Genomic DNA, 144,179 nt, shown 5'->3' with positions numbered 1-144,179 from the left:
TCAAAATGACCATTGACGGTCTGGAAATAAAAAAAATCGAAGAGTTAATAATATTTCTAAAGAACTTTTATTCTTGAAAAATTTCGTTTTGAGGTTATTTAGGTGTTGTTTGGTTATGAGAGAGATAGTGAATTTTTAGGGAAAGAAAGCTCCAAAAAAGGTGATTTTGGAAAATAAAAAATTTGGTTTTATGGTAAATGTCGTTTTGACCAACTTTAATTTTTAAATATTTTCATTTTGAGGTTGTTAACAGTCATTTTGTGGACTTGGTTAAAGTTGAGTGACCATCAATATTAAAAAATGTAAAGTTTAGTGATCATACCGTTAAAAATTGAAGTTCAATGATCATAATATTAAAATGGGTAAAACTCAATCGCCATAAATATAATTTACACGGTAAAAATATAGAGACTATTAAATTATCTTCTTATTTTCTAGGTTAGCTTTAGATCAATTGAAACATAACCACGAATTGAAACATAACCACGTATACCAATTCATTACATTTGTGTTCTACCCTAGGTCACTCAAGTTTGACTATTATCACAACATAATCATTAAATTTTAAAATAGGACAATAAAATCATTAAAATTTTGTTCTCGTCAGACTAAGTCACAATGATCGATTTAGTGTCCACGCAACACCAGAATATAACGTGGACGATTCGTAAAAATTACGAAATGTATTAGGTGGGTCAAATTACAGTTAATTTTAGTAATTTTATTTTACTTGAGTTTATAACTATATTATTAATTTTTTTTTTAATTTAATGTACTTGGCAAACAAATATATGCTATGTGAAAAACGATTTTATGCGTGGTTGACACATAGCATAGCATAAAACTCTCTTATAAATCGTCCACATCATCATTACAATGTCACCTGGCAAACAATTGTATTGTGACCTAAAGCAAAACTTTAATGATTTTATTGTCATATTTTAAAGTTTAATGATCATGTTGTAATAATGACTAAACTTGAGTGACCATACCACAATTGACTTGAAACGGTTTAATTAGCAGATATCAGTGACTGGTCTAAGGGGGCTCATATAGAGCTGTAATCGAACCGAGCCGAGTTAAGCTTTGCTCGTTAGATAATTGACGAATTGGAGTTCACTCACGAATTATTTGAGCTTGTTAACGAATTTTGCTCGCAACCAGCTCGTTAATTCAGTTTATGAACTTCGCTCGCAAACAACTCATTAATTGTATTGATTTGAAATCCACAAAACTAAAGTTTATACAAAATTACATTGTTTTACATTTCTCTCCTTTATAGAAGTGTTTTAAAGGTAAATAATTTATTAGTCCCCACATTTTCACGTAACACACTGCTTTATCCATTTATTTTGAGAAACACATTATAAGGTCCCTATCTTTTGTCAATATTAACCACTTGGTATTTTTGTTTATTTTTTAGATTTTTAACTGAACATATCTTGGATTTCAGGACAATCATAGTACGATATAAAATGACCATGTTATTCTGTTATTTTTTGTCTATCTTTTTATGCCAAATATAATGCTTAAAAATCTAAAAAAAAAAAAATAGACAGACAGACCAAATTATTAATATTGACAAAAGATATGGACCTTATAATGTGTTTTTAAAATATATGGACTAAACAAAGTGTTAGTTAAAAATGAGAGGACTAATAAATTATTTATCCGTATTTTAATATCATGTGTTCATAAATATTATAATTGAGTTTGTTCATGAATCTATAATCAAGTTGGCTCGCAAGGTTTCGAGCATAGCTTCACTGTGCTCAAGCTTGGCTCATTTATAGCTTCACTATGCTCAAGCTTGGCTCATTTATAGCCCTAGACTCACGGAGGCTTGAGCACCCACTGGTTACTAAAAAAAACATCCGAAAACTCCATCAAAACTATGTCCTCATAAGGGGCGGAGATAGGGGGTCGGGCTCCTCCAGCCGTCGGAACACTATGGCCACGAGATGTTTCGGCCCCTCTGTCTCCATAAAATTTAAGGTTCCGGTGATTCTGACCCCCCTGTTTCGAAGAAGGGGCGGAGACAGTGGGCCGGGCTCCTCCAGCCGTCGGAACCACTATGGCCACGAGATGTTTCGGCCCCTCTGTCTCCATAAAATTTAAGGTTACGGTGATTCCGGCCCCCTGTTTCGAAGAAATTTAGCTCGGGTGCTATATTAGTACCCAAAATTGGTCCAGGTCCGTTAAATCCTCTGTGAATCCAAAATTTCAATTTCTTTTGGGCCTGTTATGCCTCTCTCTAAGCTCAAATTTCTAATTTTTTGACATGTTAGGCCCTCAATAAATCCAAATTTCTAATTTTTATTAGCCTGTTAGACATTTCTTAAATCTAAATTACTAATTTTTTCATTTATTATACCTTTTCTAAATCCGATTTTTTCTATTAGACACCGATTTAGCAAATTTTTTTACACACCACGTGTAAAATTGCCCCGCTCCCCCCCCCCCCCCCCCAAACCGAGCAATCATGTATTCGTCACTGGTCCTCAACTTTAATATCAATTAAGCAACCATATAGATCAACATAGAACATCCCCAAACACTCCTTGCAAGTATCAGTGAATCCTGAATCTGTCACTTTCAGTAACGTGATTAATTAGTCTAATGGTATCTAATTTGTTTCCATGTTTTGATTAGTGGATGGAGCATATGTAGAAGAGGGATGGGTTGATAAAACATGCAAAGTATGCAAGAAAGATACACAAGGAGAGGCAAGGCAAGTAGACAATTTTGGAAGATATGTTCATGTAGCATGTCAAGAAAAGGGCAAATCTGGAAATTTCTTCACCAGACTTTTCTCCAGATGATATTAAATTGAGAAACTGAAATTTACCTGTTATAAAGATCAAACTTCTGGTTAATTATTTTTCTATATTGGGTCATTGATCAATTGATTCTCTCATAGATTTGACCCTTAGTTAACTTTTTTGTCCAGTTTGGGTGGCACGCATTGTTCGGGTGATTCCACATATTGGCATGGACAAATAAAAATAAGAGTTTATTGATTAGGATAGATAGAGATAGGGATGTAAATGGGGCGGGGTTGGAGTTCCCATTCCCGTTCCCCGACTAAACGGGGAATCCCTATACCCGTCATGCGAAACAAACACGGACAAAATTCATCCATGTCTCTGCCCCGCGGGGAATCCCCGACCCCGCAGGTATCCTCATTTACCCATTTAAAGTTTAAAAGAATATATGAAAAAAGAAATAAATGAAAAGAATAGAGAAAAAAAGAAAGAAAAAAAGAGAACATGATGAACAAATAGATATAGAGTGAAATAGAGGTAAAGCATTTGGATCAGATTAATCATAAGTTCTGTCAGTTTCAGAAGCTTTAACAATAAAGAATATAGTTTAAAGGGATATTTTATTGAATAGCAAATAGGGGCTTAAATAGCCTTACAGAGAAATAACAACTCCACGCCTAACAAGCTGAAAAAGTGGAACAGTAATTTGAAAACAAACAAATCCATATCTTTCCTAAAGAATAGCTCCTCCAGTAGACTAGGACTTTATTAACCAATAAAGGACAGCACATATATTATTTTAATTGAAACTAAATAACCAACAATCCCTCCCTTAAGCTAATTCTCCTTAACTTAGCTTACTTCAGTAATATGGATCACTCCAAGCATTCCACGAAGCTTTTCAAACTGCTCCTGCTTCAATGGCTTTGTCATGATATCAGCAATTTGACTCTCAGAAGTGCAGTAGCTTAGCTTAACAACTCCATCTTTCACCAAGTCTCTGAGAAAATGAAATTTCACGTCGATATGCTTACTCTTTCCATGAAAAACTGGATTTTTTGACAGCTGAATGGTGGAACTATTATCGCACATAATAACAGTCCCTGACTTCTCTTCATTGCCAAGCTTTTCCAATACTCTTCTAAGCCAAACGCATTGACACGCACATAAGGCCGCTGTTATATATTCTGCCTCCGTGGTGGATAGAGCGACTACCGGCTGTTTCTTTGAAGCCCATGAAATAGCTGTTGTCCCCAATTTAAACACAAAACCGGAGGTACTCCTTCGATCATCTAAGTCACCGGCATAATCGCTATCCGTAAAAGCCAAGAGCTTCAAATTGCTTCCTCCTTTCTTGTAGAAAATTCCAAGATTGATTGTACCCTTTATGTACCTTAGAATTTTCTTTGCTGCTAGCCAATGCGACATCGTAGGACTAACCATAAATCTGCTTATCAAGCTCACACAGTACATCAAGTCAGGCCTGGTAACAGTTAAGTACATAAGACTTCCTAAGACTTGCTTAAATAGAGTTTCATCAACTCTAACGCCACTGTCATCCTTGTGTAACTTCGTTCCAGACACTATCAGATTCTTCACAGCATTACAGTCTTCCATGCCAAACCTTGCTAATATTTCTCTTGCATATCTCCTCTGACAAATAAAGATACCACCTGCACATTGTCTCACTTCTACTCCGAGAAAATGCTTCATTCTTCCCAGGTCAGACATATCAAACTCCAACATCATTGAATTCTTAAATTCATCACACATACTTCTATCATTTCCTGTGAAAATTAAATCATCAACATAAAGGCTGACAATTAAAATTTTACCTCCTTTCGACTTTGTAAACAGTGTGTGTTCGCTGGGACATCTTTCAAAGTTTTCTCGTACAAAGTAGGCTTCGATCTTACTGTACCAAGCTCGTGGTGCTTGTTTAAGGCCATATAACGCCTTTTTAAGCCTGTAAACTTTCTCTTCTTCTCCTTTCTTTATGAATCCCTCAGGTTGCTGCACAAATACTTCCTCTTTGAGTTCTCCGTGAAGAAATGCGCTTTTCACATCAAGCTGAAAAACCTCCCAACTAAATTGTGCAGCCATTGAGAGAATTGCACGAACAGTATCAAGCCTTGCTATCGGAGCGAACACTTCAGTGTAATCTATTCCATGGCATTGTGCATACCCTTTTGCTACCAATCTCACTTTGAATTTCTCTACATTCCCATTTTCATTGAGCTTGGTTTTGAAGACCCACTTGACTCCAATAGCTCTGATTCCTTTAAGCGCCACAACAAGTTCCCAAGTCTCATTCTTCTCGATTGCTTCAATTTCAGATGCCATTGCCTCTCTCCATCTTCTGCTTTTGGCTGCTTCTTCAAATGAAGTTGGATCATTCTCAGTCACCATCATCATCACGTGCAGGCTTTCTTCTTCATCAAGACTTTCACCTGTTTCATAGTCTGCCATCCATCTCGGTGCTCTTCTCTCTCGCACGATTCTCCCTTCATCTAGGTCCTTCAGCTCAATGGGAGGCGAATTGGTTGGACTACTCGATTTACTGCTGCTACTGGAGCTGCTGGGACTGCTGGATTTATTTGGACTACTCGATTTACTGCTGCTACTGGAGCTGCTGGGACTGTTGGATTTGTTGGAGCTGCTGCCAGAATTAATTTCTTCTTCATTTTGGTCATTGGATTTGTTGGAGCTGCTACCAGAATTGTTTGAATTTGCTCCATTAATTTCTTCTTCATTTTGGTCATTCCCTCCAATAAATTCATCTTCATCTCCCCATTCAAGTGTATCATGTTTTACTTCTTCATCAGTTCTGCCCCAGTTCCAACTTTTTCCCTCTTCGAAAACAACATCTTTACTGATGACAATTTTGTTTGAAACTGGATCATACAACCTCCACGCCTTGGACTCATCGCTTACTCCTAAGAACACACACTTTCTGCTTTTATCATCTAATTTACTCCTCCTTTGATCTGGTATGTGCACGTGTGCTACACAACCAAAGATACGGAAATATTCCACCACCGGTTTCTGTCCGCTCCATGCCTCTTCTGGAGTCTTATCTTCAACTGCTACAGTCGGACTTCGATTCTGAATATGCACACACCACCTGGCTGCCTCGGACCAGAATGTTTTAGGAACTTGCTTATCATGTAACATGGATCGAACGACATTCATGATCGTTCTATTCTTCCTTTCGGCCACTCCATTCTGCTGGGGCGTATAGGCTGCCGTCAATTGTCTACTGATTCCTTGAGACTTACAGAACTCTCCAAATTCAATTGAAGTGAAGTCACCACCCCTGTCTGTCCTTAGGCAGATTATGGAATAACCTGTCTCCTTCTCAACACTAGCTTTATAATTTTTAAATGTAACAAAAGCTTCTGACTTTTCATGTAAGAAATAAATCCAAGTTTTACGGGTATAGTCATCGATAAAACTTAGAATGTACCTCTTATCACTATGTGATGCTGGTTTGATAGGTCCACATATGTCAGAATGCACTAGTTCAAGCTGCTTTGATGCTCTCCACAGACTCCTCTTTGGCATCGATTCTCTATGTTGTTTCCCAGCTAAGCAAGTAGTACAAATCTCTTTGGGAGATTTCAGAGAGGGTAAGCCAACCACCATCTTTTTGTAGGACAACGTTCTCAGCCCCTTATGATTCAAGTGCCCGAATCGACAATGCCACAGTTGCACTTCTTTCTCCGATACATCTTCAGTTTGCAAGCACATAGAATGTTTTTGTGGCATAGAAACTTGCAGATAAAACATTCTATTGCCACTCATGTCAGTTTGCATAATCAGTCCCCTTCTAGGATGAAACACTTTGCAAGTTCCATCACGAATTAAAATGGCTAACCCCTTTTCTTGTAACTGCCCTATGCTTAATAAATTACTTTTAAGCTCAGGAACATAATAAACATCAGATAATACCTGAGTTAAACCATTTATTTGCACTATTATGCTTCCTTTTGCCACCACCGCCATTTTTGTATCGTTGCCAAGCTTTACTGTTCGACTGAAGCCTTCTAAACTTGAGAACCATTCTTTGTTCCCAGTCATATGATTACTGCAACCCGAATCGAGAAACCAGATTTCTTTAGTCCTTGTTGGCTGAATGTCGACATAAGACATCAATAGAAGCTCTTCCTCTTCTTCCTCTTCCAATTCTGCATAATTGGCCTTCTTATCCCATTCAGGACACTCATATTGAAAGTGTCCTAGGTTATGGCACTTAAAACATTCGATAGCTGCTTTGTTTATGGGCTGTCTCCCTCTACCTCTTCCACGTCCTCCTCTGAACATGTTTCGACCCCTTCCTCTACCGAATCTAACATCATGGGCCACTTTTAACACTTGTTACTCTTCTTGGCAGCCCTGCATCCTTTGTTCATGAACAATAAGACTTCCGTTCACCTCATCAATGCTTAAGGTACTTAAATCATTTGACTCCTCTATTGAGCAAACCACATAGTTGAATTTAGGAGTTAATGATCTAAGAACCTTACTAACCACTGTACTTTGCTCCATGATCTCACCGTTTGACTTCATCTTGTTCACCATTGTCAAGGTTCTTCCTAAGAAGGTGTCTATCTTCTCCCCTTCTTTCATGGCCAGCAACTCAAATTCTCTTCTCAATGCTTGAAGTTGTGCCCTTTTCACCCTCGTGGACCCTTGATACTTTTGTTTCATCGAATCCCAAATTGCTTTTGATGTTCTCTTGTCAAGGATTGTTTCAAGAATTTCTCTGTCAATAGCTTGAAACAGGAAATTCTTGACTTTCAGATCCTTGAGCTTGGCATCTTCAACTGTTTTCCTCTGTGCTTCACTTGCTGTTGATGATCCAATCGCAGCCGTAGGAACTCCTTCATCCACTAGGCTCCACATCTCTTTGCTCCTCAGAAAATTTTCCATCATCATTGACCAATAATCATAGTGGCCATCAAACTTCGGAATAGATGGTTGCACAAACTTTTCTGAGGTTGACATCTTCCTCTCACTGTTTAACTCACACTCTCTCTTAATCTCACACACTCAATTTGGCCCCTTTCAAGCTCTGATACCAAATGTCAGTTTCAGAAGCTTTAACAATAAAGAATATAGCTTAAAGGGATATTTTATTGAATAGCAAATAGGGGCTTAAATAGCCTTACAGAGAAATAACAACTCCACGCCTAACAAGCTGAAAAAGTGGAACAGCAATTTGAAAACAAACAAATCCATATCTTTCCTAAAGAATAGCTCCTCCAGTAGACTAGGACTTTATTAACCAATAAAGGACAGCACATATATTATTTTAATTGAAACTAAATAACCAACAAGTTCAAGTTAACGTATTTTTATTTTCTATGATTAATAATATGTTATCTGGGATTAAATGGGTAATCCGTCGGGAAGTGATTTATATTGAAAAAACTTGGCTTTTCGTCACTTTTCTATCGAAAATCTTTTCTTTTAGAACTAGATTAGGCTGGTCTGAACCTAGATTGCTCAGCAAGGTATAAATAAGTTATTTTCCCGTCCCCGCTAACGGGGCACATATTAGTCCCGTCCCCGCCCTATTTACATCCCTAGATAGAGAGTAAAAAGTAAAATTAAATTATAGAAATCAATTTCCAGCAGGTTCTTCTAAACTCGATCTTCTCCTCTTCCATTTTGCGATTCTCATAATTAGAATCGCTAAATCGATCTTCTCTTTTCCCAAACTTGATGGAAAAGTTAAATAAGGGTCGAATCTATAATAAAATCAATGATTAATGGCTCAATGTGGAAAAATAATTGATCATGAGTTTGATCCTTAAAACATGTAAAGTTCAGAGACTTAATTATACTTTTTGCTATGAAACTCTTAAATTTTTGTTCCGCAATCCTTGAATACATCATATATGTTGTTTTTAACAAATGTGTAAATTAGGTTCATATAATGCACGAAAACTTTGATATTGAGAAACTCGTACGAAATGTTTATGTTTCGTTGAATTTGGTGCATTCGGTTAGTCACAAGTTCCGACTGAGGGAATCATGTCTCGGGAAATTGATAGTTTTGTGGTTAATTACTAAAGAAATCCCTCATTTAGGGTGGATCTCAAACTATTTTTATGTATATAGCGGATTTTTATGTCTCATCGGTCAGGTAAGAGAAACTTTTACCTGTCTGTTTCTCAAACAGCGCAAAGCATTTTTGTGAATTTGGTGAGTCACAAGTTCTAACTAAAGAAATCAGGAAGTCGATACATTTGTTTCGGTGTATATAGCGGATTTTTATGGCTCCTTTATGTATAATTGATTAGCCACAAACATTTATGCTTCGCTGAATTTGATGAATTTGGTCAGTCACAAGTTCCAACTAAGGGAACCATTTTTCGGGAAATTAACATATTTGTGATTAATTACCAAAGAATTCCCTCATTAGGGCGGATTTCAAAATATTTCCGTGTATATAGCGGATTTCTATGCCTCACCGGTCAATAAGGTTGACAATGGAGGTAAGAGGATTTTGTTATCAGTACATTTCTCGAGTTCTTATATTAAGCACTCGGTCTTCCATATCACTCGGAGGATCCCAGTTCACATTTGGACACGTGTATTGTGACCCCACGTAATAATTAAAATAGTGGGAGCTCTTATAATATGTGTGGGTCCATGGTACACATGTCAAAATATGTATGGAAGGTCTTCCGAATGACATGGAGAACTGGATGTTTCTAATAATTTGCCCAATTTCACACAACGCATACCATTTTGTTGAATTTGGTGAGTCACAAGTTCCGACTAAAGAAATCAGGAAGTCCGACACATTTGTTGTTAATTACCATAGAATTCCCTCATTTAAGGTGGATTTCATACTATTTATATGTATATAGCGGATTTTTCTGCCTCATGTGTATAATTGATTAGCCGCAAACATTTATGTTTTATTGAATTTCGTGAATCATAAGTTCCGATTGAGGGAACTATTTCTCGAGAAATTGACAGATTTGTGATTAATTACTAAAGAATTCCCCCATTTAGAGTGGATTTCAAACTATTTCTGTGTATATAACGGATTTCTATGCCTCACCGGTCAGGAAGGCTGATGAGGGAGGTAATAGAATTTCTTTATCAAACTGTTTCTGACACAACGCATACCATTTTAGTGAATTTGGTGAGTCGCAAGTTCCGACTAAAGAAATCAGGAAGTCAAACATATTTTTTGTTAATTACAGTAAAATTCTCTCATTTAAGGTGGATTTCAAACTATTTCGGTGTATATAGCAGTTTATGCCTCATGTTTATGTATCATTGCTTAGCTACAAACGTTTATGTTTCGTTAAATTTGGCGAGTCACAAGTTTCGACTGAGGAAATCATTTCTCTCGAAGTTGACACATTTGTGGTTAATTACCAAAGAATTCCCTTAGTTAGAATGGATTTCAAACTTTTTCCGTGTATATACCTCAAGCTGATAGTTAAGATCCGATCACAGAACAATTTTTATCACAATTTTATTGTGTTCAATGTTTCACTAGTTTGTATTTTCAGATTAATTAGGAGCTTGTATAAGGTATTATAATTCCTAATTGCAAGGAAAATAAAAATACTGTACTTTCAAATATTTGAAATAAATGTAATATTTTAAGCCGGAGAATTTTTTATGGCGGTATCTTTTTTTTTCATTACTAATATAATTTTAAAAGTAGGGATAAGGTGTAAAAATACTCGTAAAGTTTACAGCTAGGAGCAATTTTATCCCTAATATCTAAAATTGTGCAATTTTAACCCTAAAGTTATCAAGTTGGGTCAATTTGAGAAATAATTCATCAAACTGTCTTATCGGTCATGAATTTTATCATCTACACTTCACATGTGAGTCATTTTTATCACTAATTAGTAACAGATCACAAACATATGATTAGACGTGAAAAAATTAAAAAAATATAATGTGTATTGTACGAGTTGGACAAAAAAAATCAAAATATTTCGCCGAATTTATAAATATTAATCTTCAATTCAGTTATTCAATCACAGAAAATATAAATTTTTATTTTTAAATGAACTAATATGCAATTTGTGCAAAATAGAAATAAAAATCTGTGTTTTATAATAATATCTAAAATTGACCTAACTTCCCGATGTTAGAAGTAAAATTGCTCTTGGCTCTCAACTTTAAATATCTCACAAAATGGAAAACCTTGGTCAGGATGACTAGTGGCTTGTATTAACACAAGTTACCATTGTTGCACCCGTGCCCGCGGATCGCGAACTGTTAAATCTTTGAAATGGCTCCCGCTCTACTGGTTTGCTAACGGTGTTGGACTGTCACTCTAGGGAGACTAGCTTTGGGGTTTTTTGAGTCGCCACCAATCAGTTTGACGGTCTGATTGGACACCGATTTGAGTTGACCTTGACCCTCTCGGGTAGGTTCGGATGAGGTATTGGTCTGTGATGATCCTAAGTAGGTTTCCGGTTACGTGTAGGGAAGAAACGTAATCTCACCCTATCCCACCCGATAAATCAGTATTGTTATATTTCTGCATGCTTGTTTCACGTGTTCGTATTTGGTATTGCTTTGGTTGTTGACTAGGTTCATCCAAGCCTTTCATCGTTGTTTATGAGGTCCCATGGATTTGGGAATGGATATGGGTCATAACATGACCATACCCACTGGTATGAGGAGATTTTAATGCACGATAATGTTGGCTATCTCCCTCGAATTATAATTGCGTATGAATTATCACATAACCTTACGCGTCGTTTTTAATTCAGAGATGACCCTTTGAGTTCGTTTAACAATTTCCATCGTGTTTTAAGTTTCATAACATTACACATGGTTATAACATAACCTTGTACAGAGAGCTTAAAAGTGGAATTATTGCAAGGGTACATTTATATTTTGTGAATATCATCAACGAGAATAATATTCGTGAACCATTCACGTAATTATGACATAACCACGTGTAGCGGATTCATTGATCGAAAGATATCAAAAAAAATAATGTCGTATTATAATATTTATAAATTGTAAAATGACCTTGATAACCGTGTATATGATTATAACATAACCTTATACATTGGGTTTTAGAAGTTAAATAGAAGATCGTGATTGATTTATCATTTATCGCTACAAAGCCAACTTCATAGATTATTTTATATGATCGATATTTTCTTGATAATAGCCATGCATATAGCTATAACATAACTCTATACAGAGGCTTAATGAATACCGACGTTATTTATTAGTTTTATTTACTGTACATATGATTATAACCTAACCTTATGCGTTAGGTAATAGAAATAATTGAAAGTTCGTGAATGATTTATATCGATTAGAATTTCAAACCATGTTGTCATTAATTTTAAGCTTAAAGTACTTTTTGGCCATTGATCTATCCAAAATTTATGCATTTGACCCCTGACCTATTATTTGGTCATATTTGGCCCCTGACCTATCAAATTAGATAAAATTCAATCCATATTGAATGGAAAATTAACTTTGTTGGAAAATTAACAGCAGTCACCAATACAAAAACGACACATGACACATAAATAAAATTAAGTTTCAACTGGAGATGACAACAGTAACTATTTTACACAGTATAAAAATCCTAAATTTTTTTTCTAGTGTTCCGATAGAGTGAAAATTAATTTTATTTATGTGCCATGTGTCATTTTTGTATTTGTTACTACCGTTAATTTTCCAATAGAGTTAATTTTCCAATAGAGTTAATTTTTCATTCAATATGGGTTGGATTTTATCTAATTTGATAGGTTATGGGCCAAATATGACCAAATAATAGGTCAGGAGCCAAATGTACAAATTTTAAATAGGTCAGGTGCCAAAAAATGCTTTAAGCCTTAATTTTAAGATGACATTTAATAAGCTAAAAAAGAATTCGTATTAAGCCAACAAAATAAGTAAATTAAATTAATAGAAATCAAGTTAAGAAAATGAGTTTATTTATGAAGCTAACCTAAACTATGAGTAGCTAAACATTAATTTAAACTAAAAGTGAAAAATAGAATTTAATTAACTAATCTAAACTAAATTATGTTAACAGGAATTCAAAATTATAATTAGCTAATTAATTTAAGGGGGTGTTTGTTTACCTACTTTTCACATCTTGTTTGCCTTTTCATTTTAAAAGGCATAGTTTTAGGTGTTTGGTTAGACTCAAAATTTACATTTTCTGAATTGTTTTAAAAAATTTCTGGACATTTTTTTCTCATAGAAAAACAGATCGCCGGATTCCGTTTATCGGAAATTTTTTTACCTGAGCTTTTGGGATTTTAAAATGACCGTCTAATTAAGACGAGTCCAACGGTATAAAAATTTTGAAAAACGAGGTTGGAAAAGTCGGAAAAATGTATTTTAAAGAAAAGAAATAAAACAATTTTCTCTTTCCTTTTATTTACAAATTTGTCACATTCCCCTACTTTATTATAAAATTGATCATTGACACACCATAAGACTTGTCTCACCATAAGAAATCTGTCACACTAGATCTTTCATATATATATATATATATATATATATATATATATATATATATATATATATATATATATATATATATATATATATATAAACACACACGTGTTAAGAATCAATGTACAAAACTTATCACTTGTAAAAATGAAGATGATTTACATGATGCTTGTTTGAGATTTAACCACTACACGTGTGCCTCACTAACGTCGGGCAAGGCTGGACTAGGTTAGGATGGTGAGAACATTAATATTTTGGGAATTTTTTATTTAGTTAAGTAATTATTTTCAATTTATTTATTTTAATATTTTAGTTATTTTTTAAAATAATAATTATTTTGAATTAGTCTACAAAAGGTTTTTAATGGGACTTCAAGATTTAATTTTCCATTTCTTATAGATATACCCATACATACATTCGTTGATTTTAGATTCTAAATTCTAATATTAGATGAATTAATTAGTATTTAAATAAATAAATTAAAAATGATTACTTAATTAAATAAAAAAAATTAACATTTCACACCAAATTTTTCATACAAGCCATATGTGATGTTTAACATTTAATTTTGTAATCAAATCACTTGCAATGTTTTATATTTAATTTTGTAATCAAATCACTTGCAAAATCAGTCATCTTGCGGTTTTTCTTTTCATATGCGTAAAATAACAGGTGATAACGATTTATTAGGATCAAAAGAACCAACTCAAACTTTCTTAGGCCGACCATGGAAAAATGGATCTACAACTGTGTTTATGAAATCTTCCATGACACGGGTGATCAATTCAACGGGTTGGATGTATTGGCCCAAGAGACCTTTTCAAAAAACAATGTTTCTTGGAGAATTTATGAATTCAGGGGAAGGAGCAGTTGTGAAAAATCGAGTGACATGGCCAGGAGTACATAGCGTTATAAACAAGAAGACTGCAGAAAAATATACTGTGTCAACTTTTCTCAAGGGAGATAAATGGTTGCCTAATCTAGGTGTTCCTTATTTTAAAAATCTACTTTAATTTTACAATTACATATATGAATTGTAATAGCTAATTACTATAAATAAATAAATGTTATTCATATTTGGTAGGGTGTAATAGAAATGTGACCTTCATTGTTTTTATCACAAAAATTTATTTCCCTACAACACAAATTATACTACATATATATAAACTAGAGTCTAATAATTTCAAGGTAAGTTAAAAATAAGTATATAAAGAATTTATAAAAAAATTACAAGCCGAAAGAGGTTCCTACATTTTTTTTTTTGTGTCCAAATGTTATCTAACTTTCTATTATTTATTTTCTCTCAATAATTATAGGGATAAGGTGCAAAAATACCCCTAATATTTACGACCAGGAGCAATTTTATCCCTAACGTCTAAAATATCTCTATTATTAAATCATAAAAATATGAAATCTTTTTTTTTAGAATCAAGACACGTGTAATTGGTGTAGAATAAGAAACAAAATATCTCTATTTTATAACAATGTCTAAAATTGATCCAATTTGTCAACGTTAGGGGTAAAATTGCACCATTTTAGACGTTAGGGGTAAAATTGCTCCTGACCGTAAACGTTAGGGGTATTTTTGTCATTACTATTAATCGTTTCTCGTTCAGATCTGTTGATCTCTAATTGACGGCGGGTGAATGGAGCGATCTCGGCAGAGGAAGGGTAGTAAGTAAAAATGGAAGTGGAGATTGTATGTAAATAATGTATGAATTACAGTAATTGGATTTGCAGGAATAGATGAAGGAAAATTTTGTATTGATGTATTTGATGGACATGGATTACACTTTTTGAATCTTTTATCTATAGAAACTCTGTTACAGTTCTGGTAATTCCTCTGAATTATTTCTGATCTGAATTTGACGTGAATTATTTCTCACCCGGACAAAATCCCGTGCTTTGGAATCGAACTTGACGCTTTTGGAATCGGGCTTCAACTGATAATTACCCGTGCTTTGGATTTTGGTGGACCCGAACTTCCGATTTCTTGGGACTTGTATTTTAGGGATATAAAAACTGTCTTCAATTTTAAAGTCAGCATTTTCGGGTATCTCATTTACTGTAAAAACAAAAATAATAAGAGAAACATTTATATTAACTTTTCAATTTTTGAATTCATTTATATTATTGGATTATTTTTTGTTACTGAAATTGTAGTTTTGAACAAACATAAACATAATTAATTTGGACCGATTATATCTTTAAATCCGTGATGTTACTAAAAGCCCACTAATACCGAATTTCACTTTAATAAATCTATAAAGAACAAATAGTCTAAAATTTATATTTTTATGTTTTATTAGTAACCCATAAGCTTGATAAATTACTAATCACAACCCTAATAAAATTTAACGTAACTATCAGAACCAAACTTACACAAAATCATACCGATAATATTTTAATAATAATTTGAGTCTAAAATACAGTTACCGAAATATCGTCGCCGAAATTCCATTTCTAATCACCGAGAGGTAGGGCTGTAAACGAGCCGAGCCGAGCTTTGGCCTGCTCGAGCTCGGCTCGGCAGTTTCTTATCGAGCTCGAACCGAGCTTCGAGCTCGGTTCGAGCTCAAATTTCTGTTCGAACTCGGCTCGTTTAGCAGCTCGCGAGCTCACGAGCTTGCTCACGAGCCGAGCTCGTTTATCGAGCTCACGAGCTTGCTCACGAGCCGAGCTCGTTTATCAAGCTCACGAGCTTGGTCACGAGCTTGCTCACAAACAAGCTGCTCGCGATCAGCTCGTTTGTTTTGTTCACGAACGAGCTCGTTTATGGTGTTCACGAACAAAATAATATCAAATTCAGTACAATAAATAGATAATTCAGTACAAAATAATACCAAATTCAGTGCAAATTCAATAGAAAATAAATACTTAAAAGTAACTAAATTAGCAAACAATGTTAATAATAAATAGATGAAAACGTCTTTAACCTTCATAAATCTTCTCTCTTTCCATCCCATTTTTCTTCTAGATCCCGTCCATTTCAACTTGCAATATCAAATTTCATATTCAATCACGTGAACTTCTTGATCGTCCGGCGGAATTGTTGGCAGCAAGAGAACAGCAGCACAGAGACGGTCCGACGAAAAGCGAGAAGAAAGAGAAGAGGAAGAGGTCGCTGGCTGGGGTTCGTCTTTTTTTTTTTTTTTTTGAACGAACGAACTGGCTGGGGTTCGTTTAGTCTTTAGATAAGAGGAATAAAGGGAGGTGGCAGCAGAGTAGAGTTAGAATAGAATGAAAGATTAAACCATATCTTTCTAATTATTATGGGCATATCTTTCTAATTATTATAGGCCAAGGTTGATGTTTCTAGTTAATTCTATATGGGTCTTAAGTTATAATTTTTATTATATTTAAATTATCATTTTCATTGTATTTAAATATAATTTATATTATTCACGAGCTTTTATCGAGCTTGTTCACGAGCCTCTAATCGAGTTTGCTCGCGAGCTTTCGAGCCGAGCTTTGGTCTGTTCAAGCTCGGCTCGTTTATAAACCGAGCCTGAAAATCGTGTTCACGAACGGCTCGTTTACAAATCGAGCCGAGCCGAGCCGAGCTTTTATCGAGCCAAACACCGAGCTGTTCATGAGCGACTCGACTCATTTATAGCCCTACCGAAAGGTCGACAGCGTCTCGTAAATTTTATAAATCTGTCCATCCGAAACACTTTGCTTAAACTCGATCTCGATCATATGTTATTGAAAACTTTAGTCATATCTTTTTAATATTTCCAAACCCAAGGTATATTAATGTATATATATTTTTTATATAGTCATATCTTTTTAATATTTCCAAACCCAAGGTATATATGTGTATACATATATTTATATATATATATCTCCTCAATACTTTTGGTTTCTCCCCTTTCTTCTATTCTTTCCTTTTCCTTTTAGGTAAAAGAGAACATTGTTTCATATCCTCAACTAGGACAACTTTCCATCTTTTCATCTATTTATAACAAATGTTTACTCTCTTTCTTTTTAATAATAATTTGACACAATTCATAACACATGTCAATTTTCCTCAATTTTGTTTATAATAATTTGACACATTTATCACACATGTCACTTTTCTTCAATTTTTATTTTTAATAATAATAATAGATAATTACTTACATTTTTTTTAAATAAGAAAAATCACTTAAAATCATGACCATTATTAAATATTATGTACTAATATTTTTATTTTTATGATTATTTATAAATATGTATAAACTTACCCAAAACTTTTAATTTACGTCTAAAAATATTAAATTGAATCCTATAATATATTTAAGGGCAAAGTATGAAAAAAGTGCTCGTGGTTTATCTTATTTGCAAATAAAGGTCCGTGGTTTAAAAGTTTACAAATAGAGATATGTATGTTTATTTTACAAAATAAAGTATTTGAAATTAAACTTTTAAGTAATTGATGACATAAGCGCGTTTTTTAATTTTTTTTTCAATTATATTTATATTTTGACAAAATACAGATCCCAAAATTAAATTGAAATAGTATAAAAAATGAATTTAAATATCAATTTAGTTCATAAACTCTTAGAATAGTAAAAAACGTAAAATTCCACCATATTATTTATTGTTTCGGTTTAGAAAATTGTTTTTTTCGGGGTTATATTTTGCTGCTAGGTAAGAATAATTTTTTTTTAAGATAAAAATGTTTTTAGTTGTAATCATAACTTAACTGTGTAATTGTAATACTTTGTTTTGTAAATAAAACATATCACATACCTTTATTTGTAAACTTTTAAACCACGTACTTCTGTTTGAAAAATGGACAAACCACAAGCATTTTTTTCGTAATTTTTCCTATGTTTAAATTCATAAATAATTGGGTTAATTACAAAAAAGTACCCTGTGATTTGGGCTTTTTACAATGTGGTACCTGTGGTATTTTTTGTTCCAAACACAAACTTGTGGTTTGCAAAATTTTGCATTTGAGTTCACTTTGTCAGAATTTGATCGATAACGACTTCGAAATGAAGATTTTCAATAGTTAAATGATATTTTAAACAACTTTAATTCTTCAACTTTTTTAGGTTTGAGGTCATTTAGGTGTTGTTTTTTTATGAGAGAGAAAGATAATGTTTAGAAAGAGAAAACTCCAAAAATGATGATTTTGAAAAATTAAGAATATGGTTCCATAGTAAATATGATATAAAACAAGTTGAATTCTTGAAAATTTTCATTTTGAGGTCGTTATCGGCCAAATTTGGCAAAAAACATGTAAAATTTTACAACCACAGGGTTGTGTTTGGAAAAAAAAAGACCACAAGTATCACATTGCAAAAAGACCAAACCATAGGGTACTTTTTTATAATTAACCCTAAATAATTAACCCTATTTATTTCGAAAAAGAAAATTTAGACACGGATGTTACATTAAATTGAATCCTATAATATAGTAACATGACGTGACGTGACGTAACTTAATCTTACATAACTTAACGGAGCGTAACATAACTTAGAATAACGTAATGTAACGTAACGTAATGTAATGTAACATAAGGAATCTCGTTTTAAGTCAAGAATTTACGATTTAGTCCCAATAAAATGTGTTCCTTAATTTTATCCATTTTACATGCTTCAACAATTTTTTGGGTTAAAACCGTAAGAAATCTCGTTTTGAGCTAAGAATTAAAATTTCTTAAAATGATGTTTTACATATTTTGGAACTTTTTGATAATTTTCTGGACACGTTTTTTTGTGCTACTTACATTGTTCCGACAATGTACGAAATTGTTCCAAATCAATGTACCATTTATTCCAACATAATACTTATATTGTTCTAACGTAATAAATTATTTTACCAATTGTTTGAAATCAATTCTATTATCTATGTCTTAAATTTAATTTTATTTCTTAGTATTTAATATAGTATCTTGAAATTTATATTAGTTATATTATTTAGAAAATAATTCTAATTTTTATATTCTTCCAATAAAATAATTATATTGTTCCAATAGGATTGTTATATTGTTCCAACAAAATATTGCAACACATAGTGTTGAAAGTTAAGACCAAAAAATGCCCAGAAAATTATCAAAAAATTCTAAAATATGTAAAATATCATTTTAAGAAACTTTAATTCTTGCCTCAAAACGAGATTTCTTACGGTTTTGACCCAATAAATTATTGAAGCATGTAAAATGGATAAAATTAAGGAAATTGTTTTATTGAGACTAAACCGTAAGAAATCATGCTTCGTAATATATTGAATGCAATATTACTGTAAAAACAAAAATAATAAGAGAAATATTTATATTAATAATGCAATATTTATTACCAAAAATTCCATTTTTTAAATGTTCCATTGTCGTTAATTTATTAACTTTTCAATTTTTGAATCCATTTGTCATAATATTTATTTGTTGTTTGCTGTTTGAAAAGGCTGCTGTTCCAAAAAGCAGAGAGTCCCTGCTTTTATAAAAAGCTACTTTTCGGCTACAAAAGGCAAACAGGAGGTGTCTAACCAAACACCTTAAATTCTCACTTTCAAAGTGAAAAAGCAAACAGGAGGTCGAAAAGCAGTTACCAAACACCCCCAACTCTAATTGGTAAATACCAATATTAGTCTTTCTATAATTTAATTCTAACAATTAAAAAATTAGCTTCATTATTGGATTATTTTTTGTTACTGAGATTGTAATTTTGAACAAATATAAACATAATTAATTTGGACCGATTATATCTTTAAATCCGTGATGTTAATAAAAGCCCACTAATACCGAATTTCACTTTAATAAATCTATAAAGAACAAATGGTCTAAAATTTATATTTTTATGTTTTATTAGTAACCCATAGGCTTGATAAATTACTAATCACAATCCTAATAAAATTTAACGCAACTACCGGAACCAAACTTACACAAAATCATACCGATAACATTTTAATAATAATTTGTGTCTAAAATACAGTTACCGAAATATCGCCGAAATACCGTTTCTAGTCACCGAGAGGTCGACGGCGTCTCGTAAATGTTATAAATCAGTCCATCCGAAACACTTTGCTTAACCTCGAACTCGATCATATGTTATCAAAAACTTTAGTCATTGTCTTTTTAATATCTCCAAACCCTTTTTATTTCATAAGGTATATATGTATATATAATATGTTTTTTTTTTATATCTCCCCAATACTTTTGGTTTCTCCCCTTTCTTCTATTCTTTCCTTTTCCCTTTAGGGTTAAATTCATAAATAATTAACCCTATTTATTTCGAAAAGGAAAATTTTAATGTTACACGAATAAGAAAGAGAAATATTGAAATTTTGGTATTATTATGGAGAGAGAAATATGTCTTTTAGATAACCTGATAATCTCTTGGTAACCTGTTATAACAGGTCATTTAATCAGAATATATTAATCTCCATGGATGAGACTCACCGGTGAAACAAGGGGTTGTGGTATCGCAATGAGCTTTTAGTGTGACAGTATGAAACTACATAGTTTTTTATAATAATTGAAAAGGAGAAGGTAACAAATTTGTAAATAAAAGAAAACACATGAGAAAATTGTTTTATTTCTTTTTTTTAAATACATTTTCCCAACCTTACTAACCTCATTTTTTGAAAATTTTTATACTGTCAGACTCGTCTAAATTAGACGGTCATTTTGAGATCCCTAAAGCTCAGGTAAAAATATTACGGTGAATGGAATCCGACGATTAGGTAGGCGTTTTCCGGCAAGACAATAAATGCCCAGAAAATTCTCAAAGAATTTCAAAAATTGTAAAACATTATTCTGAGAAACTTTAATTCTTGAGTCAAAGTAGGATTTCTTATGGTTTAGTCCCAATAAAATGTTTTCCTTAATTATATCCATTTTACATGCTTTAACAATTTATTGGGTCAAAACCGTAAGAAATCTCGCTTTGAGCCAAGAATTAAAGTTTCGTAAAATGATGTTTTACATATTTTAAAATTTTTTGATAATTTTCAGGGCACTTTTTTTGTCCTACCGTTCAGCACTATGTGTTGGAAAAACCAGCACATACTGTTGAACGCCAGCACGTTATTCTAGATCAGTGTACAAATTGTTCTAATTAGTGTACTAATTGTTTTCAAATCAGTATATCAATTGTTCCAACAAAATAATTATATTGTTCCAATAAAATTCTTAAATTATTCCAACATACTACTTATATTGTTCCTACAGTGTACGCAATTGCTTCAAATCAGTGTACCATTTATTCCAACATAATACTTATATTGTTCCTACAGAATAAATCAGTAACAAAATAGTTATATTGTACCATCATAATACTTATATTGTTCTAACATAATAAATCAGTTTAGCAATTGTTCCAAATCAATTTTATTATCTATCGTCTTCAATTTCATTTTTGTTTTTTAGTATTTCATATAGTATCTTCAAATTTATATTAGTTATATTATTTAGAAAATAATTTTAATCATTATATCAATTTTTTTACCTGAGCTTTTGGGATTTTAAAGTGACCGTCTAATTAAGACGAGTCCAACGGTATGAAATTTTTGAAAAACGAGGTTGGAAAAGTCGGAAAAATGCATTTTAAAGAAAAGAAATAAAACAATTTTCTCTTTCCTTTTATTTACAAATTTGTCACCTTCCCCTACTTAATTTGCTCATTGGGCTTGCAGCGTGCAATGCACAACACAGACCCATCCGCCATGTGTTCATCCCGCCATGTGTTTTTTTAATTCCACAAATTAATGAGGTTGCCGGGACTCGAACCCTCGACCGTTTGGTCATAGTGGCTCTGATACCATGTCAAGAAACCGATTGAACTAAAAGCTCGAGCTGATAGTTAAGGCCCAATCATATATCTTATATTAATCTTCGACAGCCTCACTAACGTCGGGCAAGGCTGGACTAGGTTAGGATGGTGAGAACATTAATATTTTTGGAATTTTTTATTTAGTTAAGTAATTATTTTCAATTTATTTATTTTAATATTTTAGTTATTTTTTAAAATAATAATTATTTTGAATTAGTCTACAAAAGGTTTTTAATGGGACTTCAAGACTTAATTTTCCATTTCTTATAGATATATCCATACATTCATTGATTTTAATTCTAAATTCTAATATTAGATGAATTAATTAGTATTTAAATAAATAAATTAAAAATGATTACTTAATTAAATAAAAAAATTAACATTTCACACCAAATTTTTCATACAAGCCATATGTGATGTTTAACATTTAATTTTATAATCAAATCACTTGCAATGTTTTAAATTTAATTTTACAACCCGTATCGTAACTTAACGTAACGTAACGTAACGTAACGTAACGTGACGTAACGCAACGTGACGTGACGTAACGTGACGTAACGTGACGTAAAAGTAACGTGACGTGACGTAACATGACGTAACTTCATCTTACATAACTTAACGCGACGTAACATAACTTAGAATAACATAATGTAACATAACTTAGAATTATGTAACTTCGAAACTCTGTTACCGTGATGGATTTTGCTATTTATAGTAAGGTAATTCCTGTGAATTATTTCTGAACCGAGCAAACTCTGTTGGACTTGTACGGACATAATCCCGTGCTTTGGAATCGAACTTGAACTGACAATTATCCGTGCTTTTGGAATCGGGCTTCAACTGGCAATTACCCGTGCTTTTGGAATCGGGCTTCAACTGATAATTACCCGTGCTTTGGATTTTGGTGGACCCGTACGAATAATTCTCCGAACTTCCGATTTGTTGGGACATGTACTTTCGGGATATAAAATTTGTCTTCAATTTTAAAGTGAACATTTTCGGGTATCTCATATATTGACGAGTGCGTCTTTGGATCCGTCAAAATTACTGTAAAAACAAAAATAATAAGAGAAACGTTTATATCAATAATGCAATATTTATTACCAAAAATTCCATTTTTTAAATGTTCAATTGTCGTTAATTTATTAACTTTTCAATTTTTGAATCCATTTGTCATAATTCGTTATTTAGAAAGTAACTATATTCTAAACGTTTAATTATAATATAAATCGTAATTAAAGTCAATATTAAATTTAACTTTAATATACGATATGTCACACCCGACCCTAAACGGTATCGGGTATGAATGAAAAATATGATAACGAACGTCTAACAGCCTGAAAACCGAACGTATTTTCTAATAGATCAAAATTTATTTGGACTACCTAAAGTTTTATTTATTTATTTGGCTTGAACTCGATAATTCTATCAAGCTTCCTACGTATCCCGAACATCTTTTAATCTTTAATCGGGAATCTAAACTACGTAGTTCTACCTATTTTAGATAGTTCTTTTAACTGCGGTACTTCTCTTAACTTTGGCAGTTCTTATTCACACGTTGTTTGACACACTAATGATTTAACTGTTTATTTCACTTTATAATTTTATACATATAAATCATTTTATCAAAACGAATCAAATCAAATAAACATTTTTATCAAACCAATTTATAAACATATAAACATCTTACCAAACCGATTCGTAATCAAATAAACTGCTTTAACAAACCAACGGGTAATCAATCAAACGTAAAACATCAAATCATCAAGGATTTTCAAAACGTAATATAAACATTTCTGGTGAGCCGTTTTTCAAATGTTATTTCAAGTTCGTTAAACTGACCATTTTATCCCAAATTAATTTTAATCTCTTTATTGACATCAATTCTCGAATTCTCAATTTTTGTTTCGTAAAAAACGACCTCCTACAGCCCATCAAGCTTTTGGTTTTTCAACCATCAACCAATTATTCTGTCACCCCATTTTCAATAATTTATTCCGACCTCTACAGCTCCCAAAATTAAGTCAGAAAGTCCAAAAAAATCATTGTTTTTGTTCCACAAAGTGCTGCTGATTTATTAGCTTGGTGGTAAATTTCTTCCTAAGTCCCTGAACTCTCCGAATTGCTCCGAATTCACCTAGAATTACCCGGACAACGCAACAGTCCCCAAGCCGATTTTTCGGAGTTCCGGTCCTTAATTTCACGCATCCCGACAATATCAAAGATATCGGTTTAATTTTATTTCGTCCCGTACATATTTGTTTTTTATGACTTATTCACATTTGTAGCTTTAAAGTTATTATTTCTTTTTAAGTTGTAATTTTCATACTTTATTATTATTTGTAATACAAAAAACATTGAAAAATATTTACAAAATCAATAAAAATATAAAAGAAAATTAAAAAAAATCATATTTTTGTGTCATTTTATTACTTTATTTTTGGTACTTATATTTAAAAATTGTTTTTCCGACCGATCTGTCAAGTAACGTCGGGGCCCAAGACCGTTGTTTTTATTTTCAGTCCTTGTAACGGTCGTCAATCGCTTTTCGATTAGAATTCAAGTAATTTAGGCGCATTTTATTTATTTATTATATTCAATTACCATTTTATCCTTTGAGAATTAGTTTCTCTGGCACGCTCGCATTATTTTTACCATTTTTAATCCCCACAAACGCGTATCAAGGTTGAAAATTGGGATATTTCGAAAATATTGTCAACACATATCTAATCCACTTTGTTTCCATCTCACCAAATTAGACACTTTCATACAGTATCTACCAAAAATTTATAGTCTTTATTTCTTAGACTAGTATCTGATCCAAGTTTCAGATCCTCTAATAATTTTTTAACATACAATATTAGTACAAATATTAAAATTTTAAATAATTTTTCATAATTAAGTTTATCTCAGTGTTCATATATAAGAATTAGTCAAAACTATCCGTAAAAAATAATCACCGACAATAATTGAAATTATAAAATAATTGATGTGTGACCATCCGAACCTCGAAAATGGATGATTACGTGTCGGAAACATTAAGATTTATATCTTTTTTCTCAAAGAACTCATGAAAATAATACATATTTTTATGACGATTTGCATTTTTTGTCACAAAAAATAGGAGAATTTTTAATTTTTTGTCACAAAAAATTGAATGATTTAGTATTTTTCGTCACTAAAGTTTTTATGATTTTGCATATTTCAAAATTTAGCCTAAACAGATGCGGCATACCATTCCCACTATGTGGGAACGGATGCGGCATCCGTTCTCGCCATGGTGGGAATGGTATGCCGCATCCATTCCCACCATGGCGGGAATGGATGCCGCATCCGTTTAGGCTCAATTTTGAAATTTCTCTAAAAAAAATTTTTTTCCCAATTTTGACAAAATTTTTATGCCAAAGGCAAAATAGTCCAATGGATGCGGTGATAAGAAATTTGGGTACGGTATATAGCAATACTCTTCTTTTTCCTTGTCCCCTCATCAATTGGTCAAGACCTCTTTAGAGGGGTGGGCAAAAAAACCGGTCAAATAGATAACCGAATCGAAAACCGGTAATCCAAACAGGAAGAAGTGGTTAACCGAAGGTGGTTTTCTTAATGGTTAAAAAAATAGATAGGTATCGGTTTCGGTTTCGGTTTCAGGTTAGAGTGTTCAAAAACTGCAGTTAACGGTTAACCGAACCATTTAATAAATATAAATTTTTAAAAAAATATATAAGCCATTTAACGACAAAGGCAAGACAAATATAAATATAAATACATAGATTATAACATAGATTTATATAAATATATAACATAGATTATACTGTTTTATGTTGTAATAAGTACTTTGACGAAATATTATTTACATTTCTTTATGTTTTAAATGTAAACTTGATGGATTGTTTTTTAGTTCATTACTCAATTTATCAACGTTAGGGTAAAATTGCTTTTGGCTTCCAACTATAGGGTAAAATTGCATCATTTTAAACGTTAAGGGGTAAAATTGCTCATGCCCAAAACGTTAGGGGGATTTTTACACCTTAACCATTTCCTACTAATTCATTTCATACTAATGCATTTCATAATGTATTAACCCATAATAATTTGTATATTAATGTAAGAAAATTGAAACAAAAAAAAACTAATTCAATTTTTCTCGAATTATACAAGTTAAGTGTTTTTTACATTGCAAATAGAAGACTGGTTCAACTTTTATACGTGAAAGTTCTTTTAATATATACTATAAATAAATAAAAGGTAAAGGAAAAACGTTATGCTTTTTTAGTTTTTTCTAAATTTAGTTTTTTCTAAAAATAGATAATTCAGTAAACTTGAATATGAAGGAGAGCTTCTATAAATATAATATATCTTTTCAATTGATAATCAAAAAACAAATTAGAGGGTTAAAAAGAAAAAGAAAAATGAACCTCTCATTGTATGGTTTGGTTAGTGTGTTTTCGTTGGCTGGTTTAGTGATTAGCCCCTGCTTAGGTAGTCTTAAGGATGTGCATGTTTCGGAAGAGGACGTGAAACAGATATGTTCACAAGGTATCGAGGATGCTGCATTTTGTTTCGATTATCTAAAGACGAGTAATAGATATGCAAAAGATTTTGATGATGTTGGCCGTCTTTGGAAAATGTTTTTGAATAAAACTAAAGATACATGTGTGGAGAATTATGGCATGATTCAATCTTTGGTTAATCGAACTACAGACAAAGTGTTGAAAGAAAGATATTCAAGTGTTTAGATTCTTATAGTAAGACCAAAATTATTCTGGAGGGTAATGTAACTAAAGCCGTGGAATCAAAGCGTTATTTTGATGTAGAATATGAGACTGAAACTGCAGCAGAAGAATCTAATGCGTGTTATCAACAATTTAGTTCACCACCCACCATCCCACCTCCATTGGCTCAAAAAATTCAACAATTCACTAAAATATGTCTTCTTTATCATCTCGTATCTTGGGATTTGGATAAGGCGGAAAATGTCTAGCTTCTTTGTAATTTTAAATTATTTTTTTCTTTTAATTCTCTCAATGAAACCATTTATTATCAATAAAATAAAACATGTTTAATTCGTATGAGTTTAGTTAGTTTTCTAGTTTTGTTGTTCATAATTTCTAGTTTTAATTTTGCTTTTTAAGTTCGTTTAACTTTAATTTTATCCTTTAGCAACCTAATTTCAAGTTCATTACTTTTATTTACCAATTCCTAATCCAAAAGTTTCTACTTCCTTACGTAGAAATTCATTGGAATCAGCATTTGTCAAGTTTTATAGTTTCTGTCCAACCTTTTTCTGTTTCGGTTCACACCATTTAAAGTCCATTTTTGCTTAAACTCTCTTATAAACATTCATTCCTGACTTTCTTAAGTTAAATTTTAGCCTTTCGTTTTGCATGATTGCATGTCCGGAAACTCATTTTACGTGCTAATCGTTGCATCTCAAAGTCTTTTACAGAATCTTTCTAGCTTTTTCACATTCTTCCCACTTGTTTATTTTTTATGTTTCAGACCCTTAAAAGCCCATTTTTACTCTCGACTTCTTATAAACATTTACTCTTGATAATCTAAATTTCATTGTAGTTCGTTTGTTTTGCCTGATTATGTATTCAAAAGCCTATTTTACAAGTCATTCTTTTGACCATAAATCATTTTATATTTTCTGTTTCAGCTTTTATACAATTTGCTCCCTTTTCATTTACACATTCTCAAGCATTTAAAGTTTGTTTTTGTACCCAATTTTTACCTAAACTCATTCTTGACTTCCTAAACTTGAATTTAGCCTTTTGTTTTACTCAATTCTCTCTCCAAAAGCTCTCATACGAGTCGTCCAAAGTTTAGTCTAAATTTGCCCGTGCCTTTAGTTCTACCACTTTCAATCCGCTCAAATAGCACTCGAATCAAAAATCCGTAAATGAAGTCAGCTCCGTTCTTTGCCAACTGCTCGTGGTATTTGGGGATCCAAAGCCGACAACGATTCAACGCCTCGCTGAGATAACCAACTGTGGTTCCAAGTTTGTCGTTCGAATTTTCAATTCCATTTCTTTTATTGTGAATATTGCAATTCAATTAATGCACATGTTATTGATTTGTATCTATTTATTTCTTGCAATTGTTTAACCATTTTGATATGAGAAAATTATAAAATTGAGTCAAATGGGAGACACATTTACATATTTACTCATTTACTCAACCTACTACATATTTACCTATTAACAACAAAGGTGCAACAATAATTCTAGCATTGAAATCATAACATTATCAAAATTTATAACAAGATTCCAACGTTAACAACATTAAAATCATAACATTATCAAAAATTACAACAACATTGCAATAATAACAACATTAAAATCATTTCAAAGTCAATGTGACCAATCTTGATGGAAACTTCTCCATGTTTCAGAGAAGAATTTCAGAAAAATCGGCAGGTTCCCACCTCCCATACATCCTAGTACACCGCCTTCTTGAAAGGGATGTTATGTATTCAACCACCTTCATAAAAATTAAATCGTGTTAGGAATAAAAGGACGATTTGGCTTCGCGAAAGAAGATTTCGCGAAGTCAGCAAAGGGAAACGTGCAAGAAAGATGACGATTTTACTTTGCAAAAGAAGATTTCATGAAGTCCGCAAAGAGAAATATGCCAGAAAAAGGACGATTTTTACTTCGCGAAACCAGATTACACGAAGTCTGCAAAGGTACAAAAATCATGCATATTTCTCTTCGTAGACTTCGCGAAATCTTCTTTCGCGAAGTAAAATCGTCATTTTCAGCCTATTTTTCATCGCAGACCTTTACAAATGCCCATTTCATGAAGTGATTTTCTGGAAAAAAACGAAGAGAAAACAGTAGATACTTACATTTTTTCCGCCTTTTACCATTAAAATCGCCAATAACTATATGATAAACGCAGAAAAACAATCAAAATAATGTCGAATAACGATTTCTTCGCTACGCACAAGAAGAAAGAAACCAAGAGACGAGAAGAAACATGAAGATGAAGAACCTTGACTTAATTTTCTAGCAATATGAAGATGAATAATCAAGAGATAAAAGATGAAGAATAGAAAGACATGGTGATGAAGAAAATGACGCAGATTTCGCTATATAAAGGAAGAGAGGAAGATCAAAGTTCTGGGAAGGGGAAGAGAAATCGTGCAAGGAAGAGGAAGGGGAAGGAGGGAAGATGAAAGGTTGGATTATTTTGGGAAAGTCACATAAAAATAGTCTACATATGTAGTAGGTTGGGTAAATGTGTTAAATATGTAAATGGATCTTCCATTTGACCCAATTTTATAACTTTCCCTTTTGATATAGGTTTATTCAAGACCGATTCTGAGATTTTAGGGCCTAGGGGCGAAGTACTAAATGAAGGCCCTAATAAATAAACTACAAGTAAAAAATAAAATATGAAAATGAATTGTGTATATGAAAATTTCTTCAAAATAATACTTTTTTATTACATTTAACAAACGATCTAATAAAAAATTTATATTAAATATTTTATAAACATTGTAAGTATCCAATTTCTCTTACAAAACAATGTCTACCAGAATCTTTAGATGCAAAATCACTAATAACATTTTCCACATCTATATGTTCTAACATATTCCTCTCAATCCTCTCAATACATAAAATGGGTAGACATTTAAACTTTTTTATAACATTGGCGATCTCAAATAGCTATTCAATAATTTTAACTTCGTAAAACTTCTTTCATTATATGCAACGATATTAACATAATTAAGAGGATTCGAAAAGCAATTAAAATATTTGGGTAACAATTTGGTGATTTGACAAATTTAAAAAATTAAATGTTAACATTAACACGTTTAACAAACATTTGTAGCACTTTCATTTCTGAAAAAAATTATATGCATCAACATCGAGTGGCGAATACAGTATTACTTGGTCGGGGGGCCGATTTTACACGTGCGTATGTAAAAAAAAATTTTTTTTGCTAAATTGAACTTGCTGAATTTGTTTTTTTTTTATATATATATATATGCGTGTCATAATTTAAACGGTCAAGAACCAATGTAAAAAAAATTTGAATATAGGGAAGGCTGAACAGGTAGAAAACAAAAATTTAAAAATTGATTTTAGAGGGCCTACTAGGCCAAAAAAAATTAATAATTTGAATTTATGAAGGCCTAACAGACTAAAAAAATTAGAAATCTAGATCTAGGGAGTACCTAATAGACCCAAAATATTAAAATTTTGAATTTTAAAAAAACCTAACACGTAATGAGCCATTTTAGGGAGCTAATTCAATACAACAACAACAAAGCCTTAGTCCCGAAATGATTCGGGGTCGGCTAACATGAACCATCATATAAAACCGTGAAATCAAGTCGTGTCAGCAACACAAATTTTCTCCCTACACTCTGTCCTATCCACTACCATATTTTCCTCAATCCCCAATAAACTCATATCACTCTAGATCACCCTCCTCCAAGTTTGCTTAGGTCTCCCCCTACCCCTTACCACTACATTCCTTTGCCACTCTTCAGTCCTCCTAACCGGCGCATCAAGGTAGTTCCGGCTGCCAGAGGAGCTCGAGCCCCTATCAAATAAAAATCCCAAATGCTTTCAAATTCTTCTTTTTTTTTTTTTTTTTTTGCCTAAACCATATGAAGTTGTCACTTTTAGTCATTTTGCTCTCTAAACTTACATGAAGACCCATTTGTCCCTTCAACTATTTAAAAGTGGTATTAGTCACCCCATATTTTCATTATAACGAAAACAATTATGACATTTCTCATTGCAAGTACCAAGGTCATAATAAAAAGAGTTGTGCACTACTAAAATAAACTGCAAATGAGGTTAGTATAGACAGTACACAAGTTCTCTTGTAAAAATTGCATATATAGTTATACACTACTGAAACAAGCTGCAAATGAGGTTATATATATGCAAGCTGGTTCCAATACTTCCATGAACACTTGAACTAATGTTGGAATTTTATTTTGTTTCCGTTATAATGAAAATAGGGGGTTGCTAACACCACTTTTAAATAGCTGAGAAGGCAAATAGATCGTCTCGTAAGTTCAGGGGTCAAAATGACCAAAATTGACAAGTTCAAGGAACTGCATACGCTTTAGGTTTTTTTTTTTTTTTTTCTTAGGATGCTTTCAAATATTTCTAATTGCTCATATCTAGTTTCCAAAGAAGCTATATGCAATATGAACCAAAATCAAAATATAATTAACTCTAATTAACGATTTAAACATTTTAATTTTACATACTGCACTGCTTAGGTGCCATAAATATTTTAGAAGGCTACTAATTTTTTGGGTCTTCTTCCATCCCTGGATTCTGGATAGGGGCCTCCTACTGCCCAATTTTAGAGACGGGCTTGGGTTTATTTCAATTGTCATTATTTATCATTAAACAGTTATATTCAGACTCGTTCATTATCAATAAAATATCCGTTTTTCACCAAATCTCATAGCATTTTCATACTTTTATTTTCTTTTATTTACTCGTCTTTAATTCATCCGCAATAGTTTAAAAAAAGATTAATTATCTTTCAAAGTTTTATAAGGGCGATAGAGGTCAAGATGGACTTTTTCAATCCATACATCTCTTGTCAAGCTTTTCGACTAGAATTCAAGTTTTTGTAACATATGCATACCCAAACCATACGTGACAATATTGAAATTAACATATTCGTAAAATATTTCTAACTATATTACATCTTTTTTCATATTAAGAAAATAAAATTTATTCTGTTTGACAGTTTTGAGGTTCGATTCCTCACTCCGTCAAAATTTAGCCCTCACTGGTAGGTGATCTGTAAATTCCACTGTAAACTCTCATCGAGATCTGATTTGCCCTGACCTTGAAAGTGGGTAGACCTACCCTTACCTAAACTTTTTCTTCCTAAATCTATTATTTTATTTATTTATGGTACATATTAAAAGAAGTTCAACATATTAAAATTGAATTTTATTTATTTATTTTTTTGCTTACTTGTATAATACAAAAAAAAAATTGAAACTTGTGTTTCTCACGTGTTCTTTTTGAAATCGGTGATTTTTTTTTTTTATTCAAACTAATATTTTTTAAGGTTGTGTGGATGATGTGTAGCTTGTATTAACATAAGTTATTATATTTTTATTAGGAATAAGGTACCAAAATGACCTCCAGATTTTCCGAGTCTTGTCAATTTAAACCTGTTGTATAAAATGCACTAAGTTAACATCAACCTTTATGAAATGGTATCAACGTAGTGCTAAATAACGGAGTGTGGTGCTTCAGTGTTTGGGGTAAATTACATCAATAGTATCTGAACTTTACTCATTTCACACTTTGGTACCTAGATTACATTTTATCCCAAAAATATACCCGCAGTAACAATGACCGGACAATTTAGTAAATTTTACCGGTAAATGACTGATCAATGCAAGTTTGTCTGAGTAAATTACATCAATGGTACCTGAACTTTTTCTAATTCACACTTTGATACCTGGATTTTTTTTGTCCTAAAAATATAACTCAAGTGAAGGTGACCGGATAATTTAGTACATCTGATCGGTTAATGACCAATCAACGAGAGTTTGACCATTTTGAATTAAAAATTAGGACCTACAATACACTCAATTAACATAAAATTATAATACTACCCTTTAATATATATGTAGAGCTTTAAAATGGTCAAACTCACGTTGACTGGTCAAATATACTAAATTATCGATTCATCTTTTCTTGAAGTGTATTTTTTGGACAAAATAAAATTTAGGTACCAAAGTGTGAATTAAGATAAAGTTTAGATACCATTAGTGGAATTTACTCATCAAACCCGTATTGACCGGTAAAATGTACTAAATTGTCCGGTCATCGTTAGTTCAGGTATATTTTTGGGACAAAATGTAATCTAGGTACCAAAGTGTGAATTAGGATAAAGTTTAGGTACTATTGGTGTAATTTACTCTTAGTGTTTGTAATTTAGATGCAACGGAATTGTCAGCTATTAATATGGAGTGGACCTTTAACTATCAGCTTGAGCTTTTGGTTTAAACGGTTTCATGACATGGTATCATAGCCATGGTTCAATGTTGAGGTTCCCGCTAATATTAGCATCACGTACCAAATGAATTGGACGTGAAGGGGCGCGTTAGACATCCCACATTGCTAAATGAGGAAGCTATATGGCTCCTTAAATACGTGAAGCAATCCTCACCCTTTGAGGTACCTTTTGGGGTAACTTAGGTCTTTGTTTACATAGTATCAGAGCCATCATAACCAATTGGTCGAGAGTTTGATTCCTAGCAGCTCCATTTGTTGATTTATTTGCAGGACATGGTAATATGAGCCTGTATTTGTGCACGCTTCAAGCTCAAGTGTGCTTTCGCATCTGGGTGTGCGTCAGTTATTAATATGGAGTGGACATTTAACTATCAGTTTGAACTTTTGGTTCAAACGGTTTCATTACCAGAATAAATATATTTTTGTTACTAGTAGTTGAATCATGCACAATTTCCTATTAATAACCTTCAAAATTCATAGAACTTTTGAAAACATAAAACTGCTCTATTACAACATGTAAAGACTTTTTGATCATGTTTGTAGTTAGTCGCAATCGGTAAATATTCGATTTACATGCAAACTTTTAAAAGCCAATTATCAATCTTTTGCGAAGCAGGTTTCTTAGTGCTTCAAGGCTGCCTAAATATTGTCTTCTTCTTTTTTGTGAAAGGGAGCCCCGGGAAAAAAAGAAAAACACAAGAAAAATTAGGTTCTGATACGCCGAATGGTGGACACACCACTAGTATCTGCGTCTAGGATATATCCTGGAGGCCTGCAGGCGGCACAACACACTCGTGATGACCTAAAGGTAGAGTTCCTGCGAAATTCGCCAACCAACTAGCAGCTTTGTTGCCTTCTCTGAAGGTGTGAGCCACTGTGATATCCCAGTTTTGTTTGAGGAGAGATTGACATTCCTCAATTAGCCAAGCATAGCGTGGAAACAACTTCCTTCGCCTGAAACTAAACCCACTGCCGTTTGTGAGTCCGATTCCAGAATAACTCGTCTGTACCCTGTTTTCCAAGCCATCTTCAGACCATAAAAAATCCCCCATATCTCTGCCAACACCGCAATGCATATGGCCAGGTTACAGGAAAATCCCCCTTTCCAACTTCCGTTTTTATCTCTCATCAAACCTCCAGTATAGGCATATCTCGGGTTACCCTTGGCCTAAATATTGTCTTCAATTCTTGTATTTGGTTATCAATCAAGGGTCCTTACAATAGGCTTAATTCTGATATTTTTTGGTGGATTGGTTGCAACACTAATTTGAATTTCTGGAATGACGCTTGGATCCGCCCCCATATCTCAACAATTGCAGATTGACATTAATGATCGGTGTAGACTTACTGATTGTGTGTCTCAGTTTCTTCTTGGTGAAGGTTGGGCTAATTTACATTTTATTCCATTGGAAGTGCGAGATCAAATATCTTCAATTAGGCATGGGATGGATGACTCAGATCTATGTGTTTGGACTATCTCTTCTACTGGTTGTTTTTCAGTTAAATCTTTTTATGAATATCTTTGCCATAATGAGATTCAATTTGCTTGACATAAGTTTATTTTGAACAAGGTGTTTCCTCCTTCACGTTCCATTATTTGTTGGCGTATTTTAAAAGGTGTGATCCCTACTCGTGATCAGCTTCAACACCGAGGTTTGGTTATTGTCTCTCATTGTTGTTTTTGTTTCCAGCATTCTGAGACTATTGATCATGTCTTCCTTTAATGGGCTTTCGTGAAACAGTTTTGGGCTTTTATTGCAAATTTATTTTTGGCAAGCGAATTCACACTACGGGCTCCTTCTCGGACCTTATTTTAGGTGCTATGAGTCATTCTTTCGGTTCTCAGATCAGTGATCTCTGGACTGCTGCTATTGTCAATGTTGTTTGGTTGATTTGGAGGCTCCAAAAAGCTCGCATTTTTCGAAAACAGCAACCCCATTTTATCATTTGTGCTTCGTCAGCTTTGGGGATTGATTCGGGAAATGGATTCTTGCAACATCGGAATTGTAAAAAATAATTTGGGGGAGTTTCATGGCCTTCGGCAACTTAGAATTGCTGCCCGCTCCCCTCATGCACCTCGTATTATTGGAGTCTCTTGGAATCCTCCTATGTTGTAAAAGTAAATACTGACGGATCAGCGTCAAGTTCTCCTGGTCAGGCTGGTGCGGGCAATATTTTCATAACTTTAAGGGGCTTTTCTAGAGGAAGTTTTTTTTGTTGTTGGTCACTCTTTTGCTCATATCAGTGAATTAAGGAAAACCATCTATGCTATTTGAGTTGCTTGGATGAGAAGTTGGAAAAGTTTTTGGTTAGAATGTTATTCCATTTATGTTATCAATCTTTTTCGGGTTCATTCCAATGTTGTTCCGTGGAAGATTCGCAAGATTTGTTGGAATGCTTAGTACAGATCTTGAATATGAATTTTATAGTTTCTCATATCTACTGCGAGAGTAATAAAGTCGCTGATATTGTTGCTCGGTTTGGTCTAACCGCCGAAGGGATCAATTGGTGGGATTCTGCTCTAGATTTTTGTAATAACTTCATTTGTGATGACTTTAGTCATGTTGAATAGTTTTGTTTTGTGATGTAATTTTTTTTTCTCGTTTTCTTGTATTTTTTTTCTCTTAATAAATTGGGTATGGCTTTGTGGTTTAGTTTCTGGGGTGCCAACCTAGTTAGATGTCCGAGCTTTGCTTGCTTTGCTAGCTTCCCGCTTCTATATAAAAAACAATGCATGTCACGTGTATGACCAAAGATTTATAGTCTTTATTTCTTAGACTAATATCTAATCCTAGATTCGGATCCTCGAACAATTTTTTAACATACAATATTATTACAAATATTTAAAATTTAAACAATTTTAAATAATTAAGTTTATCTAAATATTTATATATAATAATAATAATAATAGTTAATTAATTATATAAGAATTAGTGAGAAGTATCCATAAAAAATAATCACCGACCAAACTTCGATCGAAAATAGTCGATTGTCGATTCAAATTCACAAGAGGAATTCTTCGAGCCATGTTGGGTAAGAATAAATATGTGACAACATGGAAAACTCTGATCACTATGTGGCTCCCACGGGCTTTTTATTACCTAATTTCAATCTACCGACAATCCGTTAGAGATACTATCAAATCCGACCTAAAATATGACCAGATAAGACGGTAAGACATTACAACTGACTTATTATATAAACAAGTAGCAGTGTCTCTCAAATAAAGAGAAAAAACAAAATCAAAACCAAATTCTAGTTTAAAGCTAAAATGACCAACATATGTCGTTTCCAGCCTAAATTCTTCATACGGAGTCCGATTAAGGCGATTCAAAAATCTCTGAAAATGTAAGACAAAAATAAAAAACTTTCATTTAAGACTCCATCTTTATATAATCTCTTAAAAATTACCCTAAACTTTTAATTCACACATAAAACCCTCAAATTAACTCCAAACTTTTCTTATAACACCAAATTAATTTCACACATCCAATAGTTATAATATATATACTAATATCAAGATATAAATTCTAGAAATTTAGATATGGACGTGACAGATACTAATCTCCTGCAACTTTTCAACATATCACAAACGGATTATTTCGTTGGTGATCTACAATTTTCTTGTATGACTAATCAAACCATATAATGAGAGGTTCATTTTTTCCTTTTAGCCTATTTTGGGATAAGCAATTCAAAGGATATCTTATCTTTATAGAAGCTCTCTTTCATTTTCAAATTAAGTAGCCGATCTATTTTTAGAAAAAAACTAAACCCGAAATGTGTACCGGAATAAAAAATAAACATAATATTTTCCAATTGAACCAAAAGTTTAAGCTAATAGTTAATGCTCAATAATAACTTTTATTATAACCTCTGATACCGTCTCGCACGCGAATGCCCCCTACCATGTGCTAATATTTCACCAATTAATGAGATTGTCATTAACCTAATAATAATAGTTTTTATATTATGTAAGAAAATTGAAAACATAAAAAATACCGATTCAAATCTTAATTATTAAAAAAACTGAAAATATTGAGACCTCAAACTTCAATTTTTTTTTGTATTATACAAATTAAGTTTTTTTTTTAAACTACCACAAAATAGGAGACTGATTCAACTTTTATATGTGGAAATTCTTTTAAAATATACTATAAATAAAAAAAGGCAAGGGAAAAAGTTATGCATTTAGTTTTTTCTAAATTTAGTTTTTCTAAAAATAGATCATTCAGTAAATTTGAAAATGACAGAGATCTTCTATAAAAAGGAGATATAACTTTTCAATTTCTAATCTCAAAACAAGTAGGGTAAAAAGAAATGAATCTCTCATTGTATGGTTTGGTTAGTGTGTTTTCATTGATAGTTTTAGTGATTAGCCCTTGCTTAGCAGGTAGTCTTCAAGATGTGATTGTTTCAGGAGAAGACGTTAAAAAGATTTGTTCTGACGGCATCAAGGATGCTGCATTTTGTTTTGACTATCTGAAGTCGTCTCCAAGACACACCAAAGATTTTAATAAAGTGCGTAGTCTTTGGAAAATGTTTTTGGATAAAACTAAAAATACATGTTTAGAGAATTATGATGCGATTCGATCTTTGGTTAATCAAACTACAGATAAAGCACTGCAAACAAGATATTCCAATTGTTTCGATTCCTATGATGAGACAAAATTTAATCTCGAGGGTACTGTAACTAAAGAAGTGGAATCAAATCATTATCTAAAGGTAGAACAAGCCGTTACAGATGCAGAAACAAATGCTAATACGTGTTTGGAACAATTTAATTCACCACCCGCCATCCCATCTTCACTCGAACAAAAAATTATTCAATTCTATAAAGTATGTTTGCTTTTTAATATGATAAGTTCGGATTTGAGAAGAGCGGAAGATTATTAGTCTAGATTTCTTTGTAATTTTCAATTATTTTTTCTTTTAAATATTTTGTCAAAAGGATAAGTTTGGTATCATTTATCATATTTATCACAATTTTGTTGTGTTGAATGTTCCGTTAGCTTGTATTTTCAGATTTAGGAGCCCGGGGATTTATTAGGTATTCTCTCTATTTCACAATAGATGTCTTTTTAGAGTTTTTTTTTTTTTGTTTCAATTACATATGACGTTTTGATTCAATCCATGCACATTAATTAATTTTTAGCAAATATACCCCTATTTAAATTAACTTTCTATTTTGTGAATTGATAAAAATTTATAAAGGATATCACTTTTTATATAAAAGAAATTGTTATTAAAATAAGGGATAAGATATAAAAATACCATTAACGTTTACAAACCAGGAGCATCATTAATCTTTCATTTTTTGGTTTATTAAGCCCTTGATCTTTTATTTGGATACATTAAGCTCATGATAATTTTTTTTTGTCTCATTAAGGCATTGATGACCAAAAAAGTAATTTTGAACATAAAGTTCGGTTAACATGGTGTATTCATTTCACCTGCATTCAAAATTTGTATTTTCACAGTTTGAAACCAGTTTTGGATGTGTAATGTGGCTATAGGAAAACTGTATAAACCTTATTAATTCAAACTGTAAAAAATATTTTATATAATTTCAAATACATATGAAGTTAATAACATATTTTTAACATAATTATATAGTCACGACTTACAAGTTTGGTAAGTAAGGGCTTAATGAGACCAAAAATAAATGACCAGGCGCTTAAAATATCTAAATAAAAGATCAAAGGCTTAATGAACCAAAAAATGAAAGATCATAGGCCTAGTGATGCTTTTTTCCTATATAAAATTAAAAGTAAGAAGAAAAAACAGAAATAGAACATTACCAACTAAGTGTTACGAAACCAATTAAACTAAAAGTTTAAGTTTATAGTTAATCCTCAATAGTAGCTTTTATATTAATCTATGACACACCTCTTACACGTGAATACTCTCTAGGTTTGAAGTGTGTACAACATAGACTCATCTTACTAGTCTCCACATTTTTACCGAACACATTGTTTAGTCCCTTTATTTTGAAAAACGCAATACAAGGTCTCTATCTTTTATCAATATTAACCTTTTGGTTCGTCTGTCTATTTTTTTAGATTTTTAACCGTTATATTTGGCATAAACAGATAGATAGAATATAACAAAGTTACATGCTTATTTTGTATCGTACTATGACTCGGTTAAAAATTTAAAAAAATAGACAAAAATACCAAATAGTTAACATTGACAAAAGATATTGACCTGTGTTTTTCAAAATAAAAAAACTTAACAGTGTGTTGGGTAAAAATGAGGGGACTAAAAAATTTTAAACCCATAAAATGAAATTAAGCGCAATAAGAAAAGGGAAATTATAGTTTTGAAGTCCCATTCAAGAACATTTTGAGGACTAATTCAAAATAATAATTATTTAAAAAATTAAAATAGAAAAATAGAAAAATTAATCAAAATAAATGATAAGTTTCCTTAGGAGTGATAAATTTATTATGTGGGATTCTTAACGCTTATTATTTTTAGGAAAAAATACAAAAATAAATCTTATGGTTATACTTGTTTTCGAACAACATCCATGTGGTTTAAACATTTGCGAAATGGTACCATGAGATTCATTCCGTTAGCAAACACATACCAAATTGACTAACGGTGTTAAAAGTCAAAAGAAAAAGAGTTACTTTAGTCCTTATATTTATTTATTTTATAAATTAACCTCTTTTATTATCTAATTATCACAAATAAATCTCAAAATAAAAAATAAAAATCAAATATATCATCTTTCCCATCTCTCTCTAATTTCTTATTTTTCTTTTTCTCTTCTCTCTCTTCTTTGTTGATTTCTCTCTAATATTTAATTAGCTTAAAACAACACCCGTAACAGACCTTCGACTCATCGCTTTGAAAATTACTCCAACCCATCTCTGATAACATATCCATGAATTGCGTTGCCAATTGTCAGTGACTTTATATCTGCAACCGTGATTGGAACGACACCACAATCTCAATCAGAGTTTTCTCAGAATGCTTTTAATGAATTACAGTGGCTCTGTCGAAGTTGGATTGAGAATACCCATTAAAATATTTAATTAGCTTAATTTCTCTCTCTTTTTTTTTTTTGGTTGAATATGGGTGTTGTTTTAAGCTAATTAAAAGGTTAGATTTAGAAAAAGATGGAAAATCAATTTATTTTAGAGAGAGAAATTAACAAAGAGAAGAGAGAAGATAAAAAGAAAAATAAGAAATTAAAAGAGATGGAGAAGAGGGTATATTTGATTTGTATTTTTTATTTTGGGGTTTATTTGTGATAATTAGATAATAAATGGGGTTAATTTATAAAAGAAATAAATATAAGGATTAAATTAACTATTTTTTCTTTGATTTTTAACACCATTAGTCAATTTGATATGTGTTTACTAACGGAATAAACCTCATGGTACCATTTCGCAAACATTTAAACCACGTGAGTGTTGTTCGAAAACAGGTGTAACCACAAGGTTTATTTTTGTACTTTTTCCTTATTTTTATGGTACATATTAAAAGAATGGATAATTTACAAAAATATCTCTAACATTTACAGTCAGGAGCAATTTTACGTTTAAGGTCTAAAACGGTGCAATTTACCGCTAATGTTGGCAGTTAAGAGCAATTTTATCTCTAACATTGACAAGTTGGGTCAATCTGAGAAATTATTCATCAAATTGTCTTCTCATGCATTAATAGTGTCATCTACGCTTTACATATGCGTCATTTTATCACTAATTTAGTTTTGTGTTATTACAATTGGTGGTATGTATGGAAACTGGACAGGGAAGTGGATATGAAGTTCGTATACACCTCCTTCATAGGGGGTGTATTAGTAGACCTCTCATCCTGAATGTTCACATCCAAAGGACCTGCATGCATCAGAAAGGAATAAGAAGATAAACGGGAAGAAGAAAACTGCATAAGTAGGTAAGCATAGATACCTTGAATGCTAACAAGCCACCTTGGTGACTCTTAAGCAAGTTGGAGCAGGTCCAACCATATGCGTCTTTGGATGAAAGCAAGTGATGAAGACATTATGTATGCTTTTTCTTAATGGACTTGTGGATTAGGGCAAAACATAAAATAAAAACAACATTCTATTTATAATGGATTGAGGGTGGAAAAGTGAAAGGACATGCTGAATGTGAAACAGTGGAGTATACTTTTGTGTCAGGTTTAATTGCCTTGGAATTATGGATTATTTGGTCTAATTAATGATTGTTTTTTGCTATGCAGATAACAAGACACTTGGGGATTTATTTTTTAGGGAATGAAGATTTACCTTATGTAATTCACATCTTATGTTGCTTTTATTTGTTCTTTACTAGTTTCAGAAATAAGATTATACTCGTGTGTACAGATTCTGAATAATAATTTGTCTGTAATTGATTTCAAATCTTTGATATATAAAAGTTGATGCTCATTGAGTATATCTATTTCATTATTACATATTATTGTAAAAACATGAATTGGCCGAATTTGAATATTATCCAGAAATTTCATTGAAATATCAGGCAAAGAAGAAAGCAAGTCGCATTAAAAATGTCATAAAAACAATATGAAGACAAATAATGAATAAAATTTGTCATCTGAAAAAGAAAATCATTGACATAATTGATTAAAACCTATGTCATCTGAAACACGCTACAACGACAAAAATCAATATGCAAACTGCCATCACTGTAACCAAGACACCAATTTCCTATAAAAAAAATTGATATTTTTGTTTAGTAGGCTGTCATTCAAGGGTATATAGGTGACGTGAATAATAAATAAGTCGTCATCAGAATACGCGTAAGCTGACATCGTACCAATAGACTTATGTCATGTGCGGATATTTCAAATGACAGAAGACACCCGTCGTCTGAAGGCGTATCAAATGGCAGCGAGCCCCATGACAATTTATATTTTTCTTTTGAACCGCCATCTAAATGGGTTATCAGCGTAGTGGAATAGAAGGAAAATGCATATTCAAGCTCCTCATCAATAACTTTTATTGATTAATGAAAATTGTTGTAGAATGAAGGTGTTTCAGTGTTTAATACACATAGTAAAACAAATTTCACCTTGCATGCCATGATCTTAAGGGAAAAAAGGAATGCTTTGTGAGGATAATATGGAAGCAGCATTTCTACACCATTGTGGTGAACATGTGTACATGAACCATCGTAGGTTTCTAGATCACCCCTTTAAAAAAAGGAAAGCTTTTAATGGAAATACAGAGAAGAAAACATCGTGTTCGCCTTTACGTGAAATTGAGGTTTATGAGCAGGTTAAAGGATTGAAATTGTTTTCAGTAAACCTAATAAAAGCAGAGTATCACAAACCTTTCATCTTCCTCGTTCCTTTCTATCAGTTTCATCATTTTATCTTCCCCTTTCCTTTATATTGTGTGAATCACCTCCAATTTTTCATCATTACGTCTCTTCTTTCTCTCTTTATCTCTCTGTTTTTGTGAAGGCATGGTTCTTCATCTTTCTATTTCTTCTTCGTCTCTTTGTTTTTTCTTCTTGTACGAATCGAAGGCGCCGTTATTCGATGTTCTTCTGCGTTTATCATATGTTTATTGTTGATTTCAATAGCAAAAGGCAGAAATAAGGTAAGTATCTACTGTATTTCTCATGTTCTCTCTTTCCAGAAAATGACTTCGCATAACGAGTTTGCTTTGTATTTTGTGAAGCATGCGAAGCAAAATCATCCTCTAAAGTAGTATTTCTCCAGAAAATAACTTTGCACAGTGATTTTGCTTCACATTTTGCGAAGCCTACGCAGCAAATCATTATTTTTTTATCTTGTATTTCTCTACGCAAACTTCACAGATTCGCTTTCTGCGAAGCAAAATCGTCATTTTTGTAGGTGTATTTCTCTTCGCAAACTTCATAGTTTCTCTTTCTGCAAACAAAATCATCATTTTTGAGGTGTATTTCTCTTCACAGACTTCGCAGTTTCGCTTTCTACGAATTGTTTCTTTCATTATTTCCCTAAAATGACTTAATTTTTATGAATGTTGAATACAAAGGTATCAATCACAGTGATCCATTTATCTTGAATACAAAGACATCAGTCACAGTGAGGGGTGATTGGGATGTGATGAAGATGGTAAAGACCAAATGTTCTAGTTCTTCTTGCTTTTAAACTTCTTAACAAATGTTCTGTAAGCACACTAAGGAGGAAGTGTGCTTCCAGAACATTTTGCTAATCATTTTATCATGGAAGCACACTTCCTCCATTGCTGGGTTTATGGTTTGAATTATTATTACAATCTTATTGTAAATTTTGATAATGTTATGATTTTAATGTTATAATTATTGTCCAATCTTGTTATTGAATTATGTTGGGCTTATGGAGACTAATATATATAGGCCCAACTGAAGCGATGGGTCCAACTGCAGACGGTTAGGATTTCAGGAGTATAAATGTAACCGCTTTCTCTGTAATCCGTATCTCATGCATTATAGTAAATATCATGGCTTGGTAGTGCCCCCAGACGTAGTCATTCATATTGAGTGGCGAACTGGGTAAAAAATTCTTGTGTGTTTGCTTATTTTCGTTTATCGTAATTTCAGTTATTCCTAACAACTGGTATCAGAGCGAGGGTAATTACGATGGGAGACGGAAAAACCCCTATGGAGAAATTCGATGGTTTGGATTTCGGTTTTTGGAAGATGCAGATCGAGGATTACCTGTACGGTAAAGATCTGTACCAGCCTCTAGGTGAGCAGTCGGAGGATATGTATGATGAAGAGTGGAAGCTGTTGGACAGAAAAGCGATGAGCGTGATTCGCCTGTCGCTGTCTAGAAACATGGCGCATCACACGGTGAAGGCAAAGACCACGAAGGAGATGTTGGAGATTTTGAGTTCGTTATACGAGAAGCCTTCCGCGGCCAATAAAGTTCATCTGATGTGACGACTGTTTAATCTACAGATGATGGAGAATATAACAGTGGCGACGCATCTGAATGATTTTAATATGACAATCACTCAATTAAGTTCTGTAGATATTGATTTCGATGAAGAGGTATTAGCCCTAATTCTATTATCTTCTTTACCAGGAAGTTGGAGTGGCACGGTCACTGCCCTAAGTGCTTCAGCAGGGAAAGAAAAACTTAGGTTTGATGATGTCAGAGACTTGATTATAAGCGAGGAGATTCGCAGGAAAGAGTCAGGTTCCACATCTGGATAAGCCTTGAATGCAGAGAATCGGGGCAGGTCAGATCGCAGGTCAAAGCAGAATCGTGGCAGGTCTAAGTCCAAAGGGAGAGGGAAACTTGTGAAGGACAAGAGCCACATCAAGTGTTGGAACTGTAATGAGAATGGTCATTACAAGAGTGAATGTAAGGCACCGCAGAAGGAGAAGTCAGTGAATTCAGCCAGCGAGGATTTTGGTGATGCATTGATTCTGAGTAATTCAACTGCAGAAACAGCAGCAGAAGCTCTGGTATTGAGTGAAAGAAGTCCTCTGGAGTCTTGGGTATTAGACTCAGGAGCTTCGTTTCATTCATGTAGTAGTGCAGATTTGATGGAAAACTATACCCCTGGGAAATTCGGAAAGGTTTATCTTGCTGATGATGAGCCTTTGGAGATTGTAGGGAAGGGAGATGTTTCGATCAAATCTCCGAATGGATCTGTGATAAAGCTGTCTGGAGTAAAGCATGTTCCTAGCCTAAAGAGAAATCTGTTGTCAATTGGGCAAATGGATGATGAAGGTTATTGTGTAATCTTTGCAGGTGGTGCTTGGAAAATGACCAAAGGAGCCATGGTGGTTGCCCGTGGTGAGAAGGTTGGATCGTTGTACTTAACAGACAATGTTTTCAATAGCATTGATGTCATGAGGGAGAATGTCAATGCATATTTGTGGCACTGTCGTCTTGGTCACATAAGTGAAAAGGGGATGAAAGTGATGTGTTCAAAGGGTCTGTTGCCGGGTCTGAAATATGCTGATCTTGGCCTGTTGTTAGACGAGGTGCCGCGGCCTAATCTCCCGGGCGGACCGGGGGGTGGACAACCTCATGGCGACGTAAGCGGTGATTGGCGCCGAAAGCAACCAATCGTGGAATCAAGCTGCTCGGCAGGGCCGGAGCTCGGAGATATGGAAGAGTCGCCACCCACGAATGGGAAAATGAACACCGATCCCTTGCGGGAGACCGGTGTGGGTTCGGGAAACTTAGGTACGAGCCGAGAAGGCTAGCTCCTTTCCGGAGAAAGGCTACTAGGCACCCCGACATCGCCCGGTTATGAACCACCGGCCTCCTACTCAGCATGTTAGGCGATAACGGACTAATCGTATACTTCTTTAAGTTTAAAATTCATTTGAAACCCTTTTCTTTCTCTTTTTGGAAACCATTTTGAGCATATGATATTGAAAAGCCACATCAGTAAAGAATCACCCATTTATGTTTATACATACACAGAGAGGGGGAAGAAAGAAGTGATTTATTTACAACCGTATTTAAATGTTATGTTGTGTGTCTATTCTACATTAACTCATTCCCCCAAAACGATGTTTATTACATGGTTCGCACCTTAATCGCCATTGGAACGATTTAGGTGCGTTTTAAAACCCCGTTTGATGAAGCTTACCCGAATCGCCGTTGGAACGACTCGAGTAATTGAAAACGTTAAAGTAAAAGCCTTTTAATAAGAAAACGCGGTTAAACATACAAGTCAATTTTATTTTGTACAAATTCATTAAGAAAGCGATTCAAAATCTCCATTATTAACAAAGAAAACGATTTTGATTACAATGTTCGCTTAATCCGTCGTTGGAACGGACTAAGGTTTTAAAACGTGGTGTTTTGAAGACGTTTTGAAATATCAACCAAAATGACTCTATTTATCTACATTAGAGATCTAAGAAAGCTCATTAGCTTAAATAATTTAATTGAAAACTCTCTTTTTGTGAATTATTTTCCCCACTTATTTAATGGACTCTCTAACTATTATAATTACATCAATAAACACATTTAGGCCCAAAAATTAATTTTGCCAAGTGAAGCCCATTTGAAACATGGACTTATAAATGACCAAAAGAAATAAAGAAAATAATATAGATATATATTTACACATTTTAGCCCAAAAGACAAAAAATAAGAGTAAAAGAAAATATACTATCTAATACATATATAAGAAAGAATAATGAAAATAATATATTTATACTTTAAACATAAGAAAATAGTGAATGAAATTCATAAATAGAAAAATAGCCTTTATCACTCAAAATAATTTTATTTAACAATAATTAAGATAACCCAAATATACCCTAAAACTATATATATATACATAACTAATATAATCCTAATGTCAAAAAGACTATATGTTCATCCCCCAATATCTACTAATTATCTCCCAAAATGCCCAAGTAAATAACATTTAAAATAGAATTTAATGTAATTTAAATGAATAATAATAAAAAAGAAAGTAATATGTACATATACAAAAAATTAGAATAAAAATGGAATACCAATCTCCTAAAATAATTATATATGTTAAAGTTTTAAAACAATTTGAAAAGAATGTATTACATAATCATATATATATATACTAAGGATTAAAAGTCTAAAAGTTAAGAAAAAGGGACTGAAATGGCATTTTTTACATTCTGGCAGATTTACCGACGGAAAATCCGTCGGTAAACAGCATTTAGTGACAGAATTGGCAAATTACAGCAGCACTCCAATATTTTCCAAATTTATTCAAAAGCTTTAAATTAAATCTAATTCAATCGTTTTGGACTTCCGAACTACCAAAGATGGATCATAGTCGAAAACGGAAGTTCCTAAAACGATGTTTTTATTTTAAAACATTATTTGGAAACCTCTTTTAAATTAAAAACTTATAATTACAACATTTTCGATACCCGAACTACCTTTTTATTGGATCACGGTTCGTATTGGGATATCCAAAACAAGGTTTTTATTTTAAAACAAAACCGAATTTTATTTAACACGAAACGAAAATTAAATAAATACGTTAATTAAATAAAACGTGACAAAATAAATAAATAACTAAAGGAATAAAAACTATAGCATAAAAAAAAATAGAAGGAGAGAATAAATTAAATAAAATAAAGAGTCTAGTCCTCGGATAATACCTTTGATTCGGTATCTGACAGTCGAAGCCGATTGATTCCACGAACCGCGAGCTCCCGATTTTAATAAAAATTTAGTAAAAATTGAACTTAGGAAATTCGGAATTTTTGAGAAAAAAAAATATTTTTCTCAAAAAAATCCACTCTCTCTCTCTCTAAAAATATTTAGAGTGAGAAAGTTTTTTTCCTCCAAAAAGGCCTCCTCTTCACCTTGGGATCCGTGCCCTTATATAGGGAAACGGATCCCGGAACAATGGGCGACGCCCAAAAAAAATTGGAAGTCACCCATTGTGGTTGGGCGGCCGCCCAACCTAGTGTTGGGCTACCGCCCAACCTTGTTGGGCGGCCGCCCAATGGGCGATCGCCCAACTTTCGTTGGGCGATCGCCCAACTTTCGTTGGGCGATCGCCCAACGCGAGGTTGGGCGCCCGCGCCCAACCCTCGTCGGGCGTCCGCCCGACGCGTTGGGCGTTCGCCCGACGTGGTTGGGTGCCCGCCCGGCGACCCCCGGGGCGTGCCCCGCGCCGTCGGACGCGTGCACTCCGTGGCCACCGAGCGCGCGCCTCGCGCTGCCAGGCACGTGTGCTGAACGGCCCACGAGGGCGCGCACCGCCAGCGGTCCCAGGCATTGCCCCGGGCGTCGAGAGCGTGCCACTCGCGGTGCGTCCGACGGACGCCGCGCGCACGTCTCGAGCCGTCAAGCGGGCGTTCGACCATCGTCGTCCGCGTGCGGGATGCCGTTGCGTGCCCGCGCCGTGCCGTTAATTTTCCTCAGCTTATTATTCTTTATATATTTTTCAAAACTTTCGGAATCAATCGCTTCGACCGTCTTGTTTCAGGTTTTCATCACAGGTCCTCCGACTCGGTGTCTACAGTTGCCCCTACTTTTCTATTTTGACAGTGATGTGTGTGGTTCGAAAACATTTTTGCTAACGTAACACATGCAATGTAAAACATATAAAAGTAAAAGACACGTAACGAGTAGGAGGAAACATACCTGACCTTTGCGCTGCGCGCTCTGGCGTTGCTCTCTGACTGCATCAGACTCTGCTTCGGGCTGCACCCTAGTTCACGATCACGGGGATAATGGCTAAATAGCTACCCTAGTTTATGACCGCGGGGATAATGGCTAAACAGCTACCCTATTTCAAGATTACGGGGATAATGGCTAAACAGCTACCCTGATTTACGACTGTGGGGATAATGGCTAAACCGCTACCCTAGTCTACGATCTTAGGTAAATATGGCTCAAAAGCAACTCCGGTCTGCGACCATGAGTCAGATGGCTCAAAAACAACTCCGATTTGCGACCGTGAGTCAGATGGCTCAAAAGCAACTCCGGTCCGCGACCGTGAGTCAGATGGCTCAAAAGCAACTCCGGTCTGCGACCGTGAGTCAGATGGCTCAAAAGCAACTCCGATCTGCGACCGTGAGTCAGATGGCTCAAAAGCAACTTTGGTCTGCGACCGTGAGTCAAATGGCTCAAAAGCAACTCCGGTCTGCGACCGTGAGTCAGATGGCTCAAAAGCAACTCCGGTCTGCGACCGTGAGTCAAATGGCTCAAAAGCAACTCCGGTCTGCGACCGAGAGTCAAATGGCTCAAAAGCAACTCCGGTCTGCGACCATGACTCAAATGGCTAAAAAGCAACTTCGGTCTGCGACCGTGAGTCAAATGGCAAAAAAGCGGGTTCTGTTTCTGGATTTTCTTACCACACGGTTGTCTGTATTTTCTCACTAGAGCTATCATCTCGACGATTCGATGGGCACACGTCTGAGTCCGAAATGAAATAGACTACTGATTGTTTTTCTGTTGACTGTCGTCTGTATTTCGACTGGTGTCACTGTTCTATAAAAATTAACTGTTGTCTAGAATTGATGTTTTGACAATGTTAGTCACTGTCTGGGAGAAATGCAGGCTGAAACGGACTGCAAATCGGAGGTCTGTGCACCTGGTAATTAATTATTTACTTTTTACCTTTATGTCAAATCGTACTTTTTTCACTATTTACGGGAATGCCATTCCCTTTTTCTACATAAGGTGGTGGGGTTTCATTTCAACCCCACACCTTCTCTCTCCTCTTTCTCTCACTAGACTTCAATTTGGATTATTCTCGGGATGGATTTAGACGAATGGGATGGCACCAGAGGCATGGACGAGGTTTACGTAAACCTGGATAGAGTGGATACCTTCCACGACCCTACAACACACTTGAGCAGGACACGCTGCAACGAGGTAAGTGGTTTCTCACTTTTATTTGATTTGAACTCTAGGATTTAGCACTCCTATACGAACATGATTTGCATGCTAACTCTTAGACTACCTTAGAGGACTTTAGCTAGAAAACGTGAATTCCTTTACGTAACACCTGTTTGTTTTTGTAAGAATGCGCGCTATATGCATGGGAATAGTACACTACAAATTTATGCATGTTGACAGTAAAAACGATGTGAATAGTAAAACGTGAATAGTGCATGTGAATAGTGCACGTGAATAGTAAAAACTTAGCTAATGCACGTGAATAGTGACAACGTGAATAGTAAAAACTTAGCTAATGCACGTGAATAGTGCACGTGAATAGTAAAAACTTAGCTAATGCACGTGAATAGTGAAAACGACGTGAATAGTAAAAACTTACCTAATGCCCGTTAACGTATGTGAATAGTAAAACCTAATCTACGCTCCTCGTCGCCGCAGACGAGAGTGGATCAAAGAATTGACTCAACCTTACGTGAAGGACCCTACATGAGAGATTTTTTACAGAAAATTGGTCCTAACTGACCGGATGTCTCTAGGTTAGATAATGAAAGAATACCTGTTCTTGACGCGTTCTTATCAAATGCATGCTTTAGGAGCAGTATTTAAATTTTCTTGTCTTGTTCTTTTTAGTTCATTGAGATTTCGGGGACCACCGCCGAGATTCACTCATGGTATGATAGGCTAGGTGCCGCGGCGAGAGCCCGTGTGCAGGAGTTGGGCTTCGAGCCCTTTATTGCAGCGCTGCCCCGCACCAACGGGGTATGCGATCCTTTTGGCCTACGGGCCTTATGCGAGCGGTGGGTTGACTCGACCCACACCTTCCACCTTTCCTTTGGGGAGATGACCATCTCGCCTCGAGATTTTTCGCTGTTGACAGGTTTGCGAGGGAGCAACACTCCCGTCCCTTTCCACTTTGGTATGATGCGACCACGGGTCGACCCTGCTAGGCTTGCTACCTTGATTGGATCGGGAGTTCGTCTATGCGCCAAGTCTACTCCGGCGAAGTTTGTCTCTACCGCGAGCCTTTTGAGTAGACGTGATTTCTGCGAGACTGACGATACCGACCTAGCGGTTCGTAGTTTCTTAGTATATGCTCTGAGTGAGACGATTTTCCGCACGAAGGGCGGGAAGGTACACGCAGGTCTCATTCAGGCACTTAGCGATCTGGATGCAGCGGCTTCTTATGATTGGGCAGGGGCAGGCTTAGCCTTTCTTTACAAGTTCTTGGATCTGACTTGCCGGAAGCGCAAGGACTTCGGCGGTTATACCTTTGCCCTGCTGGTACGTGACGCCTTCTTGACTTATCCGTCTTATCTTTTTCGCATTTTTCACACTCCTAGTCCTTGTTTTTACCGCAGGTGTGGGCATACGAGAGACACATCCTTCCTAGCCGGTCTCGACCTCGACCGAGAGTGCCGAGGCCGCCATTTATGACTCGATGAATGGACTTCGACTTGAGCGCTGAGAGGAGTCGGACAGTGTCGCGGCTTCTGGATCGGATCGACTCGCTGACCCTGAGTCAGGTAGATTTTGCCCCATCGTGCCAGATTTTGGTTTGAGCCTTTCTGACTTTCTCTTTGTGTATTTTGCTTTAGATTCAGTTCAGGTGGGATGACCTCGACTTCGGCCCTGAGTATGCATACGTGTCGATGATCCAGGAGCAGCAGTGTGTGCTCACCGGCCCCTGCGTGCGGGCGTGGTATCTAGGGGATCGAGGCATTACCGGGGTTAGAGACGCCCATTGGACGCCGGGTGAGATCCCCATCTCTATGTTCGCGGTACGGACTCTGCCCTTATCGACCATTCGTCGAGATCTGACCCGTCGTTTTGTCGGTAGAGTGGTCTGGATTCATGCCGGGGGCCGCGAGCCTTATTTGTCTACTTTACTGAGCGCGAGGGATGCCCCGGCGGCAGCGATGGAGGTAGATCCGGTGGCGGACGTGTTTTTGAGAGAGGCGGTCGAGGCCGTCTTTGGTCAGGCGGAGGTTCCGGTAAGTGATTCCGCCCCCTTTTCATTTTATTCATGATATGCTCGGAGGTTTTATTGTGTGTTTTTTTTTTGCAGGAGGGATCTTGGAGGAGTGCCCACTTATCTGATTTTTTTGATGGCACTCGGGCTCAGACACCAGTGTGCGAACAGCCCTACTTCGTCGGCGAGTCCTCCAGCGCAGCCCGACCGGAGAGATCGTCCATAGGCGTGCCTATACCAGGCTACGGGAGGGATTATGCTATGATCCGCTATGACGAGTCTGGGACACCTTATGCGGGATTTGAGGCGGCCCCTCCTATCTTCTCCTCGAGGGTCCCGTTTGATCCCTCGGACGCTTCACTGACCACTAGGGAGACCTGTACAGACTACGTGGATCTATCCGGCTTCCTACGAGATTGCCTCAGCTTGCGCTGCACCGACCACCTGGTATGTATCATTATTGTACTTTAGTGTAGTGAAATGTATGCATGTATGTATGATTTATGTTTTTGCCTATACTGCCTCTTATCTGTTTTTTGTTTTTTTTTTTTTTTGTAGAGTGATCTTCATGCCCATGAGCGGAGACAGAGTGAGCTAGTGCGGGAAGCTGATGCCCGAGTTGGTCATGTGTATCAAGAGAGGAACGACCACTGGTCGGGGGTGATGCGACGGGAGACTGAGGGTCGCCTTGCCGTCGAGGAGAGGGCGCGTGATGAGTCGATCAGATGCCTTGCTGCAGAGGAGAGAGCACGAGCTGCTGATGAGAGAGCACGGGTTTCTGATGAGAGAGCGCGAGTTTCTGATGAGAGAGCGCATGCTGCCGAGGAGGCACTATCTGCGGAGTGGGCATCTCACCTGAGAGATTTTGAGAACTATTGGGACTTCCCTCCGTGTTAGGCTCGTTATGTATTGCTTTGCAGCTTTCATTGTTGCTTTGTAGCTTTTATTAGAGTTTCCCCGATGTATAGCTGATGTATAGGGAGTGGGGTGGATAGTAGGTAGGCTTTTTGTGGAAAGTAGGATAGGAAATGTATAACCCGTGATTCATATTACCATGCATTCGGTAGATTATAATGATTCCAATCATTCTCGTCAAATATATTCATGCCTTTATTTATTTACAAACAACAGAAATACTTAGTCTCTTATACATTGTTTTTGTAATTGCTCAAGTTATAACTATTGTTACCAGGACCCGCCTTTCGGTTTTCGGATCCCGGCGATTTTTCTCCTCTCCTTTTACTATCCCGGAATTTTTAAATGAGTGCCCTTTCGGGTTTTCACCCATTGGGATTTCCCTTATTGTTTCATAGGTCGCCCTTTGCGGGTTTTCAACCTATCGGGAATTTTTCTTTATTTTTCTCTTTTTTTTTTTATGAAAAGTATTTCTTAAGCCTATCCAGATTGGTAGGTTCGGAGAATTCCATGCCGTCCATTGTGGTTAACTTCACCGCTCCTTTGCTTAGTATCTTCTTCACGACGAATGGTCCTTCCCAGTTAGGCCTGAACTTCCCCCTCGGGTCGGTGTGCGTCACACGGATCTGTTTCAGCACCAAATCTCCTTCTTTGATAGGGCTGGTCTTGAATTTTTTATTGAAAGCCCGAGCCATCCTTCTTTGATACAACTGTACATGGTAAAGGGCTTCCATCCTTTTCTCATCAACTAAAGCCAACTGCTCGCATCGCCTCTTTACCCATTCCGCCTCGGGAATTTCTGCTTCCACTGTGATTCTCAACGATCGCTTTTCAATCTCAATCGGCAAAACTGCTTCTGTGCCATACACCAAAGAGAATGGTGTTGCCCCAGTCGAGGTTCTGACTGTCGTGCGATAAGCCCACAACGCGAGAGGGAGGTGCTCATGCCAGTTCCGATGTGATTCTAGCGTTTTATGAGGATCCTTTTAAGGTTCTTATTAGCTGCTTCTACTGCCCCATTAGCCTGTGGACGGTACGGAGAAGACCTATGATGTTCAATGCCATATTCTCGGAAAAGATTCCTTACTTCCCCCTGAAACTGGACTCCGTTATCCGTGATCATGTGATGAGGCACTCCGAACCTGGTGATCAAGTGTTTTTCAATGAACTTTCTCATCTGCATGGATCCCAGTTTGCTAAACGACTCTGCTTCTACCCATTTGGTGAAATAATCGATGGCGACTGCCATAAACGTATGTCCATTTGAAGCATTAGGCCATACTTCGCCGATGATGTCAATGCCCCAGGCAGCGAATGGCCAAATAGGTGCTAGCACATGTAGTTCCATGGCCGGAAGATGACTGCAATCGCCGTGGATTTGACAATCGTGACATTTCTTCGCATACTCGTTACAATCTCTTTCCATGGTGAGCCAATAGAAGCCTTGCCTAATAATTTTCTTAGCGAGTACTGCTCCTCCCATATGGGCTCCACAAATTCCCGAATGTACTGATTCCATCGCTTCGCGGGCTTCACCCGCATCCAAGCATCTTAGTTGTAATCCGTCAATGTGCCTTTTGTAAAGCAAGTCGTTATGGATGACGAACTGACGAGCTAGCCTTCTAATCACAGCTTGATCCCTAGGTTCTGACTCTGCCGGATATGTTCCATCTTTCATGAAGTTCACGATATCGAAATACCACGGTTTTTCATCTGCCCCTAACAGCATTACGTCTTCGTAGCACGGTTTGTGGGATCTTCTCAATACCAATGGTTTCGAAGCAAGGTTCCGGGGGTTGTCCCAAACTGACACCAAAGTGGCCAAGGCATCCGCGGCCTGATTCTGAGCTCGAGGAATGTGATAGAAGCGACATTCTTGGAATCTCAATGCCAACCCTTCTAGCTGATCTAGATACGGACGTAGCCTTTCTTCTCTCACTTCCCAGTTCCCTTGTGCCTGTTCGATGATCAACTTGGAGTCACCCCAAATTTTGACATATGATGCTCCCAGTGCTGCTAATGACTCCAAACCATAAATGCACGCTTCATATTCGGCCATATTATTAGTAAGAGGGAAGGATAACTTCTTCACCATCGGGATTCTTTCTCCTTCCGGTGAGATAAGTAGTACTCCTACTCCGGCTCCACTCGAATTAACTGCTCCGTCGAAGAACATTTTCCATGGTATGACTTCGATTGCGTTCAAATGTTCATCGGGGAAATCATAGCTTACTTCTTCCTCTTCTGCATTCAGGGGTTGGTTAGCCAGAAACTCTGCCACGGCCCTTCCTTTGATAACCTTCTTCGTCACATATTCAATGTCAAACTCGGACAAAAGCAACAACCATCTGGCTAACTTCCCCGTTAAGGATGGAGTTCGGTACAGATACTTCACGGGGTCCATCCGAGAAATAATGATCACTTTATACGATTGGAAATAGTGCCGCAGTTTCTTCGTCAACCACACCACTGCCACACATGTCTTTTCGATCATGTTGTATTTGAGCTCATACTCTAGGAACTTCTTACTCAAATAATACACCGCGTGCTCCACACCGGTGTCTCCCTCTTGGGCCAACATTGCTCCAATAGATCGCTCTTCCATCGCTACATAGAGGAGAAGCGGCTTTCCCAGTTTAGGCGGTCTCAACACTGGCGGATTAGACAAGTAACTTCGGACACTCTCCAACGCTTGTTGACACTTATCATTCCAAACGACGGGTTGGTCTTTCCTTAACAACTTAAAGATAGGCTCGCAGATTGTGGTGAGTCTTGCTATGAACCGACTGATATACTGAACTTGCCCCAGAAACCCCCTCACTTCCTTCTCATTTCTCGGCGCTGGCATTTCCTTTATAGCCTTCACTTTATCGGGATCCACCTCAATTCCCTTATTTCCGATTACATAGCCTAAGATTTTCCCCGACGAAACGCCGAAAAAGCACTTCTTCGGGTTTAACCTTAGCTTGAATTCTGCAATTCGGGCCAAAAACTTCTCGAGTGCGGCAAAATGCCCTTCTCTTGTCTCTGATTTGACCATCAAGTCATCCACGTAGACTTCTACCTCCTTGTGTATCATGTCATGGAACAGGGCTGTGGCCATTCGCTGGTAGGTTGCCCCGGCATTTTTCAAACCAAATGGCATCACTCTGTAACAGTATGTTCCCCACTCTGTTGTGAACGAGGTTTTCGCTTTGTGCTTTTCGGCCATCTGAACTTGCATGTAGCCCATGAAACCATCCACATTCGTGTGTAAGACGCTTGATGCTGCACTGTCGATCAATACATCGATATGAGGCAAGGCGAATTCATCCTTGGGGCATGCCTTGTTAAGATCTCTGTAATCCACGCACATCCTCACTTTGCCATCCTTTTTCGCGATGGGCACTACATTTGCGACCCAAGGGGGATAGTCGATCACTTCGATGAATCCTGCTTCTAACTGCTTCTTCACCTCCTCTCTGATCTTATCTGCCCATTCGGGTCTCATACGTCAGAGCTTCTGCTTTACGGGCCTCGCCTCGGGATATGTTGGAATGCGGTGAGTTACGATTGATTGATCGATTCCAGGCATGTCTTCGTATGTCCAAGCGAATACAATTTCGTATTTTTTAATTATTCTCTCAAATTCTTTTCTCTCTTCAATAGTTAATTCTTGAGCAATTTGTATAAGTTTAGGATTTTCACCCGTACCAAGATTGAAAGTTGACATTTCTATTGTATTGATTTCAAATGTAGGCATGTTATATGAATGAGAATGCATGGAATGATCATGATCAACATCAAGCAAGTAAGCAAAATCAGAATTCATTTCATTGATAGCGTGGGTGATTACATCATCAGACTCAAACAAAGCAGTAATACAATTTTCATCCTCAACATCTTCGGACTTCTCATATACTCTCGAGGTACTAGGCTCAATTTCAGCTCCTGTAGTCGCTTCAATGGTAATGACCTGCTCCTCGGCATTTGAATCCAGCATCATGATCTCCTCGATAAAGCAGCTTGCCTTTCCTTTGCCCCAGTCGGTGACATCATTGAAGATTTCAAACCCTGGCAGAATCTTTCCTTCCGTGCTAGTCCACGACTCAGAGGTTCCAGAATATGGCTTTCCATGCCCCTCACTTACAAAATGCTTCCTCAAGCCTATTTTCCCTTCCGCATTCATGTTGGATGGACTCCCCTGCTCATATCCCAAACCCATCCGGGTTTTCTGACTTTTAAAATCCGGAAACTCCGACAACCCTTGATGGTGTGCTCCTAAGCCCATTCCCGGGATAAAACCTCCTTTCATCATCTTCACCACATCGGTGGTCATGCTCGACTCGTAAATCCCAGAGACTTGGAATCCGGAGAAGAGTTGAGGCTCAATTCCCAATGCTGCCACCGAGCTCAATTTCTCAGCTCTAATTGTTACTATCTCCTCCCCGAAAGGGAACTTGATCATTTGGTGGAGCGTGGAGGGCACACCTCCCAGCTTGTGGAACCAAGGGCGTCCCAACAACACAGCAAAAGTTACCGGGATGTCCAATACTGTGAACTCAGTCTCTTCTTCATGCGGCCCTACTTTCAATTTGGCCTTGAAAACTCCTTCAATATGCCTACGGCTGTCATCGTATGCTCTGATCACTGTTTCAGAAGCTGTCAAATCTCCTCTCTCCACTCCCAACTTCGACAAGAGTTTCAACGGACAAACATTAATGGCCGATCCATCATCGACCATCACACAGCTAGTCTTCTTCCCGTTAATTTCCGCTCGGATATACAATGGCTTGTTGTGAGCCTTCCCCTCTTCTGGGAGATCCTCATCAGTAAATGTGATCTCAGTCCTCTTTCGAGCCATAATTGCCCCTACTAGCGTTGTCGGCTCGGTATCGGTGGAAATAACCAAATTCTGCAACTCTTTCATCAGATTTTCTCGATGGTACCTAGAATGGCATAAAACTTCCCAGACCGTAGACTTAGCTTGCGTCTTCTTCAACTGTTCAAGAACTTGGTCATCGGGCTTAGGAGCCGACCCTTCTCCAATCTCAGTCTCTACCATTGGTGCCTTTCCTTCGGCCACACGACCTGATCTTGTCATTACCGCAATTTCCGGCTCATCATCTGACTCGTCCCAAATGTTGATAGGGATCTTCCGATTGGCATCCTCCTCGTCCGAGGAACTCGCCCAAATGTCTACGACCATCAAATCCATGACGTGAGGAACACTCGGATTCAGGAAAAAGGGATCCGCCGATCCATACAAGGCGCAACCTATAAACTCGTCATAGTCACGGAGGGACACCCGGCCCATCCTCCTTGCGGCCAATGGAATAGCGCCTCGTTGTATGCACATAAGCTGCACCTTATCGCTCATTGTCTTATTACACTGCTCATAACGGTGCCTCCACCTTCTAGCATAATCCACAAAATGTTCCTCGGGGAATTGCCTAATCCTGTCCAGATCATCCAGGGATCCCGTCCATGGAATGTACATTTCATATCTCGCCACAAAGGCATTTCGGAGCGGTATCCAATGGCACATCTCTTCCTCTGACAGACCCTGATGCCACAATAAGGCTTCTCCCATCAAGGTTTCCGGAAAATGTTCATGCAACTCACACTGTGGGAATCCAGCGTTATACATATGATCGCGGAATATCCTCACATGCTCTACAGGATCCCGGTATCCACCATACCTAGGCATTGCTAACACCGCATCAGGTGTTTGGTAAGACGGGGAATCAGGAGTTTGCTCTGCTAGCATCCATACCGTATGTTCCTTGATAAATCTCTTCGTCATAGCTGCCCAATCGGTCTTAACATACATCGGCAGCGACATGTACCACATCAGCGGTTCACCCATCAATGAATTACAAAATAAGTTAGTGATCTCTTCCTCTTTGAAACCCAAGGCTGTCATAGCCGACAAATAGAAGTGAAGGTGCTCCATAGGGTCCTTATTGCCATTATACTTGCTCACCCTTGGCAATGGACGCTTGATGGGTCCAATCTGCATTGCAAAGTGCTCTGCGGTTCTATCCTCAGCTCTCTGATACTTTTCAAGAAACAAATCCGACAACCGATCCCAATCGTGCTTGCAAGAGTCGGGCAATGAATGGAACCATTGCAAAGGCTCACCTACCAGCGAATGGTGGAACCACTGAGCAATTTCATCTACCCCGAAGGATTCAATAAACATGTCGTGCATATACTCACGCAAGTGCACTTCGGGACCCCTTCCTCCACTGAACAAACCCAAATTTGGCACGATAGTCCGAGACGCCCCATCACCGGTCTCTTCGGCACTATCCTCGTCATATGGTGCTCCACCATCTGATCCCTCCTCCATTGGTTCTTCCTCTTGTTCCTCACCCAAGAAGGACACATACAAACCATTTCCCACATTGCTTCTTTCGACGGAGTCCAACAACTCCTCTACATCTTCCTCAAAAGATTCCATCACTACAGTTTCCGTCAAACCAACTCCGATCACGCTCACCCTATGATTAGGCAATGGATTGCGCCTAACAGAAGGGTTTGCTGACGAAGGATCAGCTATCTTCTTCTCCTCAATCAAATCTTGGATTTCGTGTTTCAGCCTCTCGCAATTCTCAATCGTATGTCCATAACTGCTGTGGAATTCACAATACCCTCTAGCCTGAATCTGCAAAGTAGGTTGAGCTTTGTTATACGGGGTAAGGGCTTTCAACAACCCCTTCTTCTGCAGACGTTCAAAAACTTTCGCATAGGTCTGATCGAACTTGGCGAACCGCCTCTTTTCGATAGCATTAAGATCAACCACTTTCACTATCGCAGATTCCGTACTCGCGCTAGGCCCTCCGGCACTATATCCAGACTTCGTCCACTTGGTATAAGCTTTCTTCGGCTCCCCATCGCCTTCGACAGTCAAGGCACAACTATACATCTGATTGAAATCTGTGAACGGCATATATCTCAACTCATTCTTAATATACGGCAACGTATTGCCAATCACCATTCGGATTTGATCTTGCTCAAGCGGCTTTTGTTTCATGACCGCGGCCTTAGCCCTCCATCTCTTCACGAAGTCTGAAAGGGATTCCCCAGTTTGCTGCTTAGTGCTCTCTAACTCTTTCAAAGTGACTTCCAACATGGTGTTAAAACTATACTGAGCGATGAATGACTTCACTAACTCCTTCCAATCCTTCTTTGTCACCATTGGCAGCGCATGGAACCATGTGAGGGCAGCCCCCTCTAGGTAAGTGTTAAACAGCCCCAAGACTTGATCCTCGGTCAGGATCGTGTGCTTCATTACCGCAACGTACTGATTCATATGAGCGGTGGGATCTCCAGTTCCATCGAACTTTTTCATGTCGGGGAGACGAAATTTCAGAGGCAAAGCTGTTGCTGTCAAGCAATTCTTCAAGTTATAGAAATCTTGACTCCCAGAGCTTCCTCCGCGCAAGTCCTGCACTTCTTGTGTGATGTGTTGCCTCCACTCCTCTTCCTTAGCTTTCTCCTTCTCTAACTGTTTTCGGACATAATCCTGATAATCCTCCTCATTCCCAAAGCGAGGGCCATCGTTCACCTCATTCTCAGCACGCTTACTACCACTCTTGTTGTCCTTTAGTGCTAACTCAGCTAGCTGGGCCAAGATTGCGGCCAGCTGATCATTGATATTGTTCACAGAATTCTCCAATTCAGCCACTTTCTCGTCGGTCGCAGACATACTGGCGGAAGACTGAGTATACTCGGATGAAGACGATTCAGAAGCCACAACTGCTGATTCGGGACTGTCTACTCGCAACTGATCAAACTGTCTGACAAGCCGATCACTCTCGCGAAACCACAACCGCTTAATGATGACGTCTGCGCGAACGGTATCCATTAGTATGTATGCATGGTTTTATATGCATGATTCGTGGTGTGTGCGTTTATTTATTTACGATTATAAGATAAGAAGAACAAATGTTAGTTCTATTTACACGTATCACAACATCTCTCTTCCACCCTTATTCCTCCACACACTCGTTGGTCCAGGTCTCTTTCCTAGGATTTTGGTTTTTTGGCTCACATTGCGGTCCAGGGGACGCGTGATGCCGTCGATTATTGCGGGAAAGTAAATCAACCATCAGACAATACAATTCGTTTTGACGTATCCATAGTGACTAAGAAACCGACCAAGATGGATTGTCCTTTCAAAATAACTCGTCTTTCGTCCTTTCGCGAAACGCGTTAATTCGGGTTTTGACTCCCTTCGAGCGCATCTCAGTTTTTAGACGTGGTTCGAGTTATTCTTCTAGTCCAATCGTTCGTTATTGTCAATGACTCGTTCCCTTTTATTCGCGTGGGTTCATGTCTCGATTTTTGGATTACAACGGGATCTTTTTGGATTTTATCGAGAACATAACCATGCGTTTGTTTAGTGATGGAATCACTTTTGGATTTATTTTAGGGAACGGACTCATCGCGTAACGTGTTCGTTCTTAGCGTCGAGAATTCGTTTGCTCATTTTGCTACGTGAAAAGACGGCGAGTCTTATTTTGAGCGCACGATAATCTTTTGGCTAATTACAACTCTTTGTTCCTCCCAATCCACGGGATATATCATCTCAGTGTGGTTATAGAAAATCAACGTTTCGTTGAATCGCATGTTTATTCGAAGCGAGGATATCACCGTTTTCCTTCCTTTAGGCGCGAATTTAAGCAAACATGTATATCGGGCCATATTTCTTGCAGTTTGGTAATGGTCGAAATGATCGAGTCGTTAGTCAAAACCCGCATTCTCGTCCATATGGCGCAATTATATGGTATGGCTTAATTCGGCTTCGAGGTTTTAAACGGGGTATACTCTCGTCCGAGGCACGTATTCAACGATATTGGTTTATTTTCTTTAACTACTCGCGGGATTAACATATATCGTAGATTCAGAATGATTTTGGTCGATTAGTTCCTTTTTGTCTTTTTATTTTCTTAGTCACCTTTTGCGGATACGTCCATTTCTCTTAAGAATGACACAAGGCATAACGTAAAAGCTCGTCTTTTATTCGGAAGGGACGGGCTACTTGTGCGAAACTTTTCACGTTACAACAAGGTCGTTCGAAACAGAAATGTTCTTCGTTTTCGTTTCGTCGTGATCTCGTTTTATCCCAATTTATTTAAAGAATGTGAATAACGGCTACCGTTAATATAGTCTTTTGTATCGAAATGTAACTATCCTTAACACCGAACCGATTAATACTAATACGTGCTTACGTCATAACGTATTTCCTGAACACGTGCCTTCGTCGGGACACCGAAAGGGACAAGGCGGGTCGCACATGTTCATTCATATGAGATGACTAAGTCGTCTTTAGTTCAAATCGTTTCGATGTTTTAGGGTAATTAATATGTCGATTCATGAGTATATATTAACGCATCGTCTCATTTTCTTTACACAGTTTAGGATTAGACACGTATCATGGCGGTTTGAAAACACGAACTGATTCATTTATCACATCAAAAAATAGTAACGGGTAATCCTATGGAAACTTCTAAGGCTACTATATACTGACACGGCTGACCGTGGGACCTCACAGGACCGCACAGATTCGCCCCTAACGAATGGATGGGGACCCTCTGGCGCCTTACTGCAAGGGGGAACTTACGCTATCCTCTTTCGAGCGACGAATGGACTCTCGCTAGAGGTTTCACGGAAATTACCCAAAGGGTTTGCAATAATGCTCGTGAATGCATACGAAAAGAAGTAAAACGATCCGTCCCCGTTAAGGGCTTAGTGCATGCCTTTCGGAATCAAATTTCTCGCTTCCCCAGCAGAGTCGCCACTTGTTAGACGAGGTGCCGCGGCCTAATCTCCCGGGCGGACCGGGGGGTGGACAACCTCATGGCGACGTAAGCGGTGATTGGCGCCGAAAGCAACCAATCGTGGAATCAAGCTGCTCGGCAGGGCCGGAGCTCGGAGATATGGAAGAGTCTCCACCCACGAATGGGAAAATGAACACCGATCCCTTGTGGGAGACCGGTGTGGGTTCGGGAAACTTAGGTACGAGCCGAGAAGGCTAGCTCCTTTCCGGAGAAAGGCTACTAGGCACCCCGACATCACCCGGTTATGAACCACCGGCCTCCTACTCAGCATGTTAGGCGATAACGGACTAATCGTATACTTCTTTAAGTTTAAAATTCATTTGAAACCCTTTTCTTTCTCTTTTTGGAAACCATTTTGAGCATATGATATTGAAAAACCACATCAGTAAAGAATCACCCATTTATGTTTATACATACACAGAGAGGGGGAAGAAAGAAGTGATTTATTTACAACCGTATTTAAATGTTATGTTGTGTGTCTATTCTACATTAACTCATTCCCCCAAAACGATGTTTATTACATGGTTCGCACCTTAATCGCCATTGGAACGATTTAGGTGCGTTTTAAAACCCCGTTTGATGAAGCTTACCCGAATCGCCGTTGGAACGACTCGAGTAATTGAAAACGTTAAAGTAAAAGCCTTTTAATAAGAAAACGCGGTTAAACATACAAGTCAATTTTATTTTGTACAAATTCATTAAGAAAGCGATTCAAAATCTCCATTATTAACAAAGAAAACGATTTTGATTACAATGTTCGCTTAATCCGTCGTTGGAACGGACTAAGGTTTTAAAACGTGGTGTTTTGAAGACGTTTTGAAATATCAACCAAAATGACTCTATTTATCTACATTAGAGATCTAAGAAAGCTCATTAGCTTAAATAATTTAATTGAAAACTCTCTTTTTGTGAATTATTTTCCCCACTTATTTAATGGACTCTCTAACTATTATAATTACATCAATAAACACATTTAGGCCCAAAAATTAATTTTGCCAAGTGAAGCCCATTTGAAACATGGACTTATAAATGACCAAAAGAAATAAAGAAAATAATATAGATATATATTTACACATTTTAGCCCAAAAGACAAAAAATAAGAGTAAAAGAAAATATACTATCTAATACATATATAAGAAAGAATAATGAAAATAATATATTTATACTTTAAACATAAGAAAATAGTGAATGAAATTCATAAATAGGAAAATAGCCTTTATCACTCAAAATAATTTTATTTAACAATAATTAAGATAACCCAAATATACCCCAAAACTATATATATATACATAACTAATATAATCCTAATGTCAAAAAGACTATATGTTCATCCCCCAATATCTACTAATTATCTCCCAAAATGCCCAAGTAAATAACATTTAAAATAGAATTTAATGTAATTTAAATGAACAATAATAAAAAAGAAAGTAATATGTACATATACAAAAAATTAGAATAAAAATGGAATACCAATCTCCTAAAATAATTATATATGTTAAAGTTTTAAAACAATTTGAAAAGAATGTATTACATAATCATATATATATATACTAAGGATTAAAAGTCTAAAAGTTAAGAAAAAGGGACTGAAATGGTATTTTTTACATTTTGGCAGATTTACCGACGGAAAATCCGTCGTAAACAGCATTTAGTGACAGAATTGGCAAATTACAGCAGCACTCCAATATTTTCCAGATTTATTCAAAAGCTTTAAATTAAATCTAATTCAATCGTTTTGGACTTCCGAACTACCAAAGATGGATCATAGTCGAAAACGGAAGTTCCTAAAACGATGTTTTTATTTTAAAACGTTATTTGGAAACCTCTTTTAAATTAAAAACTTATAATTACAACATTTTCGATACCCGAACTACCTTTTTATCGGATCACGGTTCGTATTGGGATATCCAAAACGAGGTTTTTATTTTAAAACAAAACCGAATTTTATTTAACACGAAACGAAAATTAAATAAATACGTTAATTAAATAAAACGTGACAAAATAAATAAATAACTAAAGGAATAAAAACTATAGCATAAAAAAAAATAGAAGGAGAGAATAAATTAAATAAAATAAAGAGTCTAGTCCTCGGATAATACCTTTGATTCGGTATCTGACAGTCGAAGCCGATTGATTCCACGAACCCCGAGCTCCCGATTTTAATAAAAATTTAGTAAAAATTGAACTTAGGAAATTCGGAATTTTTGAGAAAAAAAAAATATTTTTCTCAAAAAAATCCACTCTCTCTCTCTCTAAAAATGTTTAGAGTGAGAAAGTTTTTTTCCCCCAAAAAGGCCTCCTCTTCACCTTGGGATCCGTGCCCTTATATAGGGAAACGGATCCCGGAACAATGGGCGACGCCCAAAAAAAATTAGGCGTCGCCCATTGTGGTTGGGCGGCCGCCCAACGCGAGGTTGGGCGCCCGCGCCCAACCCTCGTCGGGCGTCCGCCCGACGCGTTGGGCGTTCGCCCGACGTGGTTGGGTGCCCGCCCGGCGACCCCCGGGGCGTGCCCCGCGCCGTCGGACGCGTGCACTCCGTGGCCGCCGAGCACGCGTTCCGCGCAGCTAGACGCTCGCACGTCGCGGCCGCCGAACGCGCGCCTCGCGCTGCCAGGCACGTGTGCTCAACGGCCCACGAGGGCGCGCACCGCCAGCGGTCCCAGGCATTGCCCCGGGCGTCGAGAGCGTGCCACTCGCGGTGCGTCCGACGGACGCCGCGCGCACCTCTCGAGCCGTCAAGCGGGCGTTCGACCATCGTCGTCCGCGTGCGGGATGCCGTTGCGTGCCCGCGCCGTGCCGTTAATTTTCCTCAGCTTATTATTCTTTATATATTTTTCAAAACTTCCGGAATCAATCGCTTCGACTGTCTTGTTTCAGGTTTTCGTCACAGGTCCTCCGACTCGGTGTCTACACCTGTGTGAGGATTGCATCTTTGGGAAGCAGAAAAGAGTCAGTTTCTCTAAGGGTGGCAGAACTTTGAAGAAAGAGAAGTTGGAGTTAGTTCACAGTGATCTATGGGGTCCTGCACCTGTGAAATCTCTTGGTGGAGCTTTGTATTACATGACCCTCATTGACGACTCCACTAGGAAAGTGTGGATCTATTTTTTGAGAAAGAAATCTGATGCTTTTGATTCCTTTCGAAAATGGAAGGCCCTGGTTGAGAATGAGACAGGTTTGAAGGTAAAGTGCTTGAGGTCTGACAATGGTGGGGAGTATGAGCTTAGGGAATTCAAGGAATTATGTGCTGAGAATGGAATTCGCATGGAGAAGACTCTGAAAGGAACTCCTCAGGAGAACGGAGTTACAGAACGAATGAACAGAACTCTGTGTGAGCGTGCTAAAAGCATGAGGCTGAAGTGCGGACTTCCGAAGACGTTCTGGGCAGAAGCAGTTAACACTGCAGCATTCTTGATCAACAGAGGGCGATCGAGTCCCCTGCAGAGTGGCATTCCTGAAGAGGCTTGGAGTGGCAAGCAGGTAAATCTATCCTTTCTACGAGTGTTTGGATGTGATTCATATGTTCATATTGCTCCCCTTGAGAGAAGTAAGTTAGATGTGAAGTCTATTAAGTGCACGTTTATTGGATACGGTGGTGATGATTTCGGATATCGGTTCTGGGATAGTTAGAACAGGAAGATTATTCGCATTCGGGATGTTGTTTTCAACGAGCAGATGATGTACAAGGATAGTCTGGGCGCATATGATACTGCTAGTGCAGAACCAGAGGTCGTGGACCTAGACATCACGAATTCTGATGGGAGCAAGGAGGTAGTTGTGGAGGAGACAGTTGTCGAGGAGGTAGAAGAACCCCAAACTCCACCGGTTACACTACGCAGATCCACTAGAGAGCGTAGAGCACCTAACAGGTACACGCCTACAAGCAACTACATGCTGCTGACAGATAGTGGTGAACCAGGAAGCTACTTGGAGAGGATGCGAGCAAGTGGAGGCTTGCAATAGATGATGAGATGGATTCCTTGATGACCAATGGCACCTGGGAACTTGTTGAGCTTCCAAAGAGTAAGAAGGCTTTACAAAACAGGTGGATTTTCAGAATCAAAGAAGAGGCTGATGGTAGCAAACGCTACAAGGCAAGGTTGGTCGTGAAAGGCTTTCAGCAGAGGTACGGTATAGATTATACTGACATTTTTACTCCAGTGGTGAAGCTGACTACTATTCATTTAGTGTTGAGTATGGTAGCTGCAGAAGATTTGGAGCTGCAGCAAATGGATGTAAAAACGGCATTTCTTCATGGAGACTTAGATGAAGACATCTATATGAAGCAACCTCAGGGCTATGAGTCTGATAACGCTGAGCTTGTGTGCAAGTTGAACAAGAGCTTGTATGGTCTGAAACAATCTCCAAGATAGTGGTACAAGAAATTTGACGGATTCATGCATGAAATTGAGTTCGTGAGGAGTGAAGCTGATCATTGTTGATACTTCAGGAAATTGAATGAAGGCTACATAATTTTACTTTTATATGTTGATGATATGCTGATTGCAGGGTCGAGTGCTCGAGAAGTGAGAAAACTGAAGAAGCAGTTATCTGAGCGGATTGCTATGAAAGATCTCGGAGAAGCTAAGCAAATTCTGGGCATGAGGATTGAAAGAGATAGGAAGGCTGGAAAGTTGTATCTCTCACAAGCTGAGTATATCAAGAAGGTCTTGATTAGATTCGGCATGCAAGAGGCCAAGCCAGCTACGGTTCCCTTGGGTAGCCATTTCAAGCTATCTAAACATGACTCACCCAAGAGCAGAAAAGAGCGAGTCCAGATGGAGAGAACTCCATAAGCCTCGGCAATTGGCAGCTTGATGCATGCAATGGTGTGCACAAGGCCTTTTGTGCTTACTGTTACGAACCCCATCTTTAATATGTTCTTATCTTGATTTTGAAATTTCTCAATACGAGAACTTTCATAAGGATGCAGTTGTCTAGTATTTAAATCAATGAAAATAAGCAAATGTGATCAGTTTGATGAGCTCGTTATTGTATCCACATTTTTTAAAAGATTGGTTTTAAGTGCAGTTTTTCACATTTACATCATTGAAACTTCATGTCCTAACCTTGAGGAATGGAACTTTTTGTGGTGAACTTTTAATTGAGTTTATATTGAAGAATGCTAGTGTTTGAAAACTGGTCTTGGAGATAGCAGAAAATGTAATCTATAGTGTATCATGTTTCTAGTATAAAATTGCATTAGCAAATAGAGAAAATGCAGTTTCAAGATATGATATAACACTCTTTGTTAAGATTTATGTATCAATTGGACTACTATCCTGTAATTGAATTCTAGTTTTTAATGGAGTGGAAATCTACTATTTATTGTTTCACATGACTAGGGTATTAATGAGCTAGATAATTTGCAAACTATTCGATCTCGGCTCATTCAAAGTTCGGTTAAAACTCGATTTGAAGATATATAGTACTTGGAACTCCTGTTTAGATTTACCTTGATGTGACACTGGTAGAGATTTTGACTAAATATTTATTAATTTGGACTTCATTCTCATATAATTTAAGTTCAAGCACTTTTGTATGAAAAAAAAATGATGGTTGGGCCTATAATGTTAGTAGGGGTCAAATACATGAATATCATAATTAACAATAAAATTACAACTAAGTTATATCACCAAACTTAATTATTAATATGTCATTATTCTCTATATATTATGATTTTAAATCCTAATTTAAAAATTTTAGACTCCAATTCATAAATCATAAACCCTAAAAAATATATTCTATACTTTTAATTTACAAATTATAATCCTTAAAACATATTAAAAGTACTGATTTTACTAGTTTGATATAATCCAAAATTATGATTTGACATAATTGAAAATAGTTTTTAAAACATGAATTTCTGTGTAATTTTCCTATGTTAGTAACCCTATAGCTCAGGAGGCTATGAATTGAACGGTGGTTTTCACCTGGTCAGTGACTGACCAAGTAAATTTGGTCAGTCAACGTTAGATCTACAAGGTGTAAATCTAAGCTTAGGATTATTTTAATTTCTACCACATGATCTTAATAAGCTTTGATCTAATGGTGATTGACACTGACCAAGTGAAAATTACTAATGAACTCAAATGCTTTAAGGAAGTATAAAAGCAAGAGAAAATTATAAAAAATAAACTTTGTGGTTTATTCTATTGGAAAAAAAAACCTTGTGGTTTAAAAGTTTACAAATAAAGATTTGTATGTTATGTACGTGATTATAATTAAATATCATTCGGTTGTCCAAATTTTTCTTAACTATAATTAAATGTCATTCGGTTGTCCAAATTTTCCTTGTTCTACATTCAGTTATGAGTTCTTTTATTCCAAAAAAATATCGGTCAACAAAAACCGAACCCAATTTATGTTTAAATAAAAAGAATAATTATACTTATTTATTTATTCTTCATACTTCAATTTGTACAAGAAAGCCCAAAATGTTAGTGTTAAAACATTATTGTATTAATATGTAATGTATGAGGTATTTGGTTAATTGATCTTGATATTGCAAATTCCAAATTAATGAAGTTAAAATTTCATAATTTATAACATTTTAACCATTTAAATTAAAAATATAAAATTTTGGTTATTTGGTTGGTAACAGGAACCATACCGAAAATCTTCGGTTCGATCAACTTCGGTTATTTTAGGTATTCGGTACGGTTCGGTTTTTAAAATTTTACAAACATCGGTTCAGTTAATCAAAAGTTCGGTTTGATTAGTAACCGAACCGATGCTCATCCCTAGTTGTACATCTAGACTATTTACCTGAGTTGAGCAGTGGTGGCCGACGGAGACTTTTACGAGAAAAAGACGAGTTATATATTTATTTGGTGATTTAAGGTGAAGAACGGTGATTTACCGTGTACAGTTTTTGCAAATTCCCAAATTAATGAAGCTAAAAATTCATAATTTATAACATTTTAAATATTTAAATTAAAAATATAAAAATTTTGGTTATTTGTTTGGTAACGGAACCAAACCGAAATTTTTTGGTCCGATCAACTTTAGTTATTCTAGTTATTTGGTATTTGATTTTTAAAATTGTACAAATATCGGTTTGATTAACCAAAAGTTCGATTTGATTAGTAATCGAACCGAACCGATGCTCACCTCTAGCTGTAATTGAAGTCCAAATCAGTTACATGACCTAAACAAGGATGGTCCGCAAGAATCTTTTGCAAGAAAGAGATAAATTATATATTTATTTGAGATTAAATTAGTTTTTTTTTTTTTTTTTTTAAATAATTTTCAATGTTTATTGGCTATTGCATAATATGGTTATGGTATGTATGTGTGTATAATATAATTTCAATTTGAAAAGAATGTCTGTACGTGTCCCAGCTTTTTAAGTTAGGACGTAATCATTTCTTTAAAGGTGGATGGAGACTCAAACTAGTACTGAATTTAGCACTTACGAGGAGACAATTCCAATCATTGCCTCTGTAAACTACGACAATTCAAATTTTGTACCTATTGAGACACTTTACTTAAAATTTATTTTAAAAATTAAAAACTATTAGACTATGTATTTAGTTATTACTTATCTGTATTTATTCTGTTACTTATCTCTAGCTTAGAATATAGGTTAGTTTGTTGATTATAGTTGTTTACTTAGAGTAAACTGTATTCTGTATAAATACTAAACTTATCATCAATAACAATCACGGAGAATCATATTGTTACATGGTATCAGAGACCTAAACCTAACCCTAATCCTCCCCCTCTCTCCTACCTTCACCGAAAAACTATCTCTCCTCTTCAATATACGGCCGCCGCTGTCCCAGATTCCGGCCACCATCTCCACCGATCCAGCCAAACCGAAACACCATCACTCTCCTCCCATCGCCGATCATGAGTACCAACACGGTAAACTCCACCGCCGGAACACCACCAAACACAAACTCAAACCTCAACAGCACAAACTCAAACCTTAGCACCACAGACACAAACCCTAATCACCATCCCTCCCTCACTGTATCCAACATATCTACCTTCATCAAAATAACCCTCGACATAGAAAAGGGACATTATCCTACTTGGGCGGCCCTATTCAAACTCCATGCCACGACATTTGAGGTCCTGGACCACATACTTCCTCCCTCACCCACAGACCCTTCCGCTAATACTCTCAAACAATCCAATCATGCTCTCTGGACTCGTATTGATGTTGTTGTTCTTCAATGGATCTATAGCACCATCTCCCTTGACCTTCTACATACTATTATTGTAGCCGACTCCACAACCGCCAGGGCCTGGAGCCGTCTTCAGGAGATTTTCTCAGACAACAAAAATTCCCGGGCTCTATTTCTTCAACAAGAGTTCTCCAAAACCAAACTCAGTGACTATTCTGATATCTCCACATACTATCAGCACCTCAAATCCATATCTGATCAATTATCAAATGTGGATTGCCCGGTTACCAATGATCAGATGGTGTTACAGCTTATATCCGGTCTGACTGACGCGTATGATACTGTCGGCACTCAAATTAGACATGGGGATCCCCTTCCCACCTTTTAGAGAGCTCGATCCATGCTGATTTTGGAGGAAACTGCTCGTGCCCGTAAGAATCTCCCTCCGTCCGAACCTGTTGCATTAACTGTGTCGTCTAGTGACACTACTGTTCCGCCGCCGCAACACCAATCTTCCCGACCTGCGCAATATCGCGGCTCTTCCTCGTACCGTGGCGGCAGACACGGTGGCCGTCCCTATCGCGGTAGAGGCGGCAGATACCACCACCGATCATCTCAGCCACCGCACTATCGCCCTGCTGCTATTCCTCCTTGGGGATATACCTACCCTTGGGCACCACCGCAATCATGGGCATCTCCTCCTTGCCCCTATCCCACACCAGGCAGGCAATCGTCTCAGTCTGGTATTCTAGGACCACGTCCTCACATGCAACAAGCACACCTCCATATGGAATCACCATCATATGTGCCTACAGATATTGCTGAAGCTATGCACACCATGACACTAACTCCACCTTCTGATCAGTGGCACATGGACACATGAGCTACATCACACATGACAGCAGACAAAGGTACACTCACTTCTTATTTTAATTCGAGTCTCAATGAAACCATAATTGTCGGTAATGGTCATTGTATGCCTGTTTGTGGATCTGGTAATGCAATTTTAGCTTCTAAACATCACCCTTTAAAGTTAATCAATGTCTTGCATGCACCTCATCTTATCAAAAATCTTATTTCTGTCCGTCAATTTACTAAAGATAACCAAGTTTCTGTGGAGTTTGATCCTTTCGGTTTTTCTGTGAAGGATTTACGGACGGGCAATATTATCATGAGATGTAAAAACTCCGGCAATCTATATCCAGTCACCTCTAGCTTCCCCAATTCATCGTCGTCTCACTCTGCTTTTACTGCTTTATCTTCCGCCGTTTGGCATCATAGATTAGGTCATCCAGGGCCTCCTGTTTTGAACGCCCTGGTCAATAAGAATTTAATTTCTTGTAATAAAGTTAAGGATTCTTCTGTTTGTTCTTCATGTATTAATGGAAAACAAGTAAAATTACGTTTTCAGTCCTCGAACAATTTTGCTTGTATGCCATTCGATTTAATTCATAGTGATATCTGGACATCACCCGTTCTTAGCTCGGGTGGTCATCGTTTTTATGTTCTATTTCTCGATTCTTACACTAATTTTCTATGGACCTTTCCGTTAGCTCACAAATCACAAGTATATTCCGTTTTTCTTATCTTTCGGTCATATGTCAGAACTCAGTTTGAAAGAGAAATTAAAGTTTTTCAGTGTGACAATAGGGGTGAATTCAATAATAATTCTTTCAAACAATTTTGTCAAACTAACGGCATGCAATTCCGATTCTCATGTCCGTACACCTCACCTCAAAATGGAAAATCAGAACGCACCATTCGCACCATTAATAATCTGATTAGAACAGTCATGCATCATGCCTCCATTCCACTTAAATTCTGGCACCATGCCCTCGAATTAGCAACCTACCTTCTAAATATATATCCTCACAAGGTTCTAGGATATCAATCACCAACCAAAATTCTATATCACCAGGAACCTACATACTCCCACCTGCGCGTCTTCGGATGCCTTTGCTTCCCTCTAATTCCATCCCAAACACGAAATAAGCTTGAATCTCATTCTCATCCATGTGTATTTTTAGGCTATCCATCTAATCATAGAGGCTATAAGTGTCTGGACTTGTCTAAGAACAAAATCATAATCTCCCGACATGTTGTATTTGACGAATCCACACTTCCGTTTTCTACCGCGCCTCGAAATCCCGATCCCTCCCCTCCAATTCATTCCGCGTCGGACAATAATTTTCTACCTGCTGTTCATTTTCGAAATTCTGTCAGCCCCGAGTCAATCGTATCGTCCCCTGTCGTGTCAAATCAATCAGCGTCGTCGTCCCCTGTCGTGTCGAATCAATCCGTGTCGTCGGTCTCTACGTCCACTCCCATTAATCAGTCTGTATCCTCTGCTGTCCCGTCGAATTTAATCAGTCCTTCAATGTCATCTCCGGTCTCGTCGCGTAATATCAGTCCAGCCGCACCATCGTCCGTGCGCACAGCGCAAACAGAATCCTTCGAGTCAGTCTCACCTTCCCCATCCTCCTCCACTGCACCACAAACATCTTCTGATAATCCTGTCATCTCTCCTCAATTACAGGTTCCTAATACTCACAAAATGACAACAAGAGCCCAACATGGAATCCACAAACCCCGTCGCATGCTAAATCTCTCTGTCTTAACCCAATCTCCCATATCTCCTATTCCAAAGTCACCCGCTCTTGCATTAAGTGATCCAAACTGGATACAAGCCATGACTGATGAATTTGAGGCTCTTATTCAAAATAAGACGTGGGTACTTGTACCCCGTCCAAAATGTGCTAACATTATTCGTAGTTGGTGGATTTTCAGGCACAAAACAAAGTCAGATGGCTCCTTTGAGAGATATAAAGCAAGATTGGTTGGAAATGGTTCAGGACAGCTGCCAGGGATTGATTGTGGTGAAACATTTAGCCCTGTGGTTAAACCAGCCACTATTCGTGCTGTCCTCAGCATAGCGCTGTCTAAAAATTGGAAAATTCGGCAATTAGACGTCAAAAATGCTTTCTTGCATGGGGATCTTCATGAAACAGTATACATGCATCAACCATTGGGTTTCCGGGATTCCAGGTATCCTGATCATGTCTGCCTGCTACAGAAATCATTATACGGCCTCAAACAGGCACCTCGGGCCTGGTATCAGCGTTTTGCTAACTTTGTTCTCAAAATTGGGTTCTCCAATAGCATATCTGACAGCTCACTTTTTGTTTACAAACAAGGCTCGGACACGGCTTATCTTCTTCTGTATGTTGATGACATAGTGTTAATAACCTCGTCTGACACACTTCAGGCTTCCATAATGTCCCAATTGAGTTCCGAATTTGCAATGAAAGACTTGGGTCCTCTGCATTATTTTTTGGGAATATCAGTAACTCACTCTCCAGGCTCTCTTTTCCTTTCTCAGCGAAAGTATGCTTCCGACATCATTGCAAAAGTCGGACTCAGCTCGTGCAATCCGGCTACCACTCTAGTGGACACCAAACAAAAGCTCAGTATCTCTTCTGGTTCTGCTTATCATGACCCAACTGAATACAGAAGATTGGCTGGTGCACTTCAGTACCTCACTCTTACCCGACCTGACATCTCATATGCGGTTCAGCAGGTATGCCTATTCATGCACAATCCCAAAACAACACACATGGCTGCCCTTAAACGCATCCTCCGGTATGTTAAAGGAACTATTGAGTTCGGCCTCACACTTCTAGCATCTCCTCTCAGTCAATTGATATCATATACGGATGCCGATTGGGCAGGCTGTCCCGACACTCGCCGATCAACATCAGGCTACTGTGTATTCCTAGGAGACAATCTCATATCATGGTCCGCAAAAAGACAGCCAACGTTGTCCCGTTCCAGCGCAGAAGCCGAATATCGCGGCGTTGCCAACGTCGTGTCTGAGACATGCTGGATCCGAAACCTGTTGTTGGAACTTGGCTGTCCAATTCAGAAATCTTCACTAGTGTACTGTGATAACATCAGCGCCGTATATTTGACAGGCAACCCGGTTCAGCACCACCGCACCAAACATGTGGAAATGGACATTCACTTTGTCCGAGAACGAGTTGCCAAAGGAGAAGTCCGTGTCATTCACGTGTCTTCTCGTTATCAAATTGCTGTCATCTTTACCAAGGGTCTACCATCGACACTATTTGAAGATTTTCGAAATAGCCTCAATGTTCGCCCTTCGAACCTTTCGACTACGGGGGTGTATTAGACTATGTATTTAGTTATTACTTATCTGTATTTATTCTATTACTTATCTCTAGCCTAGAATATAGGTTAGTTTGTTGACTATAGTTGTTTACTTAGAGTAAACTGTATTCTGTATAAATACTAAACTTATCATCAATAACAATCACGGAGAATCATATTGTTACAAAAACCTTCTACATTTCTATAAACAAATGCTTTCAGTGCTAATGGCATCACATATAAAAAAAATTAGGCCATGACATTACATTTAATAAGATTGGATTAAAAGAGGCTACCTAAAATAATTAATATTAATATGACCACTTCTCACTTCCCTTTTAAAGGCAAACAGACAATATGCCACTGTATCATCACAATTTTACTTATTTAACTATAATCAATAATTTATTAAATTTAATTATCTTATACATATATATTATACATTCACAATAATGAAACGTATTACGGTGTAGGCGGCTGCACAAATGTAAACCCAACCCTAATATCCAAACTTTATACTTCATTCTTTCAAAATTCCGAACTGCACAAATGAAAGATCTCGGAGAAGCTAAGCAGATTCTGGACATAAGGATTGAAAGAGATAGGAAGGCTGGAAAGTTGTATCTCTCACAAGCTGAGTATATCAAGAAGGTCTTTATTTTCGTTTATCGTAATTTCAATTATTCCTAACAAATTATTATTGCAATCTTGTTGTAAATATACCACTTCGCATTTTTAGCAAATTGTGAAGCCTGCGAAGGTAAATAGTACTTCATTACATGAATTTGTTTCGCAGTTTGCGAAAATTGCGAAGAAAACTCATTCTATTTAGTGGTATTTACCTTCACAGGCTTCGTAGTTTGCAAAACTGCGTAGTAAAATCATGTACTGAAAGTATTATTTTGAAAAAAAAAACGTATAAAATAATAAAAAAAGGAATGTCAAATTCACAAGAAGAAAGATTTTACGTATATGAGTCAATAATTAAAAACTGAGTGCCAGATTCACAAACTAAGAAAGAAATGAAAAGAGAAAGAAAAATAAAATTTCTAAGTTGTTATATATACTGACATTTTGAGAAAAGCACAAATAAATAATATAGGTATGTAATGGTTTGGATAATTGATCTAATAAGAAACCAATAGACACCTTACAGATATTCAATTGATCACATAAATAGAATATTTCATAGTAAAGGGGACAGTTGACTATTTTGAACAAATACAGGAACTAAAGAAATATTAAGTCCAGTAGTTGTCATGTAGATCATATCAATAAAAATGCAGAAACTGAAGAAAAATTCGATTCAAATCACTCACTTCTTAGCATTGATAGATTAAAAGGATTAATTACAACATTAGACGTGCAAATTCATCCTTTGTGCTAATTTAACCCTCACTTTTGGGATCTATCCTAAAACATCAGAATTCAAGTCTAGAAATGTAATATCAAGCCACTTAATTATGCTGCTATACAGTGACTATTTGATGAAAATTTCTAAAAATGGTCCGGGATCAAGCTGGTTTTGGACCATTCAGATGATGACACATCAGCATATTACACCTGTGAATTCCATTTTAAAGAAGAATAATTCACTTGAATCTTTCTCTCCTTTGCCTTTCCAACTCCTTGGCCAATTCCCAGTGTTCCATTGTGAGTGAAGTCTCACCGAAACTTGCACATATTAGGCGGCCCATTGTCAACCATCTGTCATCATTAGAGGTGTCGAAATGGGTTATGTATCATAATCATTGTTATGTTATGCGTATCTGTGTATTCCATGTGATTATATATTATAGGTTTAATATATCATTTGTTTCCGAACTTGTCCAAAAAGATTGATTGGACCTTTGAACTGTCAAAGTGTCCCAATAGCTCCTCAACTTACATAAAATGTCCAGTTAACATTCTGAACTTGAGTAAAATATAATCAATTGATCACTCGATTGTAAAAAAATAAATTAAATGCGGAAGATGTATTCCACGCATAATAACTTTATAGACTATCGAAACACTTTGAAAGTTCAAGGGGTCAATCAAGCTTTTTGGACAAATTCAGAAGCAAATGATGTATTAAGCCTTGAACTTTTAAAGTCCCCTCATAGCTCCTCAACTTGCATAAAATGTCCACTTAACCTTTTGAACTTGTGTAAAATGTAATTAATTGATCACTCGATTGTAAAAAAGTAAGTTAAATGCGGAAGATACATTGCATGCGTCTTAGAATGTTATTACATACCGCGACCTTGGTTGTTTTACTTTTTTTTTTAAGATGCGTGACTAACTAGACATTTTATGCAAGTTGAAAGAACTACCTGAAAACGGGCAAATCAATCTTTTTGGACAAGTTCAAGAGGCAAATGATGTATTAAGCCTATATTATATATATATATAAGACACAAAAATGATATTTTTATCAGTCGTGTCAAGTGATTTGTCTCTGTAAATCATGGTGTTGTCATAGCACCATATTCATATTAATTTTGCATCTTTCATGCAAACATTATAATGAAAAAATTCTAAGCTTTCTCACCTGCTAAACTCTTCGCTGCCTAAGCTTCGATCTGCCTGTCTCGCTGCTACAAGGTCATTTTCTACCACCTGTTAAATGTCATCAACGGCATAAAAACAAATGAGAACTTGGTTTTATATCTGCACTCTTCAAACTATTCCAACTTTTGAGAAGTAGCTGCCCAACAGAATAATTATGATACCCTTAGTTTTTTGTGGTTTTGCAACTTAACACTTTGAGGACTTGGACATTTTTTTTTTTTTGTGACAAAATGGCACAAGTGGTTTTCAATGTTAGGAAAAAAAAATTGTACCACTGTTAAATTCAGACTGAATTTTTGGTATGAAGTTGATGACATGACTGAGGATATTTTTGTGGGTTAAATGCACCATTGGTCATTTCGGTCACAACAGAATTGACTTGTGCTGCTGTGTCATACATGTCATCATTCAGATGTTGATTGACCATTTTGAGACAACTAATGGTGCATTTAACCCTATTTTTCTCCAATCAAGTAATTCATTTAGAAGAAAAAGAAAATAACGAGAAAAAAAATTTCAAAAGAATAGCCAAGAGGAAACCTATTGATCTCAATCAACAAAGTGTTTTCGATTGAACGTGAGAGTTGAAGTTGTCTGAGTTTTTGCAGACGTTTATTTTTTTATGACTTTAGTCATTTAGAACAGTATAGGTTTGTCTTGTAACTTATTCTTTTTTCGCTTATTAATAAATGTAAACAACCCCTAACTAACCCTAAAAGGTACCTTGAAGTGTTAGGATTGTCTCACATATTTAAAGAGTCGTATAGCTTTCCAATTTAGCAATGTGGGAGGTTTAACACGCCCCCCTCACGCCCAATTCATTATCAGCGAGACCCCAACATTGAACCATGTTCTGATACCATGTAATCAAGGTCTAACTAATCCCAAAAGGTACCTTGAAGGGTTAGGATTGCCTCATATATTTAAGAAACCATATACCTTCCCAATTTAGCAATATGGGATGTTTAACAATAAAGCTTTTTGGTCCTTGTTGATGTTTGGTGTGTGAAGAGTGTCAACCTAATTGGGATGTCCTATCTCCTTTTGACATAAAAAAAACTAGGTAGAGAAAAGTAATTGGACAAGAATATCATTTTCAACAAAAATACTCTGACGAATGAGTACATGTGTTTTATCTTGACTATTATTTTGAAATTTCTTCTCTCTCCCCAACCCTACCTTTTTTTTTTTTAAATCTCATGTAATTTACCTACATGAGAAGATTGATGAGAAAAAAATCTGCTCCGCCCAACTTTCAACAATGATACCGAGAAAACCCTTTTACTATAACAATGTTGCTAGAAATTCCGTTTGTTGCTAATATGAAAAACTATAGGCATCATTGTCAGACTAAATTCCATAGTACTCAAAGTGAAAAAACGTGAAACCACAGTTTTTTTTTTTTTTAACTTCTTCCCAATTACAAAATACTTTGTTTATATGAAAACAATAGAATAGATAGTATAGAAGATTTTCCGTAACCCTTCAAAATCATTAGATATGTTATAAAATAGTCCCATGGCAAGAAATAAGTTTATAATTTTAAAAAAAAAATCTGCAGCGTCAATTTATTTAGGTAGAAAAAGGCAGAATATTTTCCTATAAAACAAAGAACTCGGTGTGGAGGGAATAGAAATGAAGACACAAGAGGAGATCAAGTTAAGTCGTTACCTTCTGCATTTCAGAGTCAATAGAATGCGGCAATGATCTGACAGTAGCCAAGTACCATCTCCAGGCCTCAAGGGATTCTGTAGCTGCAACTTCTGATGAACTCGCTGAAGAAGGATGGAAAGGCATGATTATATCAGCAGGCATAATGTTTGATTTTCCCTGGGACAATATTAGCAATTGGACATCTGCTGACATCTCCATTTTGTAGTATGTAAAATCATACTCTACCTGAAACAAATATAGTAAAATTGATATTGAGATCACTTTTAAAAAGACTAAAGACTTCAGCAAATTTCAGTAGTAGTAGAATAAGATGCACACTTTCCAATTCTTGAAACATAGGTATCTGTTGATGTTAATTCATTATGCAAAAAGCTAATTTGAAGTTTTGGAATAAGTTCGGGTTAATTAGAAAATTGTTGAATTGATTTGGGTCGACAAGGAAGTTTTTTATAACTGATTTTAAGGTTTGCCGTGAATTGAGAAACAGGGATAAATATTTGATGAGTTGTTTTTGGCGGGGAAATTTTCTGTCCTAATTACCGAAAAATAGGAAATTTGATGACTTCTTAATTACGATGTGACCAGGTTTTCTATGGGTTGTGGACGACTTGGTCGGGGCCTATATGAACACAAGAAAAGATGTTTATAATTATTTTTGAGAGTCAAGAAATAACATAGAGTAGAAAAACACTTGAGCATAGACTTTCAAAAAAATTATTGGATTTGTGAGGTTTCATAAAGTCTCATGTGAGTTGTTCTTGGTTGTTTCGGTAATAAAGACTTCTTTCTCATGTACATAAGTGTGAATTGGCCAAACCACATAAAATCTGTGTTGTCTATGCTTATTAAGCCGATCTTAATCTCCTAACAATATGTCATAGAAACAAATGAACCATTCTTAAACAAGCTCTATTATGCACCCAGTTCAGAAGATGAGAATTACCTTTTGAAAGGTTATCAAATCTTTTAGAAGCCTTGCATTTTCAACCCCAACCGAGTTTAGGTTTCCTGATTCCAACTGGGTCTCATCAACGATCATGTGCGAACCCTCTGGAAGCTGCAGGGCTCCAGATATCAGTCTGATATAGAAAAAGTAAGCTTGATTAGTTGCAGTTAGTGTATTGTTCAACTTCAAACAGGAAGCTAGCCAATATTCATACGACCTATGATAAGAATATGGGATACCTGTTTGTCTCATAATCCTTTTTTGGGGCAAGAGAGTTCCTGTTAAGATATTCCACAGTAAGGGGTATGCATGTTGTAAATGGTAGAAGGTTCTTCATAGCAATGCTGAGTTGAGTGCCAAAGACGGAAACGCTCTCTTTATTCAGACACATAAGATTTAATGAAAGCTTTCCTACAGCTACATTGTCAGCCCTAGCATGTACCTAATTAAGAAAAAGTCAGCACTTTAATGCACCAGAGAAGTGGAAAAGGAATTGATGTATGCAGATTGACAGAACTCAAACAACGACTATGAGAGAAATCCCATTTACCCTTGACAGAAGATGCAACAACATGAACTGGGATGCCGCTGTATCATTTCCAAGAATAGCTGTGAGATACCTCAACAGAGATTCCCTTATTTCTTTGACCAAATGTGGTTTTGGCTGTATAGTAAAAGTGGCATGCAAGGATAAAGAGTGTCAAAATTTGACTACAACGTGAAATAGATGGATATCTCTATATTCTTGATATATAATAGATATGGGATAGATAAATATAAGAAGATCAATTTGGCCGGCTTAGGTGCAGAAAAGGATAATGCAATCACCTCAACTATTGGGGAGCTATGAAGAAAGTCATGAACTGCAAGCTTCTGAATGACAATACAATGGAGACGTGGCACCTTCACAAATTAAACATGAAAAAAACAGAGTCACAAATATATATATATAATAAGCAATTCAGTTGCAGCAAGCATTCAGTGAGAAGTCAATAAACAAACTCTAAGGCAATACAAACAAGGTAAGAATACATGAAACTGACAAAACTCAAACCAACAGTATTAATTTTTGAAAAGCTTCAGGGGAATTTTGATACCTATTACAATATCACTCATTTAACTGAAGAGTTCCAAAAATACAAGTTACAGTAATAGTAAGTCAATACCTTGTTTGGAGGTAAGTTGACCAACAGTTCATCACAATTCTCATTAGAGAATACATCGTCTTCTTTCTTCTCCACTGTATCCTCCGAGTCAAAAGTAAGAACCCCCACAAATTCAATAATATCATTCAACTTCAACTCAGATTGGGGAGAATCATATATCTGCACAACAATATTAGGCAATTTGTCATTTAAAAGATAAAGGACAATAAAATTCTCATCAAGGAAGAGGAAAACATAGGCCTTGAAAATGACTGAGAATCTTTACCTTCACCAGACAAGAAAAAGGATCTTTGTCGCTAACTGGGACCAAATTGGTGCTAGAATATGCAACTTCAGTTTTATACTCCTGGGACTGTGAAGGAGAAGAAAGATGACCATCTTCTCTCTACAAAAGAAAATAATGTCAGTACATTTTTCAGATTACTATAACAGAACCACAGAGACAAAGAGGATTTCATCAACATGAGCCACTTGACAACAAATTAAAAGAATAGAAATGTTAAGGAAGAAAGTGTTTATCTTCTTCTGAAAGCTATAGCTTTAATAGACCATACAAATGCTTCAATTGACAATGTGGAAAGTGTTGCAATATATATGCAACACATAAGTTTGTTTCATACATTGAACAATTAACACGAAAGGAGAAGGCTGCCAGTAAAAGTTTCCAGTTCTTCTGACTTATTTACTTGTGATCCAGTTACATTTTTATCTCTCTAGTAATTGTGTTCAAACCAGAAAAATATATCTACTATCATTCGTGTCTTACATGCAAGTCTATGTTTCTAATTGTCTGTCTTTGATATTTGATTTCTGTTCCATTTGCAGTTCATGGATAATGCAATAAACCGCTAGAAGCTAAGGGATCTGTTCATGCGGCATATACAATTTAGGATTTTAAGTGCAGAAGCCTTGTAAAGCAAAGAGATTATGGATAAGATCTCTCTTTACCATGTCCTTCTCTGGTTTTTTCTCAAATAATAATATCAAAGCGAGAGGTGTAGAAGAGTTGGAAGCTGTAAGTTGACATTGAGAAGTATTTCTTGATTGAATTTAAATAACAAATATCTCACACAAAAAATGGTCAAATGATGAAGTAAAACCACCACATAGTGCTAGAATTCAAAAACCTGATACATTCCAGTTCAATAAGTTTGTCATTATAGTTTTAGATATGTATAATTTTACTAATGTCGTTGAATATGTAGTAATCATAATGAGGTTTGATCAACAGTAAACTAATCATTGTGCAGTGCAGCAATCAAATGGATGGTGGCTAAGAGAACCGGGATTTGCCAAAAATTAGAACAGAAACTTTAAAGACATCTGCCTAAAAATATTCAATCCTGGAAATCTCAACCAAGTTGACAAAAATTTGAATGTCTAACAAACATTAGAGTTGCACTATCACCATCTTTAGTAGTTAACATGTGAAAGTATCCAATCAAAGTTCTCTTCAAAAGAAAGAAAGAAAAGATAGAGAGTTGTCATCCTCACCATCCTTTTTGCACTAGGAGAATCTTCTAACATGTCACATGAGACCTGTCATCAGAAACTGATATGTCAGAAATGCAAACTAGTTATATGAAAACATCCTAATGCATCCATAGGCTATCTGAAAACTAATCAACCACTAACCAGTATTATCTAAAGCTGAAAAATATATGATTAAAAATTGGAGTTAATACTCAGACTAAGGGCCCCACCGGCATTTATTACAGGTGCAAGCAAATGGATGAAAGATATATTAAAGATTGAACAAAAATATAACAAAGTGATAGGAAGTACATGAGAATCATTCTTATCCACAGTTTCAAAGTCCATTCTCCCACGCTTATCCCTTTGTTGAGATGTCTGGTCCATGTTTGTATCAATTTCGATCTCAGAAGTAGAATCTGCCCACGAATTTAATCCCGGGATCTGGAAAGTAAACAATCTCAAAACGATCATATGGCTGAACAGAAGAAAAACATAATTTCTAATATAAATAGAGAAGACCATTGTCAACTTCTATCAGTTCAGTTGCAATTGAACAGGATAAAAGCATAAATTGCTGAAGAAAACTTGAGTGAAGAAGACTCACTGGAACACAGTACAACAATTGTCGTTCCCAAATTCTCATATCTGGCGATGTTCCCACGGGGAATTGACAAACATCCATGAATTTGTTAGTTCTCCAAACAGATCCATCCTTCAACAAAAAAAATGAAAGACTGCTTTAGCAAATGATTATATAAACTATGGAGTGTGTGGCAGAGAGATTCCAAGCACATAAATTTACCTTATAAGCACCAACATAGAATTCATTGCCTAACATGTCTTGTATCATTCCCTTAAATCTTACTAGAGTATTGGGCTTAAGCCATCCCATAGTTGCAGAACTGAGAATTGGAACCTAATAATTTTTTCAATAACACACACGATCAATAATAAACATTTGACCTTAAATTCTCGATCTAGCTATTGAAATCATACAGAAGCAACAGCGAATAAGAAAGTGAATGCACCTGGGAGAGGTTGGATTGGTCGGAAAGGAAATGACGGAAGAGGTCCGCGGCTCCCCAGTCTTTGCCATCGAAAGAGGAAGGGTCCGAACCCGACCCGATCGCCTTCTCAAATGTCAATCGAACGGCTCCGAGAGGGTTTGCCAAGCAATCATATGGCAGTCCAACCATTTTTCCGATCTGAGAGTAATCTTCTGCTTCACTTCAGGTCTCCGATCCGACTTCGCGCGCTAAATGGGGATTAAAAAGAATATAATTTCCCGCCAAAAACAGTCTTCCCGCCAAGTGACGTGTCAATGGCGGATGGGCTAGGTCTGCATTTGGAAATGGGCTATGCAGTTGGACCACTCCTTTTACTCTGAGCTTTTTACACGAATATCAACTACAACGTTAAAGGGTAAGTCACGTAATAGTCATTATATTGGGCAATTATTTATCACTATCTCATACTTAAAGAATTTCTTAAAATGTCTAAGTATTTTCAAATTAAAAGTGGTTTTAACATATTAAAAAAATAAAATAAAACTAGTTTTAGTATATTTTCAACGCTGAAATTGATGGGTTTTTTTTTCTCAAACCCTAAAAAAATAACTATACATAATGACAAAAGAATAATAAAAGTTTCAAAACTGCTTTAAGATGTAATTTCCTCGCATTACAACTAAATCATATTGGCCCTGTTTGGGAATTAACTGTTAGCTTATTACATTAGGTGATTTGACTAGCTGTTTGTGTAGACCTGTTTGGTAAAAATTAGATGATTGATAATAGCGGTTTGTGCAAAAAGATGAATAAGGGCATTAATTTTAGCGCAGGAGAAGAGAGAGTCTATTTATTAGGATTAAAGAAGTCCATTAATTTTAATATTGCAAAACGCTAATTGAAAAAGCTCATTTTAAGAGCTTTTTCTAAATTAGCGTTTTCATCCCAAAACTCTCTCCCAAACCTCTCTCCACCAAACACTTCAATCAGCGATTTCAGTGGTCAAACCTCTAAAGTTGGTCAAAGCCGCTCTTTTTATCCCAAAACGCTCTTTTACCAAACAGGGCCCAAAATTAATTATTAATGTATTATTTATATATATAATAAATAAAATATACTTTTACATCTAATTTAAAAAATTTAAACACCAATGTATAAATCTTAAATTCTAAATTATATATTCTATATCCTAATTTATAAAAACCTAATTTATTTTTCATAAAAATAGCAGCTATTTAGCTACCAAGTAGCGCATAAATGGATGTCTTGTGTCGTTTTGATCATGACGTGTCACTCATATCATCGTTCTGATCCATTTTAATCACTGAAATCGCTGAAATGGCCTAATTGAGATAAAAACTCAAAATTAAGTGATTTTATTGACACAAATTAAAATTGAGTGACTACTTTAAAACAATCATATAAATTCAAGAGTAAATTCCAAAAAAAAAACCTTGTGGTTTGATGTTCTTGCAAAAAAAACTCTTGTGGTTTGTTATTACAAAAAAAAAAAAGACTGTGGTTTGCGCCGTTAACTAAAAAACGAAAAATGGCTTAACGGTGTTAAAAATGCTGACGTGGCACATGGGTAAGGTTGGAAATTCGAATTTTTTTTTATTTTTTTATTTTTTTCCCTCTCTCTCTCCTCCTCCTTCTTCTTCCTTCTTCATCTTCCTCTTCCTTCTTCTTCTTCTTTCTTCTTCCTTCTTCTTCCTTCTCCTCCTTCTTCTTCTTCTTTTTCCTTTTTCTTCTTCTTCCTCCTTATTCTTCCTTCTTTTTTTTCTTTTTCTTTTTAGTTTCCGGAAATCTGGATAAATTTTAGAAACTTACTAGGATTTTTGAATGAAACAATGGCTGTTTGTGAGAAATCACATTCCAATTGATTTCTAGTGGAAGTTTGATAGAGTAGATTCATGGCATAAGCAGCATGTGAAGCTACTGTATTCGGTTCATAGCAAAGTCCTCTTGGTTGAACTGGACTACAATCTACCCCTTGTCCGCAAACATAATCCAGATTTTGCTGCAATTGCGCATTGGAGACACCGCCCTTTGGTAAACACTATGTTGCTGTGTTTGGTGTTGGTGATGTTGCTGTGTTTGGTGTTGGCGATGGAGTTAATGGAGCTTCTACTGGCGAAGAAGATGGTGTCTAATTTAACCATGATAACTTGTGTTAGTGGATTTCTGGGGAAAATCCAGAAATCCAGAAATTTTCCAGATTTCTGGAAAATTTCTAGAAATCTGGTCCAGATTTCAGGAAACTTAAAAAAAAAAGAAGGAAGAATAAGGAGGAAGAAGAAGAAAAATGAAAAAGAAGAAGAAGAAGGAAGAAGAAGAAGAAGGAGGAGAAGGAATAAGAAGAAGAAAGAGAAGAAGGAAGAGGAAGATGAAGAAGGAAGAAGAAGGAGGAGAGAGAGAGAGGGAAAAAAATAAAAAAATAAAAAAAAAAATCGAATTTCCAATCTTACCCATGTGCCACGTCAGCATTTTAACACCGTTAAGCCATTTTCCGTTTTTTGGTTAATGGCGCAAACCACAATGGTTTTTTTGGAAGAACATCAAACCACAGGGGTTTTTTTTAATTTACCCTAAATTCAATAACCAACGATGCATTTAACCCCCAACATGAGGCTAGTGAGAGAAGTCTGGCTTTTCTCTAACTTTTACACTCTTCTTCCTATTAGCTCTTCTAAATATCAGATTCTTTCCGTTTTCCACCATCGTCGTTACCACTCAATGTTTCCAATCTTGTTTTTTTTAACCAGGTTTACTCTTAGAGGAGGAAGAAGGAAGTTTGTCTTCCTTCTTTCTCCTTTCATTTATGTTTGGTTTTACTTTTTAGGTTTTAGGTTCAGATCTACTTTTCTTGTTAGCTTGAAATCTATACCCCCTATTGAACTTCTTTTTGCGTTAAATCTACACTTGTTAGCTATATTTCTTTCATTTATTCTTCCTTCGGTCTTAGCAATAACGAAAATGTTCATCTTGTCCATAGATATATAGATCTACGTGGTTGCAAAAAAAAAAAGAGTCAGATCCGAACATCCGGAAGAGTCTAATTAATGAAGTATGGGTTACAACGCTTTTTTAATAGGAATCGACTTACAAATATAAGGGTATGATTTCTATTTATATTGTTATTATATGTATACCTTTTTGTTTTATTGCTCTTTGTAGCTTTTGTATTGCTATTTGTAGTCTTTTTTCTTCAATTTGTGGATCTTATACTTGATCTTGTCTGTATGAGTGTGAGGTCTTATTCCGCTTAATTTCTATGTTGTATATGTACTTTTTAATGTAATGGAATGATATATGATATTTTTATATATAAAAAAACTGCTAACATTGATAAAACAATTTCTTAAAAATACATCTAACATTTATAGTTAGGAGTAATAAAACGTTGCAATTTTACACTGACGTTGGCGGTTAAGAGCAATTTTATCATAACATTGACAAGTTTGATCAATTTCAGACATTATTATAAAACACAAATATTTTGTTCCTTATTCTATATCAATTGCGTAACAGTTCGTTTTAAAAAAAGATTCTATATTGTCTATGATTTAATAATGGGTAAATTACATACGTGGTGTACAACCTTTACCCATTTTCACATTTTGGTGTACAACCTTTTGGTGACCTCCCACTAAAGTGTACATCAGGTAATTGTGACCGGTCAACCCGAAGTCAACGCGCCACATCACCATTTTGACTAATCTAAAAGTCAAAAAATGACCAATTTAATATGAAATTATTTTTGTACCCTTTATTCTTTATATAATTACTAAAAAACATCATTTCTTCTTCCTCCATTTTTTTTTTTTGCAATTTCTCTATCTAAAACTTCCACTCTTTTTACCTTTTTCTCTCTCTAAGTCCTATTTCTCTCTCTAAAGGAACTTTGAAATTTACTCATCTCTCTTCGTCTTCTTCACTCTTCAAATTTATTTCTTTCTCTCTCTTAAATTTCTCTCTCTAGTTAAATCATAGCAACACCATTTTTCTCTCATCAAAAAATTCCCAGGTTCATACATCAAAAGCATAATCAATTTTATACTCCAACTAGAATTATCCTCCATTGTTACTGTAATAATCAAATAGTTGGGACGTGGACAATTGATTATGCTTTTGATATCAAATAAAAAAGTTAGCTTTTTCCGAAACTTTACCAGTTACATTTAATTTATTTTGAGCATCTTTTAGTTTTCAAATTGGCAAATCTGGCAATTTTTGCCTTTCTACAACACTGTAGTATTTCGACTGCCCCTTGTTTTCACATCCCTTTTTTTTTTTTCTAAAGCTACTTTCTCCAATATTCTTATGAAATGGAATCGTTCCTTCTAAATTAATATGAGAATTTTTTTATATTTATGAAATAGGATTCTTAAATAAACAACTTCTAAGTAAATCTCGATGCTGTCGGATTTAAATTTTGACTTTCCTTAAGACTTTTGGAATCTGCTCTATAAACTCCTTCTGGAAAACTATCAACTTTTTCATTTTACTAACCTAGTTTGAAACAATTGGTTCTCATGAAAATAATACCAAAATCAAGACAAGTTTATGTATCAACCTGAGAATTTTTTGAAGAAAGAAAAATGGTGTTGCTATGATTTAACTAGAGAGAGGTTGTAGAAAAATTTAAGAGAGAGAAAGAAATAAATTTGAAGAGTGAAGAAGATGAAGAGAGATGGGTAAATTTCAAAGTGCCTTTAGAGAGAGAGAGAGGACTTAGAGAGAGAAAAGGTAAAAATAGTGGAAGCTTTAGAGAGAGAAATTGCAAAAAAAAATGGAGGAACAAGAAATGGTGTTTTTTAGTAATTATATAAAGAATAAAGTGTACAAAAATAATTTCATATTAAATGGGTCATTTTTTGACTTTTAGATGAGTCAAAATGCTGATGTGGCGCGTTGACTTCGGGTTGACCGGTCACAATTACCTGATGTACACTTTAGTGGGAGGTCACCAAAAGGTTGTACACTTTAGTGTGCAAAATTGAAGGTTGTACACCAAAGTGTGAAAATGGTAAATGTTGTACACCACGTATGCAATTTACCCATTTAATAATAGTATTAAAGATTAATATTTATAAATTCGGCGAATTATTTTAATTTTTTTTTATCCAACTCATACAATAGACAATATATTTTTAATTTTTTTTAAAAAAATTCACGTCTAATCTTATGTTTATGATCTGTTAATAATGAGTGGTAAAAATGACTCGCATGTGAAGTGTAGATAACAATATTTATGACCGATAAGACAGTTTGATGAATTATTTCTCTTGCACTGTTTTAGACGTTAGAGGTAAAATTGTACCATTTTAAATATTAAAAATAAAATTATTCATGACTATAAATAATAAGGGTATTTTTACGCATTGTCCATATTATAAATAGTTTGCTATAGTTCAAAAAAATTATGATTTGATAAATAGTTTTTTAAAAATGAATTTATATGTAAATTTGTATGTAAATTTCCCTATAAATTTCCCAAAGTAAAGCCCGGCCCGGCCCAAACTGTGAAGACGCCCGAAGTCCGATACGTCGTCCAAACTCCAAAGAGCAGATTTTACCTTTTCCTAATAATGACTTCTGTAATTGATTTTCTTTGTGAATTTTCCCAAGTTTAATGGAAAGATGATCCAAATTTTTTTGACTTGATCATCTTCATCAATACTCTGATTTGAGATCTCCATTTTCTCAATCGACACCCATAGAAGCAGAAATGTTATCATCAAGTACAACGAGTAATCCTAGATTGAATGCAATTCTCTCCGCATTCGTCTCCGTGCACTCTCATGAAGTCTCGGCTCTGCTTCACTCTTCCTCCTGTTTCTTCTTCGTAATTGCTCTTAATGTTTTACTTTCTCTAATTCTTTTTGGAGATTTGAATTTCGAATTGTGACTAATTTCCCAAATTTCTCTGTAGCAGATTTTAAGCGCGTATTTCATGGTGCTACCATTGAGAGACGAAGGTGCGATCTCACTTGGATTATCGAATCTACCCGGTCTCTTTATTGGATCCTTAGCTCTCACTTTGATTGCTGCACCTTTGTCCACGCTTCTTTTCTCTTGGCCTAATTTGTCTAAAGCTAAGGTACTTGGATTACATTTTATAGATAATGTAAATGAAATTATTACAATCTTCAGTTGCTGCTTTTCGTACTTGATTCTCTGTTCTGCCAATAGAAATGATATAATTTTTCCTATTTTTAGTCTGTTAATTGGTGCTTCTTGAAATTTCAGGTTTTACTTTTGATGCACAGGTTTTTTAGTATATCACTTGTTATGTTCTTCTTTCTATGGCATTCTTCATCAGGTGGAATACTTCCACAAGCTAAGGTAGTTTCATCCGAGAAATTGAGTGTTTTATCCTTCCAGTTTTTATTGTAAATTCAATCATCGTTATTAGGTGTTTAATTAATACTTAAATGCCTAGGGTACAGTTTCCGTATCCACTGAATTGAAGAAGGATTTACAAGTTAATAGCAGTCAGAATGGTTGTCCTGCAGATTCTGGCAGTGAAGTTGATTGTTCTGAATATTCTGGCAGTTGGGGTGACCATGGCTGGTTTTACATTTCTGTGAGGATCGGATTCTTCCTCTGGGTATGGTAATTGCTTATTTGATTTTATGAGGTTGCTGGCACATGCTGCTGAGTACCTTCAAGTTTATGTTAAAGCAGAATCTGATTAGCTATTTCATTTTGAAGATTGCTCTGATGAATCTTATTACTATCTCATCGACATGGGCTAGAATAATCGATGTGATGGACAGTGAGGTCAGTACGATGCAACGTGGTGTTATCCATAAGTAATGGCTTTACTTTATCTCCACTTGACATTGCTTCTATATGTTCAGTCAGGTTCGAGATTGTTTGGATTCATTGGAGCTGGTGCAACACTTGGCCAGCTTTTTGGGTCTTTATTTGCCACAGGAATGGCTTGGTTGGGGCCATGTATGTATTCCTTTCCAATTGATTTAAAGCCAAATTATAAAAACTTCAAAATATTGATTTGACCTTGAGTTTCCTCAAACCATGGCCTTGTTCAATGCAGTTCTACTTCTATTTGCGGCTTTATTGATGGAACTTGCTGCACAGTCATCAAAAGGAATCAAGAAAGATGCATCTGAACATCCTGAAGAACTTCTACCTATGAGGTTAAAGATTCTATCTGTAATTATATGCACCATTTAATTATCTATTGCTTACTATTATAGTTATATAATGTCACTAGAATGTCTTGTTAATAGATTTTTGAAGGTGTAGGAATGATAGGGCCATGCATGGAATCTGCGAATAGAACTGATTATATGCTTTGTGTTGAATCAGTATTAATTGCTAGAGCAAAGCATCTTTAGATCTGTGATGGAAACAAAAACAGCACACAAGAAATAGGGCATAGAATTGTATTGATAAGCTTAAACACTGAACTTGACAGAAATAGAAAGTTAAATTGAGTTGATGTTACATACAGCAGGCGGAAGAAATAGTTAGAGTTTCTATTTCACCCTTTTAAGCTTTATGCTCTATCTTTCTGTTATTTCGATTATTGTATTTTGGTTTTAGTTATTTTGTGTTTAGGCCAGCTGTCCTTTTCCCTTTTGTAACCGTTAAGCAATAGCTGCTTATAAGTTCATGCAATTGTACTGTGAGGATCATCTTAAGAAATATAAACAATATGTTTTCTTCCTCCAAATTCTCTGTACTCTCTCTCTACCTAACTTCTTCTTCTTCTTCTTCTCTACTCTCTTTCTTCTAAAATCTATATGTTTTCTTCCTCCAAATTCCCCAATGTAGAATAGAGCTCAGATAGATTTATGCATTGCCGCAGCTATTGCTGACCTTATAAGAAGCTATTGCTTAACGGTTACAAAAGGGAAAAGGACAGCTGGCCTAAACGACAAAATAACTAAAACCAAAATACAATAATTGAAATAACAGAAAGATAGGTCATAAAGCTTAAAAGGGTGAAATAGTAACTCTAACTATTTCTTCCGCCTGCTGTATGTAACAGTTGAGAAGGTCTTAACTCCCACAGGAAGATAAACTTCCCTATCTGCTCTAAGAACAGAGCCAAACACTCAAAAAGTGCTGACTTGAATTCTCCCTCCTTTTCCTTCTCATAACACACCTATATATACTAACTAAACTCTCTCTCCTGTAACTAACTTCCACCACGCTCCAAACCGTTTGGCCCTCTAATTCCCAATTTAACCTTCATTCCCATTTGCATATGCTTTCTCAATCTGCATGTGAATTTTATTCTTGCCAAAAAAATTGGCAAGGAAAGGCTTGCCCCCAGTACATCCTTGTGATGGGACCCCTCCCCGGACCCTCGCTTAAGCGGGAACGCATAGTGCACCGGGCCGGCCTTTTATTTTTTTATCTATACTAAAAACTTATCAAATTTATGCATTCAAAAATTAGTGAACCGTTGCCCAACAAGTTTGAAGGTGTTGGAGTTGCATGGATTGAGATATAAACCTAACCTATGTAGTTTAGATGCATTGTAGAAAACCATCATATACCAGTACAAATTATGTGTCCAAGATTAAGTAATAGAAATTGGCTTAATACATATCCAACCTCTCCAACTTGTACTCAAACGCCTAATGACCCCCCAAACTTTTAAAAAGACCTCTTTACCACCTCAATTTGCTGAAAACGACCTTATCACCACGGTGCCACTACAGCTTGCTTAAATTTCCAATGACACGTAGAGTGCGTGGTACTGCCACGTGGAAATAAGGCGTTAGCCATCGAAGTTTAAGTAAGCTGAGGGAGCGAAAAAGTCGTTTGGAAAGTTAAGGGGGTCATTAGGCATTTGGTGCAAGTTGGTGGGGCTAGATATGTAGTAAGCCAATAGAAATTCATGCAAAGCTTATATGTCATAGTGATAGTTGCAGGTTTGTGTACGAATTTGAAATTTTGTAGTTATTTGTAGTTATATCCTTGTCCATAGCCATTCATTCCTTTCAGTGATACATTTTAATTTAATAGTCTATTTTTCCATAAATAATCCATGTTCTGAATACATTCTTTAGTTTGTATTTGATACCTTTACTTCTAACTTCTCCTGTATTTCTTGGTGTTCGTGCGTTCTAAGACAGAATTGTCTTCCAGATTCATTTGACCAATCTTTAAAACCTTTAAGTTCTGTAATATTTCAGTTTAATATATGATATTTTTTAAAACTTCCAGTGGATACAATTGATTGGACATTAGTCTTTGAGGAAACATGTCAGCTAGCAAAATTTTGTTCCGTTAGGTCCTTACTTTTGCCCATAACTTGTTTGCATTTTGGTTTGTAGTAAAGCTACTTGTGATGAGCAAAACAAGACTGAAGAACAAACATCGTTCAAAATGCTTTCTCCAAAATCACCTACGTCAAATCCAAAGCCTCAGCTTTCAGCCATCTTAGATGGATTTTGGCTAATACTATCTTCAACTTATTTATCATACGTATCCATATTTTTATGGTTGAGTGCAGTTGTCTCCTCGTTCTTCTATTTTCAGGTACAATTTTTCTTCTTTTAATACGGATTTTGCAATTATGGATCAAAATTCCAAGTCAAAATTGTAGTTTTCTACTATTTCTAAGAAATGACTTTATTCCCCCAATACTTATATGTCTCCTTTCAGATTTACTAGGTTCTCCTTTAAATTGCTGGGAAAATTATGTGCTTGTGTACTCTATGCCTATTCATATGTGGCCACTGCTATTAAAATATTTCTATGCTAATGTCACGTAACTAATTGAACTAAAAGGTTCGAATCCTGGCAACATCATTTTTTTATAAATTGCAGGACATGGTAATATGGGTTTGTGTTGTGCACACTTCAAGTCCAGTGGGCATTTGCATGTGGGGATTTGGCCTTTAACTATGAGCTTAAACTTTTAGTTCAATTTGCTGCTAGTACCTTTGACCGAATCCAATAGATATAGAACTCGTACTTACGCTATTTGCTTGTAGTTGCAATTTGCTGCTAGTACCTTTGACCGAATTTGACGAAGTTCCTTTTTCAGATGTTGGATTTCATTTACAAGGATCTATTACTGATTGCTTTTTTTTTTCCTGACTCTGTGAGTGTAGAAAGTGACCATAATTGCCACAGCTGTTACAAGTTCCGTTGGAAGAAGAAGATTGTTTGCCCAGATAAATAGCTTCATTGCTGTTTTTATCCTTGCTGGACAACTTACTTTAACAGTATGTTAATATTTCTAAAGTCACATCTTTTTGGAAGTTTATTTAGTAGCTACAACTGAAAAATGAAATTATTTCTTAAGAGTCCCAGTGTGGCGCCAAGACTTCCCCAAGTCTTCAGCGAACTGATAGAAATCGTTTAAAAAACAGAAATCTGAGAATAGCTTAACAGAAATAGAAGAGGAAGGAATGGAGTGTTATAGAATTCAAAACTGTCACAGGAAAGAAAGATAGAAAAGAGCACTATACTAGCACCCTCCAGTGAGAAATTCCTCACTCACAAGGAGCCAAAACAGAATCATAAACCTTCCTAACTTCTCACTCTTACCCTCCCCTCTAAATAACTAACCAGCTCTTTTCCCAAGAGCATAAATAACTAACTTCTGCCACCTCACTCCCTTACAACTGTTTTCTTCTTCCTAGAGTACAGATGAATAATTGTTGGTCTTTGAGAGACATGGGCCAAGGCTTGCTATTAGGAGATGGATCTCTATCACCAACCAAACGATACTGAGAGAATTTATCACGGGTTAAATTCACCAGTGGTCATCAAACTTTCATGTTTGTCTCAAAATGGCCGCTCAACGTCAGTTTATCTCAATAAAATCATTCAACTTTGAATTTTGTCTCAATAAAGTCACTCGACGACTTCAAGAGCAAATAGACACCAGAAATATGACATGGTTTCCACGTCAGCAGTAGTGAACGTTCATCACTTATCGAAATGACACAAGTTAAGGATTAAACAGTGTATTATTAAAATACGAGGACTAAACAGTGTGTTAAGTAGAAATGTGGGGATTAATAAATTATTTATCCAAAAGGAAATGCCAAATAGACAAATAATTAGGAACTTTTGGAAGTTCAAGGGTCAGTTGAAATTTTGGGGTTATTGAACGCAATTGGACAAGAATAAGGCGTTATGGAATGCAACTGCACAAAACTAAGGGGTATTGCATGAAATTAGACAGGAATATGAGGTTATTTCGAACTTTTGAAAGTTCAGGAAGACAGTTAAAGGTTTAGGCCAAGTAAAGGAGTCAACAAATTTATTAAGCCTAATATATATATACACACATATGATATATCTACATATATACGCACAAATTCATTTGTGCACAACTGGTGGTGACTAGCTTATACTGTTTATATCTCACTTGACTAGTATATATGCAGGGGCGCATCCTTACTACAGCTGGAGTTACAGTAGCTATATGCTCTGCTCCAGCAGTTGCCTTCGGAAACTTGGTTGCTATTGCTGTTTGGCCAACTTGGATAGCAGTTGCTATTTGTGAGACTATGAGGAAGGTTTGTCAAATGCTTCATTTTCCTTTTCTTTTTACCTTTTGATCCGATTTTCCTTTTCTATTGTCAGATATTAATATGAATTCGGCCTTAACTATTAGCTTAAGCTTTTAGTTTAATTGGTTCCATGACATAGTATCAGAGCCTCTTAGACTAAGTGATCAAGGGTTTGATTCCTGACAGCCCCATTTGTTGATTTAACTTGAACACATACATGGTAAGATGAGCATGTGTTGTACACGCTTTAAGCCTAGTGGACATTCGCGTGCGGAGTGTGTCAGATATTAATATGAATTTAGCCTTAACTATTAACTTAAGTTTTTATTTCAATTGATTCCATGACATATACATGAGTTAGCCATGGAAGTTGAAGGTGTTATATGAAATATCAGTTCCAATAATTTGCAGGTAGTCACTTATGTGGTGACAAGGCCTGGAAGAGAACTCCTATTCACTGTTGTTTCACAGGAAGAGAAATACAAAGCAAAGGTGTGTTTGTCTTTTTCATGTTAAATTCCTATATATATCTGTTCTGAGTCTTGAGAATTGATCTATGGAGACCAAACTGATAAGAGGTTGGATGCCTTGAATCGGACTGTAAATGAGCCGAGTCGTTCATGAGCGGGTCGACGTTCGGTTCAATAAAAGTTCGACCGTGTTCGGTCTGATTTTTAAACGAGCTAAGTTTGAGCATAACGAAACTCAGCTCGAAATCTCGCAAGATGGCTCAGTTATAGGTTCACGAACAAGCTCGATTATAATCTTAATAGACATTCTCGTGAACAAGCTTGGTTTGATGTTTTTTAAGGATAAACAATTTATAATTTAGTAGTCTCTATGTCTTTTAAGGTTAAGGTACATAAATTAAGAAATGTAATTAATTTTAACTAAAAGACTTTATTACCTTTGTATTAATTGCACCCACTAATTAAATTTTATCTATTCCCAAAATAAAAAGGCAACTTAAATAGGGGTATATTTGGTAAAAAGCAATTAATGTGCATAGATTGAATCAAAACGACATGTATTATGGAACAAAAAAAATTCTCTATAAAAACATCTATTGTGGAATGGATAGAGTAATATACTGTTAGTCCTTAACTTTTGTTGTATTTAACATTTTAATCCTTCAAGTATTTGAGGGACTAAACCGTTTAATGATTCAAATATTTAAAGAGACTAAACTGTTAACAGTTTATTAAAATACGAGAACAAAACATTGTGTTAGATAAAAATGTAGGGAGTAATAAATTATTTATTTCAAAATATAATGGCTACCATTGCACTGTAGGTGTGCATAGATGTAATAGTTCAACGTCTTGGAGATGCTACTGCAGCAGGAATGTACAAACTAATGTTCAGCACTCTTCAAGGAAGAACCTCAACTGTCTCCCTCTATGCTTTACCGGTATGCTTAACTGCCATTTTCTATATATTTTCCTAATCATGGTTGCCTATTAGTCAAATTAAGGGTCAAGATGTCCCTTAAACTTGGCAGGATGCGTTTAGTCCAAATCAAAGTTTAGGTATTAACCCAACCGTTGGTAAATTTTGACAAATTAGCCCAAAATACAATCGGTTTAATGAATTAAGTGTCAAAATGGCCTCTGAATTTGGTAGTCAGGGTCAGTTTAGCCCAACTCAAATCGAAGTTTAGGTATCAACCCAGTCCTAAAGTTGATAAAAATTGATAATTTAGCGCAAAAGCAATCAGTTTTAATACCTAAAAGTTTGTCAAATTTGGGCTAATTTGTCGGGTTTTTTCAACTTCAAACTGAATTGATACCTAAACTTCGATTTGCGCTAAACTGACCCAGTCGAGAGCCATTTTGACCTTTAATTCCAAGTTTAATACCAAAAATTGACAGACAACTTGAACCCAAACTTTAATTTGATATGACTGCCCCTTTTAACGAACATTTTGACCCTTAATTTGCTATTAGTCCAATAGAGTTCCTTCTTAGTTCTTGAGTCACATTTTCTCATTCTTTGCTTTTGTGTACATCTATTGCCCTTGAACTAAAGTGTTATTACATTATGGCCCCTAAACTTCATTTGGTGATACAAAAATCCAGTTTAGTCCAAATCGAAGTTTAGGTATCAATTCAGTTCTTAAGTTGGCAAATTTTGACAAATAGGTCCACGATACAATTAGTTTTAATACTAAAAATTTATAAAATTTGGGCCAATTTGTCAACTTACGGACTGAGTCGATACCCAAACTTTAATTTAGGCTAAATTGATACCGCGGATTTAGAGACCATTTTGACCCTTAATTCCCTATTAGTCTTCTTGAATCACATTTTCTCATTCTTTCCTTTTGTTTACATCTATGGCCCTCTAACTAAATTGCTATTGCTATTAATATAAGGGCCCTTAAACTTCATTTGGTGATATAAAAATTCAGTTTAGTCCAAATCGAAGTTTAGGTATCAACTCAGTCCTTAAGTTATTAAATTTCGACAAATTCTCTCAAGATACAATCAGTTTTAATACCAAAAATTTATAAAATTTGGATCAATTTGTCAAAAAATTTGCCGACATAGAGCTGAGTTCCTTAGTTCTTGAATCCCATTTTCTCATTCTTTGCTTTTGTTTACATCTATGGCCCTTGAACTAAAGTGCTATTAATATTATAACCCTAAACTTTATTTGGTGATATAAAATTTCTTAAACTTCACATTATTTAACATTAAATTCCAAATAAAAAAATCCGCTAATTTTTTTAACAAAAAGATGACTTGAAAAATATGTATTTGACTAAAGTTGGTGGCATGGATAAAAAAGATAGTTAATAATGTATTCAAACTTGTTCAAGTCATCATTTCATTAAAAAAATAATGATTTTTTTTTTTTTGTTATTTGTACTTTAATTTGTTTAAAGTGATATATTAGTCCCCCTAAACTTGCTTATAATGATCTGTTGGCTCCCTGAACTTGCTTAAAGTGATATAGTCAATGACACGATCAAACTTGTTTAAGCAAGTTCAGTGGGATAACAAGACCCTTTGTAAGTTTAGGGGGCTCCTGATGCAGTAAGCCTATGTAAAACAATTAACGAAATGATGACTTAGAAAATACGTATTTGATTTGACCATAATTTATGGTCACATAGATAAAAAAAAAAAAAAAGTCAATAACATGGTCAAACTTGTTTAGGTATCATTTCGTTAAATAACTTAACGGATTTTCTTTTATTTGGACTTTAATGCTACATATTGTAAAATTCAAGAATTTTTATGTTAGGAAATGAAGTTTAAAAGCGATAATGTTAATAGCATTATAGTATTGGGGTCATGAATGTATGTTATCTCTTCGGTTTCACTTCATTTGTTGAACTTTCTAAAGAAAAATTGGAGCATTTTTTTCTTATTGTGATAAGGGGCGGCCCGGTGCACTACGCGTCCCCACTACGCGAGCGTCCGGGGAGGGGTCCCACCACAAGGGTGTACTGGGGGCAAGTCTCCCCCTACCAATTTATTCTTATTGTGATATTTTGGTAAAAAAGCATCTTGAGATCCTGATCTTTCATCATTAAACACTTAATCTTTTACTTGGTTACATTAAGTCCTGATCATTTATTTTTTGTCTCATTAAGCTCATACTTGTCAAATTAGTTAGTTGTAAACATCTAATTCACTTAAAAAACTCATTTGTATTTAAAATTATATTTTTTACCGTTTTCATTAAGATTTTTACAATTTTTGTGTAGTCACGTTACACATCCAAAACTATTGTCAAATAGTGAAAACACAAATGCAAGTGAAATAAATAACACTCTGTTAACCGAGTTTCATGTCCAAAACTGATTTTTTCATTAACAAAGCCTTAATGTGATAAAAAAATAAAAAATCAGAAACTTAATATATCTAAATTATATCTAAATTGAAAGATCAGTGGTCTCGTACGATGCTTTTTGCCTTATATTTTTCAAGCAATCATGAAAATTTGCCCAATCTCTTCATGTTAGTGGTACTGATGGTCACTGAAATTTAGGTATGTCTCGTAAAAGTTATCGACCTTCATTTTCTTTCACGAAAATCATTGAACTTCATATTTGATTTCAATAAAATCATTTGTATATAAAAACACACTAAAATGCTAACTCGACAAGGATTTGATTTTTTGTCAACTAAGTGTCACGTCGGACAAGGATTTGATTTTTGGTGGCTTAAGATGTGTTACATGGTACATAGTATACATGTGGTTCTCATGTTCTTGCTACGCTAGCCATAAAAGTCTAAACATATCCAGCGTGGACAGTGTTTTTTATACACATTGACCTGAATGACTTTGAAATTAAATGTGAAATTTACTGATTTTAAGTAAACGAAAAAAGAAATTTAGTAATTTTGTGAAATAAACTTCAAATTTTAATGACTATCGGTACATTTGGGTTAAAACCCTAAAAGACGTTATTTAAGGAAATTATTTCCAACCTGATAATGGTTGGGAAATAATTTCCTTGAAAAGGCTTTTTTTAACTTTATAGTTAAAAACAATCTCATTACAACAGGTTGACAATAATTTTCATAAATGACCTCTTTCGGGTCCGGTACACTTTTACATTGTTTTTTTCTTATTGTTATATTTTTTTAAAGCAATAGTGAAAGTTTGTCCCATCTTTTGGGCTACAGGTCTGTATAATGTGGATAGTCACAGCATTCCATTTAGGACGTCGCCAAGCTCAACTTGCCAAACTTCAAGATGTCTGAATTTATTTGTGTTTTTTTTTACATAAAAGTCCATAAATTTTGACTTTTACTAATTGTTAGCTATATTTTATGAATAATGCTAATTTTCAACCTTATCATGTGTAGTTAGGGTGCGGGTGTGGCATAGAAATTATTTCTCAATTATAATGGGTTAAGTTTATGGAATTTGCGTGCCAAAACTTAAAACCTAAACGAAGCGATAGGCGAGGGACGTAAGTATTGAAAAAATCCCTATTGGGCCTCTAACGCCGTTATAAAAACTTTGCTAGATGATTTAATTTTATTTAGGGCTATAGCGAATAAATTAAAGACGAGTAAAATAAAGGAAAAAAATGTGAGATTGAAATAAGATTTGGAAAAAAAATGTGTATTTATTGATATAAATGTAAGTCAGAATATATGTTAAAAGTAAATAATGAAAATTATTATAATTGAAATATTTCTATAGTAACACATAATTAAATCAATTGAATTGAGAAAAACAAATCAATACATATGAATTGAAATGCAATAATAAAAAAAAAAATTAAATTCAACAACAAACTTGGATCCACAATAGTTATCTTTGGCAAGACGAATTCGATATCGGCTTGAGATCCACGAGCACCGCTGTTGGTTGGTAAGGATGAAATTGATGTATCAAATTTCTAATTGTAATAGGCAAGTATGGGGCAGATTTGACCTCAACTTTGAAGGACTCGTATGAGGGCTCATGAACACAGAATCAAGTAAAGTAAAAGATTAAAATCAAGTTCAGAGAGTGTAGAATGGGTTCACGTAAAAATCTGGGACAGGAACGAACTGTAGATGCTTGGAAACGTAAACATGAAAAATGGGGTAAATTGTGATGAAAAGCTGGAAACATAAATTGTAAAAAGATTTGAGGTGCAAAGATTGGCTTGTAAACTGAGTTTATGGCCACTAAATCGGGCAAAACGACAGGTTAAATTTAACTTCGGGAAGTTAAAAACAAATGTTTAAAAAGAACCGAAAGCAAAAATAGATTTTAAACGGTCTGAAACGGGTTTGGAAAATTATTGGGCAGATTATACTAAAAGTAAGAAAAAATAATTGAAATGTGATTCTAGTTAATGAATTAATGATTCTAGGCTTAAGAATGATAAATTAAATGAAAAGAATTTGAAAAAGAACTACTAAGGAATTGAATTGATGCTAAGGCAATCTAGAAAATGGAAATCGGAACTAGGAATTAAGAATTAAAAATTAAAAAGAACAAAACTAAAAACTAAGCATTGGAACTTAAGAACTTGGAAGATAACTTTAGGAGGTTTTTTTTTTTATTTGGTAGATAACAGACAAAACAAGAACAAACAGCAACAGAACCGGAAAAAAAAATCAAGAAGCCAGAAGCCTCAAACAGGGTCTGCCTGCACGATCTTCATAAAGAAGATGAGATAACAAGGTATGAGCTGTCTGTAACACCGTAATACCTGGCGCCAGACCGATAGCAGAACGGGCAAGGAAATCTGCACACTTATTACACTTCCTGTAGATGTGGCACACCGTAATATTCTCAAACCGAGACATAAGGGATTTAATACCCCGAATTAAAGCACAAGCTGGGTGATGAAGAGGTGTATCTGAATTAACCAAACTAACCGCCTGAAGACAGTCAGACTCCGCAATCAACCTACGACAATTAGAATCCAACGCTAACTTAAGACCAGCATGTATCCCCCACAGTTCAGCAGTTAAAATATCACCCTGGCCGACATTAGGAGGGTTTTTAATGTGTTGAAATTGTGATTTTTAGTGAAGAATTGGAGTTTTATTTATAGCATTTTAGTGAGAGTATTTGAGGTGATTAGCCAACCCACTTTTTGTTAACCAATTGACACCTCACTTAACTTCCCTAACCTCCATAACTTCATCAACTTCCTTCTAACTTCCTCTTAACTTCCCTCAACTTTCATGCTCCCTCATCCAACTAATTTAGGGTTAAATGCATCACTGGTCACTGAGTTTATATGGTTATCTTAAAATTGTCATTCAACTTCAATTTGTTTCAATAAAGTCACTCAACTTTGAGTTTTGTTTCAATTAGGTCACTCCGTTGATTTTAGTGGTTAAAATGCATCGAAATAATGACATGGGTGACACGTCGATATGAGTTAACTCAAATCTTTAGCCGAAACGAAATGTGACAACCACATGTCGGGTATTTTTATGAAAAAAACTAAATTTTAGTTTTTTTCATAAAAATAATCGACACGTAATAGACAAGTGGCGTATATATGGATGTCATATGTCATTTCGGTTAGAAATATGAGTTGTCTCATATTGACGTATCACTTATATCATCATTTGATGTTTTTTAATCACTGAAATCGTCATAGTGACCTAATTGAGATCAGGGCCGGCTCGGGACTACTTGAGGCCCTAGGCGAAATATAAAATATGGGCCCTTATATACAAGCAAAACTATAAAAATAAATAGATGTATTTAAGTATAATATCATCATCTCTTTTGGCGGAGGAATACCTTACAACTTTTACAAATACATGAAAAAAATATATATATTTATATACATGAAATTACAAATTTAATATTCATCTAAAAATTGCTCTAACCCGTTGAAATGCAAAATCACTAATTAAACTTTTATATTCAATATCCTTTAATCTCTCATTTTTAATAGACAATAAAACTAATCTATTTAATTTTTCATGTGACACAGTAGAACGTAAATAATTTTTAATTAACTTTAATTTTGAAAAACTTCTTTCTGCAAATGTAAGAGAACCAGATTAGAATAATTATAGTTGAGCACAATTGTAAGTAAATATAAAGAAGAACTTGTAGTAGAGAAATTTAATTGTAAAGAACTCAATTTGTAAGGACTGATGCATATAAATACCTTGTCTTTTCAATTTTTTAAACGTTAGAAAACTGATAACAATTGAATATGTTTTCTTTTCCAAGTCTGTGATCAAACACAAAAAGAGGAGATTATGATCTACTTACTAACATTTAGTCAATTGAGTGGGGCTTTTTTTATCCTTCCAAAATAATAAAATATGACAATATTTTGTACTTTCCAATCTCCACATTAATTGAAACTGACAATTATTTTTTAACTTAAAATCGCACATATGTAACAAATTTACCCCAACTCTCTTTTTTACCAATTAACCAAACTAACATATATATATTACTATAATAATATATATATGGGGCCCTAGGCAATTGCCTAGGTTGCCTAGAAGCCCAGCCGGCCCTGATTGAGATAAAACTCAAAGTTGAGTAATTTTATTGAGACAAATTGAAATTGAGTGACTATTTTGAGATAACCATATAAATTTCAATGACTAGTGATGTATTTAACCCAACTAATTTGTGGTTAGAGATAGTTTAAGGTTAGGTATAGGTGTGAGAAGGGAGTTAGGCTTCGTGTGTCAGCTTTTGGTTCCATTCGGTGTGTGTTGGAGAAGCTGGGTGTGTTGAACTAAACCCTGAAAAATAGTTCCAGGAGTAGATCTCGCCGAGACTTACAAAAAAAAAAAAAAAACTTAATGCATTACTTGCCCTTCATCTTATTCTAATCTTTTTAAACTTTCAAAGTGTCTTGATAGTCCTCTAAACAAATGTAATCAATTAATCACTCAGTTGTAAAAGAGTAAAATGACTGAGATTGGATTATGGAGTTCTAATATTAGAAAGGACATGTTTTATAGCTGAGCAAGTAAAAACTTCATTTTTAATATATTTTATTATTTAAATTAATGTAATAACATTTTAAAATGCGTACAACACATATTTCATATTCAGTTTACTTTTTTTTTTTTAAACCATAAAAAATTGACCTTAAATAACCTTATTGAGACATTATCTAAGCTTTTTTTTTTTTTGAACAAACATTACCTAACTTTATTGAGACATTATCTAAGCTTAAATAACCTTATTGAGACATTATCCAAACTTAAGTGACAATCCGTAACATTATCTAAACTTAAATGACAATCGGTAAAAATGACCATCGGTGCGATTTACTTTTAATAAGACATTATTCAAAGTTTAAATGACGATTGGTGCTTATGTCAAAAAAAAAAAACAAAAAAAAGTTCCATACTTTTATGAAAATTTTCGACATATTCAGGTGAATTTAAGTGCTCAAGTCTCCGATTTGTTCACGGGTCCGATATATATCCGGCCCATCTAGACCCGTGTTTTTTGGCCGGATTTGGACAAGAAAATTTATTTTTTTAAGTCCAGGCTTGTTAAAACCCACCTTAGTTTTGGACAGAGATTTATAAAAATAGCACGGACCGATCCAGTTCGGCCCGCCTATTAATATTAAGTAATAAATTATATATTTATGTATTAATATTTATTTTTAAATATAAATTTTATTTTTTATATTAAAAATTATACATCTATATTTAGGCGGGCTTATATTGTTGGGGTTTGGAATTTGATTTTTAAGTCTAAACCCAGTCCGGTCCGAACTCACCTAAATTAACAACGGACTAGACTTGAGATGAGCATTTTTAGATAAAAGCCGCTAGACCCGGCCATGAACAGGTCTATCTCTGAGTCCACAAGAATGGTAAAAAAGGGGACTGCTGATTTGAATTACAATGTATTTCATCTAGATACTATAATTGACTTAAAATTGCATTCTAATGCGTCTGAATTTTTTTATTTATTGTACTTCTAAATAGAGGTCGTAAAAGTATATATGATCCAATTACACGACACAAAATCGATACATAATTTTAGTATATATATTTAATTTAGTAAGTAACGTGTCATTTTTGGATTAACAAAAAATTGACACAAACTTTTGAGTCGGGTTAACATACAAACCCAAAAATAACACGAACAATTTGTTCTTATATTTTTAGATGTCGCCTTTATTAATAATAGTAATAAAATTACAATAAATACTTATAAACACGATTTACCCTTTTATATATATTTTTTTATAGTAACTTTTATATTGTTATAAAGCCTAATACATCATTAGCTTCCTAAATTTGTATAATCTATAAATTTGTATATAAAAGTAGATTGACCCCTTAAAAGTAGATTATTTCGTATCATCAACTCCATGTACTTGTCCGTAAAAGTAGATTACCTCCTTAAACTTTATAAGTGGCTCACCAACTCCCTAAATTTGCTTATTCCGTAACAACTAATTACAAAAACCATAATATTAACTCTCAATCCCCATCCATTCTATCTCTCAAATCTGCAACACTAACTTTTATAATAGGTTAAAAGATAGAAGAAGAGAAAAAAATCAATGTTATCAGAACCGGATCGGACATCAAACCGGATTGGTGACTGGGTCACAGGTCACTTGGTCGGACCGGATGGCTCGGATTGGTCGAACCGGATGATGTAATAAATAAATAAATAATATATATATATATTAAATATATATAATCAATTTAAAATTATTTTTATAAATTATATATATCCAAAACAAATTATAAACAACTTTTGGTTTGTTATTTTTTGTCAACTTGAGACTTAAATACATAATGGATAAATAGAATTTAGAATAACTTGAAATATGTAAACGTATTCTATGACATGCGATCTTTTTAATGGTATATTATAAACTCAAAACGGACAAGTGATTAATGAGAAATTGACGCTTAAAGTGAACCACTTGAAATGCTTTAGAAGAAGCTAAATATAAACTAAGCATTCTTATCCCACATAGGAAAGAAATGAGAATATTAACTAGTTTATAAGTAAATGGCATTCATAAGCTTTTAAGTAATTACTAGGGGAAAGACTCTCTCACGCGCAGGGGGGGGGTTGCAGTCGATCCACCGTTGGGTTAGGGGCGCACACGTAGGCGACGCGAATGCCACACCGAAATTAGCAACTCGGTGTGAACCGGGTTGGCCGGTTGAACCGGTCCACAGCCGGGTCACACCGATTCTTGGAGGCTCCATTAACCCAGTCCAACTCGGACCGGCCGGGCCGGTCCGGGTTTCATAACATTGAAAAAAATTACCCCTCGAATAGATGAATATGATGTCAAAGAGTTTGGGAGAGGAGAAGATGGATTTAAAATCGCAAAATGGAAGAAGAAGATTAAGCTTGAAAGAACCTACTGGAAATTGATTTCTTTAATTTCTTTTTACTTTCTATCTATCTTAGTCAATAAACTCTTATTTTTATTTGTCCACGTTAATAAGTCAAATCGCCCTAAAAATGTGCGCCGTCCAAACTCAAAAAAAAAGTTAAATAAAGGCTGAATCCATAACAGAATCAATGACCAAGAGTATTATATCATCGTATATTTTTAAAAGCCACCATTAATATACGTACATAGTAAAATTACACGTGACCTGGGGCGCACACGTAGGCGACGCGAATGCCACACCGAAATTAGCAACTCGGTGTGAACCGGGTTGGCCGATTGAACCGGTCCACAGCCGGGTCACACCGATTCTTGGAGGCTCCATTAACCCGGTCCAACTCGGACCGGCCGGGCCGGTCCGGGTTTCATAACATTGAAAAAAGTTACCCCTCGAATAGATGAATATGTATTTTTTAGAATTTAAGTTTAAGATGTCAAAGAGTTTGGGAGAGGAGAAGATGGATTTAACGATTCTAATGCTGAAAATCGCAAAATGGAAGAAGAAGATTAAGCTTGAAAGAACCTACTGGAAATTGATTTCTTTAATTTCTTTTTACTTTTTTACTTTCTATCTATCTTAGTCAATAAACTCTTATTTTTATTTGTCCACGTTAATAGGTCAAATCGCCCTAAAAATGTGCGCCGTCCAAACTCAAAAAAAAAGTTAAATAAAGGCTGAATCCATAACAGAATCAATGACCAAGAGTATCATATCATCGTATATTTTTAAAAGCCACCATTAATATACGTACATAGTAAAATTACACGTGACCTGAAAACACAGCAAGGAATCGACATAACCCGATTACATTAAAACGATTATGATACAAAAGTTTTTAAATTGGGTTAGAATTGACTCGTTTTAACAGTAGCTCAAAATTGATATGATACCAATCCGATAATTGCCACCTCTACCTCGAAAGGATAAGATCTATGTATACAAATCTTATGGTGAAGATATAAAATCTGCAGATATGGCTTTATCTATCTTCAAGCAAAACTTCCCTAGGCAAAACGGCCGTGATAGTTATCCTGAAGTATTATATGTTACTTGAAATCAGTAAAAGTTTTGAAATCTGTATAAATCTATGAGTAAATAATTTGTTATTTCCTTTTATTTTTAGGGAAAATTACAAAACTGGGTCAAATGGGAGGCCCATTTACATATTAAACCCATTTACTAATTCTACTACATATCTAGACTGATTTGGTGTGACTTTCCAAAAATACCCTCAATATTTACGCGGAGCTCGCCCCATCCCGTCTGACTTCGCATATTCACCCGTACGCGAAAGCCTGCGAAGTTAATGTTTTAATTTACTTAATGAATTTAGTTCGCATATGCGAAGCTGAAGTTTGTTTTGCTTGATGAATTTAGTTCGCATATGCGAATGCTGGATATGATTTGAAGCTAATACGCGAAGTGGTATATAACAAAAATTGGCAAACAATAACGGATTCGAACATTAAAATCATAACATTATCAAAATTTACAACAAGATTGCTACAATAACAACATTCAAATCATAAAATTATCAAAATTCACAACAAGATTGCCACAATGAATTCTACTAACTAATCATTTCAAAGTGAAACTAACTAATCCGGTACCAATTTTGAAAAGAATGAGTAATCTTGGTGTGCACCATGTGACACATCCATCCCAAAAGGTCTGGACGTGTCGCACGGTGCACACCAAGATTACGCATCCGCTTCAAAATTGGCACCGGATTAAGTTAGGTCCACTTTCAAGATTGGCACCATAGGATGGACGTGTCCCATGGTGCACCCCGAGATTGACACAACCTCTCCTAATGAATCATTTCAGGAGTGAATGTGTCAATCTTGGGGAAGTTCATCCCTATACAGGAAGGAAAATCATCTCCCCTGCAGCCCAGTACGCCGCCTTCCAGAAAGGGATGTTACGTATTCAACCATCTACAGAAAAAATTAACCGTGTTAGTTAGGAAAAAAGACGATTTTGGCTTCGCGAAATGAAAATTAGCGAAGCATGCGAATGTAAATATGCAGGGGAAGAGGTGATTTTACTTCGCATATCAATTTTTTCGCGAAGTTTGCGAGATCTGAAATGTGACTATCTACGTCGCATATCGCTGCTTTCGCGAAGTCTGCGAGGTCTGAAACGTGAGGATCTATTCGCAGACTTCGCGAACTAATCGATTCGCGAGGTAGATTCATACGTTTCAGACTCTTTCTCTACGCAGAACTTCGCGAAATCATCAATTCACGAAGTAGATCATCACTTTCCAGGCTCGTTCTCTTCGCAAAGCTTAGCGAAACCATCAATTGCGAAGTGAATTCATGAAAAAACGCAAAAAAAAACAAACAGATGCTTACATTTTTCGTCCCTTTCACCCCCAAAAGCGACAATAACAATATGATAACATGGGAAGAACGAAGGAAATAACGTAGAAAAACCATTTCTTTGATGGTAACAAGAAGAAAGAAACCAAGCAACGAACAGGAAGATGAAAAACCATTTACTCGTTTTTTAGGGTTGGGAAGTTGCAGAATCAAGAGATGAAGAGATGAAAAAGAGAAATTCATTATGATTTTGACTAAATGGTGCAGATTTCGTGCAATTTAAAGGAAGAAAGGAAGATCAAAAGTCTTGAAATCATTAATGCTGGAGCAACTTTTCACATAACCAAGGAGATAGATGGAGCGGCAATTCGCAAGTGGTGGAAGTGGGAAGGTCAGGGTATTTTTGGAAAGTCACACAAAATCAATCTAGATATATAGTAGAATTAGTAAATGGGTTTAATATGTAAATGGGCCTCCCATTTGACCTAGTTTTGTAATTTCCCTTTTTTTTATCTAATATATTATTTAGTTCTCGTATTTTTTTTTATAAAAAAATAGGGACTAACAAATTATTTAATACTTGTATTTTAATAACACACTGTTTGTCTTTAACTTTTATTATATTCAATACCTCATTATATATTTGAATTATTAAGCAATTAAGTCCCACTATAAGGAACTAGGGATGACAACGGGTATTAAGCAATTAAGTCCCACTATAAGGAACTAGGGATGACAACGGGTAGGATACCCGCAGGTAGTGTCAATCTTAAACTCTTACCTGTTTATTTTTTAATGGCCTAATGCTTCCCCAGCCCCCTTAACTTGTCCAAATTGGTCATTTTACCCACTCAACTCATCGAACGTCCTATTTACCCCCTTAACTCCATAAAAGTGATATTTCTCACCCCCTCAACTTATCCATTTATCCCTCCAACTCATAGAATGTTCTATTTACCCCCTTAACTCCATAAAAGTGGTATTTTTCACCCCTTACAATCCGTTATCGAATCCTAAATTGATAAAAAAATTTAAACGTTAAACCTATATTTATGCTATTTTGTAAATGGAACCTAAATTGATACTTCCCCAAAAATCATAGGCCTATTTTGGTACATTATCCCTAAATATAATGTATTTAACTTGTTGATATTAATGTACTTGTTATTTGTATTTTTGATTCGTTCTTTCTCTTTTCAACTTTTTTTACTACTATAAAGGGATAAGAAATATCATTAAGTGGTGATAAATACCACTTTTATGAAGTTAATGGGATAAATAGGACATTCGATGAGTTGGAGGGGTAAAATGACCAATTTAGACAAGTTAAGGGGGCTGGAGAAGCATTAAGCCTATTTTAATTATCCGTATCTGTCTCATTACCCTAACGGGTATACTTTTTACACCCCATACCCGTCCCATTTAATTTGCTAGTACCAGCGGGTACCCTTACCTGTTAAGAATCAATAAATAATACAAAAAATATTACAAATTTAACAAAGTATAAATTTAACCAATCAACCATTTAAAAATTGAACAAATTGAACCTTAATAATTAAGAATAAAGTAGTTTAGTGGTATCACTTAATGGTTGAAAAAAAAAGATTGAGATTCAAATCTCACATTTTACATCTAAAAAAATATTATTTTAATATATAAAAGAGTTATGACGGGTATCGGGTAATATCCTGGGGTATTCCCATACTCGTTTCATTACCCTAACGGGTAATAGTTTTGATCTCATACCCTTTTATACAAGGTACGAGTAGTCTCATTAGGATCGGGTAGTGCTGGATACCCGCGGGTACAGTACCCGTTGCATCCCTATAAGGAACTAGACTGTTGAATATAACAAAAAAAATTAAACAGTATGATATTAAAATACGAGGACTAAACAGTATATTAAATAAAAATGTAAGGACCATTAAATTATTTATCCTAAATGTATATACCGATGGTAAACATTAATGATCTCCTAGAGAAATAATCTCTAACATTAAGGATTTTGAGGGACTTTTGCTCTTATAATGCTCCAAAGGAGCATTATTCCTTCGTAATGGCCCGATTAAAAATTAGGGTAAAGTTCAAATAAAACCCCTGTGGTTTCACTAATTTTCACATAAAGGATTGTGGTTTACTTTTTGTCAAAACAAGGATTGAGATTTCAAACTTGGATTAATGCTATTAAAGCCATCTTTAACGACCTGAAAATGAAAATTTTCAAGAATTAAAGTTGTTCAATGTCATATTTTCTATGTAACTACATTTTCGATTTTCGAAAATCATCTTTTTTGGAACTTTCTCTCTCTAAACATTAATTTTCTCTCTCTTTACCAAACATAATCTAAACAATCTCAAAATAAAAAAGTTGAAGAATTAAAGTTGCTTAGAATATTAGTAGTTCTTAAAATATGTCATTTTTGAAGTCGTCAAAGGTGATTTTAATAGTATCAATCGAAAAAGTCCTTATTTTGTTAAAGTTAAAAACCTCAATCCCCGTTTTGACAAAAAGTAAACCACAATCCTTTATCTGAAAATTAGTGAAACCACAGGGGTTTTATTTGAACTTTACCCTAAAAATTATTCTGAGAATGCTCGTTTAGTTAAGTCTGATAAAGTTTGTCCGACTTTAAAAGTAGAAAGAAGTCGGATGAAGTTTGTCCGACTTACAATTCAATTTGTGTAGCCCAAGCATTAAGCTTCACAACAAGAAAGTCGTTTCTCGTCGCAAAGAAATTGGATAAAGTTTACTCGAATTTTTAACAAAATATAAGTAAATGTCGGGGTAAATTACACCTATAGCCACTGAACTTTACTCATTTTCATGGTATGAACACAAACTTCAAAATGTAAAATAAAAGTTACTTAACTTTGCATTTTCTAACACTATGGCCACTAAACTTCAATCAACACCTCAAAATGACCATTGACGACCTCAAAATAGAAACATTCAAGACTTGATGATATTCTGAGCAACTTTAATTCTTCAAAATTTTCATTTTGAGGTTATTCAGGTCTTTGGTTAGGAGAGAAAGTGAACTTTTAGAGAGAAATCTCCAAAAATGGTGATTTTGGAAAATAAAAAATGTGATTTCATAGTAAAGGTCATTCTAAACAACTTTAATTCTTGAACATTTCATTTTGAGGTTTTAGTTAAAGTTTAGTGATCATAATGTTTGAAAAGTTTAGTGGTTTTTATCTTACCTTTTGAAGTTTAATGACATACCGTGGAAATGAGTAAAGTTCAATAGCCATAAATATAATTTACCCTTAAATGTAAATAGCAATATCCCTCACCATACATTACCATCATGCTTATTTTTCATTGATCACAACAACCTCTTATTTTTATTACTAGTGGCCCCACTTTTATTTAATATAGACTACCAAACACAATTGGGAGACCTATTACCCGCATTGTAAAGAATCGGACAAACTTTATTCGACTTCTTCATACTTTTTAAGTCGGACGAAGTTCGTCTGACTTCAACCTAAATAATTTTTAACCGGATCATGGTGAAGGACTAATGGGGAGGAGCATTATACGGAGTAAAAATCCTATTTTCGGGTAACAAAGTCTCAAGAGACGATGAAATGCTTACCGGAGTGTTTCAAGTTCCACGGAGAGCATGAACACGGTCATGAATCAACTTCCTCTCCCAATCAGCTACACCTTCAAAAGCATGTTCAGGAAGATTCTCAAATGGCTCCTTACATGGATCATTCTTGGCAAGGTCATAGGTAGCTGCTCGTATTGATCTTTTATTAGGTCCACATGGTCGCTTCGAGGTTAGTTTGTCATATGCTTCATTCAGCTGTTCATCAATCACATATTATCAATAGGAAAAGATCTCGGTATTAGTGAAGGCAAAATAGCATTCTCAGCCCTTTGATCTTTCATTTTATTTGGTAAGTGAAGCTTTCATCTTTTATTTGAAAGCATTAAGCGCTTCATCTTTTGTTTTCTGTCACATTAAGCCCCTAATGACCATAAAAATTAGTTTTGAATATAAAACTCGATTAAGGATCCGTTTGTTTTATCTACGGTTTGTTGTTTGCTGTTGGAAAAAGCTGTTTTTCCAAAAAGCAGAGATTCTCTGCTTTTATAAAATGCTGCTTTCTAGGTGTAAAAAACAAATAGGATGTCACTAACCAAACGCTTAAAACTCTCCTTTTGAAGTGAAAAGACAAAGAGAAGCATGAAAAGTAGCTACCAAACACTCCCTAAAAGTGTTAGGCGCGGTTCTCTGTCACTTAATTTTAGTATCTGTAATTTCAGTTCAATTCACTAGCATTCAGTTCAGTAATTTATCATTACTCATTATAATTAATTATTATTATTATTAAAACCATTATTATTTTTATAAGCCTTTTATTTTAATTATTGCTATGTTTAAAAGATTATATTATTATTTCAGTAGTAGTAGAATTCAGTTCAGTTCAGTTTACTTAATTTCAGTAAAAAAAACATAGCCTTATTCATTTCACATGGGTTAGGAATTTACACTTCGAAACAATTTTTAATGTGTAATATGGCTATAGAAAAACTGTAAAACCTTATTTCGAACCGTAAAAAATATAATTTTTAACACATGAAATTAATAACACTTCTATAACTGTATTAAATATTCACAACTAATCAATTTGACAAGCAAGGGCGTACTGTTATAGAAAATAAAAGATCAGGGTTTTAATGCACAAATAAAATGAAAGATCAGATGGTATGCAACGGAGGTCTTTAAAGTAGTTTTTAACCCAACAAAGGGGTAAAAAAAAGTTTCTATGGTCATTAAAGTAGGGATTTTGTGCATCAATGGTTACTAAAGTAGTTTGATAAAGTCAATAAAGTAGCAAATTTGAGTCAATAAAGTCATAGTCAAATCCGATAATTTGGACCATCGAAAAGCCGCCGTTGCCACGTCAACAACACTTCACAATATGTCTGATGCATGTCGCCATACGACAATTACTGGTACAGGTTACGGGTTAGAATATTCAAAATATTTATTTTTTCAATTGTCATGTGTCATTATGTGGCTACCACTTAGCGGCATACTATGATACTCGGACTCTTCATCTTGGCTGTCATACCAGTGTCGACACAATATGACAGTGACACTGGTATGAAATCCGTGTCAGACACGGTAGAAGAACATAGGATACGGTTATTTTTTTGGAGACCAGTTATTCTCTTTAAAGAATTTGAAGGCTCTTGTAACTTTGAAGAATTTGAAGCAACTTTAAAGATTTTGAAGCTTGTAGCTTGCGAATCAAAAGCAAACAATAAGTCTCTTTAATTCTCTAATTCTTTCTCTTCCCTCCTCAACCCTAATTGCTTCTACAGTATAAAATCTTCACTAAGAATAAAAAAATCCAGTATCCCGGTACCCGTGTCCAAATTTAGGACAGTATCTCCGTATCCAAAATTTTCAAGCTTGCTGTACAGGATACTCGGATCTGTACCAGTATTGGATACGAGTTCCCGAGTCCATGTAACATAGGCGACATATGTCTAATATACCGTGAGATGTTGTTGATATGGTTGTCACATTAGCTTTTCAGTGGACTAGATGGTTGGATCCTGGTTATAGTAATTTTGGTGGCACTTTACTGTTTTAGTGATTTTATTGGGTCAAAAACTATTTTAACGAGTACCACCAGAAAACAAAACTCTTACTTTAATGACCATAAAAACTTTCTACCCTTAAAGTAGCAAATTTATATCAATAAAGTCATTATGGGTGAATCCGACTATGTAGACCACCAAAAAGCTGACATAATTGAATGTCAACAACACCTCACAATATGTGTGTTTGACACGTGATTATAAAAATTAAAATTTCTGAATATCCTAACCTAATATGTTTGACCCAAATTGACCCAATTTGTTATTTTAATTTTAATTTCTACGTGGCAACATCAAACACTATGAGGAATTATTGACGTGGAAGCCACGGTAACTTTATCGGTGGTTGAAATTGTTGGATCCGATCATAGTGATTTTATTGACAAACAAAAGAAAAAGAAAAAAAATATACTTTAATGAGTCAAAAACTAATTTAGTGACCACAGATTAGGGATGCAAATGGGGCAGGGATTCTCCCTCCCCGTCGGTGACCCGCCTCGACGGGGACGGGGAATCACCAATAAGAATCCTATGGGACGGAAATGAAGATAATTTTATCCCCCGTAACAGGGATGGGGAATGGTATCCCCGTCCCGTGGGGATCCCCGACGGATCCCCAATTATTCTCCATTATAATTAAAATTATACTTTAAATATTATAATTTATAACATTTAACTTAAATTAAATAGACTTATTTTCAAATAAAAAATTAAATGGGTTAAATAAAATATTAGCCAGGGATTAAATGGATATTTTTCCTAACCTAAACTACACTAAAAGCATACATTGTTTGGAACAAAATCTAAAATTAGAAAGGAGAAGAGAAAAGAAATATATACTGGTTTTTTTTAAATATACATGCTGATTCCCCATGGGGACGAGGATGTGGAATAGGAAAAAGGTGTTTTTAAACGGGGATGGAAATCCCCACGGGGACGGAGATTCCCCACGGGGACAGAGATTCCCTGCGGGAAGGGGATAGGGGACAAATCTATCCCCGTCTAACTCACGGGGATGGGGACGGGGAATCCCCATAGGAAATGCATTCCCCGCTCCGCCCCGCTTGCATCCCTACCACAGATGCACAAAGCTCTTATCTAGTTACCATAGAAACCTTTTACCCATTAGTGAACCAATGACCAAGTAAAGAAGCAAAAAAAAAAAAAGTAAATTACAACTATCTATGGTATCTGAATTTTTCCTCCTTACACTTTCGTACCTAGAATTTATTTTTGCATAAGAAATTACATTGAACTTAAAGACGAACAATATAGTACCTACCTATAACCTGCTACAACTGGTTAACCATTAAAAATGTGGATAAATTACAACCATAGTACCTAAATTTTACATTCTTTCACACTTTAGTACCTAAACTTCATATTGGAACCTAGCCCTCATTTTCGTTCTTCTCTCCCTAAAACAATTTCTTTTGGATTCCTAAAATTTGAAAATAAAAAAATCCAAACAAATCAAAATCATTAAACTAGTAGGCGTTTTTCCAACTTCAGAGAATGGAAGTAACAATTGCTTCAAATTCAATCTAGCCATGCATGGAAGCATCCATAAATTTCTAATTGCAAATAAACTGAAGAAAGTAATACATTCATTGCATAAACAAAAACAAAAAATAAGAACCCTAATTCCTGTGGTGTAAGTCTAACCATAAAATTAGAAGTTGGACCTGTTCCACAGCGGTTTGAGCAGCGTTCATGAGCTTGGTGGCGAAACCTAACTTATGTGGATCCCCACATTTAAGTCACTGACTTGGTCAAACTAAGCGTCTTGTGCAACCAAACATGAAGTCTAGGTACCAAAGTGTGAAAGAATGTAAAGTTCAAATACCATGGTTGTAATTTATCGACATTTTTAACAGTTAACCAGTAATAGCAAGTCATAGGTAGGTACTAATACTATACTGTCTCCGGTCATCTTAAGTTCATATATTCTTTTTGCAAAAAATAAAAATTAGATATGAAAATGTCAAAGAGGTAAAGTTCAGGTACCATGATTGTAATTTACCCGAGATATATTTGAGGAAAACAGGTAGTGATTGAAGAATTTGAGGACTGACATTCATGTCGCAGAACCAGAACATGTAAGCAATTGCAACAGCAGGAGCCCTCCCAAGTCCAGCTGTGCAATGAACATACACTTTGCCTTTCCCTTCAGAAATGGCCCATTCCAATGATGAAACAGCTTTAGGTAATATATTTCTCAATGAATCTGGATCAAAATCAACTGCCTGAAGAAAAACAATTGATTAAAAACAGAAATTTTGACAAATTGAGATTTCTGTTAATGATTCACTAGGAGGCACCTACACTTCGCTCACTCCGACATTCTGGGACACGCACCCGATACTCCAAAATAAGTGTTACCTCTTTTTCTTTTCTTTTCGGCTTAATACATCCCTATTCTCCCTAGCCTCCTGTACGTTTAAAATGTTCAATTTATCCCCTAAACTTGTTTAAAGTGGTTATTAACCCTCTAAAATCCGTGTGGCGGAGTAACGAGAGATTTTGGAAAAGTTCAAATGTGTACACTTTAAAAAAGTTTGGGGAGCTAATAGGTACCTTTTAAAGAGTCACTTGGCTACTTTAAGCAAGTTCAATGAGTAAATAAAACTTTTTCATTGGAGGACAAATTTTTTTCACAAGTACAAGGGGCTAAAAAAGTATTTAGCCTTTTTTCTAATAGGGATACTTTGGGATACTATTGGGGCACTTTAGGGACATGGATTCTAAGTTAACTAAAAAAATACACTTACTTATGACCACATAAAAACATAATACTAAATCGTAAATGTCAAAAACATCAAGCTAAGTTCATACTTCATAGAGACATTAATGTATACTTAACGTCTTAACCTAAGTACCTAACTAGTGCTACTAAACTAATAACTATTCATTGTCACTTGATATTCTTCTGTCTGTGTCAGTCGAATTTCTAAGATTAATCTTATTTAAATGAGGAGGACCGGGCGAGGCGCACAAGGCAAGAGCCTTTTGAACAGGGCCTCGCTTTCTACAATCAACACTCACTACCTTGAGCCTTGAGTGAGACACGCCTTAGGCGCACGTGAGGCAGGCCTTTAACAACTATGGTTGATATATACAAAAACAAAATAAAATCCTATAAAAAAAGAAATATCAAAATCTAATAAAAAGAATATAGTACCCACCCCTTTTTTTGGTAGTTTAAATAGTTTGAAGTACCCATTTGTTTGCCGAAAAATATTGTGCATGAAAATATTTTTCTGATTTTCCAGTGTCTTATATTTTTTAAATACGTGTCCCCAGTGTATCCGTATCTCATATTTTTAAAAAATACTGTTTGACGTACCCGCACGCTATACGTATACACGTGTCGGTGCTTCCTAGATGTTTCCTAATAATGAAAGTGTGCTTACAGGCCTTCTCATATGGCGGATTCCAAGTTCTCGGCATCTTTTTACAATAGATTGCAAGTCAATACCCCAAAACTCAATGTCCTTGTCTTGCTGCAAATTTAGAATGTAGGTCACATTCTCTTCGTGTTTAAGATGATCTATATCTTCAGGTTTCTGAGGCTGGGATCCCACAATCAAATTATCGGTTATCAGATTGTAGTTCATACCTGAAACCGAGGAGATCAATGATCAGATAATAAAAAGGATTAACTAAGCTTCTGGAATCCTAATCCATTCCCTTTTACTTTTTTAACTTTTTGAAAACTCTAACCACCTACTAACTTTTTCCGTTTTCCGGTATGATAGTCAAAAATTGGAAAATACTTTATTATTCAACACAAACTTTTCCCCTATCCAATATTGCAAAGCAAATTAGTCGAGTTCAGAACATTTGAAGTTCCATAAGAGTTCAGAACAGGAAAAGAAGCATTTATAAAATGCCGGGAAAAAAGTTCACAAAAAGCTTGTTATTTCTTTATTTATATGTATATATATATATAGGGTAAATTACACCCATGACCATCTTTACTTATTTTTTTTATCACTAAAATTTAAAACGAAAATAAAAGTCCCTCAACTTTACACTTCTAATGTTATGGCCACTAAACTTTAACTAACTCCTGACGACTTCAAAATGGAAATATACAAAAGTTAAAATTGTTTAGAAAGACATTTACAATGAAATCAGATTGTTTATTTTCCAAAATCCCTCTCTTCATAACCAAACAACACCTTAATGACATCAAAACGAAAATTTTGAAGAATTAAAGTTGTAAAGTTGCTTAGAATATTATCAATTCTCGTAATTTTTTATTTTGAGATAGTCAACGGTCATTTTGAGGCAACGATTGAAGTTTAATGGTCATAATGTTAAAAGGTGTAAAGTTGAGTGACTTTTATGTTACATTTTGAAGTTTAATGGTCATACCATAAAAATAAGTAAATTTTAATGGCTATAGGTGTAATTTATCAATTCCAGATACTTGAGTGCAGACTGGAGATATAATAATGGATGAACATTTGAAGTTCCAAAAGAGTTCAGAATCTCTCTTTCTATCTCTCTCTATATAACACTCTCTCCCTCTCTCTCTCTCTCTATATATATATATATAACACTTAACTATAGGAAAAGAAGCATCTATAAAATAACAGGAAAAACAGTTCACAAACAGCTTGTTATTTCTTTATCTATATGTATATATAAGAAAGGATTAAAAAAAAATTTGGCCCTTGACCTATCCACAAAACGCGCCTTTGCCCCATGACTATCAATTTTTCACATTTGGCCCCTCATCCATTGCAATGTGATCCAATACCACCCAATTAAAACAACATAAACAGATAACTTCCTTGATCTGTCTAAATTGGGTGACATTGGATCACAATGCAATAGGTCAGGGGCCAAAAAAAAAAAAAAAAATTATAGATCAGGGGTAAAAGGGCATTTCATGGATAGGTAACAAAATGTCTCTTTAACCACTGATCTATCCATGAAATGCCCCTTTACCCTGGTGTTAAAAGCTCAGCTGGTTCGAAAACATCGCGATTTGAACCGATTTAGACGTCCTATGTTTGCTCTGTCTAAATTGGGCGACATTGGATCACATCATAGTTTTAAAAAGCGAAAGGCGAGTCAAGGCGACAAGGGCAAAATATCGCCTTGAGGAGAAGCGAGAGGCGAGGCGACGGCCTCTCGCACGTGAGACGACAAAAAATTAGAAAATAAAATAAAATTAACTCAATAAAAACTAGTAGTACTTAAGGATAGTTTAATTTCTAACCTTGTAAACCAAAATAACATAAAGTCTAATAATAAAGTGCTAATTCTTAAATCAAAATAGCATAGTATCAAGCATACTCATCCCCCAAATCCAACTCCTCATCAAGATCTATATCCCCATCAAGATCTTCCACTTCATCATCCTTATATTCTTCTTCTTCTTCATCTTCAACTTGATACTCATCATCAACCTCATCATGGACCTCATCTCTAACAACTCGAGGAGGATTGGCTTTTGACCGGGAAGAGGAAAGGAGAGAAAAAACATACTGGTGGTGATTGATGACCGGCCGCCGGCGAGCTGGGAAGCAGAAACTCGGTGGTGGAGGAGAAGAAGAGAGAGCCGTTGGAGTTTTGGGGGGTGTCTGTGTGTTTGTCTTTTTAATTTTATCGGGCTGTTGTCTGTTTGGTTTTAATATTTAGGGTTTTTTTTTTTTAAAGAAAAGGCTGACTTATCGCCTCTCGCCTGAGAGGGTGAGGCGATCGCCTCTTGCAGGTCAACCGCCTTCCATTCTGGAATGGAAGGCGGTGGGGTGATTGCCTCTGTCGCCTCTCGCCTGAGGCGACAGAGGCGATCGCCTTTTAAAACTATGGATCACATTGCAATAAGTTAGGGACCAAACGTGAAAAATTGATATATCAGGGGTAAAGGGACATTTTGTGAATAGGTTAGACTCCAAAAAGGTCTGTAATCCTATAAGAGAAAAAGCTAGATATACTTTAATTATGTTGGTCACAAGCTAGATACTTTAATTATGTTGGTCACTGTATTATTGAATCTACGTCACATAATATAAAGAAAAAACTTAATTAATACATCATCCACCTTTGAAGTTGTTCAAAAAAAGCTCTTCAACTTGTTTAAAATATCCGATAACCCTCTAACTTGTTTAAAATATAGTCAATTAATTTATCGATTGCAAAGAAGTAAGCTGCATACAGAAGATGTTACACACGCTTTAGAAAAGTCAATCAAATTGACACGTAAATGACATACGAACTTGGACTAACAAGTAGGAAAAGAAAGGGGTTAATTATCTTTTTCACCGTAGAATCCAATATCTTCTGTTACTTGAGGAAAATTATGTGGAAGGTGAAAATAATAATTAACCTCTTTTGTCGCTTACGTGTTAATTTGTTAACTTTTGCAATCGAAAAATTAAACAGGTTGAAGGGACTATTTGTACATTTTAAACAAATTGAGGAGCCGCCATCGAGACACATTGAAATTTCAAGTGACAATCAATCTTTTTGATTAGTTGAAAATGAATAACAAAAAGATGCAATCCAGATCCAGATTCATCACTGTGTCAATAAAAGTACCTCCATCTTTTCCAATATACATGCATTATAAAAATAGTTCATTATTATGAAATTGCAGAAATCTAGATCTCATCTGCCCAAATCTAGATCTCATATGCCCATCTACACTAATCGATTAGCACAAAATTGCAGCTAATACCATATAAAATTCCAGAAAACTAGATCTCATTTGGCCCATCTACACTAATCGATTACCACAAAATTGCAGTTATTACCATACAAAATTGCAGAAAAACTAGATCTCATTTGGCGAATCTACACAATCGATTAGCTTAATTCAATCAGTCTGATAAAAAAAGACGCAAAGATTAAGAACACAATGAACAAATTGAAGGATCAAATAAACTATATTTTACACAAGTTCGGGGCTATTGGAACACGTTAAAAGTTTAGAGGCCAATCGATTTTTGGATAAGTTAAAAAAACAACAAAAAGGTGCAATCCAGATCCAGATTCACCACTGTTTCAATTAAAGTACCTGCATTATAAAACCACTTAACTATTCTACAAAAAAAAATAGTTGATTCTTATGAAATTGCAGAAAACTAGATCTCATTTGCCCATCTACACTAACCGATTACCACAAAATTGCAGCTAATACCATATAAAATTGCAGAAAACTAGATTCCATTTGGCCCATCTACACTAATCGATTACCACAAAATTGCAAAATGGCATAAAACTAGATCTCATTTGGCGAATCGACACAATCGATTATCTTAATTCAATGCAGAAATAGGAATCGGAGCATAAATTCTAATAAAAAAAGGCCGCAAAAGATTAAGAACACAATGAACAAATTGAAGAATCAAATAAACTATATTTTAAGCAATTTCAGGGGCTATTGGAACACGTTTTTGGATTAAAAAAAAAAACAAAAAGGTGCAATCCAGATCCAGATTCATCACTGTTTCAATAAAAGTACATGCATTACAAAACCACTTAACTATTCTACAAAAAAAAAAAAAAAAAAAAGTTGATTCTTATGAAATTGCAGAAAACTAGATGTCATTTGCCCATCTACACTAACCGATTACCACAAAATTGCAGCTAATACCATACAAAATTGCAGAAAACTAGACTCCATTTGGCTCATCTACACTAATTGATTACCACAAAATTGCAAAATGTCAGAAAACTAGATCTCATTTGGCGAATCCACACAATCGATTATCTTAATTCAATGCAGAAATAGGAATCGGAGCATAAATTCTAATAAAAAAAGGCCGCAAAAGATTAAGAACACAATGAACAAATTGAAGAATCAAATAAACTATATTTTAAGCAATTTCAGGGGCTATTGGAACACGTTTTTGGATTAAAAAAAAACAAAAAGGTGCAATCCAGATCCAGATTCATCACTGTTTCAATAAAAGTACATGCATTACAAAACCACTTAACTATTCTACAAAAAAAAAAAAAAAAAGTTGATTCTTATGAAATTGCAGAAAACTAGATGTCATTTGCCCATCTACACTAACCGATTACCACAAAATTGCAGCTAATACCATACAAAATTGCAGAAAACTAGACTCCATTTGGCTCATCTACACTAATTGATTACCACAAAATTGCAAAATGTCAGAAAACTAGATCTCATTTGGCGAATCCACACAATCGATTATCTTAATTCAATGCAGAAATAGGAATCGGAGCATAAATTCTAATAAAAAAAGGCCGCAAAAGATTAAGAACACAATGAACAAATTGAAGAATCAAATAAACTATATTTTAAGCAATTTCAGGGGCTATTGGAACACGTTTTTGGATTAAAAAAAAACAAAAAGGTGCAATCCAGATCCAGATTCATCACTGTTTCAATAAAAGTACATGCATTACAAAACCACTTAACTATTCTACAAAAAAAAAAAAAAAAAGTTGATTCTTATGAAATTGCAGAAAACTAGATGTCATTTGCCCATCTACACTAACCGATTACCACAAAATTGCAGCTAATACCATACAAAATTGCAGAAAACTAGACTCCATTTGGCTCATCTACACTAATTGATTACCACAAAATTGCAAAATGTCAGAAAACTAGATCTCATTTGGCGAATCCACACAATCGATTATCTTAATTCAATGCAGAAATAGGAACCGGAGCAGAAATTTTAAACCGCAAAAGATTAAGAACACAGTGAACAAATTGAAGGATGAAATAAACTAACCTAGATCATGATGATACTCATAAGGATTCCTCATCATTCTTTTCATGGCGATATTGTACTCTTCCATTCTATTGTTTGAACTCGACGACGAGAACTCCTTTCTCGTAGGGTTTTCTTCGATTCCACTCTCTGTTAGCTTGCAATTGATCCTAGCGATTCTGAAACAAGCCTTGGGTACCAGAAATTTGGATGTGGATTTGTTTCTAATCGAGAATAAACCATTTTCATGTGGGTATGAGAAAGCTGAAGAGAGGGAAATGCAGTGGTTTGCACTAATCATTTTTCTTTTAAGTTTCTGTTAATTTTTTAGTAGCATAGCAGGTACATTTATATAAAGCTACAAAACTTTTGGGCATAATATCCATTCGGCTCCTTATTTAAAAGTCAATTAGGATCTTAAACTATTAAATCATCAATCAAAACTCTAAAATAACAAAAACTCATCAATTGAGTCCTCTATCTAAACAAAAATAATCAATTGAAGACTCATCAAAAATCATTTGGTCAAAAAGTTTCAGACCCTCCTCTCCAAACCCGTTTTGAACTAATACAAAGATTATTACAGTCTATATAAAATAGTCACAGTTTCTGATTTTAGCATAGGATGTAGATTCAATTAGAGATTTTTGTTTAGTTCAGAGACTTTATTTAAGATTTTCATAGTTTAGTGTTCCAATTGACTTCGCAACTTTAGTTTGGGTACCTAAAAGGTATGATGCCAAACTTTTGCAATTTTAAATACCAAAAACAACTTATCAATTATTTTTCAATATTGAGCTCTTCATCGTTAATTCAGTTATGGATTTAGTCTTTATTTAATTTTTCTGTAGAGTTTAAGAAATGAGGAGATCGATTTGGCGATTCTAGACCTAGTCAGATTTTTCTATAAAAGTCCTCAGCCCAAGCCCACTAGTAATTTAGACGGGTTCGGGTCGGGTTGACTCAGGCTTAAAAATCAAATCACAAACTCAACCCATATAAACCCAATTAAACATATATACATAATTTTTAATTATAAAAATAAAATTTAATACTTAAAAATAAATATTTAATATATAAATATATAAATTTTATTAATTAATATTAATAGACAGGCCGGATTGGGCCGGGCCGCGCTATTTTTATTAATCCCAAGCCCGTCCAAAAAATAGGAGGGCTTTAGCGGGCCTGGACCGAGCTGGTCTAATATCAATTAGCATCGTCCAAGCCCGGCCCAAGGGACACGGGCCTGGACGGGCTGGTCTAGGAGAATTCTAATGCTGAAAATCGCAAAATGTAAGGGGAAAACATTGAGTTTAGAAGAACCTACTGGAAATTGATTTCCGTAATTTTTTTTTTTACTTATTACTCTCTATCTATCCTAATCAATAAATTCTTAATTATTTGTCCACATCAATGGATCAAATCGCCCTAACGATGTGTACCACCGAAACTCAACAGAAAAGTTAAATAATGGCTAAATTCACAATAGAATCAATAATAAAGCACTTAATGTAAAAATAATATTTGATGAGGTGCTTTGTTTTTAAAATAGGTAAAGTTCAGGAACTTAATTATGTTTTTCCTTTTAAATACAATGCAATTTCAAACTTTATTTATTTATTTTTAATAAACAATATTATTAGTTCCTACCTTTTTACTTAATACATTAATGTGTTAATCTTTCATGTTTGTTCTATTCAACATAGGCTTGTCAATGGAGCCGGTGATATCTATATCCATTAGATCCCATTCCATTAGGATTGTGGAATCTCTGATACATAGTTGCGTTCACATGGACTCTGATGACCACGTAAATTTGGTCATTCACCGTTAGATCTAGACGGTGAATGACCAAATTTACGTAGTCATCAGGGTTCATGTAAACGCAAATGTACCCATTTTTATAGGGTTAAGGGTTGGAAAGAAAAATTATCTCCACTTCTGGAAATAGATTGGGGACGGTAATAGCTCAGATAAGGATCCCAACTCATTACCGATAAAAAAATTTCAATTCTGATAATATGTAAAAGTTTTCAATAATCTTTTATCATTAGTTAAGAATGATTTATTTATTTTATATTTATTTTTTTAAAATAAATTATATTTAGTAAAATGTATATTTGATATTAGTTAGAAAAAATTTAAAAAATAGGATGGGTATACCTATAGGGATCCTCATTTCCCATTGGTACGAGAACAGAGACAAATTTATCCCCATTTTTCTTAATGGAACAGGGATGGGGAATTCTCATTATGAATGGAGATAGAGATGGAATTGCTCGTCTAGGCCCCAACTCACCACATTAACAAGCCTAATTCAATAATTCTGTTATTAAAGTGTTTAATAATTCAAATATTTGAAAGACTAAACCATTGAATATAATAAAAATTATTAGAAAGTTAACGATGTATTATTAAAATATAAGACAAAACAAAACTATTAATCATAAACCTAAATTTATAGAGGAAATTACATATAAAATCAGTTTTTAATTTTTATTTACAATTATGAAAATCGTTTTTATGTATTTTATCATTATATGATTTTAAATCTTAAAATATCGGAATATCATAATTTTATTTTTATTTTTGTCAAATTTTCAGTTAATCAGTTATAGAAAAAAAATACAGATTTAAAAATAACCACCAAATTTGTCATTTAAATAAATTTATTTAATAGTTTGAGACACTTATAAATAACTGGTTAATCTTGACTATTCTGTAGTTTACCCAAACTTATATGGGAAAATTACACAGAAATTCATCTTTTAAAAACTATTTACAACTATATCAAATCATAATTTTGGATTATATCAAACTAGTAAAATCAGTACTTTTAATATACTTTAAGGATTATAATTTATAAATTAGAAGTCTATAATATATTTTTTAAGGTTTACGATTTATAAATTGGAGTCTGAAACTTTTAAATTGTAGTGTAAAATTATAATATATAGAGAATAATGACATATTAAAAATTAAGTTTAATGATATGATTTAGTTGTAATTTTATACTTAATTATGATATTCATGTATTTGATCCTATATACATGAATATCATAATTAAGTATAAAATTACAACTAACTCATATCACCAAACTTAATTCTTAATATGTCATTATTCTTTATATATTATGATTTTACACTATAATTTTAAAATTCTAGATTCCAATTCATAAATCATAAACCCTAGAAAATATATTATAGACTTCTAATTTATAAATTATAATTCTTAAAGTATATTAAAAGTACTGATTTTACTAGTTTGATATAATCCAAAATTATGATTTGACATAGTTGTAAATAGTTTTTTTTGTGTAATTTTCCCATTTATATTCTACCTCTTTATAGAAGATGTCTTTGGGCCCATATTTCAGCTTAGCCCAAATTTCAGTTGAAAAATCTAAATCCAGCATGAATATATGAATTAGGCCCTTTAGGTTTTTTCTTTTTGAACGAAGGCCCTATAGGTTAGTTACATATAAAACAATATAAAAATACAGTATGGGCGGGCTTAGGTTGGGCCTGAGATTAAGCTTTTCTACTTCAGTCCAGGTTGGCCCGAGTCCAAAGAATATTTAGTATGGATTGGGTTAGGCTTGGATTGGAGTTTCTATTCATAAGTCCGATGTAGTCTGGCCCAACCCATGAATATGTCTATTTTTATCTAATTGTTAATGTGAGCTGCTAAATACCGCCATCAAATTTCTTTTCACCGCCACTTCTGGACTTTTTTGCCCTTCTCATAATTTTGATCAAAAACTGAAAATCTCCAAAATTATAAACCCGAACAACAATAATTTTGATCAAGAATTAAAGTTGTCCAGAACGACATTTACCATGAAATCACATTTTTTATTTTTCAAAATCACATTTTTCGGAGCTTTCTCTCTCTAAAAATTTACTTTCTCTCTCCTAATCAAAAAACACCTAAATGGCTTTAAAATGAAAATTTTTAAGAATTAAAATTCTTTAGAATATCATTAATTCTTCGAATTTTTTTATTTTGAGGCCATCAACGGCCGTTTTAAAGTGTTGAGTGACCACCGGTGTTAAAAAGTGTAAAGTTCGGTGGTCATACTGTTAAGAATTGAAGTTTAGTCGCCATAATGTTAAAATGGTAAAGTTAAGTGGCTATGGGTGTAATTTACCTTTTAATTTTGCAACATAACCACTTGAGATATTTTTGCAGTTAACTAAACATCTTTTAGCTATAAGTAATTTGATTAGTGATCTTAATTACTTTAATTATTTCAATTTTTAATGGTGTCACAAGCTTACATAATACCATAATATATGTTCCATTCAAGACCAACAATTAATCTACTTCAAGAATATATTCTATATTTCTTGTCTCCATATTATTTTATTTATAATGCAAAGAATTAGAACAGAATAATAAGTCATGTTATAATTAATTAATTAGAAGCTAATTAAAGCTAGATTTATACCTAATTAAGATTCCCATTTTATAATTAAGTATGAAATTATGCATTGGAATTTAAGTCTATAATCAAGGACATTAATCAGTACGTGTCTTTCCTTAATTAAGGATTCTATCAGTTAATTTCTCTGCAAAAAGTGTTTATTCTTTTTGATTTTTTTTTTTTTGTTAAAGTATCAACTAATTAAATCTTAGGCTTAGGAGATGGTTGTTTCAGGTTTTTCGGATCAACGCTTAGCATTTCACTCCAAACTGCAAAAAATGGTGTAGGGATCCTCTAGAGTTAAAAAGTCTCTAGAGTTGGTGGAGTTGTAATCTCAATCATTAATTGCAAAATGAATGGATGAGATTTAATTGATAAATTTTAATATTTAATTAGTCATTTATTGATCAATCAAATCTCATCCATTCATTTTGCAATTAATGGTTAAGATGATTACAACTCCACAAACTCTAGAGGCTTTTTAACTCTAGAGGATCCCTACACCATTTTTTGTAGTTTGGTTATATTAACATAACACCAACGTTTAACATTTTATGTGAAAACTGTAATATTTTGAAACTTTTCACGAAAAACTTTTTTTTGGAGATTTTGTTGAACAATTGTCAATAGTTATTTATTATTGATAAACTTGTCGTTTTTATTTTAGCAAAATATGTTTCTTCTTTAACAATATTTTTATTACTATAACATCATTACCGAAAGAATAAGGTTTTGTTGCGTTCAATAAATTTTATTTAGATTATTTTTACTAATGTGTGTAATATTTTTAATTTTTTGATTTATTTGTTTGATTAATTTAAAACAGGTTAATATTAGACATTTTAAATACTAACAGTAAACTTTAATCAAAGGTATTAGAAGGATGTGTTCTTCCTTTGAGTCCATCAATTTCAGTCATATTTTCAGAGAACAAAATAGTGTGGCAGATCGTCTGGCGGCAGAGGGTCATGAGAGGATGTTGGGAGTTACAACCTTCTATTCTCCTCCTGATTTCCTATCTTCTCTCATTTTGGATGACGTGGTGGGGGTTAGCTTCTCTAGGCTAATCCCGAGTTATATTTTTTTTTTGTTTTGTTTGTTTTTTCTTTCTTTTTCCTACAAAAAAAATACTAACAACAAACAACTAATAGAAACCGTTCAATATAATTTTATTGCTAAACAAAATATAATTTTACTAAACACTAATAATTAAACAGCTAACAACAACATTAAACAACTTACTACAACCGCAAACAACTAAAAGCAACCGCAACAGCTATTAGCTAACAGCTGAACCAAACAGACCTTAATATATAATTTATCCCCTGAACTTGTCCAAAAAGTTGATTGATCCTTTGAACTTTTAAATTGTTTCGATAGCGCCTGAACTTGCTAAAAATATTACAATAGCCCCTCAACTTGCTTAAAAGAACGTTTCTTGAAAAAGTAGAACGATGAAGGTCGGTGCATAGAGTTCTAATAGTAATATAAGGGAGGACAAGTTATACAGTTGAGCAAAATAAGAACTTTATTTTTAATATGTTTTAATATATTTTCTGAATTATGTAATAATATTTCGAGACTCGTGCAATACACTTTCTGCATGCAACTTATTTTTTTTTACAATTGAGTGATTAATTGACTACATTTTAAGTAAGTTGAATGATGATATTTTAAGCAAGTTGAGGGGCTATCAGAGTTTTTTGAAAGTTTAGGGGATCAATCAAGTTTTTTGAACAAGTTTAAGCAACAAATGATATATTAAGCCACTAATTAAGTGGATTGCTATTCACCGTCACCTTTTTACTTATCACCGCTCTCCATTTGACATTTTTACCTTTTTCATTTTTTTCAACCAAAACTTCTCACTCTCTCTAATCTCTCCAAAAATCACAAACCCCTACACGAGAATCATAGCAGAAAATTACGGGAAAAAAAAGGATCAATTACGGGAAAGTTACGTTTTTTTTGTTAAATTTTCATCGAAAACGCGAGTTCCGTCTCCAGATTTGGAGACGGAGCTTGTCATCCGCCTGCCCAAAGGGCATAGCAGGCGAGATTTTCTCCCGCCGAGGTCAAATACGAGTATAAAAAAATTTCTAAATCGTCCATTTTCGGAGTTCTCATGTCCATTTTTTACCTCGTCTTCAAAATCGTCCATTTTCTAAGTTCTCGGATCTATTTTTTTAGAATTTCAGTTTTGTTTAGGAGAGAAAAAGAATTTTCAATTTTTGATAAAAAAAATGAAAATGGCAAAGTTGTCAAATGGGGACGATGATAAGTAAAAAGGGTGGTGAATAGAAATAGCCCTAATTAAATCTTAATTTGATTTAGAAACCCACTAATCAAATATCATAGAAATGACACGTATGGTATTCATCAAGTTCTCTTCAAATCTGTCTTAATTTCATAAATTCCCACTTATAATAATTGCTTGCAAAAAGATAAGAGACAATTAGACAAAAAGAATGATTAATTAATTTAATTAATTAATTAATTATAGGAGAGGTGTTAATTATCATGTTGATATGAAAAAGGTATATAATTATCATGTTGAAGAATTTAAGGCATTCACTCATTTATCCATTTAAAAAGTTAATTATACCTTATTGATGATGACTCACTTATAAATCCAATCCTTTTGAGAATCTATTTGATTCAATTGTTACTCTTTTTGAAAGGGAAGAATTTATTAAACTTCGGGTCCGTTTAATTTATTTGTTGTTTACGGTTGGAAAAAATTATTTTTCGAAAAAGTAGGGTTCCCTACTTTTGTAAAAAAAAACTATTTTTTAATCTATAAAAGGCAAAAATAAAGTTTCTAACTGAACACATAAAATTCTACATTTTGAAGTGAAAATGTAAAGCATAGGACTAGAAAAAGGATATCAGATGTTGAAACTGCACGATCATATTCAGAACTAATTGCTCTAGTTAAAGAGTGAGTAGTTTGATTCACAGATCGCTTGATAAAACTAACGAAGTAGTTAGTTAATTCCTGTAAAAGGGATTTATTGTTATTGATACCAGTGGTAGAGCTATGAATTTATATTTTGAGGACTAATTGTAGTATTGCGGTTAGTGTTGAATTTATCTTTAAATGCAAAGTCCAACCCATCAGGACTGGGCAATTTTTTTTTTTTTAACTGCAAGACCTTAAAACTTCGTTGTTTTGATATGTTGAATGTTAAAAAATAAAAAAAAATTAAAATTGCTCAGCTTAAAAGAAGTAGATATCTTTAATGTGCTATAAATCTAAACGCTAATTGTTTAAAAAGTATAAACCTTTTATCATTTTATTTTTAATTATAAATTTCTTGTAAAATTTAATTTAGAAATTAAGTTTTTTTTAGTCTCAAATAAAAGAATTGATTTAGGAAGAAAAATTAGTTCAAAAAGATTAAGAAAATAAAGAGGACATTGAAAGTAATTAATAATAATAATAATATAGTTATTTGAAAATGAAAATTTAAAATATTAAAATATTATAAAAAAATACTACAAATACATTAATATAAACGGAAATTAGGAGAGCTATCAACTACTCAAACACTACTACTCAATGATGAAGCCGATGGCCGGAGAGTGGGAGAGCCCCCCAAGCCCTAAGCTGACTCTACCCCAATTGACAACCAAACTAAATATAGAAATCAATAAATTTTGACCTTGAATACAGAAGTTAAAGTTTGTTAATGTGAGTTTATGATAATGTTACTGAATCCTTCATCCTTTAGCCAGCTTAAAGCCTCTCTCGTACCCATAGCTTCAGCTAACAGAGGACTTTGCAGACACACAAGCTAGAGAAATCTCTAAGAATATAACAAGAGCTAGGAATATGGAAATATGATACAATGGATGCATCGACATTACACTTTAACCAGCCTAGATTCGGTAGAATCCATTTTCGTAAACCCGATGCGTCTAAATTATGAGCCTTGTTACCCCATCTGGCTTTCTTTCTAATGAGAAACGAAAGCAATGAGTTACTAAACAAGACCGCCACATTAGTATTTATCTGTTGCTAAACAACTAAGTTCGTCATATTCCACAAAGACAAACTAGCCATCACTGCCATCGCATATCATATTTATTCTTATTCTGAAGTAAGAATTTCTAGAAATCTACCAAATTATTAAACAACCCGCTCATATCCCCCATGTTAGAAAAACTCCATAGTTGTCTCGTAAACTGACAAGCTACAAAAATATGAAAATCAGTCTCTTTAACAATGTAGCAAAGAGGGGAATATGGACTTACTTAGACATATCAGTGTTGGAGAGAAACTCGAGTTGGTAAACAAGAAGTGATAGTGTAATCCTGGCCTAATACCATCCCGATATTATCCGAATTGATCCAAATCCAACATATTGGGCCTCATGACTTTAAAACACGTCTGCATGTATTGGATTCCCACTTTACTAATAAGCCACATTCACTTTCTCTTCATTTTCGATGTGGGATTCAGTTCATTCCTACCCACATCGTCATCCCTTAAGGTCGCTCCCTGCTCATACCTTCTACCCCCGATGCCACCTACTCCAAACCGGATAATTATAGATAGGGTACCACATGGAGTTTTTAACATTAGGCGGAATAGAAAGGCTTTAAACAATATTCCAAAACTTGTTATCCTCATTGACAGAAGGTGGGTTAAAGATTTAGTAGATTTAATATAGCAAATTTTGACCGAGAATTTTCCATTGCTTATCGAAGATCCCATACCAACTATCAGACACCACCCTTTGGCTGTTTGATCAACTCACAGTCATTGGTTTTATGCCCGACTCAAATGACATGCTACATCCCAACATATTTGAATCACCAATATCTCTCCCATCACCATAGCCGTCAACCTCCACATATAATGTAATTTCATCATTCTCCTCAAGGAGTTTATCAAGTCCAAAGTGACCCCCCTTCTTCAAATCAAGCTCTCACATTTCTTAAGTATACAAGTGAAAGTTTGCTTAAGGGGCATTTCATTAAACACATAGTGTGCACCCTTTTCAACTTGAGCTTCCTCAATATTCCCACATACTAACACTCATTCCTGCTTATTTATCCATGAATTTAAATCCTCATTCATAATTTCATTATCAACAAACTCACAATGAGAATCTAAATCACCATCCACATCACAAACACCCAGCTTCTCACTAGTAATTTGATTACACATAACTCCAACATGAGAAATTAAAAGTGTAGAAATTACCTCTTGAATGTGCAACATGGGAAAGATTAGTGAAGACTCATTGGGAGGCAACATTGGGTCTTCTTCATTTCTTCTACGTTGAGCTCTACAATTTCTTCGTCGGCTTCTTCAGGTTTCTCTTTGTAATATTTCCATGTTTTTTCTTGTCTTTCTCCTTGTCTCCACAAGCTCGAGCTCTATCTCCCTTACTTCGGCTTGTTATTCTTCATGGCTTTTGGTTGTAAACTCCTTTTAATGCTTGTGAAAAACTTGGTTAAATAATTATTGAAGAAGTCTCCGTTAAGAAAACGAGCGGCTCTAATACCAACTGATACGGATTTTTGTTGTACGAGTTGATTTTAATCTTAAATCAATAAAGAAGTTTCGCTTCTAGCTAAACTAGAAGGAGTTAATCTCGGTATTCATGAGCTAAACCCGTAGGAATATGAAATCCCAGGAATAAAAGATTAAAAGAGAAGATAATAATTTTGATTAATGAAAATTTAAATATCACAAAGGAAAGAGATGAATTTATAACATCCTTAACCCTAAAATTGAAATTACATAAAAGCCCAAAGTACATAAACTAATTAGACAAAATTTAAAGGGTAAAATAAGGTAAGAGTAAAAAGGATAACATGATTGTAAATAAGGAGCGACATGAGTTATGATTAATGGGTGACAAAGTTGTAACTATAGGGAAGTTGGAGTGAGAGGCAAAAATGATCATTTACAACAGTTTAGAGGTCCACACGTCGTGTGGGAATAACCACACGACATATGGGCTTTTAGTCCGAAGTGGATAGTCACGACGTGTGGATTGCCAAGTGAGGATCATGAGCTTTTCCAATAGATCCACACGATGTGTGGACCTATTTTTCAGCAAAGCGTCTTCTCTTTGTTCCGGTATGTTACCTCATTTGACTCGGCTTCTTCCACCATTCGTCCCCTCTTGTCTAGTCGACTAGATGCCCATATCATCTTGTCTTCTCGATTGCATATGTACAATATTTTTATCACTCATTAGTAACATGTCATAAATATATGTATACATGTGAATTTTTTTTTTAAAAAAATTATACTGTGTTTTGACGAGTTGGAAAAAAATCAAAATATTTTGCCAGGTTTAAAAATATTAATCTCTAATTCTATTATGAAATTTTAATAGTGTAAGGAAAATTAGAACCAACTAATATGTGACTAATGCAGAATACAAAAATAAAATATCTCGGACTTTTAATGATGTTTGGAATTAACACAACTTACCAACATTAGAAGTAAATTTTACAATTTTAGAATTTAAAGATAAAACCAATATTATCAAAACTGGACAAACATCAAACCGGATTTATAGAGTGGTCACAGGCAGTGTTGTAAAAATCGGTCAAGTCGGTGACTAATCGGTGATTTTTACAACACCGACCGATTTTATATAACTAGTTGGCATAAGTTGGAAGCTCGATTTTCTTCTGCCTAGGCGGTTCAAATCGGGTTAAGTTGGACAAGTCGGGTTAGGCGGGTTGAAACAAGTTAAAATCGGCTGAAATGGATTAAAGTCATAAATATATGTATACATGTGATTTTTAAAAAAAAAAAAATTATACCGTGTTTTGACGAGTTGGAAAAAAATCAAAATATTTTGCCAGGTTTAAAAATATTAATCTCTAATTCTATTATGAAATTTTAATAATGTAAGAAAAATTAGAACCAACTAATATGTGACTAATGCAGAATACAAAAATAAAATATCTCGGACTTTTAATGATGTTTGGAATTGACACAACTTACCAACATTAGAAGTAAATTTTACCATTTTAGAATTTAAAGATAAAACCAATATTATCAAAACTGGACAAACATCAAACCGGATTTATAGAGTGGTCACAGGCAGTGTTGTAAAAATCGGTCAAGTCGGCGACTAATCGGTGATTTTTACAACACCAACCGATTTTATATAACTAGTTGGCATAAGTTGGAAGCTCGATTTTCTTCCGCCTAGGCGGTTCAAATCGGGTTAAGTTGGACAAGTTGGACAAGTCGGACAAGTCGGGTTAGGCGGGAAAAATCTGTCTAGACGGAAAAAATCGGTTGAAACAAGTTAAAATCGGCTGAAATGGATTAAATCCGGCCCAATTTATAAATTATAAAATATAAATTCTAGAAATTTAGACACGGACGTGACACGAATACTACATCGAAATGAGACCCCTTGTGATATAACAAAATTTATTTTAAAATTAAACTTTCATTTTATTTATTTAATTTTGGCTTTCTAATTTAACAAATGACTAAAGACCGAGGTTGCACCAGTCCCCAGCTCGACCTCTAGTTTCCGGTTCAACCCCGGACTAGGGATGTAAATGGAGCGGGAATTTCTCGTTTCCATCGGTGATCCGCCCTGATGAGGATCCCCGATTATTCTCCATGATAATTGATTTTTTTGGATGATTTAAGTACATTTTAATTATGTGATTAGCTGTTTTCAATTTTTAATTTTTTTGTGATTTGGAAAATTTGATAATGATTATTAATACTTGGTATTATTATTAGCTATACCGTTTTGTCTTTAATGATTTTTTTAGATATAAATAATGATTCTTCGTGGAGAATGGGGATAACATTTTTGGAACATTTATAAACGGGGAATGAGGATCCCCATGGGGATGGAGATAAAATTTTCCCTGTTTAACTCACGGGGATGGAGATGAGATGATGATGGGGAATCCCCGACTAGTCGGGGAATAGGAATGCATTCCCCGCCCTGCCCTGTTTACATTCCTATTCCAGACTAGTTCGAGTTGCTGAACATTTAACAAACTGGACCGGCTCAGACCGGACTGCTTGTTGATTCCCAGTTCGACTGGTCAAACAGGATGGTCCGAGTTTTATAACATTTAAGAAATTATTTTTAATTGTCAACGTTAAGGGTATATTTGTACATTTTTTGACATAACACTTTTTTGGGTCCATAAACTAAAGTTTTAAAATCAATTAAGACCATAAACTATCAAAATCATCAATCAGGTCATTGACCTAAGTAAAAATTATTAATCGAGTATTATCATATCCTAAAATCAGAAACTTGTGATTATTTAATATGAGTTTGAAATGATTATTGATAATTTGTAATTAGTTTTTTCTTTTCTTCTCCATTCTCAATTTTTATTGTCTTGTGCAATCTTCTAGAATGAAGGTCCAGTTTGTAAGGCTTTTAATTGTTTGTTGGAGAAGATGAGAGAAGTAGGTGGAAAGAAAACATACGAGAGAGAAAAAAGTAGGAAAGAGAAATAAAAGGTAGGGAAAATTACATAGAAATTCATCTTTTAAAAACTATTTAGAACTATGTTAAGTCATAATTTTGGATTATGTCAAACTAGTAAAATTAGTACTTTTAATATATTTTAAGAATTAGAATTTATGAATTAAAAGTTTAGAATATATTTTCTAAGGTTTATGCTTTATGAATTGGAGTCTAGATTTTTTAAATTATGATGTAAAATCATAATATATAGAGAATAATGACATATTAAGAATTAAGTTTGGTGATATGATTTAGTTGTAATTTTATACTTAATTATAATATTCATGTATTTGACCCAAAAAGGTAACCCTAAAGGGTATTATGGTAATTTACTATTTAATGGGCCTGTGTTATTTTTTTTTGGCTTAAAACATCATTTGTGATCTGAATTTGTCCAAACAAAATTGATTGTCCCTTAAACTTTAAAAGTATCTTAATAGTCTTTCAACTTGTATAAAATATTCAGTTAGCTTATTGAATTTGTACAAAATATAGTCAATTGATCACTCGGTTGAAAAAAAGTAAATTAAATTAATGCGGAAGATGTATTCTACGCAGTGGCGGAATCAGGACTCCGGATGACCCGAGACTCAAACATATCAGTAAAAAAAATTCAAAATGTCAAAAAAAAATTTGAAATTAACTGTGCAGTTGACGGTAAATTTTCAAAGTCCAGCCCATTAGGACTGGGCAAAATGTTTTTAGTCTCTAACGTATTAAAACTGTAAAAATGTTATCATTTTTTTTAGAAACTAACATTGAAGTAATATAAAATTAAACATGTTTACTTTTTTTTAATGGTAAAGACATAATAAAAATGAATATTAAAAATGTCTACTTTTTTAATGGTAAAGACATTAAAAATAAATTCAAAAGTGTTTTTTTTTTGATAAATTCAAAAGTGTTATCAAAATAAAAATAAAGAGTCAATTTAAATTAATTAATAATGGTAACATGTTTTTATAATTATTAAAAAATAAAATAAAAATAAATAAAAACTTGTTTAAAAAAAGAATTTAAAGGGAGTCGAACACAAGACCTCTCAAATTGAAGTAAACATCTTTAATAATCTCATCTACCTTTAAACATTGAAATAATACTATATAGAGTCAATATAATTCTCTCCAAAATATTACCAGACACCATTACTAAAAAAAAAAATTCTCAATTCTCCGACCGTCTGCCGGGGCTCGAGCCCCCTAACCCCCCTTAGTTCCGCCCCTGATTCTATGCATCTTAAAATGTCATGACATAATTCAAAAATAGATTAAAAATAAAGTTATTAATTGTTCAACTATAAAACTTACATTTGCTAATATTAAACCCGTATACCCTCGATCTTGATCGTTTTACTTTTTTTTTTTAAAGATGTGTGCAATAGATATTCTGCATTTAACTAACTTTTTTTGCAACGATACATTTTGCGCAAGTTCAGGGGACTAACTGAATATTTTATACAAGTTGAGAGGGCTATCGAGACATATTAAAAGTGCAGGGGCCAATCAAGCTTTTTGGACAAGTTTAGGAAGCAAATGATGTAATAAGCTTAAAAAAGTTAAAACGAGTGATGAATTTAAGCGCTTTTTACTACTTAAAAAATTATAATTAAATTATATTATAAAATTTAATTCTCAATATGTCACTATTTTCTATATAGGTATGATTTCACATCCTAATTTATAAAATTTTGACCTTAATTTATAAATCATGAATCCTAAAATATATATCTTAAATCCCTAATCCATAAAACATAATTCTTAAAATATATAAAAAATAATTATTTACTTAATTTAAAATAATTTAAATTAGTACATGATATAGTTGTAAATAATTTTTCAAATCCGAATTTCTATGTAAATTTTCCTAAATTAGGTTTTACTGGTCCTTTTTTTTTTTTTAATCTCGTGTGCAATAATTGTGTGGGAAACATTAAGTTGGAATTTATTTATAATGAAAAAATAAAAATTGTGAAACATAACAAATATTATGTACCATATATATAATTTACCTGTTAATCAATCATAATTGCATTATTTCGATTATTAGTTAAATTAAAATAATTTTCATTTAATAAATCAAATCGTTTAACGTTTTTTGAAATGTAATAAAAAATAGTATCATTTATCTAAAAAAAATTAAAAATATCTTTAATATTGGGGTTAAATGATGCCGTTGTATTATAATATTAGTAACGAAGAACATTTTTTCTCTTATATTTGACAAGTTGAGTCAATTTTAAATTTAATTCATTAAACTATATTTTCTCAAATCATCAATATTACCATCTCCGCTGTTTATATGTATCATTTTTTACTCATATCACAAACATATGTATACACATAAATTAAAAAAAAATATATATACTGTGTTCTATACGAATTTGGACAAAAAAATTCAAATATTTTATCAAATTTAAAAATAATAATCTTTAATTCTATTATAAAATTTAAAAATCGAATAAAAAATTTAATAACCAATAACATGCAATTATCCAAAATACGAGAAAAAAAATACGAGTTTTTTTAATGAGATTTGAAATTGATTAAATTTGCGAACCTTAAGGTAAAATTGTTATTAGTTTTATATTAGTGGTAAAATTATATTCTTTCTATTTTTTTTAGAGTTTTGCTATTCGCCGCCTCTATTTTCCTTACCGTCGCCTCCTGTTTGACATTTTTTCCCTTTTCATTTTTCATTAAAAAAATGAAATTCTCTCAACCCCGAAGAGCAAAACGAAGAAAAATCATGCCTCCAAAACAATGAAAAATACTTGAACATCTAAGTTTCGTATTAACCAATAATCTGAAATTTAACGAATTTAACTTCAAACGAACTTTTTTTTCGTTTAATTTACTCTAAACGGGTAGCCCATACGGTCCGGTCCATGGACCGACCGTATGAACTACCAGTTTTGCCTAGGCAAAATCGGGTGGCCTACACCTTTTTACCTAGGCAAAACGGGTAGGCTACCCGATTTTGCCTAGGTAAAAAGGGGTAGGCCACCCGATTTTGCCTAGGCAAAACTGGTAGGCTACCCGTTTTCCTTTAGAAAAACGGATTTTTTTTAATTATAATAAATATTAAAAATGAATTAATTAATTATTGATTTGATAGGAAAAACGTATAGATAAATTATTGATTGGAAATAAAAAATACGGTATTGAAGTGTCCAATTAATTTTTATTTGGTAAATTATATTTATTTACCTTTTAGAACGTAAATTTAATTATACGTAAATTATGTATTGACTGGATAGAAAAAACGTATATATAAATTATTGATTGGAAATAAAAAAATACGTAATAACGCATGCAATTAATTTTTATTTGTTAATTTATATTTATTTATCTTTTAGAACGTAAATTCAATTATTGATAAATTATGTATTGATTGGATAGAAAAACGTATAGATAAATTGGAAATAAAAAATACGTATTGAGGCGCCCAATTAATTTTTAATATTTATTATAATTAAAAAAAATCCGTTTTTCTAAAGGAAAACGGGTAGCCTACCAGTTTTGCCTAGGCAAAATTGGGTAGCCTAAGGCTACCCGTTTTGCCTAGGTAAAAAGGGGTAGGCCACCCGATTTTGCCTAGGCAAAACTGGTAGTTCATACGATCGGTCCATGGACCGGACCGTATGGGCTACCCGTTTAGAGTAAATTCAACGAAAAAAAAAGTTCGTTTCAAGTTAAATTCGTTAAATTTCAGATTATTGGTTAATACGAAACTTAGATGTTCAAGTATTTTTCATTGTCTTGGAGGCATGATTTTTCTTCGTTTTGTTCTTCGGGGTTGAAAGAATTTCATATTTTTGAATGAAAAATGAAAAGGGCAAAAATGTCAAACAGGAGGCGACGGTAAGGAAAATAGGGGCGACGAATAGCAATCCACTCATATGACGTTTTAGCTTTTCAGTTTGTTTTTTTATATGTAGTTTTTTATTACCACTGAAATTTCAGAAATATTTTCTCAATTTTGCCTTTATTTATAATAAGAGAGAAAGTTAGTATTAATGTAAAAATTCTATAAGTTAATTACAAATAAATACTCGGTGATTTCACGAATTTGCAGATGGGTACTTAGTATTTTTCTTACAAACGCAATCTTGTGGTTTGCAAAATTTTCATTTTCTATTGACCTTACCAATTTTGGCCGATAACAACCTCAAAATGAAAATTTTCAAAAATTAAAGTTGTTTAATATCATATTTACTATGGAACAATATTTTTAATTTTTCAAAATCATCAATTTTGGAGTTTTCAATCTCCAAACATTAACTTTCTCTCTTACAAAAAAAAAAAAAAAAAACTAAATGATCTCATATCTAAAAAGTTGAAGAATTAAAGTTGCTTAAAATATAATTTAACTCTTGAAATTTTTTATTTGAGGTCGTTATCAGCATAATTAGCAAAGTAAACAAAAAATGAGAATTTCCAATCACATGGTTGCGTTTGTAACAAAAAAAAAATAACACATGTACCCATCTGCAAATCCGTAAAACTACAAAGCATCTATTTATAATTTAGCTTAATTCTATTTAAGCCATAAAATTTAAAAAGAGAATATTTTTCTATAGAAAATAGAAATTTAGGAAAGATGTATTAAGGATAAATAAAGGGTGTTGATTCCTACTCATAGCCCCGTGAAAGGACGAAAATGCCCTTTTATAGGTTTTGGGGAGGGGAATTTCTATTTTTTTTTTGCCAATCCGACACGCGGGCGTGTGGATATCACGCCTCACCGCGTGATCGGGCGTATGCGTATCACGCCTCACCGTGTGGTCGGGCGTGATAGCCCCACGCCTCACCGCAAGGTCGGACAGTTGGCAGTCACGTCCAACCACGTGGTGAGGCGTGATAGCCACACGCCCGCGTGTCGGATTGGCAAAAAAAAATAGCTTTTTAACCCCGTAAATAGTTCGTTAAACCCGTAAATAGGCCGTTAAACCCGTAAATAGGCCGTTAAGCCCGTAACTACAGAATTGTACTTAACAAATAAAATTTAAAAACATAAAAATTAAAATAAACATTAATAAACATAAAAATTTATAAACGTAAAAGAGTAAATATAATATCTACAACAAAAAGTGTTAAAATGTATGAATTTCTACAACAAAAATTCAGCTCGCCCGACGCCATGCATCCATAAACTCATCCATCTCCCTCTTAATGCGTGGAACATCCTCGTCGGATCGGTGGGTAGCCGATAGTTGGGTGACACGCCACAACCAGCTAACCCACTGCAAAAAAAAAAAAAAAAAATTAAAAATAAAACACATATAAACTAATACTAAATAATGATATTAAATAATAATAAACTTACAAATTCGCTGTTGGCGCGAGCATGCTGTACCGGTCCAGCCTGTGGTGCATGAAGGAGATGGGGATACGAATATCGCCTATACCAGTCCATATAAGCAGGATCACAGGCAGTGGGATCGTATCCAACTGGTCAGCATCTCCTTCGATCAATGCCCCGAGCCGATGGAAATCTCCGCTAGGTATCCTCAACTGTGACTAAGGAATGTGTGAGCTTATACGCTATATATCTCCATGGTCGTACTGTTTTATCAGGTCTAATACACTCAGCTGGGATAGATTGAGTATATCCGACCTATCGCAGCGCTCGATCGGGCATATACGGTTCGATGATGTCTCTACACTGTATCCAACCAGCGTATGACACTCAAAGCCGATCATCATCGGGGACATGACCATAAGGCAACCACGTCACCTGAAAAAAAATAATACTCAATAAAAAATAATAATATACTATAAATAATACTTACATTAATTCTAAAATTTTATAAAATATCTCTGCCGCCGTCATACGGTCCAGCTACCCGCGTATGGTATCTAGTCGGGTGGTCGTCTTGCCTGGTACCCCGACCTCCCATCTCAGTGCACGAGCATGGTCAGCTGGGATCAAGTGAGCTCCTCTATGCGGCCGAAACACCGGAAAATACTCGTATATCCATGCCTGCAGTAGGGTCAAACATCCGCATATACCTGAACAGTCTCCTCTGCTCGCTATCCCCAACTGCCGGTACAACACGGCAAGTGTAGCAGACCCCCATGATAGTCCAGCTGCCCCGCTGACACCGCTGTAAACCTCAGCAAGATGGGCCGGCCTAATCCTATCTCCACTATTGTCAACAAATAGAGTGGATCCAAGCATAAGCCACATCCACGCTGTGGTCCGAGTAGCGTCATCCCTACCCTCGGTGAGAAGCCCGTGTACAGCCCCAATAAATACACCTCCACCACCCCATAAATGTCGGGTCGGCAACAGAAGCTCAGTCTGACTCACCCCAAACATCATCATGCACATGGCATGAAGCCCGTCAGTAGGGGGAGACTCGGACACCATCGGACCGTCGATCGGGATCCGAAGAATCTGCCATACATCATGCAGCTGTATAGTCATCTTCCCGAACAGCATGTGGAAGGAGTTCGTATCGGGCTGCCACCGCTCCACGAACTCAGTCAACAGCGGAGTGTCGAGGTTCTTAAACATGGTATGTGGAAGGTGAGACAAACCAGTCCTCTCGATCATCTCCCTCAGCTGTAAAATGACACATATACAATTTATACAATTACTGAATGTTTTTTATGTTTATAGTTAAAAATACAAATTACAATAAATGTTGACACACTATATTATTCTTACCTCGGGTGATGCACCAGAAAACCACTGACACAAATCTCGGCATGCTGATGATCTGTTGTAGCATGTCAGAAACGGCCGAATCTCTCCTCCCAACATCCGTGAGGCAACATGTCCTAGAAAACTAAGAATCACGGAACCATCAATGAGGCCACCATCCACCGGTGCAGTAACTAGCCAGCTCTCGTCCTCACTAGCTTTGGGACGTTTGCTTGTCCCTGAAAGTTATAAAATTATACTAAAATACTAAAATATACTAAATTATACTAAATTATACTAAATTATACTAAAATACTAAAATATACTAAATTATACTAAAATATACTAAATTATACTAAAATTATACTAAAATACTAAAATATACTAAATTATACTAAAATTATACTAAAATTATAAATATACTAAAATATACTAATATACTAAAATATACTAATATACTAAAATTGTACTAAAATTATACTAAAATTATAAAAATACCTGTACTCGCAAAACAACCTCCTACGCGCTGGGTCGGCTGTCTCTCCGGGATCGGCTGCTCATCGCTATCCTCAACCTCGCGATCATGTGCAACTGCAGACTGTCGCACTGCCCGGGCTGCCACATCCAGGTAGTCCTGAAAAGAATCGCTATCAGGCTCTGTCATCAAAATCGGTCGCCCCCTCCGATCCATCAATATTGGGCTACTCCACAATCGGTCCCCTCCTCAACTGGTCCGTCGCAGCCCCTCTCCGTCTACGACCGGATATATCAATACCACGCAATCTCGTATGGCGTGGTATATCATCCTCGCCGTCCATATCTAAACGACGAGCAGATGACGGGATGGATTTCCCATCTCTAGTAGGCCGCTCCGTCTACAAAAAAAAATTACACTAAATTAATAAAATTGTAAATAATATAAATTATACTAAATTTATAAAAATTATGCTAAAATACTAATAAATTAATACAATTGTAAATAATTGTAATTATAAAATTATGATAAGTTATACTATATTTATACTAAATTTATACAATTACCCTAAATTAATAAAATTGTAAAAATTATGCTAATACTATACTAAATTTATACTAAAATTATAAAATTACACTAAATTACTAAAATTTTAAATAATATAAATTTTTATAAAAAAAACAACGTTGACGTAAGGGAATCCCGTCCGAACCACTGGTCGGGCGTATGAACATCACGCCCTATCAGTGGTGCGGGCGTATGAGTATCACGCCCGACCTGCGGTTCGGGCGTATGCGTATCACGCCCTACCATTGGTGCGGGCATGTGGCTATCACACCCGCACCACTGGTCGGGCATGATACTCATACGCCCGAACCGCAGGTCGGGCGTGATTCTCATACGCCCGACTGCGATTCCGGCGAATACATAAAAACCCCCCACAGATTCAGTTCGATGTAAAAATCAACGAAATAAAGCGGTAAATCTTACCACTTTAGCTTTTCCTTTATGGTTTTCATCACCATCCATGATTCGGTTCACTAATTTGTCCGGATTTGAGCAAAAATCATATAGGGTTCTTGAGAGGTTTTGAGTTTTTTCAAATTTAGTGCAAAGGGTAGTTCGGTCTATTCACGGGGCTAGATGTATAAATTAGTGGCTAGGTTTAGTAACCCACTAAATAAATCATTTTAATAGTGTAATTAATGTTTTATTGGTCTTGATGAAAAATTAGAAGAAAATCTGATGTCAACATTTCAGTGTCCCTTTTCATATCCCTCTCATAAAAAGTGGTCCCCACTTGATTAAAATAATACTCCATCCGTTTCATATTACATGTCATTTTAGAAGGTTGCATAACAATTAAGGATGTTAGAGAAAAGACGTTGTTGCCCCTTATTTATTGATTCCACTATTTATTTATTCTATAATAAGTCAATTATTCTAATTAATTTTCATAAATTCGTGTTTTATAGTAGGAAAAAAGATGACATAACGTGTACTGATCATATAAAATGACATGTGTAATGAAACAAAAAAAATCTCTAGAAAGACATGTAATATAAAACGGAGGTAGTATATTTTATTATCCAAGAGGACCCACGCAATAAAAGGTGACCACTTTTTATGAAAGGGACATGAAAGAGAACACTGAAATGGAAACACCAGATTTTCTCCCAAAAAACCTCAAACTTATAAAAAAAAAAGGCTTAATACACAAATAACCACCTGAACTTGTCCAAATGTTGCAACTGCCCCCCTCAACTTTCAATTGTAATAACTTACCCCTTAAACTTGTCCAATTGTAAAACATAACCCCAAATTGGAAATTTTTTTACCCCGTATTTGAAGCAACCGTAAAAAAGTTTCACTGGATTCGTATCATGGCAAAGATCTGATTATCATACTCCACGAGCGTTGCAGATTTTGTATTTCA

The 144,179-nt window shown here is 34.9% G+C and overlaps 4 protein-coding genes across 7 annotated transcripts in view; 2 read left to right on the top strand and 2 right to left on the bottom strand.

Annotated features, from left to right (window-relative positions):
* Positions 1–2,905, top strand: part of LOC136225736 (uncharacterized) — an 8,407-nt gene extending 5,502 nt beyond the window's left edge. Inside the window, exon 3 of the mRNA XM_066013834.1 lies at positions 2,653–2,905. Within this exon, the coding sequence (XP_065869906.1) occupies positions 2,653–2,822 (170 nt within the window). The 3' untranslated portion in view covers positions 2,823–2,905. The remainder of the gene's footprint in view (positions 1–2,652) is intronic.
* A 72,772-nt stretch (positions 2,906–75,677) lies between these two features.
* LOC136228036 (mini-chromosome maintenance complex-binding protein) lies at positions 75,678–83,430 on the bottom strand. Of its 2 annotated transcripts, XM_066016863.1 has the most exons (14): positions 83,208–83,429; positions 82,982–83,095; positions 82,784–82,891; positions 82,489–82,620; positions 82,198–82,242; positions 80,969–81,088; positions 80,704–80,862; positions 80,366–80,440; positions 80,088–80,201; positions 79,777–79,979; positions 79,535–79,670; positions 78,589–78,816; positions 76,898–76,965; positions 75,678–76,071 (listed from the first exon to the last, which is right to left on the bottom strand). In XM_066016863.1, the coding sequence occupies exons 1-14, from the start codon at positions 83,373–83,375 to the stop codon at positions 75,957–75,959; spliced, it is 1,785 nt and encodes a 594-aa protein (XP_065872935.1). In that variant the 5' UTR covers positions 83,376–83,429; the 3' UTR covers positions 75,678–75,956. The 2 variants fall into 2 exon arrangements, with proteins under 2 accessions (XP_065872935.1, XP_065872936.1); XM_066016864.1 differs by lacking the exon at positions 82,198–82,242 and having other exon boundaries at positions 83,208–83,430.
* Positions 83,431–88,739: 5,309 nt separating this feature from the next.
* Positions 88,740–99,515, top strand: LOC136226410 (uncharacterized). Its single transcript, XM_066014876.1, has 13 exons — positions 88,740–89,034; positions 89,125–89,289; positions 89,439–89,534; positions 89,632–89,799; positions 89,904–89,972; positions 90,053–90,149; positions 90,250–90,352; positions 92,507–92,711; positions 93,290–93,403; positions 94,577–94,708; positions 95,114–95,194; positions 95,997–96,113; positions 99,343–99,515. Exons 1-13 carry the CDS (start codon positions 88,918–88,920, stop codon positions 99,418–99,420), a joined length of 1,542 nt encoding a protein of 513 aa, XP_065870948.1. The 5' UTR covers positions 88,740–88,917; the 3' UTR covers positions 99,421–99,515.
* Positions 99,516–106,274: 6,759 nt separating this feature from the next.
* LOC136226281 (phosphoglucan phosphatase LSF2, chloroplastic) lies at positions 106,275–122,509 on the bottom strand. Of its 3 annotated transcripts, none has more exons than XM_066014666.1 (5): positions 122,220–122,509; positions 116,907–117,112; positions 115,569–115,739; positions 111,470–111,682; positions 106,275–106,574 (listed from the first exon to the last, which is right to left on the bottom strand). In XM_066014666.1, exons 1-4 carry the CDS (start codon positions 122,497–122,499, stop codon positions 111,479–111,481), a joined length of 861 nt encoding a protein of 286 aa, XP_065870738.1. In that variant the 5' UTR covers positions 122,500–122,509; the 3' UTR covers positions 106,275–106,574; positions 111,470–111,478. The 3 variants fall into 3 exon arrangements, with proteins under 3 accessions (XP_065870738.1, XP_065870737.1, XP_065870739.1); XM_066014665.1 differs by lacking the exon at positions 106,275–106,574 and adding an exon at positions 107,001–107,480; XM_066014667.1 differs by lacking the exons at positions 106,275–106,574; positions 115,569–115,739 and adding an exon at positions 107,001–107,480.
* Between the last annotated feature and the right edge of the window lie 21,670 nt (positions 122,510–144,179).

The sequence above is a fragment of the Euphorbia lathyris genome, chromosome 4 (genome assembly GCF_963576675.1).
Source record: "Euphorbia lathyris chromosome 4, ddEupLath1.1, whole genome shotgun sequence".
Classification (NCBI taxonomy): domain Eukaryota; kingdom Viridiplantae; phylum Streptophyta; class Magnoliopsida; order Malpighiales; family Euphorbiaceae; genus Euphorbia; species Euphorbia lathyris.
This window is presented reverse-complemented; position numbering and strand designations above follow the sequence as displayed.

Bases quoted from the DNA above. Each gene is read 5' to 3' on its own strand.
- LOC136228036 (XM_066016863.1), bottom strand. From the start codon at position 83,375: ATGGTTGGACTGCCATATGATTGCTTGGCAAACCCTCTCGGAGCCGTT. The intron at 82,892-82,981 runs GTAAATTTATGT...TTTTTGTTGAAG, and splicing joins TCTATGTTGGTGCTTATAAG to GATGGATCTGTTTGGAGAAC. The intron at 78,817-79,534 runs GTAATTCTCATC...TATTTGTTTCAG, and splicing joins ATTTGATAACCTTTCAAAAG to GTAGAGTATGATTTTACATA.
- LOC136226410 (XM_066014876.1), top strand. From the start codon at position 88,918: ATGTTATCATCAAGTACAACGAGTAATCCTAGATTGAATGCAATTCTC. The intron at 89,290-89,438 runs GTACTTGGATTA...TTGAAATTTCAG, and splicing joins CTAATTTGTCTAAAGCTAAG to GTTTTACTTTTGATGCACAG. The intron at 95,195-95,996 runs GTGTGTTTGTCT...ATTGCACTGTAG, and splicing joins AAGAGAAATACAAAGCAAAG to GTGTGCATAGATGTAATAGT.
- LOC136226281 (XM_066014666.1), bottom strand. From the start codon at position 122,499: ATGATTAGTGCAAACCACTGCATTTCCCTCTCTTCAGCTTTCTCATAC. The intron at 115,740-116,906 runs GTAAGCACACTT...GTTTTTCTTCAG, and splicing joins TCCGCCATATGAGAAGGCCT to GCAGTTGATTTTGATCCAGA. The intron at 111,683-115,568 runs GTCAGTCCTCAA...ATTGATGAACAG, and splicing joins TCTGGTTCTGCGACATGAAT to CTGAATGAAGCATATGACAA.